The sequence below is a fragment of the Vipera ursinii genome, assembly GCF_947247035.1.
Source record: "Vipera ursinii genome assembly, chromosome: 3".
In the NCBI taxonomy this organism is placed as follows: Eukaryota; Metazoa; Chordata; class Lepidosauria; order Squamata; family Viperidae; genus Vipera; species Vipera ursinii.
Genome location: NC_139516.1, coordinates 10073326 through 10217504, shown reverse-complemented (window position 1 = coordinate 10217504; position 144179 = coordinate 10073326). Strand labels below are relative to the sequence as shown.

Here is a 144179-nt window from a genome sequence, read left to right as displayed (position 1 = left end):
TGCTCAGCTCTGTGGCTCAATGATCATTTGTTCTGTGATCCCAGATAAGTTAGGCATGTCTCTTGAACAGCTTTTCTTCCTTTTATCTCTGTGCTAAATGCCACGTGGAAATGACAACCTCATATAAAATAAATATATGTCTACCACGAAGCTGATATTCAAATTTGTTTTTCTGTCCTTCTTGCTTCCGGATGGAAACTAATCAAGGAGAGAACCAATCTAGAACTTAGAAAAGAATTCCTAACAGTTAGAACAATTAACCAGTGGAACAACTTGCCTCCAGAAGTTATGCATGTTCCAACACGGGAAGCTTTAAAGAAGAGACTGGACCACCATTTGTCTGAAAGGGTATAGGACGTTTTCCTACTTGAGCAGGGGGCTGGACTAGAAGACCTCCAAGGTCCCTTCCCGCTCTATTCTATTCTCTTCTTGATCTGAAACATTATCCACCGATCCTTGAGGTGGTGGGGAATTATCCCAGAATGAAATGTCTTCTCATTACTGATTTCTACCTTGCCTCTCTACTGCCTTTTTTCTCTGAGGCTTGCTAGCAAACAAGAAGTGGTAATAAACTCTACAGCCTTATTGCTGACCTTGAACTCTGTCAGAATGCAGTAAATGAGTAAAGATTGCTTTAACACCAGGATAGCTAAAGATGACCTTAGTGGCTGTCCAGTCTCTTCTGGGTGCTGGGGATGAAATGAAAGGTGCATCATGAGGGTCAAGCAGAAAAATACAGGTGGCCAGGGCAAATGTGTGCCAAGGCAGGTGTCTGCTGGTATTCCATAATTCTTTCTTAAATTCTACTAGCAGTATTTCAGCAATAATGAACTAGAACCAGTACAATCCAAGGAATTTTACTGAAGAAGAGGACGACAGAATGCAACACGTACCGTTCAGGTTTCTGTATTACGCTAACAAACAGTTCTACATATAAATAGTTTGTGGAATGGGACCCCAAATCTACATATAAATAGTTTGTGGAATGGGACCCCAAGTATTTCAGGGAGTAAAGGAGCACTGGGATCCATTAGGTAAGATAACCATTTTATAAGGAATATAAACCTCTGAGCTTCAAAACAGAAGCCAGGCTCTAACTGTTGAGGTCAAGAGAAAACATCTCCCTTGGGCATGTTAGCGTATAATTGTCTTTTTCCAGAACTTTACTCTTCCCTTCCAAAGGGGCAAGTGGGCAAGCTATTGTGAAAGAAAAGCTCCTACTAGCAATTGCAAAAACAATACCAATAGTACTTAGACTTATATGCTGCCCCACAGTCCTTTACAGCCCTCTCGAAGTGGTTTTACAGAGTCAGCATATTGCCCCCAACATTGTGGGTCTTCATTTTACCAACCTTGGAAAGATGGAAGGCTGCATCGACATTGGGCTGGTCAAGATCAAACTCCAGACTGCAGGCAGAGTTAGCCCACAAACCTGCATTCTAGCCACTGTGCCACCAAGGCTTCAGTAAATAACCATGTGGGGAGAAATGAAGTATTTCCTAAGAGCAATTGAATAGGTACATAAGTTTACTAATATCCTAAAATCCTCACAGCTACATTATGCTGAAATTATGCTCAGATGTGCTAAGAAGGAAGTTTAGAAAACAGGAGTACACTTGATGAAGCTAAAACTCAAATACTCAGATACTTTGGCCACCTCATGAGAAGGAAGGACTCACTGGAGAAGAGCCTCATGCTGGGAAAGGTTGAGGGCAAGAGAAGAAGGGGACAACAGAGAATGAGGTGGCTGGATGGAGTCACTGAAGCAGTAGGCGTGAGCTTAAATGGACTCCAGAAGATGGTAGAGGACAGGAAGGCCTGGAGGAACGTTGTCAATAGGGTCACAGTGGGCCGGACATGACTTCGCAGCTAACAACAACAACAAGTACACTTGAAGGTGAACACCTTCCTTGGAGGTGGACAAACACCAACTTACATGCAGGAGTCCCCAAGTTTAATACTGAGAATCTTCAATTCAATCAAGAGTGGGGAAAGGAATATTAGTTTTCACACTGTTTATGGAGATTCTCAATCATCCAGGTCATTGTTGTCCCAAAGGTGCTTTTTCCAAAAGGCATTTGACAAAGTAGACCACAACCTACTTCTTGGTAAACTAGAAAAATGTGGGATAGACAGCATCACCATCAGATGTTGATAACAGACCGTACACAACATGTTGTCCTCAATGGTATTACATCATCTACATGGAGGGAAGTAAGCAGTGGGGTACCACAAGGTTCCATCTTAAGGACCAGTACTCTTCAATATCTTCATAAATGACATAGATGAGGGAATAGAGGGGAAACTCATCAAATTTGCAGATGATGCTAAGCTGGCAGGAATAGCCAACACCCCAGAAGGACAAGCACAGGATCCAAACCGATCTTGACAAAACAATGGGCAATATCCAACAACATGAAATTTAATGTGAAGAAAAGCAAGGTTTTACACCTAGGCAGGAAAAACCAAAGGTACAAGTACAGATTAGGTGAAATCTGGCTCAAAAACAGTAACTATGAGAGAAACCTTGGAGTCCTAGTGGTCAATCACTTGACTACGAGCCAGCAGTGTGCAGCAGCAGCCAAAACAGCTAATACAATCCTGGGTTGTATAAACTGAGGCATAGAGTCAAAATCACATGAAGTATTAGTACTGCTTTATAAAGCCTTAGTAAGGCCACACCTGGAATACCGCATCCAGTTTTAGTCACCGTATTACAAAAACCATGTTGAGACTTTGGGAGAAGTGCAAAGAAGAGCAACTAAGGTGATCAAAGGCCTGGAGACCAAAACATATGAAGAACGGTTGCAGGATTTGGGTTTGGCTAGTCTAGAAAAAAGGAGGACGAAGGGGAACATGATAGCAGCCTTCCAGTATTTGAGAGGTTGCGGTGAAGAAGAGGGGGTCAACTTATTTTCCAAAGCACCAGAGGGCAGGACAAGAAACAATGGGTGGAAACTAATGTAAGAAGAGAAGAAATTAAGGAAAATCTTCCTAATACTGAGGACAAATAACCAGTGGAACAGCTTGCCATCAGAACTTGTGAGTGCATCATCACTGGAGGTTTTTAAGAAAGGACTGGACAGTCACTTATTTGAAATGGTATAGGCAGTGCTTTTTTTGTAAAAGAAAAAGGTGCCGGAACTCACACATGTCATACAACCTGCCTTGCCTACCCTACAAGGTTCCATCCAAAAATGGTGCCGGAACTCCGTTCTGAGCGTTCTATGAGAAAAAAAGCCCTGGGTATAGAGCAGGGGTAGGCAACCTTGACTCGTGGACTTCAATTCCCAGAATTCCTGAGCCAGCATAGCTCAGTTTGGAAACCTCTCCCTTTCCCCTCAGGGTGGCTGGCTCAGGAATTCTGGGAGTTGAAGTCCACAAGTCATAAAAGAGCCAAGGTTGCTTACCCCTGGTATAGGGTCTCCTGTTTGAGCAGGGGGTTCAACTAGAAGACCTCCAAGGTCCCTTCCAGCTCTCTTCTAATTGATTGATTCCACTTCACATATAGGCTTTGCAAGATCTTAATAGCTATGCATGCCCCAGCACACCCACACACGAATGCATGATTCTGAAATGGCACCTCTCAAATAGGAAAAAAAAAGAAAGGGGGAGAAGAAAGGGGGAATATTCAGCGAAGGCCAACCTTTCTTCCAACTTCTCACCACTCATTTATTCTCCCTGCAAAAATAAAATCAAATGCTGCTGCAGGCTTTTCTGGAAGGAAGTGGTACTCAGCACTTCGGCTACAAGCTGCCGCTTTCTTTATCTCCTTGTCACTTCCCAACTTGTAGGACAAAATCCACATTTCAAAAGCGGCTAGATCTAGCGTGACATTTTGACAAAGCTGCCACCCTTAATCAGAGGAACATCGGGATGTCAAGTCTGCCACAATTTACCTAACTTTTCAAGACTTATTGCTGACCAGGCAAGGGAGATTGGGATTAAAAATAAAACCCGTCTCGCTGCTTTTTCTCTCGTTTCTCTGATCAGAGGATGCTGAAATGGGCTCATATTTAACATCTTTCTTGCATCCTGGATTTTTCCATAATAAAATCATATGTGAGCTTCTATCTCGGGAAATGTCACCGTTTTGCAAGAAATGTGAAATCTCAAGTGTAAAATTGGTGTCATATTGTGAGACGGCAGCTTTTGTTGTTGTTTTTTCCTGTTTAAATGAGTGTGGATTCCTTGTTTGACATCTGTCACTGGTATTATTAATTGCATTAATGGGTGATTTAAGAAATCCTTTTCGCCCTGCCACAAACAACCGACATTCTCAGCCAGAAGCGACCACACAGATCGGTAGAATAACTTCTGTGAAATCTACCACCGTGTCCTCAGCTCCCCTCTGTTTTAGCTGTATTTGTTTATTTAAAATGTTTTACTTCATTTTTAGACAAGGTAGATTTGAGAGACAGACAGATAGACAGAGGCTGTGAATGTGCTAGGATTTAATCTGTGATTTAAATGTGACTCTGAGCAAGCAGTACAATAACAATCTTCCAGGTTCTAGAAAAAGCTACTGGATTCGGGACTTGGAAAGAAGACAGGTGAGGGGGAGCCAGACTAAAATATGTGGCATGGGGAATGTGGGCAGATGCATACAACATCCATTCAATGGCATGGTTGCAACCACCATCTTGAGGGTTGTTGTTTTTTTTACCAGTTACAGGCAGCTCTTCATAAGCAGTGGTGGGATTCAAATACCTGAACAATTGGTTCCCTGCATGGACACCACTTCCGGAGGTCCATTCTGAGCCAGGGAGGCCTCCCAGGCCCAGAATGGACTTCCGGAAGTGGCGTCCATGCACTTCCAGCGGTCCGTTCTGCACCTTGCGAAAAAGGGCTAGGTTACGGCATCGCCAAAGTCAACAAAAAAATAGCTACCAGTTCTAGCTGAATCCCACCACTGCTCATAAGACATAACAAGATTTAATCTTCTTACATCCCCTGCTTTTCTAAATCAAATTTAGCAACCAGTGACAACTTATGAACACGTGAGGTGTTAACACTACTTTACAATGCCTTGGTAAGGCCACACTTGGAATACTGCATCCAGTTTTGGTCACCACGATGTACAAAAGATGTGGAGACTCTAGAAAGACTACAGAGAAGAGCAACAAAGATGATCAGGGGACTGGAGGCTAAAACATATAAGGAACGGTTGTTGGAATTGGGTATGTCTAGTTTAATGAAGAGAAGGACGAGGGGTGACATGATAGCAGTGTTCCAATATCTCAGGGGCTGCCACAAAGAAGAGGGAGTCAAGCTATTCTCTAAAGCAGACATGTCAAACTCGCGATGTCATGTGACATTGTGCGAAGTATCAGAGCTTTTTTCCCATTGCTGGCAATGGGGTGGGCACGGTTTCCTGGTGATGCGTCAGGCCCACAGGCCGGCAGTTTGACACCCCTGCTCTAAAGCACCTGAAGGCAGGACAAGAAGCAACGGATGGAAACTCATCAAGGAGAGAAGCAACCCAGAACTAAGGAGAAATTTCCTGACAGTTAGAACAATTAACCAGTGGAACAACCTGCCTCTAGAAGCTGCGAATGCTCCAACACTGGAAGTTTTTAAGAAGAGACTGAACAGCCATTTGTCTAAAATGGTATAGGTTTCCTCCCTGAGCAGGGGGTTGGACTAGATGACCTCCAAGGTCCCTTCCAACTTTATTGTTGTTGTTGTTACTTGTTTTCACGAAACTGTCCAAACCATAGACAATGAGTCAGCAACAGCATGGGTGCTTATATATGTCTTAAAAACAGAAACTCAGAGGACTGTATAGTGAATCTGAGGCCTCTGCTCTAGAATACATCAGCTGTTATTCTCAAATCAATCAACCAATAAGTCTGGGATATAGATAGCCTGATTAATCACAGCCTTCTCTTAAGGGAAATCTAAGAATAAGGGTTAATTATCAGTCCTGCTGCTCTTCTAAACTACCTTTGTTTCGTGCTGTAAACCTGGTTACTGTTTACACATTATTTCATTCTATTCTAAAGCAGGGAACTGAATGGAGAAGGGAAGAAAGGAAGCAAAAAAGATACATCCATCTTAGGAAAGATGGGTCCCTAATTCTTCACGTGTTTTTAACTGCCTCATCTTTCTCAGCGTTGTTAGAAGTTTCCTGTAGGGCTGCTGAGCCTTACTCAGATTCAAGAACGTCCTCTTGTCTTGGGACTTCAGAAAGCAGGCAAGGGTGAAGGAGGGAAAGGAGACAGAAGATAGAATGATAGGGTTGGAAGGGACCTTGGAGGTCTTCTAGTCCAACCCTCCCTGCTCAAGCAGAAGACCCTTATGCTGGACAAATGGCCGTCCAGTCTCTTCAGTGATGGAGCATCCAAAGTTCCAGAGGCGAACTGCTCCCCTGATTAATTGTTCTCACCGTCAGGGTTTGATTGTCAGGCAGTGGTGTTCACCATGAGTAGCAACCGTTGCAATTCATCATGTCTTCCTGCACTTTGTCCTTCGCTTTTTATCCTACTTATGAATTCCACCTCTGTAGTCTCTGTAGCAGGGGTGTCAAACTCAATTTCATTGAGGGCCACATCAGCATTGTGGTTGCCCTCGGGGGAGTGTGTGGCTAGGATGGGTGTGACCTACTGGGTGGGCATGGCTAGGATAGGTGTGGCCTACTGGGTGGGTATGGCCAGCTCGACATCACTTGCTTCAGGGGTTCCTGGGTAGGACTGGGGCAGATCTGAGGGTCTCTGGCAGAGGAGGGTGGGACCGGGGCAAGTGCCGGGACATGGTCCCTCCCACCCTCCTTCCCTTCCATCCTCTGTTCTTTCCTTCCTTCCTCCCACCCTCCATTCCTTCCTCCCTCTGTTCCTTCCTTCTTCCCTTCCTTCCTCTGTTCCTTCCTTCTTCCCTCCCACTCTCCATTCCTTCCTCCCTGTTCCTTCCTTCCTCTCTTCCTTTTTCCCTCCCACCCTCCCTTCCTTTGCCTTCTCATCTCTTTCCTTCCCCCCCCCAACTCAGGAAGGGGTGATGGGAGGGGGAGGGATTGCCAGCCTACTGCTTCAGTGACTCCATCCAGCCACCTCATTCTCTGTCGTCCCCTTCTTCTCTTGCCTTCAATCTTTCCCAGCATTAGGCTCTTCTCCAGTGAGTCCTTCCTTCTCATTAGGTGGCCAAAGGATTTGAGTTTTAGCTTCAGGATCTGGCCTTCTAAAGAGCAGTCAGGGTTGATCTCCTCTAGGACTGACCGGTTTGATCGCCTTGCAGTCCAAGGGACTCGCAGGAGTCTTCTCCAGCACCATAGTTCAAAGGCTTCAATTCTTTGGCGCTCAGCCTTTTTTATGGTCCAACTTTCACTGCCATACATTGCAACTGGGGAGACCATAGCCTTGACTATACGCACTTTTGTTGACAGGGTGATGTCTCTGCTTTTTAGTGTGCTGTCTAGATTTGCCATGGCTCTCCTCCCCAGAAGCAAGCGTCTTTTAATTTCTTGGCTACAGTCCCCATCTGCAGTGATCTTGGAGCCCAGGAAAATAAAATCTGTCACTACCTCCATTTCTTCCCCATCTATTTGCCAGGAATTGAGAGGGCCGGATGCCATGATCTTGGTTTTCTTAATGTTAAGTTTCAACTCAACTTTTGCACTCTCCTTCTTCACCCGCAACAAGAGGCTCTTTAGTTCTTAACACCAGAAATAAAGGTGAGACAATGATGCAAAATGGGGGTAAAAACCATTTTTATTTTGAGACTTTGATTGATTGATTGATTGATTGATGTGAAACCTAACAATGGCCAACTTGTGGCAATTGGTAAGTTGAAATTTCATAGTGTGGATATAAAAGACCTCAAGGGTTTCACAAAATGATTTCAAGACTTGCTTTTCCAAGAGCACTTGGATAACTGAGGAAGAAAAAAGATCTTTCAAAACCTCACATACCTTTTCTATCTGTTTTAGATCAAAAAGTCCTAAAATTCCTCTCTGATCTTGTGGAATTCAAATATTAACCTTTCTCTTATTAACAGGACATAAAATCCTTTAAATATTTTAAAACCTTCAAAATTTAAGGATTCCGAACACTTTTTAACATGTTGTTTTTCTGGTATATGATAACATCAAAGAAATATCCACTATAATCTTCTTCCAAGGCATTGGGATTTTTCATTTATTCATTTTTGGTGCCTTTGAGTCATTGTAGTCATTGTGGACTACAATACAGAGCAAAGAACACAGAATAATAGAGTTGGAAAGGACAATTTAGAATCTACTAAGTCCTTCTTCTCACAAAGTTCTCGGTCATTTTTAAACTTCTTGGTCTTTCCTCTGTTCATCTGGCTCCTGGTGAAAAGAAGGACCAAGGGAGACATGATAGCGGTGTTCCAATGTTTGAGGGGCTCCTTACAAAGAAAAGGGGGGTTAAACTATTTCCAAATCACAAAAAAGGCAAGACACGAAACGATGGATGGAAACTAAGCAAGGAGAGAACCAACCTAGAAATAAGGGGATGTTTCCTAACGGTGAGCGCAGTAAACCAATACTGTATCCAGTTTTGGTCACCACAATGTAAAAAAGATGTTGAGATTCTAGAAAGAGTGCAGGGAAGAGCAACAAAGATGATCAGGCGACTGGAGGCTAAAACATGTAAAGAAAGATTGCTGGAATTGGGTTTGTCTAGGCTAATGAAGAGAAGGTCGAGGGGGGACATGATAGCAGTGTTCCAATATCTCAGGGGCTGCCCCAAAGAAGAGGGAGTCAAGCTATTCTCCAAAGCACCTGAAGGCAGCACAAGAAGGAACGGATGGTAACTAATCAAGGAGAGAAGCAACCTAGAACTAAGGAGGAATTTCCTGACAGTGAGAACGATTAACCAGTGGTACAGGTTGCTTTCAGAAGTTGTGGGTGTGCCAACCCTGGAGGCTTTTTAAAAGAAATTGGACAGCCATTTGTCTGAAATGGTATAGGGTTTCTTGAGAAGGGGCTGGACTAGAAGACCTTCAAGGTCCCTTCCAACTCTGTTATTCTATTCTATTCAATAGTCAGAACTGCCATCCTTTGTTCCAGCCCTGCTTCACTAGATGCCAGCCTGCCATAAACTGAAACTAAGCTTAGTGCCTTCCAAGACATCATCATCTCAAGGTCCTGGAGTTGGGAACTGAAATGTAACAGCTCACGATCCAGCCTGCCTTTGCAGAGACAGTTACCGAAACAACTTCTTTGAATGTGACTGGACAAGTGGGAGACAACAGCAGGGTGGAACGAGCAAGGGAAAATTAACTGGGATGCTTTCACATGCAAAATCTCAGTTCTGGCTTTGTTTTACTGTAACCACTTGGCTTTTAGTAAAAGTATTCTTTTCCCTACAAATGGAGTGAAGAGTCTTGCTTTCCTAAGAGATCAGGCAGGGCTGACACCAGTGGAATAGCTTGCCTCCAGAAGTTGTGGGTGCACCATCATTGGAGGTTTTTAAAAAGAGACTGGACAACCATTTGTCTGAAATTATATAGGGCAGGGGTAGGCAACCTTGGCTCTTTTGTGACTCGTGGACTTCAACTCCCAGAATTCCTGAGCCAGCCAAGCTGAGGGGAAAAGGAGAGGTTTCCATGCTGAGTCATGCTGGCTGAGGAATTCTGGGAGTTGAAGTCCACAAGTCATAAAAGAGCCAAGGTTGCCTAACCCTGGCCTAGGCCACTTTATGACTCGTGGACTTCAACTCCCAGAATTCCTGAGCCAGCCAAGCTGAGGGGAAAAGGAGAGGCTTCCATGCTGAGCCATGCCGGCTCAGGAATTCTGGGAGTTGAAGTCCACGAGTCATAAAAGAGCCAAGGTTGCCTAACCCTGGTATAGGGTCTCCTGCTTGAATAGGTGGTAGGACTGGAAGACCTCCAAGTCCCTTCAAACTCTAATATTCTATGTTCTATAGTCGTCAGCTAAGAGCATCTTTCTCTTCCTCCTTCCAGAAAAAAAAATCAGGTTTCCTGCTTCATGGAAATGATTTATATATGCAGATGAGAATGTGCTTTTATTTACTTCCCATACCATTCCTTGCTCTTTTAAACACTCATCTTCTCTGCAAGAAGATATGTGATCAGCCAGCTTAGTAAACCCCTTTTCCCACTGTCAGACTCGATAAAACCTGTGCTTGTTTTGTCTATTAGCACACAGAAATTAACATTCAGTTAATTAATACCTTTCCATTTCAAAAGCTGGCTCCTACTTGAGAGCAGGTTACACCTTTTCGGCACCGTGAAATCATACTTGATGGTTTGTCACCCTCTAGCAGTAAACAGGCCAATTATATTCCAAATAGATTAACTTTCAAAGGAATTCTCTTAACAAAAGGTAGCACAACAATGAAAAGACAATTGTTCCATTGCTTTCCTTCATGCCAGAAAAATGTTTCCATCTGTTTATTAGATGGAGTCTTGAGGGCTCTTATTTAGTGTGGTCTTTTATTCCCTAGAGAGTGAAACAGAAGCAGGTGGGTTATTTCTCATGTTTCTTGATAAAGCAAGGTATCTGCAACAAAGAATCATACGAGAATGGGAGAGAAAAATGGAATGTATCACTGCTTTGAAGTAGATTGTAGTTCATTGAGAATATGACAAATTTAGTGTTGAAGGAAAAATCTTCACCAGGGTCCATTCCAAGCCGGGAATAATCAAAATGGAGACTGCTTTAGCAAGAAGGCTGTAGTTTATTGAAGAGGAGAGCCAGACAGACAGATGGCTCTGGAAAAACTGATCACATGGAGCAGAGTGGTAGGCTTTTATACCTTCTGGGGCTCTTGAGGTTGTTTCCTGTTCCTGTTTGAGGCATTGTATTTCCTGTGTCATGTACTTTGACCTGAGTCTCAGTGTGTCCTTTTGGTATTGGTGGGTTAATCCTATTATGTCCTTAGAATTTGGGGGGGTGGTATGTAGATTTTAGGTGTCTTTGTCTTCCAAATTTCTAGCTTCCTGGCTCCAACTTTCCTGAATGGATTATTGAATTTGCATTTCTAAAAGCTGCCCTCCGCCTAGGGGCTGGGGCTGATTTCTGGGGACTGGTTTCTGTCTTCTTTTAAAGATCTTCTCCATTATTCCTTTGGGGAAATAGATTCTGCCTTTTTAATATTTCCCCCAATATTTCTTTCTCTGGATTCTTCCCACACTAGGATGGTGGACATCCACCCTAATCTGAATGTTATACGTTCTGCCTTGTGAGAGAGAATATTACTTAGAGAGAGATTTTCTTTTCCTCAATTTAATAGGAACAGTATTACAGAGTTGGAAGGACCTTGGAGGTCTTCTAATCCAAGCCTCTGCTAAAACAGAAGATCAGATACCATTTTGGACAAATGGCTGTCCAGTCTCTTTTGGAAAACCTTCAGTGATGTATGAATGTGACAGCCCCTGTACTTGAAGATCTGTCATGGAGAAGAAGGGCCAACCTATTCTCCACAGCATGTAAGGGAAGAAGTAATAGGTGGAAGATCATTAAAGAGAGGTCCAACTAGAAGTTAGAAGAAATTTCCTGACAGTGAAAACAATCAATGGAATGGCTTGCCTTCAGAAGGTGTGATGTTCCATCACTGGAGGTTTTTAAGGAGAGATTGGATAGCCATTTGTCTGCAATAGTATAGGATCTCCTGCATGATCAGGCAGGGTTGACTAGAAGGCCCAACCTTATTATTCTATGTTCTAAGCCTCCAGAGCAGGCATGTCAAACTGCCGGCCTCTGGGCCGGATACGTCATGCTGAAACCACGCCCACCCCATTGCCGGCAATGGGGACAAAGTCGCAATACGTTGCATAATGTCACATGATGTTGTGAGTTTGACACGCCTGCTCCAGAGGTTAAGGACAATAAACAACGGTTGGAAGCTGATCAAAGAGAGAAGCAACCTGGAATTAAGCAGAAACTTCCTGATAGTGAGGACAATCAACCAGTGGAACAGCTTACCCTCAGAAATCGTGGGCGATCCATTGCTGGAAATTTTTAAAAAGGGACTGGACGATCACCTGTCTGAGATGGGATAGGTACTCCTGCTTGAGTAGAGGGCTGGACTAGAAGACCTCCAAGGTCCCTTCCATTTCTATTCTATTCTATTCTATCCTATCCTATCCTATTCTATTCTATTCCTTAAAATCTCCTTATGTATATTCAGATGGAAAAAAGTTTGTGTAGGCCAATCCATGGCTGGATTTATACAATATGCTTAACTGGTTTAGTAAAAGATCTTGCAGCTGCTTTTGCTCCACAAACTAATCTTGGATATTTATTTTATGGCTTAGCTTGATGTGTAAACTTAATACACTTGATAGACTGAAGATTCAAACCATTATGCAAATTAGAAGATTTTATTAATTTGGTAACCAAGTCAAACATGTTGGGAAAATATAATCATTGTCATAAAAAAAACCTTCTCTTTCAAACAAGCTGAAATTCACATTTTAGCTTAATTGTTCAGCCCCCCCAAAAAAGGAAGGAAATTTCATTTGAACCCACATCTTCTTTTGAACATGTATTTATTAGTACATGTTGATATTCTGTTCTCTGATCCCCAGAATTCCTTGCCTTTAAAAAAAATAGTAAATCACAGTAAATAGTAAAAATAGTAAATAATAGCAATATTTATTTTAAAAGCCTTTTTCAAAAAAATGGGGGGAAAATACACAAGTAACACTGTAGAAATTCTAAAAAATAATCTAAAGTTCTATATGAATAAAGTTTGTGATCATCCTGTTTTAAATTAGCTGGCTTTACATCATATACATAAAATTTGTAGACTGGGCTTGAGATATACACTAAAAAAAGATAATAATAATAATAATAATAATAATAATAATAATAATAATAATAATAATAATAATAATAATAATAATAATAATAAAGGTTCCTGGGCTAGCCGGTGGATCCCGGTGGAGCCCAGTGGAGCCTTGTGGACCTGGGTCATTTCGAAGGACTCTGGAAGACCGGCGCCCCCCAACACACTTGTTGTGATCTGGCTGGTGTCTCGGGATTTTGAGGGGGCTCCGGGGAATTTAATGGACCTGGGGGAGTCAATCTTTGTTGACCACAGTCTGGAAGGCCCTAATAACTATGGAACTGAGGGCCCATGGAGTGGTGGTCAGTTACAACCTCTAGGAATGACGGGACAACGGGGGACTTGGCCGTTAGCAGAATTGACTATGATGGCTTGTTATTTCTGCCTTTATAATCGACTGCGCATTGCCCTTTACACCCCCAAAGGACAGAGAACTCTGGGTATTAGCCATTGTGAGAGGATGGCCGAATCTACATCTGCTGCCCCTAGAGGTGAGAGCTCTATGGGGCATGCTATACCCAGTGTGGTTGCTCCAGACTTCCATCCCCCTGAGAATTGGTTCTGTGGCCGTCGTGAGAGGACGGTGGTAGGCCTGCCCGGGGGGTTTATCCAGCTGAGTGGCAGCGGCTGGATGGAGGCCTGGGACACCTCCTCTCAATAGATCCTCCTCACGGACTATTATCTATGGACTGCCTGCGATCCGGACTGCTATTTATGCCTTCCTTTAAATATTCTTCCACGGACTTGTTCGCCCTCAGGGGTGCTCCACCCTCCTGGGTGCGACCCGCCTTGCCAGCCGATTATAACCTCGAGGAAGGGCCCATTTATTGGGACCCTGAGAGTTGGCTGGGCACAGGTAGGGGCCTTCGACGTAGACCTAACAAGAGGCCCCTGATTATTTTTTTGTCAAAATTTTTTAGGGGGTTAGGGAGGCGGGAGGGTTCTTTTGGTTGTTTGGACAAGGGGGGCGATACAACAACCGCTGTTCTGGCTAGTGCCGATGTAGATCGCAGGGGGGAGGAGCGGGGGTCGGTTACCTCCGGGGCTCCAGGGCTGGCCGTGGGACTACCTATTCCCACGACATCAGGGAATGGCAGCAGATGTAGGAGCAGAGGGCCGTATCGATCTCAGGGAAGGCCTCTCCGCTGTTTACAAGCGGTGGGGCACTCCGACCCTCTGGCTCTACCCCAAGGTCCCGGGAGTGAGGGTGTGCAGCCTCCTGAGCTCCGGCTGGTGTATTTGAACGCCAGGTCTGTCTCTAATAAGGCTCCTCTCGTCCGTGACTTGGTCGAGGGTGAGCAGGCGGACCTGGCTTGCATCACGGAGACTTGGTTGGGCCCAGAGGGCGGGATTCCTCTGGTTGACCTTTGCCCACCAGGTTTCCGGGTGCTGCACCGGCCTCGGGCTCAGGGTAGGGGTGGGGGTGTGGCTGTTGTTATGAGGGAGACCTTGTGTCCGCGGGAGGCCACTGTTCCTCAGATAGTCGGGTGTGAGTCTCTCTTTCTGAGATGCGGCCCTGGTGCGCAGTTGGGCTTGCTGCTGGTGTACCTTTCACCTAGTCACGCAGCAGCAGCCCTGCCTGAGCTGCTCGATGTCCTCTCTGGGCTGGTGGTTGAGTTCCCGAAACTTATAGTTTTGGGGGACTTCAATCTACCATCGCTGGGAGGATCATCTGAGTTGGCTCGGGAGTTCATGGCTTCCATGACGGCCATGGACCTGACGCAAGTAATTTCGGGACCGACTCATGAGGGAGGCCACACCCTTGACCTAGTTTTCTTATCTGGACGGTGGTTAGATGATCTTGGTGGGGGCTCTCCAATTATTATGCCCCTGTCATGGACCGATCATCATCTCCTGCGGCTGGTCTTCCGTTTTGCCACCCCCCGCCGTGGGTGTTTGGAACCAATTAAATGGTACCGCCCCAGACGCTTAATGGATCCCCAGAGGTTCCAGGCAGCGCTGGGGTCCCCACCTGCCTCCCTTGCTCACAGCTCGGCAGATGCCTTAGTGGAAGCCTGGGAAAGGACGGCCACTGAGGCTCTTGACCGAGTTGTACCCCTGCGGCCCCTGACCCGGTGCAGATCCCGTCGAGCTCCATGGTTCTCTGCGGAGCTCCGGGAGATGAAGCGTCGGAGACGGGGCCTAGAGAGCGGTTGGAGGTCCAGCTGATCCGAATCTGACCGATTGCGACTAAGAGCCTACATTAGGTCTTATCTCGCTGCGATAAGGGAGGCGAGGTCTAACCACTTCGCCACCCTTATCGCGTCCGCAGATAATCGCCCAGCCGCCCTGTTTAGGGTGACTCGCTCCCTCCTAAATCAGGAGGTGAGGGAGGATCCCTTGCAGGGTCATGCCGAGGAGTTTAACCAACATCTGTCGGACAAAATCGCTCGGATTTGGACCGGTCTGGACTCTGACTGGGCAGAGTCTGACGATCAGGACACGGGCGGTCTTGTCGATATCACCTGGGAGGAGTTTGACTCTGTGACTCCGGAGGAAGTGGACAGGATCATGGGGAGGCTGAGCACCACCACATGTTTATTGGACCCGTGCCCTTCCTGGCTGGTCTACGCAGCCCGGGAGAGGACACGCAGCTGGTTCCAGGCAGTTATATCGGCTTCTCTGAGTGAGGGTAACTTCCCCGCCGTCTTGAAAGAGGCGGTGGTGAGACCTCTCCTCAAGAAGCCTGCCTTGGACCCAGCTGTATTGAACAACTTTCGTCCTGTCTCCAACCTTCGCTTTCTTGCGAAGGTTGTTGAGAGTGTGGTGGCGCATCAGCTCCCTCTGGTCCTGGATGAAGCGGATTATCTAGACCCGTACCAATCGGGTTTCAGGCCCGGGCACAGCACGGAGACGGCATTGGTCGCGCTGGTGAATGATCTCTGGAGGGCTCAGGACAGGAGATATTCCTCTGTTCTAGTCCTATTAGACCTCTCGGCGGCTTTCGATACCATCGACCATGGTATCTTGCTGCGGCGTCTCAGGGGACTGGGAGTGGGAGGCACAGTCTTACAGTGGTTCTCCTCCTATCTCCAGGGACGTTCGCAGTCGGTGTTGGCAGGAGGGCAGAGGTCGACCGCGAGGTCTCTCATTTGTGGAGTTCCTCAGGGGTCGGTCCTCTCGCCTCTCCTGTTCAACATCTACATGAAACTGCTGGGTGAGATCATTCGTGGTTTTGGAGTTGGGTATCATCAGTACGCTGATGATACCCAACTTTTCCTTTCGACCCCAAACCACCCCAGTGATGCCCTCAACGTGATGTCCCGTTGCCTGGAGGCGGTTCGGGTCTGGATGGGGAGGAACAGACTTCAACTCAACCCCGACAAGACTGAGTGGCTTTGCATACCTTCATCCCGGGTTTATTCGGACATTCCACCTCTGGCTATGGGGGGTGAACTATTACCCCCCCCCCGTAGATAGGGCTCGCAACTTGGGAGTCCTCCTAGATTCACGGCTCACCTTGGAAGACCATATAGGAGCTGTGACTAGGGGGGCCTTCGCCCAGGTTCGCCTGGTGCGCCAGTTGCGGCCCTATCTTAGCCGGGATGATTTATGCATGGTCACTCATGCGCTCGTGGCCTCTCGTCTGGACTACTGCAACGCTCTCTACATGGGGCTGCCCTTGAGGACCACCCGGAAGCTCCAACTGGTACAGAATGCAGCCGCGAGAGTTGTGTTGGGAGTCTCCCGATACTCCCACGTTACACCTCTGCTCCGTGAACTGCATTGGTTGCCAGTTGTCTTCCGGGTGAGATTCAAGGTACTGGTAACGGTGTTCAAAGCCCTCCATGGCATGGGGCCGGAGTACCTTAGGGAACATCTGCTGCCGGCATCAAGCTCCCTGCGCCCTGTGCGTTCCCACAGAGAGGGCCTCCTCAGGGTGCCACCGATCAGAGAATGTCGATTGGTGGCCCCCAGGGGGAGATCCTTCTCTGTGGGCGCTCCGGAGCTGTGGAATCAGCTACCGGTAGAGCTCCGGATGGCGCCCGATCTTCGCTCCTTTCGTCGTGATCTCAAGACGTTTCTGTTTGTACAAGCCGGCCTAGCCTGATGGGGATTGGTGGGTTTTTTTTTATTTTTGGTGTCTTAATTTTATCTTGGGGTTTTAGAATTGTATTCCAATTGTTTTAACTTGGGCAATCATTTAATCTCTTTTTAATGTTTGTATTTAGTATTTTATTCTGCCCTGTGAACCGCCCTGAGTCCTCAGGGAGAAGGGCGGTATAGAAATATTATTAAATTAAAATTAAAATAATAATAATAATAATAATAATGATAACAATGATAACAATGATAACAATGATAACAATGATAATAATAATAAAGTTGGAAGGGACCTTGGAGGTCATCTAGTCAAACCCCCTGGTCATGCAGGAAACCCTATTTCGGACAAATGGCTGTCCAGTCTCTTCTTAAAAACTTCCAGTGTTGGAGCATTCACCGCTTCTGGAGGCAGGTTGTTCCACTGGTTAATTGTTCTAACTGTCAGGAAGTTTCTCCTCAGTGCTAGGTTGCTTCTCTCCTTGATCAGTTTCCATCCGTTGCTTCTTGTCCTGCCTTTGGGAGCTTTGGAGAATAGCTTGACTCCCTCTTCTTTGGGGCAGCCCCTGAGATATTGGAACACTGTTATCATGCCCCCCCCTTGCCCTTCTCTTCATTAAACTAGACATACCCAATTCCAGCAGCCGTTCCTTATATGTTTTACTCTCCAGTCCCCTAATCATCCTTGTTGCTCTTCTCTGTACTCTTTCCAGAGTCTCAACATCTTTTTACATCGTGGTGAACAAAACTGGATGCAGTATTCCAGGTGTGGCTTTACCAAGCCATTGTAAAGTGGTATTAATACTTCACGTGATCTTGATTCTATTCCTCTGTTAATGCAAGCTAGCACTGTGTTGGCTTTTTTGGCAGCTGCAGCACACTGCTGGCTCATATTTAAGTGCTTGTCCACTAAGACTTCGAGATCCCTCTCACAGTTAGTACTATTGAGCAAGATAAGAAGGGGAAAGGTGGGGGGGGGACAATTCAATCAGTGATCAACAATAATTATTTTTTATATTAACTCAGCCTTCCATCCTTCTGAGGTCAGTAATATGAGGATCCAGATTGTTTGGGGCAATATGCAAATGATGCTTACATTGTAAACCATCCAGAGAGTGCTGTAAAGCACTATAGTTCAGTATATAAACCTAACTGCTATTATTTTGATGGCCAAATGGAAGCAATTCAAGACAATGAGGAGGTTGGTGGGGTAGGAATCCCCTCCCCCAATTAAAATATTTTATTCTTATTAAAAAGAGGCAGGAGAGAACATTTCCCCTGAAGGAGAAATGGAGAAAAAAATCTGACAGAAAGGCAGAAAGCAGCCACAGGAAAACAGCTTCAAATTAAGAAACCCTTTAGGAATGCAGATTTTCTAATCCATTCAGAAAGACTGGGACCAATCTATTCATAAACAAAACGCCTTCAGCCCCCCACAGCTGATGGGATTAAGAATTTACATTCCCCCACCCAAAAACTAAGGACAGGACCTTTAAGACATAATAGGATTAACTCAACACACTCTTCAGACTAGCAAAAGACACAAAAGCCGACCTCATTGCACAACCCAGAAACCTTTCCACTTCAAAGTCTCAGAGCCCCATAAAAACCCATCCGCTCACTCAGCCATTTTGTCAGCTGTCCCAGAACTGCATGCTCTTGCTCGTCCTTCTTCTCAATGAACTAGAACCTTCTTTCCTAAACAGACAGCCTCCATTTTTTATTCCCGGCTTGGAATTGGACCTGATTTTTCTTTCAACCATGGAAGTCACCTTTTAGTATAACCAGAGCAATTTGTTTTTTCTTCATCTCCATCAGTTAAGCCTGTTAAACATACAAAGGGCATAGCAAACTTCTTTCTCGATGTAGGCGTCTTCAAGATGTGTGGACATCAGTTCCCAGGTCCCATTCTGTGAGTTAAAGTCCAAACATTTTAAGGTTGCCAAGGTTGGGAAATCTTGCAATCAGGTCTGCTAAAAAGAGAAGATCTTCTGGTGAGTTTTTCTTTCCAACTCAGGACTAAAGAGAAAATCTCCTGATCGTGAGAACAATTAACCAGCGGAACAACTTGCCTCCAGAAGCTGTGGGTGTTTCATCACTGGAGGCTTTCAAGAAGAGACTGAACAGCCACTTATCCAAATGGTATAGGGCAGGGGTAGGCAACCTCGGCTCTAGAGCCAAGGTTGCCTACCCCTGGTATAGGGTCTCCTGCTTGGCGAGGGGGTTGGGCTAGAAGACCTCCAAGGTCCCTTCTTTCAGGGTCATCCTCAGGAAGACCTTTCCCTTACAACGTCAAGCTTTCTACATAGTCTTCCCAATTTCTAATCACCATAAATGGCTAAATCCCTGTTTCTTGCCATTTTGTGATGGATATTCACCAATTCTTAGATAAACTTAGTGCTTTTTTAAAAAAAAAAGTTAAGACATAGCTTTCCAGCTTCCTCAACTCAGAAAAGGAAGAGCTGGAAAATTAGAATCCCAGTCATGTGTGTGAGGTGGCCTCAGCCATTCTTAAGTATAGCCTCCAAAAGCTACAAGGTTGGCTATCCCTTCTATATGGGAATAATTTGAGTTTTTTTCCCTCCAGCACAACTTTCTCTTCGGTTTTTGGAAAGCTGTAGCTTATTCAACAAGGATGTAGACTAGAGCGTCCTTGCTTTTGATAACTGGGCTGATAGCACCACCTACCGGCAACCTGAGGCACTACAGACATAAATATGAAGTGCTATAAATACATATTTACATTGTTTATTTATGTATACATGTATTAAAAATGCAAAGCCCTCCCTTGGGGGGAAAAAAGTAGCTGCGTTCATGCAAAGTGAAGACCCTGTTTGTTTATTTGTTTGGGATTTTTTTGGCTTAATATATTGTCTAAAGCAGGGCCCTTTTCCTGATTTGATGTACTGTTTGGTGGAGTAATTTAGTAACCAGTGAAATGGCTATAGCCACTGTAACTAGCAATTACTAGTAATTAATCCCAGGTAATTCTTGATATGTAATTGACAAAGGATGGGTTTGCTTTTGGTGATCAGCCTGTATCGAGACTACTCCCTCCAATCAGTCTAAGACAGCATAACAGAGTTGGAAGGGACCTTGGGGGTCTTTTAGTCCACCATCCTGCTCAATCAGGAGACCCTATATCATTTTAGGCAAAGACTGTCCAGCCTCTTCTTACAGGCCCCCAGTGATGGAGCACCCACAGCTTCTGAAGGTAAGCCATTCCGCTGATTAATTGTTCTAACTGTCAGGAAGTTTCTCCTTAGTTCTAGGTTGCTTCTCTCCTTGACTAGTTTCCATCCGTTGCTTCTTGTCCTGCTTTCAGGTGCCTTGGAGAATAGCTTGACTCCCTTTTCTTTGCGGCATCCCCTCCAATATTGGAACACTGCTATCATGTCCCCTCTAGTTCTTCTTTTCTCTAGACTAGGCAATGTTTCTCAACCTTGGCAATTTGAAGATATGTGGACTTCAATTCCCAGAATTCTCATGCTGGCTGTGGAATTCTGGGAGTTGAAGTCCACACATCTTCAAGTTGCTGAGGTTGAGAAACACTGACCAAGAAGTTAACCCTGCTATGAGTCTTATTTATTTATTTATTTATTTATTTAATTGAATTTCTATACCACCCTTATCCCAAAGGACTCAGGGCGGTGTACAGGGCAATAAAAGCACTACATACAAAAGTTAAAAGAAGATTAAATTAATTAAGCCCTAACAATAAATAATTAAAATACTCCAAACCCTTAAACCAGGCCGGCCTGTTCAAATAAATATGTTTTCAGATCACGGCGGAAAGAGCGAAGGTCGGGAGCCATCCGGAGCTCAACCGGTAATTGATTCCAAAGGCCTGGCACGCCCACAGAGAATGCTTTCCCCCTGGGGGCCGCAAGCCGACACTCTCTGACCAACGGCACCCTGAGGAGGCCCTCTCTGTGGGAGCGCACAGGACGAAGGGAAGTAGACGCCGGCAGCAGGTGCTCCCGTAAGTAGTCCAGACCCATGCCATTTAGGGCTTTATAGGTAATCACCAGCACCTTGAATCTCACCCGGAGGGCAACTGGAAGCCAATGCAGCTCGCGAAGAGGTGTTACATGGGAATATCGGGAGACGCCCATCACAACTCGCGCGGCCGCATTCTGCACCAGCTGAAGCCTCCGAGTGGTCCTCAGGGGCAGCCCCATGTAGAGAGCATTACAGTAGTCTAGCCGGGAGGTCACGAGCACATGGGTGACTGTGCGTAGGGCATCTCGGTCATCATCTTCATCTACGTTTCTTGATTGACATCCATAGGTACAAGATGTAGGTTGCAAAAGTCTGTCCGGCCCTAGTCATCTAGGGCTGTCTCATCCAATCCAGGAAGAGAAGAGATGAACAGCAGGGCTATTTCATCTTCCTGGCAGAGAAATAATTCATTTTGGACTCTCCATTACTGTCATCTCTGTGGCTATTTTATGGGACTACTTGAACTGCTTTTATCCCAGCTGGTTGTGTTTATGAATTGCTCCTTAAAAAACTACCACCTGAGTTTGTTTGTTTGTTTCTTGCTCTACTGTCCCAATTTTTCCTTCCATGCTGTATCTTTATATGATTGTTCTCCAAGTTCATATCTGTCAGTCACTGAGTTCCTTTCTTGCTAAAATATAAGAGTTCCAACATAAGCCAATGATAGAAATAATAGCTATCTGTGCTTCAGCCCAAAGCCAGTAACAACAATAATAGCTATCCATGCTTAAGAACAAATAATCTGCAGGATGACCCACCTTGCTTTAATCCATTTTTAAGTCTTCAAAGGGCACCTTTTCTAGGTGATGTCATGGAGTTGTGCAATATCAAAAGAAAAGAAAAGAAAAGAAAGAAAGAAAGAAAGAAAGAGAAAGAGAGAGAAAAAGAGAAAGAAAGAAAGAAAGAAAGAAAGAAAGAAAGAAAGAAAGAAAGAAAGAAAGAAAGAAAGAAAGAAGAGAAACGTCTGCTTTGCATAACAATAAAAAAGAAAAAGAAAGAGGAAAAATACAAGAAAAAATGGAAGACAGAAATAAAACAAAAGTTCAAGAAATAAATTACTTTTGAACTTCTTTTCAATAGATTTTTATCAACTTTTTATTTTTCCTACCTCCTTGGATGGTCCGTAAAGCCTTTCAACCCCTTTATTTAACTCACATCTTTTTTCAAACTTCAGATCCCTAAATCAGCGTTTCATTTGTTTCTTCCTTCAGCAAAAACTTCAGGTAAGGTTTCCAGGCTTTCAAAGAAATGGAAGATAAAGTCTCTCTTCCAATGATCTGATTTTATTTCATTTTAATTGTGTAGGATACAGATCGTAAAGAGAAAGCCATAAAAACCACTTTCTGTTCTGAGTCAAACTATGCTTTTTGCTGGCTTCACAAAAGCTTCCTCCAGTTTTCATGTCAGAAGTTTAGGATTTAGAACCTAGAACTTAGATCCGTCTCTCAGTTGCTTCTGTTGTTGAGCCAGGTACCACCTATTCAGTGGTGGGATTCAAATACTGTAGGTCAGGGGTCGGCAACCTTGGCTCTTTTATGACTCGCGGACTTCAACTCCCAGAATTCCTGAGCCAGCTATGCTCAGGAATTCTGGGAGTTGAAGTCCGCGAGTCATAAAAGAGCCAAGGTTGCCTACCCCTGCTGTAGGTGAACAACCGGTTCTCTGTGTGGATGCTGCTTCCAGAAGTCCATTCTGGGCCTGGGCAACAAAAGAATTAGCTACCGGTTCTGCTGAACTGATGCAAACTGGCTGAATCCCACCACCGCACCTATTCCATACCCATGCGTATGGTTTTCCTATTTTCTCACCACTTTTGTAGAAGGCCCAATGTTCAAGTTGGTCAAGATCCTTCTGAATCTTGAGTCTATCTTCCAAAGTGCTAGCAATCCCTCCCAGCTTGGTGACATCTGTAAATTGAATAAGCTCCCCTTCCATCCCCTCATCTAAATCATTTATAAAGATATTGAAGAGTACTGGGCCTAAAACAGAACCTTGAAGCAGCCCATTGTGTGGTTCCTTCCATGTGAATGTTCCATTGAGGATTACCGTATTTTTCGGACCATAAGACACACTTTTTTCCCCCAAAAGTGGGGGGGGAAACGAGGGTGCGTCTTATGGTCCGAAGGTGATCCGTATGGCCAGCCCCAAAACTGGGTGCTGTCAAGCCCCACCGGCCTGCCGCTCGCTCGGGCCTCGACATCGCCTCCATCGGCATCGGGGTGCGACCCCTCCCTCCCCTATGAGACCGCCGTCGCCAACACTTGCCTGCCGTCCCCGACCCGTGCCGCAACCGGTGGAGCTGTCTGTTCCTCTTCTCCCCGGCCTTGGGACATGGCGCCGGGCTCCCGACGCTCGGCTGGTGGGCGTGGCTTCGCCCGGTCTCCGCAGGACGCGCCACAGCCCCGCCGCGCAACTGGCCGGTGCACAGCTGATCGGCGCGCCCGCTCCCAGACGGCCGGCGGACGCGCGCTCGCCTCGTCAGCGAGGACGGCGCCGAGCGCCCACCGGGCTGGCGCTGGCATCTGCCCAGGATCTTCCGACACCTCGGCGGCGGGACCCTGAGCTGCGGGCAGCGCCCGGGCAGGAATGGGCTGGAGGCGACGAAGGGCCGAACGGACAGTCAGACCCGCCCCAGACAACTCTAGAGGGGTGTGTGGCTGTACCCGTGCTGCCACCCACTCTCGCTGGGCGCTTGGACGGACTCGGGGGGGAGCTAACAACCGCAACGCCGGCACGGACTGGGGCGCGTGAGGGAGCGGAAGGGCAGGGCTTACCTGGGAGGGAGCTTGGCGGGCCGCAGCGGTGCACGCGGTGGGTGGTGGCTATGCAAGGTGATGGGTGGGGCTTTTATGGGGAGGCGGGCGGATGCCGGTTTGCTTTGAAGGGGTGGGGTTAGGATGTGGTAGCATGATAAAAGAGCGTTGAGGCTGGGTGCCTCAACGCTGACTTTACCGCGGTTTGATTTGTGTGAGGAATAAACCTGGTCACCCGTTCCTTTTGGAGTGCTTGTGTTTCTTCGCAGAGGACGTCGTGACAGGTGCGTCTTATGGTCCGGTGCGTCTTATGGTCCGAAAAATACAGTACATGCTCAGTGTGGTTAGTCAGCCAGTTGCAAATCAATCTAGTGGTGGTACTGTCTGTCCCACCTTATTCTATCTTACCGAGAAGTAGGATGTGATCTGCTTTGACAAATGCCTTACTGAAGTCCAAGCATACTATGTCCACAGTATTTCTCCTAGCCAGTGTTTTTGCTAATGTTGCTACTGTATTTCTCTCTGTGGGCGCAATGAGTTATTGTCTGTTGCAAACTCCGTGTAGGTGTCAGGAAGGGCATCCAGCCAGTAAACGCTTGGGCTCTGTTTAGTTGCCCCAAATCCACCCCCATGCAAGGAATTACAGGATTGTTAAAAGAAAAAAGAGTGTTTGCTAGTCATGTTCTTCTCTGTTGTGATTCAGGGTCAGCCTGTGGGTTCGGGAGTTGGGTCGGACGACTCAGAGGAGGAGGAGGGGGGTGTTGAAGAGCTTGCTGAGGGGATTGGACAGCTTGATGAGAGCCCCCAGCAAGGCCCCTCTCATCTGGTCACGATGCAGACCCAGCTGTGTGAGCCTGACAGCGTGGATGAAGATGACCCACAGCTGGCCCTGTTCAAGGACGCCCGACGCAGGAGGCAGTCAGTCAGGAGTAAACAGAGGGAGGCAATGGGGCTCCTCGGAAGGAGGCACAGAGAAGCCATGCCCTGAACTCTATATAAGGGGAATGTGTGGGGCTGGTTTGCTGAAGGCAACTGCTTGGATTGTTCCTGCTTCTTAGCTCGTGTTTTATGGTTGGTGTCTTGTCTTGCTCTTGTTTTATGTGAATAAATTTGGCAGGCTTTATTCCAGCCTCTTGCCGTTTGTAAAGGGGTCGTCCCTGCTTTTGCTGCAGGACCAGTAGCAGGCTGGTACAGAACATTCTCTCTAGCCTAGCCTACATTTCTCAGTGGTCTCCAATATAAGTTCTAGCCAGATCAGTTTATTTGTTTGTTCATTTAACAAATTTATATGGCCAACTCACAAATGGGTGACGCCAGACAGCTTGCAACATAAAATCCACAACATAAAAAAAAAAACATAAATACCCACTTAACACTCACCCCCATGGCAGCAGCAACACAATCAAACCAACCATTATCTTCACCCGTACCAATTGGGCTTCAGGCCCGGGTACAGCACGGAGACGGCATTGGTCGCGCTGATGAATGATCTCTGGCGGGCTCGGGACAGGGGATGTTCCTCTGTCCTAGTCCTATTAGACCTCTCAGCGGCTTTTGATACCATCGACCATGGTATCCTACTACGGCGTCTCAGGGGGTTGGGAGTGGGAGGCACTGTTTTACAGTGGTTCTCCTCCTACCTCCTGGGCCGCTCACAGTCGGTGTTGACGGGAGGGCAGAGGTCTGCCCCGAGGCCTCTTGTTTGTGGAGTTCCTCAGGGGTCGGTCCTCTCTCCCCTCCTGTTCCACATCTATATGAAGCCACTGGGCGAGCTCATTCGTGGTTTCGGGGTGGGGTATCATCAGTATGCTGATGATACCCAACTTTTTCTTTCCACCCCGAACCAACCCAGTGATGCCCTCGACGTGATGTCCCGTTGCCTGGAGGAGGTCCGGGTTTGGATGGGGAGAAACAGGCTTCGTCTCAACCCTGCCAAGACTGAGTGGCTGTACGTACCGGCATCTCGGGTTAACCAGTTTGTTCCATCATTAAGGATGGGGGGTGAGGTGTTACCCCCCGTTGATAGGGCTCGCAACTTGGGCGTCCTCCTGGACTCATGGCTCAACTTTGAAGATCAGGGGGTCTTTTGCCCAGGTTCGCCTGGTGTGCCAGTTGCGGCCCTATCTGGACTGAGATGCCCTACGCACAGTCACCCATGCGCTCGTGACCTCCAGGTTAGACTACTGCAACGCTCTCTACATGGGGCTGCCCTTGAGGACCACTCGGAGGCTTCAACTGGTGCAGAATGCAGCCATGCAAGTTGTGATGGGAGTTCCCCGATACTCCTGTGTAACACCTCTTCTCCGCGAGCTGCATTGGCTTCCGGTTGCCTTCCGAGTGAGATTCAAGGTGCTGGTGACGACCTATAAAGCCCTAAATGGCTTGGGTCCGGATTATCTGAGGGAACACTTGCTGCCGGCATCAACTTCCCATCATCCTGTGCGCTCCCACAGGGAGGGCCTTCTTAGGGTACCGCCAGTAAAGGATTGCCAGCGGGTGACTCCCAGAGAGAGGGCCTTCTCTGTGGGTGCGCCTGCCCTCTGGAACCAACTTCCGATGGAACTTAGGACTGCCTCCGACCTCCGCTCATTCCGCCGGGACCTGAAAACTTGGCTCTTTGAGCTGTCGGACCTAGACTGAGGGGTTTTAATTGGGTTTTAATGTTTTAACTTTTAAAATTTTAGGCCCTAAATTAACTGTTTTAATTAACTGTTTTAATTTTTTTTAACTTTTGTATGGTATGATTTTAATTACCCTGTAAACCGCCCTGAGTCCTACGGGAATAGGGCGGTATATAAGTTAAATAAATAATAAAAATAATAATAATAACCATTTGATCAGGTCCATTTCCACATGGGATCCCCAGGCCCAGTGACAAAATCATGTCTTCAGGACCTTTTGAAAAAGGAACAAAATGGGGGTCAATCATACCTTTGGGGAAATGGTATTCCATAAGGGACCACAACCAAGAAGACTTTGTTACACATCCCTAATGGGACCTGCAACTTAACCCTGCTTTCCCATTGTAATAGGGAAGACAGATTAAATTCTTTTCTCATTTTTCAACCTTAAAGCTATTCTTATTTTTACCCTTTATATTGAGTAATTGTCTTCTTGGATAACTGCAAAACATTCTGGAAAGAAAAATGGGCTTAGTCTGCAAATAGATTTAATCTGGCTGGCACTTGATAAGCTGTTTCTAGCAGATCTCCATATTCCAATTGGAACATCTGGAAATATTTCTCCATATGATAAAAGATGCTCATCCAACTTTAAGGAAACCCAGCATTCTCAGTTTTTATGACAAGCCTGATTTTGAATGTAAGCCAATTCCTTTTGGCAAGTTTTCAGTCTCTTTTTTTTTAAAAAAAAAATGTGTTTATGTCTTTCAGATTTTTAATCTTTTTTATGTTGGATTCTACAGCTGTTTTACTTCACTAATTGCTTCATTAAATGTATGTTTCTTATTTATAGTTTTAGTGTTTCATACGGCATTTTAATTGTAGGACTGTAAGCCGCCTAGAGTCGCCTTGGAGAGATGGGCAGCATAGAAGTTTAATAATTATAAGTAAATAAATTTCCTTTCTTCTACTTTTGAAGCATAATATTGGCTGGTGTGACTGCAACGTGAAGCTTGGTATCAGTGACTCTTTTGTATATTGGTATTATCACTTCCAGCAGTTCCAGGAAGAATTTTCTGGGGTTAAGATGACTGTCAGAGAAGAATCACAAAGATGATTAGGGGATTGGAGGCTAAAACATATGAAGAACCATTGCAGGAATTGGGTATGTCTAGTTTAATGAAGAGAAGGACGAGGGGGGAACATGATGGCAGTGTTCCAGTATCTCAGGGGCTGCCCCAAAGAAGAGGGAGTCAAGCTATTCTCCAAAGCGCCTGAGGGCAGGACAAGAAGCAACGGATGGAAACTGATCAAGGAGAGAAGCAACCTAGAACTAAGGAGAAATTTCCTGACAGTTAGAACAATTAATCAGTGGAACAGCTTGCTTCCAGAAGTTGTAAATCCTCCAACACTGGAAGTTCGTAAGAAGAGATTGAACAACCATTTGTCTAGAATGGTGTACGGTCTTCTGCTTGCGCAGGGGGTTGGACTAGAAGACCTCCAGGGTCCCTTCCCACTGTTATTGTTGTTCTGTCTGCCTCTCTGCCAAGTGATACTCTTGTGAGACAGGTTTTCTGCTTCTGAAGAAGCATAATTGCATAAGACATGTCTGCAATTCAAAAGCCACTTCATCAGAAGTTGGAACCAAAACAGCTGGGCAAGTTGAGAAGAGCCTTACCAGCATCTTATCTCAGCAACGAATTTCCAAGACATACATAGGTTCACATTTCTGCTTTCTGGTTGTTTCTAACAAGCAACTCAAAACAGTGTCTCCAGCGAGTGAAGGAGCAACTGTGTTTCAGAAACTCGCTATGTTACTGGAATCCCTTCTGGGCATATTTTAGAAAAGACATTGGTGAATTGCAACGTATCTAGAAAACCGCCAGTAAAACCAGCAGAGGCCTAGAAAGAAAATCTGATGAGGAATAGAAATGTTGTGTAAATATTTAGCCTACAGAAGACTTCGAGGAGACACAACAGCTCTCTGCATCCACCTGAAGGGCGGCCAGGTAGAAGGTGGGGCAGACAAATGAAATTTAATGTAGAGAAAAGCAGTGTTTTTACACCTAGGCAGGAAAAACCAAAGGCACAAGTACAGATTAGGTGAAAACCTGGCTCGAAAACAGAAACTGTGAGAGGGAACTTGGAGTCCCTTTTGTTTCCTGCTTATAAGAATATTTTCCATTATTTATGTTGCTTTTAGCAGCCTTAAGATAAATAGGATAACAAATACAAAGTGGAACCAGCAGAACGTTGGATGCAGAATAGGATTCCGGAGTTTAGGAGGTAGGGACTGCTGTCTGTATCACCAGGCCTATCTTTATCAGCAGATTCAGTGTTAGCGGAATACCTGTTGGAAGAGACCTTGGAGGTCTTCTAGTCCAACCCCCTGTTCAAGCAGGAAACTCTACACCACTTCAGATAGTTGCCCAATCTTTTCTTCAGTGTTGGAGCATCCACAACATCTGGAAGCAAGCCATTCCACCGATTAACTGTTCTGTCAGGAAAATTCTTAGTTCTAAGTTGCTTCTCTCCTTGATTAGTTTCCATCCATTGCTTTGGAGAATAATTTGACCACACACACCCCTTTAGATAGTGGAATACTACTATCATGTCACCCCTAGTCCTTTTTTATTAAGCTAGACACCCAAATCCTGCAACTGTTCTTCATGTTTTAATCTCTGGTTCCCTAATCAACTTTGTTGCTCTTCTCTGCACTCTCAACCTCGTTTTGATACCATGGTGACCAAAACTGGATGCAATATTTCAAGTGTTAAGATATTCAAATATAGGAAAATAAATTCAAGATGTTAAATATCTTAGGGTGTTATTGTCAAGGGAGTTTTCTAGTGCAGAGTTTGTAAGCCTTTCCATTCCAATTTTAAAATCAATCTTAGTGAGCTAAATAAATGCCTTAAACTATTAAAACCTGGATTTATTTTTTAAAAATATTTATATCCTACCTTTATTATTTTTACAAGGCGGCAAGCATAACCAGCATACCTTCCTCCTCCTATTTTCTCCACAATGACAATCCATTCAGGTGGGTTGGGCTGAGAGAGTAATTGGCACAAGGTCGCTTAGCTTTCACGCCTAAGGCGGGACTAGAACTTCCCGTCTTCTGGTGATTGGTCCAAAATCATCCAGCCGGCATTCATGGCTAAGGCAGGACTAGAACTCATGGTTACTCCTGGGTTCTAGTTGCTACCTTAACCACTAGACCAGAAGGAAGGAAGGAAGGAAGGAAGGAAGGAAGGAAGGAAGGAAGGAAGGAAGGAAGGAAGGAAGGAAGGAAGGAAGGAAGGAAGGAAGGAAGGAAGGAAGGAAGGAAGGAAGGAAGGAAGGAAAAGGAAGGAAGGGAAAGGGAAGGGAAGGGAAGGGAAGGGAAGGGAAGGGAAGGGAAGGGAAGGGAAGGGAAGGGAAGGGAAGGAGGGAGGGAGGGAGGGAGGGAGGGAGGGAGGGAGGGAAGGAAGGAAGGAAGGAAGGAAGGAAGGAAGGAAGGAAGGAAGGAAGGAAGGAAGGAAGGAAGGAAGGAAGGTCCCATATCTTAATTTCTCCCAAGTCTCTAGAGGCTGTCAACATATTATGGAATATTGGTAATTTCCAAGGGCTTCGAAAACTCAAAAGCATCATTTGGAGTACTGTCAACCCGGTTCTAATCACTAAATCTTGCTGACCAAAGTACAGATGCAAAAGGAACTGAGCAAAGTACATATTGGAAGGTTTATATAACTGGCAAAAATTTATTCCATGTGCAAAAGTTAAGTTCCCTCAATGCAGTTTGCATTTGTATTTAGGCACAGGGCTCTCAAACTGTGCTTTTTAGATACTACTCAAAAAAAGTAGTACTGTTCTTCTAGAAATCTGATTATGTAGCAAAGCAAAGAAAGGAGGGGGGGGAAGGTAGGGTTTAAATAAATCCAGAGATGAAAATAGTTTATAGATCCAAAATACATAGTCAGATACAGATAAATTTGTTTTTAATAAAGGAGTTAATTTTCTTTCAATCCTATATAAAACAATAGCAATTAAAAACTTCATTTTTGAAAGTAAAATATTTACATATGAACAAGGGACTGTGCAAAATTTACATAAAAAAAATGGAAAGACAGGATTTCTCTCTCTCTCTCTCTCTCTCTCTCTCTCTCTCTCTCTCTCTCTCTCTCTCTCTCTCTCTCTCTCTCTCTCTCTCTCTCTTTTCCCTAAAAGACAAATAAAAAGGTGTAACAGTTTGTTGGATGTTGATAAAAATACTGATCAGCATTCAGTTTTACACACAAAAAAGGAGAAAAGGTGCAAATGCACTGGAAACTCTCCTTGCACAAGGCTCTGTTCAAATCAATGCCAGTTCGTGCACAGCAAACCTTCATTCCGGTAGGGTTTGCACAAGGAAGGTCCCCAGTTGCGCCTGCCCTTGAAAATCTAACATGAGAGTTCACACAAAGAAAACCGACATATTTACAGTCATAAAAGTACTATCAATAGACAATTTAATACAATAACCTCTGAAAATATAAAGAACCAATTAGTATATTTGTAATAAAAAAATAGGTAGAAACAGGGGGATTTTGCTCTGGACATCTTTAAAGTAAGCCCATAAGCTTTGCATACAGTCTTTTAGCAAAATAATTATAGTTTACATAGCCATTTTTAATGTTATGTGCCAAAAAATTATGTACAATTACTGACAAAATACACCAACCATTTTTTTTCAACACTTGATTTCACACTGAGAAAACTGCCTTTTTGATGATTCCTCTCAACTCTGATTTTTATTTAATCTAAGCTTTCACTTTCGCTAAAAAACACAGTGCAAGTAAAATATATTTATGCTGAAAAGTTATTTTTCTTTTTTTTAGGTTTTTCGTTTTTTTGTTTTAAACTTTACAGCTTTACAAACTATAGCAAATAAATGCATTTCTTTTTTTCCTTTTTTAATTTTTTTTTGTACAGATGCTGATAAAACATTCAGAAGGAACTCTCCTTTGTGGGTCTTCAGAGTTGGGTGGGGTGCCTCTAATAAGCAAAAATAACAAGATTAAAAAAGAATTGAGGTTACGCTTAAAATTAAATGTCGTGTAGAATTTGAACCATCTCGGGCAGGAAGGAAAAGATAAATATTTATTAAAATCAATTTATTTTGCTAACTGACTTCTTTTAAAAGCTAAAGTAAAATGAGGTCACCTGCTGTAGGCATATATATATATATATATATATATATATATATATATATATATATATATATATATATATATATATATATATATATACACATACATACACACACACACCTAGATGATTTGAGTTAAAGTACAACTGAAATAAAATGCACAATTAATGTTGAATTGCTACAGGATCATCTGACACAGAGTAGCTGGTTATTTGCTAATGGTTCCCTCAGTCTCTGTAATATGGCTTGTTTGACAAGAAGGCCACTCAAAGAGATGAGTTAAACTTCCAACTGTCCGCATATTGTCTCCTTAGGCCTTTACACGTCTCCTGACTGTCAAAGAAAGAGATCTCTCTCACATCAAAGGGTTAATGATCAATGGAAATAGAAAAACGAGCTCCTTGCAAAGAGATGGCTGTCTCAGGGTGGTGGCTGTTGATGGGGTGTTCTGATTTGGATTTTAAAACAATATCCCATAGGCTTGTTACAAAAAGGCGTAATCTGCAAATATATATAAAAAAGTGTCCCCAGGGTTTTTCTTCTTTTTGCCAAAAAATATCTTGATCTTCTCCACTTCTACTTAAGGAATGCTTTATAGAGCAATAGTGAATGGCTTGTCTCTCGCTCATTTTCTAAACAAAATATGAGGTCCCTGAGGTTCACCCGAGTTATCCTTTGTCGTGTAAACTGTCTGGTTGTTCCGATTCCGGAGCATCCTGGTACTGCTACACTGGGACTGGATCCCTGGGAAAAAAGAGAGAAAAAAGGATTTAAAAAAGAATAATCCGCTTGCAAAGCTGACTACAGGTGGTCTTTGACTTATAACATTTCGTTTCATGGCTGTCCGAAGTTACAACGGCACTGGGGAAAAAAGTGACTTATGACCTTTTTTTTTACACTTACGACCTTCTGACAAGCAAAGTCATTGGGAAACCCAGATTCACTTAACAACCGTGTTACCAATTTATAAACCGCAGTGATTCACTTAATAATAAAGAGCCTTGGTGGAGCAGTGGGCTAAAGCCTCCTTAAGTAACACCAGCTGCCTGCAATTAGTGCAGGTTCGAGTCCCACCAGGCTCAAGGTTGACTCAGCCTTCCATCCTTCCGAGGTAGGTAAAATGAGGACCCAGATTGTTGGGGGCAATTAAGCTGACTTTGTAATAATGCCGCTGGGGTGTGCGTGAAAGCCCTAACAAGCAGGCATATACATAGAATGAAGGCTACTGCTAAGCTTATAAGCTGCCCTGAGTCTTCGGAGAAGGGCGGGATATAAATGGAATTAAAATAAAATAAAATAAAATAACATAAATAAATAAATAAGTGTGGCAAGAAACGTTGTAAAATGGGGCAAAACTCACTGAACAAATTTCTCACTTGGCAACCTACATTTTGGACTCAGTTGTGGTTGTTAACTTGTATAGTCCTTGACTTAGGGTCATGAAGAAGGGACTGTGCAAATTGGGACCATAATTTCCAGTTGCCAAGTGCCCAAATTTTGATGACATAGCCGTGTGGATGCTGTGACAGTTGTAAGGGCAAGCACTTTTTTCGGTGCCAATCTAATTTTGCAGGGGGTAAACAAATGACTGTAAATGAAAGATTATCTGTAACCCACATTGGATACAGGAGAAACCGGAAAATTTGATGGAAGGATATTTTTTTCAAGGGAAAGGATAGTTCAGTAAGAATCATATCTAAACTACAAGTAAACCTTGATTCACGAGCTTTGAGCAGATTTTGTGCCTCGAATGAGCCATGCTGGATTAGGCCAAAGCCCAACTTAAACCAGTCCTTTGTTCCTTATAAGAGCCAAGCAAAGATGCCCTGAGTACAGGGAAATAACAGCAAATTGCAACCATTTGTTTAGTAAACGTTTGAAATTACAATGGCACTGGAAAAAAATGTGACTTATGACTATTTTCAGGACAAGAAGCAATGGATGGAAACTAGTCAAGGAGAGAAGCAACCTAGAACTAAGGAGAAACTTCCTGACAGTTAGAACAATTAGTCAGTGGAACAACCTGCCTCCAGAAGCGGTGAATGCTCCAACCCTGGAAGTTTTTAAGAAGAGACTGGACAGCCGTTTGTCTGAAATGGTGTAGGGTTTCTTGACTGAGCAGGGGGTTGGACTAGATGACCTCCAAGGTCCCTTCCAACTTGTTGTTGTTGTTGTTATTCGGACGCTTGGCAACTGACTCTCATTTATGACAGTTGCAGTGCCCCGGGGGGTCATGTGATGACCAAAGTTGACCTTCTCACAAGCAAAGTCAACAGGGAAGCCAGATTCACTTAACAGCCGGGTTACTAACTTATCAGCTGCAGTGATTCGCTTAACAACTGTGGCATGTGAAAGGTCGTAAAATGGGGCAAAGCTGTCTCGCTTAGCGATGGACGTTTTGGGCTTAGTTGTGGTGGTTAAGTTGAGAACAACTTGTAGTCCCAAATGAAGATGGAAACCCACCCTTTTCCTATCCTTGCTCCTCTGCAAGGGGCTTTTAAAGGCATGCTGGCTCCCAACCCAGAGTAACTCTGAATCTTCACAATCAATAGCCCTTGGCAGAGCTCTACACTGTGAGTTTACTCCATCTTCTTTTTTCCACGCAAGCTAGCAGTCTCCACTATAACTTAGGGTTTCCACAGGTCAATTGCATACTGCATGAATAATTCTCTTCTTTTGCTATTGAATAACCCCCCTGCTCTTGATCTTTTAACAGAGGGGGGAAAAATAACTTCCCTGGGCTCTTTATTTATTTATTTAGCAAATTTAGAAACACCTCACTGTCAACGCTAACATTGGATGTTCTTGCTTTGACAAAAGATGAAGAAGCAGCTATTTTATATTTCTACTTGTGTATCACTTTTTAGAGGGACGCTGAGCTTGTCGATCAGATAGTCGGCAGTTTGGCGGGTCGAATCCCGAGTGCCGCATAACAGAGTGAGCGCCTGTTACTCGTCCCAGCTTCTGCCAACCTAGCAGTTCTACAGCACGTAAAAATGCAAGTAGAAAAATAGAGACCACTACGGTGGGAAGGTAACAGCCTTCCGTACGCCTTTGGTGTCTAGTCATGCCGGCCACATGACCACGGAGACGTCCTCGGACAAGCGCTGGCTCTTCGGCTTTGAAACGGAGATGAGCAACGACCCCTAGAGTCGGAAACGAGTAGCACGCATGTGCGGGGGAACCTTTACCTTTACCTTTATCACTTTTAGAGTTAAAGTTAGATGAAGATGGGAGGGGGGGAAGGAAGAATATGCATAGGGGATTAGTTAGACATAATAACATAACAGTAGAGCATTTTCAAGGTTGTATGTAATAAGAGGCGATAGGAACTGACGGGTTAAGCTATGGAGGGAAAACTCACCTTTCTTAAATTAATTGGAGAATGTGATTTATGACGGCAACTAAAGGAGGGAACTATGCTTTAATATTATTGTGCTCAAGGGAGGGGAATCCAGATTTCGGCTTTAACCAAGTATTGCCGATGTTATATTGCTCTAATAAAAGACTTTTAAGGTAAACAATGCCTCAGAGTTCTTTGAAGAGAAGCTTGACACTCACTTCACACACAAAGCAACAGTTTTCTCCAAGTCATCTATGATTTTATACACCTCGATTATGTAATTCCTCTGTCACCTTTCAACCTAAAAGAATACCAAATGTTCTGGCTTCTTCTCATGGAGAACGATTCCAAGCTCTGTGTTATTTTTATTGTTGACTGTCAGTTGCCTGTTTACTCTGATTTAATCTTTAACTTCCATTTCATTCAGCATACGTATTTCAACTTTTTTTAAAAAAAATAATCTGCATAATACTGGTGGTCCTTGACTTACGACAATTCAGCCCAAAATTTCGGGTTGCTAAGCGAGGCAGTTGCTAAGTGAGTTGTGCGTCATTTTATGATCTTTTTTGGCACAGACGTTAGGCAAGCCACTGCAGTTGTTAAGTGAATTATAGAGTTATTAAATGATTCTGAATCCCCGCATTGACTTGGCTTGTCGCAAGCCAGCTGGGAAGGTTAAAAATGGGGTTCACATAACCCTGGGACACTGCAACCATCATTCACACATGCCGGTTGCCAAGTGCCTTAATTTTGATCATGTGACCATGGGAATGTTGCAATGGTTGTAAATATGAAAACCCGTCATAGGTCATTTTCTTCAATGCTGTTGTAATTTCAAATGGTCACTAAACATCTGATTGTCAGTCAAGGACTACTTGTGTAGACTTTGTATATTCACATTTTGTGTAATTAAACTCAAAGATTTAAGGAAAGTGGGATTGGTATAACAATGTCACAGATATAGAAGTCCTAGCTTTAAATCCTAATCAAGCCAGTTCATATTACACTTTTGATTTCACTCTGTTAAGATATTGGCTTTTCTGGAACCAGACTTTCAACAATTCAGAAACTGCCCGATTAAATGTTTGTCACTGGACCAATGCAAAATTAAAAAAAATGCCTCAAGGAGTGACTTACTAAGAGAAAATAAACAAGAGGACCGTAGTCTCCTCGTTCTCATAAAAATATATGGAGACAATAAATATCTGTAACCAGCAGGTGGCACATAACGACCAAGAAACGAATTTCTGTTTTGACTTTGGTGGGAGTTAAAGATACTTACAAGTAAAAACTTTTAATAATTTAGGCATTGTGCAAATAAGTTACTAGACTGGAGCCTCTTAAAATATCCAGTATAAATCAGGAGGAACAAGGTTGAGAAACCAGGACTGACTAGTGAGGACGTGGAGAACTATGGCTCCCTTTATGACTTGTGGACTTCAACTCCCAGAATTCCTGAGCCAGCGTGGAACAAGTCATAAGGGGGTTATAATTCCCCACCCCTGGAATAGTGAAACTGAGAACTGGTGGGGCGTTTCTCTTATCTGGAGTAGAAGTGAAAGGAACAGCCTGTTCAAAATGAACACAAGCAATAAAAAATTGAGATAGTATTACACTGTCTTTTTTAAAGAATAAACAAAGGTGTGAACTGGGTGATACCGTTGAGATTTACCTGTTTAAAATAAGGGGGAAGTTGAAATTAAAAGCGGTCTGTAAACCATTATCACTTTCCCCGCTGGCCATCCAAGCAAGAAGGTGAGGATCGCTTTCCCAAAAGCAATCTACATATCTTTCGAACTAGTATGAAGCAATAAAGGTGGGAAACTGTGGAGTCGTCGGTGCTCTCATAGTTGTTTAGCCCAACTAATATCTTTGGTATGAGGCAGTGGTGGGATTCAACTAGGTGAACCACCGGTTCTCTGTGTGGATGCCGCTTCCCGAAGTCCATTCTGGGCCTGGGCAACAAAAAAATTAGCTACCAGTTCTGCCGAAGTGGTGCAAACTGGCTGAATCCCACCCACTGGTATGAGGGTTAAAAATAGGGTTTACTCTCCGTTTATTTACAATGAAGCAGAAAACTGTACCCTAATTAAGGAGCTACCAAGAAGAAAACCACATCCCCACCAAAACTAGCAACGCAAGCTGCTGTATATAAACAAAAAGCTAGCAGTCAGATTTTTATAAACTCAGAGCAAGAATAAGTAGGATGCAGCGGCAGGAAAAACTAATGGAATGAATTAAAATATTGGTGAAATTTCCCCAAACTGCAAACCTTTCTAATAATGAAAAATGCAGACACACAGAAGAAGCCAAAATACTTGCATAAGTACCTTAGTGACAATCACAAAGAATATGTCGTGCAAGGAAGAAATAAGTAAGAAAGGGAGATTACAAACGGGTGGATTTCTTGTACAGAGATGTGTAACAGGAAAGCTAATAATTCAAGATGACTTTAGCAAAGAATGCTAAGAAACTTTGCTTTTAAAAAAGTGAGATTTGTTCAGAAGAATATAAATCACTACATCAACTGCTCCGTAAACAGGACTAAAGGAGGGATGATGAAGAAAAGACAGAACTACAGGTAGACTTTGACTTACAACCATTTGTAAGCAACAGAAATGTTGGGTTCATTTACGATCATAAATCAAGAACTACCTGTATTCACTCTTACTGTAGCTTGGTCTTCTCCGAGAAAATAACTCTTTCACTTGGTAATTATTCTATCTCATCCATCCTTTTTCCCTTCTGTGTCCATGTTTCTATCAATGCTTCTTTGATCCATATTAGTGGTGTCATCTTAGCTTCCTTGCTTCTAACACTGGACTAGAATTGATAGGATACCACTTCACTTTTGCCTGAGCCAACCTCCAAGTAGGAGTAACTTTAAAACCCTGTTCAGTCATCCTTTTCCTACAATTATCTACCTCATGACAAGATTTACCTCCTGCAGTCACAATGAAAATGCAACTGTCTGCAGGAGCCTCAGAGCATCTGAGGGATGTCAGCAGGAACGAGGTTTATCCATAGCACTTGAATGGTTCAGAGAACACCTAAATGTGGCTTAGTTGTCTCCTCAAACCTGTTTCGGGAGGATTTGGAGAAAGCCTTGTGCTTCAAATTACTTGACCTGACTGTTTTTAAAGAAATTCTTTCATAGCTTGTCTTCGGTTATCTGCTAATTTTCATCGGCAACGGCGCTTGGCGGACAGATTTTTTTAGAAGATTTTATATCCGAATTTTGAAACAGAAAGAGAAAAAAAATGAAAAAACGTAAGTGGAAGACAATCTGCTAAAACGAAAAAAGCAGAAAATCTTAAAGAAACTTGGGTAAGCCTTGAGATATATATATAGACCAATGTATCTCAAGGCTACCCAGGTCCCCCTTGCTTAGCAGGAAATTTTGAACTCAATTAAAACAAAATGGCAGATTTTGTGCCTGGAATGAATCTAAGAACAGCCCTACTGGATTAGCCAAAGATCAATTTAAATCAGCCATTTTGTTTCTTATATGATACACGCAAAGATGCCTGAGGTACAGGTAGTCTTTGACTTACAACGGTTTATTTAATGACTGTTTGAAGTTACAATGGCACTGAAAAAGTTACTTTTGACTGTTTTTCACATTTATTACCTTTACGGCATCCCCATGATCACAGGATCAAAATTCAGACGCTTAGCAACTGACTCATGTTCACGACGGTTGCAGTGTCCCGGGGTCATGTGATCCCCTTTTGCCACTTTCTGACAAGCAAAGTCAATGGGGAAGCCAGATTCACAACAACTGTGTTACTAACTTAACAAGTGCAGTGATTCACTTAACAACTGTGGCAAGAAAGGTCATAAAATGGGACATGATTCACTTAACAACTGTCTCACTTAGCAACAGAAACTTTGGACTTAATTGTGGCCATAAGTCGAGGATTACCTGTATAAATACAAGATTTATCCAAGATAAATACAAGATAAGGAATTGGAGAATCTAGCTTCCATAGGACAGTTTGAACCTGCCTGAGGTGAAACTTGACCTAAAATGTGTCAAAACCTATTGATATTGCCCTTACTGTCTGTAAGGAATGTCACATATGACATGGGCATGCTAAGGCTAGTAACGTAAGCTAGTCCTCGACTTACGATCACAATTGAGCCCAAAATCACTAAGTGAAATATTTCATAAGTGAATTCTGTCCCATTTTATGCCTTTTCTTGCCACAGCTGTTAAGTGAATCGCTGCAGTTGTTAAGTTAGTAACACGGTTGTTAAGTCAATCTGGTTTCCCCATTGAATTTGCTTGTCAGAAGCTCATAAAAGCTGACCACATGACCCCGGGAAAATGCAATCGTCACAAATGTGAGTTAGTGGCAAAGCATCTGAACTTTGGTCAGGTGGCCATGAAGATGCTGCAAGGGTCGTTAAGTGTGAAAAACAGCCATAAGTCACTTTGTTCAGTACAGTTGTAACTCTGAACAGTCACTAAATGAACTATTTTAAGTCAAGGTTTACCTGTATATCTTCTCCCTGAAAAATGTTGTGTGAAAGCTTTCATTGGCCAAACCCATGATGAGTAGCACAGGTCTATATCAATGTGCTCATCAGGGGACAATTATGTTGCATGGAAGCCTGCAATTTATTTATTTATTTTATTTCAATTCCATTTATATCCCGCCCTTCTCCGAAGACAATGTAAAAGGAATAATTATCACTAAATTAATGAGTGAAAAAAGACAAAATCTGAGATCGGCTTTTTAGTTTACCACGATCAATTAAATACGCTAAAGTAAAAGTAGAATGAGTGTAGGAAGAGAAAATAGAAACCCAGTATGAAAGAAAATTAGCTAATCAGCTAATGAAATGAACCAAGCATGGATGTGTTGCTTGGATAAAAGGATTACACTACAAAATGCAACAAAAATTACACTAATGGGAAGTAAGAACAAGAAAAAGAGTGCTTGAGAGAAGACTTAGACTAAGTGGAAATAGTAGAATACCGGAGAAGTGATTGTATAATGCTGGAGTTCTGGATTTCATAAGAAACTATAATGACAACTATAGTGAGCGGCATAGAAATTTAATGCTAAATCAATAATCTTATGCCTTAGACTAAAAAACTCACATCAACCGATCAAAAATCAAAGCAATTCTGTATTGCAGGAAACAGGGAAATAATCATTGCAAGTTCAACAGAAATTACAAAAATATTGGATTAAGTACATGTATTTGTGTACCTATGTAGAATATTTATTAAAGATGGGAAAATTACGTTTTAAGATATTGGCAGATGCTGGCAGAGACACTTAATGACATATTCTTTGGTCACCGTGAAATAAAAAGATATTGAGACTCTAGAAAGAATGCAGGGAAGAGCAACAAAGATGATTGGGGAGGATGCAGGCTAAAACTTACGAAGAATGGTTGCAGGAATTGGGCAGGCCTACTTTGATGAAAAGGGACGCGGTGGCTCAGTGGGTTAGGACGCTGAGCTTGTCAATCAGAAGGTCGGCAGTTTGGCGGGTCGAATCCCGAGTGCCGCGTAACAGAGTGAGCGCCTGTTACTTGTCCCAGCTTCTGCCAACCTAGCAGTTCGAAAGCACGTAAAAATGCAAGTAGAAAAATAGGGACCACTACGGTGGGAAGGTAACAGCGTTCCGTGCGCCTTTGGCGTCTAGTCATGCCGGCCACATGACCACGGAGACGTCCTTGGACAAGCGCTGGCTCTTTGGCTTTGAAACGGAGATGAGCACCAGCCCCTAGAGTCGGAAACGACTAGCACGCATGTGCGGGGGAACCTTTACCTTACCTTTTACCTTACTTTGATGAAAAGAGGGTCTAGGGGTGACATCATAGCAATGTGCCAATATCTAAGGGGCTGCCACAAAGAAGAGGGAGTCAAGCTATTCTCTAAAACAGGGGTCCCCAAACCCCGGTCCGTGGACCAATACCGGGCCACAGCATGCCAGCAACTAGTCCGCACAAACAAGGAAAGCCACATCCGCGGGATGCAGGCAGCACACAAAACCACAGAAAAACCTCTCTCCACCGAACTGGTCCCTGGTGCTCAAAAGGTTGGGGACCCCTGCTCTAAAGCACCTGAAGGCAGGACAAGAAGCAATGGATGAAAACTAATCAAGGAGAGAAGCAACCTAGAACTAAGGAGAAACTCCCTTACAGGGAGAACAATTAACCAGCGGAACAGCTTGCCCCCAGGAGTTGTGGGTGCTCCATCACTGGAGGTTTTTAAGAAGAGATTGAACAACCACTTGTCTGAAATGGAATAGGGCAGTGATGGCGAACCTTTTAGAGACCGAGTGCCCAAAATGCAACCCAAAACCCACTTATGTATCATCGGGTGCCGGGTGGGCATGGCCCATTGCGTGGGTGAGGCCAGTTGGGTGGGTGTGGCCCAATGGGTGGGCGTGGCTGCGGTGGTAACGGCAGACTGGGTGGGACTAAAAAGTTAAATCAATCAATTCCATCTTTGCAAGATCTTTGTTTTTCCCCTGCGAGAAGTTGAAATTGATTGATTGAACCTTTTTTTTTTTTGCACATGGCAGCGGCGGCCTAAAACGAAAAGGTTTTATAAAACCCAGCTGAAGGCCTAGGACTGGGGTGACGGTGCACGTTCGCCACAGGTTCACCACCACGGGAATAGGGTCTCCTGCTTGAGCAAGGAGTTGGACTAGAGGTCCCATACAACTCTGTTATTCTATCATTCTGTTACTCTGTTATAAGGTCAGTGAGCATGTACATAAAAGAAATCATTCTGACCACTTTGGTATATGTGACACTAGTATATGCCAAGAGAAAAACGAAATACAATGACAATGGAGGACACAGGGTTCAGAACAATTCACTACTACATAAAGGTTAAGTACAAAAGCGAGCGATCAGTATGAAAAGAGTATATTGTGGTGCTTTTTCAGAAAGGGAAGAAGTGAGTAAAATATATACAGAAGAGTGAATGGGCCAAGAAGGGAAATACTGAGAAAGTTGTGATCAGATGGTGGTAAGATCCTCATGAGGTGATGAGTTTTTTTAAAAAAAAAATTAAAGGCAATGAATGTATGGAGCAAAACTCTTCTCCAATATAGAAAGGTATGAATAGGAATACTGAACACTGTTGGTGCAAACTATTTTTATATTTCGTTCTGTTCTTTTTCAAAAAAAAATCCCCAATTATTTATTTTATTAAATTTATTTGCCGCCCATCTTGCCACGAGGAGATTCTGGGTGGCTTACAAAATTAAAACATTAAATTGTTCTTATTGTGTGTCTTGTTGTGTGTGTTTGTGGATGATCGTGTGTCTTTTCTCTGCTCTGCCTAATGTTCCTTATCCCAAAAGGCATGACTGGACTATATATGTACGCAGAAATGTTCAGACAAACAACTTTCTACAGTACAAACGAGGAATTAATTTGTCAGGATAGAAAATCAGTATTTCATGCTCCCTCTGGTACTTGAAGTCTTGCCAATTTGTTAATTGTATAATAAAATGGATTCCCTCTTTCACGGCTGATTGGTTGGGATTCATTTAGTAGCTAAATAAATCCTGAATGGCCCTGCTTAAAGGTGATTTGTATATCCTTAAGATTCTTTGGACATTAGCAAACCACTCGCAATATGCTTTCTCTTCAAACAAAAAATAAGAAACAAAATTGCACAGGCCCATTAAGACAGACAAGGAAAACTCAGTATGCAACAGCAGCCAGACAGCTGTGAGTTCATTAGAGCCAAAGCAGCTGGTTCTTAATTAAGCAAACAAAAGCTTCAATTCAGGCAGCCTGAACTTCCAAGGAACTGATTAATTTAAAGAAACTCAATTAATCAGTTTCTTTTTGAAGTGCAAGCAAGACTTCAGGAGGAGGGGGGGGGGAACAAAACCAGATTTGACGCTTTTAAAAGGGATTTTAAACTAAATACGTCCAATGAACAGACTCGCGTAGGATTGCATCCAGATTAAGCAGCGCTCCGAAAAAGCCCTAACCGTTTGAAAGCAAATAAGAAGCTATTCTCTGCTTAAAAGACAGCTATCTTCAGGCATGGCTTAAGGGCAGGACAAAAACTTCTGGGATGAGCCATATACAAAAACAACTCTTTCCAGACACGCAAGCTCCTGGTTGGTACCACGGAGCACGGGGGGGGGGGGGGGCGTTGTTTCTAAGACTATTCCTGAGACACGTGCAACTCTTCTCTTGAGAACAGAAACTGCAAACTTTGAAAAATTGCTACCTCTCCCGTTTAGCAATTCTTGTTGTTCACTGGCTAAGTTGTGTCCGGATTTTCGTGAACCCCATGGACCATAGCAAGCCAGGCCCCCCCCCCACTCCACTGTCTCCCAGAGTTTGCCCAAATTCAAGACTACTGCATCAAGACTATACCATCTAGCCATCTCATCATCTGCCACCCCCTTCTCCTTTCACCTTCCATTTTTCCCAACATCAGGGTCTTTCCCAGTGAGTCCTCTCTTCTCACTGGTGGCCAAAATATCTGAGCTTCAGCTTCTAACAATGGACGGCTCACATTCCAGGGATGAAGGAAAACAAATCCTTTCTATTATTATTATTATTATTAGTAGTAGTAGTAGTAGTAGTAGTAGTAGGAGGAGGAGGAGGAGGAGGAAGATGGACTTGAACTCCTGAAAGTAGGATTTGGAAGAGTGCAGGTGTTTGCAAAGAGAATTCTTCTCTCATACCTCTGTCCCTGATCCAGACCCTGGAGAATCCAGTTTCCGTTTTCTTCTGGGTCCTATTGCAGCCAACGCAGTCAAGTTAGCATCCCTCTGTCGCATTTGTGCTAGTTCTTGTTGTTGCATCTGGGTTTGGCAAAACAAAATTACCATTATTTCCTTGCAGTTTTTATTCTCACTTACGCTTTTTTTTAAAAAAATGCAATCACTTTTACATAGCTGAAGAATGTATGTTCTGGTTCCAAAATAATAAATATGGTTTAAACATACCTCCTTGGCCTTTTGTTTCAACCTAAGTTGCTCTGGATCTTCTTGTCTAGATCGAGACTGTGTTGATTTAAAAAATGGGAGGAGAGAATTGGGGGGGGGGGAGAGAGAGAGAAGAAAGACAGGGGATCTATTAAAATCACATTTTAAAATAACGTTTAAAGTAATAGTCAATACGTTTATAAACAACGTCCACTCACATTGTTACAAGTAGTCCTCAACATATAACCGTAATTGAGCCCAAAACTGCAATTGTTGTGGTCGTAAGTTCAGCTATCACGCGACCAGATTTGAAGTTACAACTGTTATTTTATGATGGTCATTAAGCAATTGTGGTGAACACTAGGTGAATGTGATGGTTGTTAAATGAATTCATTTTCTCCAATAGGCAATTTTGGCCAGAAGTAAATGCCGGAAACCAGCAAAAAATATTGCAAAACATGGCCACATGACCTGAGACATTGCAAATGGCCATAAAAGTGAGTCAGTTGCCAAGCATTCAAAATGTGATCATAACCACGCCAGGGGAGGGGGGGAAAGGGGGAGATATTTGGCAGCAATCATAACTCCAAAAACTGGTTGTAAGTAACTCTGGGGTGTTTGGTTATAACTCCAGTCATTTAGAGACCAGTAGTAAGTTGAGGACTACTGTAAATGGAGTAGGACACCTTGAGCTTTAATAGATTAATGGGGCATTTAAAAGCAACTATGTCATTAATGCCTAATCAGGAGAAGAAAATGTGGATCCAATTGATTCAGATCAAGCTGTCCACCAACCATTCACACTTTGCCTTCTGAATTTCCAACTTTGATTTTTGCTTGTTAATTTTAACTTGTTCTTAAATTTCTTTTTAAACTGTGCTTTCAATCAGGTGCTTATATTGTTTTAATATGTTGCTGTTAACCACCCAGAGTCACTTAAATGGCAGATGGGGTGTGTGTGTGTGTGTAGAAATTTAATAAATAAAATATAGATGGAATGGGACCAGCTTCAAGATTTTGTGGCAGGGGTCTTCGAACATGGCCCTTTTATGACTTGTGGACTTCAACTCCCAGAATTCCTCAGCCAGCGTGCCTGGCTGAGGAATTCTGGGAGTTGAAGTCCACAAGTCATAAAAGGGCCAAGTTTGAAGACCCCTGTTTTATGGGGTCCCAACAGCCCACATGTACCTGCACCTTGTCTGTATTTGTCTCCCTTTTTTCTCTTTAAACAAGACAGGAGGCAACATATGAAATACAATGCAATTCCGTACTCCTGTCAAAGTATATACAAACACTTAAATCCTCCAGAGAGAGAGAGAGAGCCACTTTGGTCGAATGGTTAAGGCACCAGGCTAGAAAGTGGGGAGGCTGTGAATTCCAATCCTGCCTTAGCTATAAAAGCCAGCTAGATGATTTTGGGACAACCAGTCTCTCAGCCCAACTTTATTGCGGGACTTCCTTGGAGTTGGACAACCTTCCATTGACATTACCCAACATTATATGCTGCCGAAAGCAGTTTTCAGAATATTGGGAAATAACTTCCAGACTCTGCAGGATACTAGCCAACAGTACAGATGGTCGCCAACGTATGACCGTAATTGAGCCAGAATTACAATTCTAGGTGGTGCCAGTCCTTAAGCAAGTCACCATGTTATTAGGCTTGATTTTTCAATCTTACACTAAATCAAGGACTACCCTTTCGTTCTCCTTATGGAGCTCTTTTATGACATGGAATTGCAGCCGATACCTCAACAGCAACGTGCCGGTAACCCAAGTTTGAAACCAACCAAGCTTCCTTAACTCTTTTCACATTCTGTACAAATGAACGACCTCTGCTCTTCCAATGACAAATATTACAAATATGTTTCACCTATCAAGCATAACACCCCAGAGCACTTGCCTTTGCTGCCCGCATTAATATTTCCCTTTCTTGTTCATCTTTCCGTTGTTTTTCTATTTGGTCAAGTTGTTCAAAGAACTTGAGTTGTGCCCGAACGTCGCTTGCTTGTTCGTATCTTTCGTCATCCTGAAAACAAGGTGATTTGCAAAAAAAAATAAGTAAATAAATAAATAAAAAATAAGAGATGGGCAAGAGAAATTACAAAGCAGTATTTCAAATTGCATTGTTGGAAAAAGAATGGAAGTTCTTCATTGACTGTGAATTTCCATTCTACTCCAAAGTTGAGCCCAACCAGCTGGGAATGCTCAAGATCAAGATAATAGACTCCTAGGTCTTCCAGGTAAGGCAGGGGTGTCAAATTCGCAACGTCACGTGACATGCCGGGGTGGGTGCAGTTTCGCCAGGACGCATCCGGCCGGCAGGTCGGCAGTTTGACACTCCTGAGGTAAGGTGTCCTTGCGACACCAACACAAACTTCCAACCATTATGCTTATCCATGGTGACCTGCTGTGACTGGAAGAGCCATCCCTTGTCATTGTGCGACTTATCAGATTCCTCAGCTGGAACTCATAATTATACATTAACAACTAATACAAATGCCCCCAGTGGAGTATTTAAATGAATCCTTCCCCCAGAGAACAGCTTTGATAGATCAGTGAGCCTACCTGACAACTACAGCTCAAAATATACAGAAATTCACAGTAATTTAAAAAATGGCAATATAGTCTTCTCCCCACCTATGTCCAAGGGGCCAGCTAACCACACAAGTGCAAGAGCAATAGATCCTCTACGAAGAGTGAGCTACGGAATTTTCTAAAGGATTCACTTTTTGAAGCTCCTCTTGGTTTAAGTGAAAGTATTGACTTTATATTGATGAGAACCGGTTCTTGCTCTACAATTTTTTTCCTCCCAGAGAAACCATTTTCCTAAAGTACCCAATGCAGCTGTTGAATGGCTTCCAGACTGTGGGACACACATGCCAAAGGTGTGTATTCCTTGACCGGACGAGATGGTAGACACTTTCTTGCCTAGTGAATGGTTTTTGAAGGATACAAACAGTGACCGGTCCTGTCTGAATGGCCCCATTCCACAGGTTTGAGTTGTAAGGTCCAACAAGCATCTGCCACCCCACCTCTCTAGGAGAAGGTAGAGCACACAGAAGTTATTATTAGTTCGTGGACCTTGCAGGCTTTGGAGTTCGCTATCGGGAGAAGGAGCAGATCTGCGCTAAAGATCATCTTGTTCTTGTAAATCTTGCAAAGAACCTTTTCCATGGATAGGACCCCTAACTTAAAACACTTTGAAGGCAGAATTCTGTTAGAAGTTAAATGCCTTGAAAGAAGCCATCCCCCAAAACGTAACGGCATCTTGCGTGGGAAAGCTAAGAGAGGAGAAGTACAGGTCGCAAGGGTGTGCAGGGAGGGGATGGTGTGGTTCGTGGAGGAGTATGCAACAGTACACAAGTGGCCAGAGCCATGTGGAAGATTTAACTTGATAACCGATTTCAACAATCCAAGGAAGCAATTCCTTGTTTGCCTGTGAAACTGATGCACACATTTTACATGCTGGAAAACTCCTGACATATTGATTAAAATAAAATCATTCTTATGGTTCAAGCTTATTTTTTTAAAATTGGCAGTCAAGTCAGTTGGAGATATATTACATATTAAGGACATTTACCGGCAATAAGTGTGCCTAAAAACAGAATCTAATTGCTTTGAGGCCCAGATTGCATTTAAGGCCATTACTCAGAAGGTTTTTGTTGTTGTTGTTTTTAAGGCATTGCCAATAGCTTCACAATAAAGAATACATCACTTACCTTGTAAGAAATATTCCTTTGCTGGGCAGTCTCTGACACTTTCTCTACCAGGTTTTGTAACCTTTGTTGCGTCGCATGTGATACATAACTAACTACGTCAGGATGGATTTCCGTTATTCCATGCTTTTTACCTGAGTTTCCAAGAAAAAAATGGTAATGTACATAAGCCCACATTGATGAATTAGAGCTAACTTCTTTATCAGCAGCTGCGTGAACTGATTCTGCTTTCCATGAGTTGCAGATGAACAGGTGTGGTGCAACTCCCAAAATATGCTGCCTTTAATGTGAATATTCTATCTGGAAGGATTGATAGAAGAACTATGGAGGAAATTAAAGCTGCAGTTGCACATTATTAACAGTATAAATAATACCGTATTATTTACAGTATTAACCTTGTGAACTCTAAAGCTTCCTCCTTCCGTTATGTATTCAAGATGGACAGTGATTTAATATTTATATGTTACTTATATGTAAGGGTGTAGGTCTATACACATGCTGTATGCAGTATGTTTAAATGTGTGTTATGTATGTATACACTTTGAGAGCAAGCAACTAAATTTCATTTTTAATGGGTACCATTGTGCCCACAGTAAAAAATGACAATAAAGGTTATCTATCATCTATCTATCTATCTATCTATCTATCTATCTATCTATCTATCCATCCATCCATCTATATCTCATCCATCTATCTATCACCTATCACCTATCTATTTATCTATCATCTATTTATCATCTATTCATCTATTTATCTTTCATCTATCATCCATCTATCATCTATCACTTATCATTTATCTATCATCTATCACCTATCATTTATCTATCTATCATCTATCACCTATCATTTATCTATCTATCTATCATCTATCAAGCATCTATCTATCATCTATTTATCATCTATCATCTATTCATCTATTTATTTATCTATCATCTATCATCCATCTATCATCTATCTATCATCTATCACCTATCATTTATCTATCTATTTATCTATCATCTATCATAGTTATGCGACCCCCGAGCAGGAAGAGCCTTGGTGGAGCAGTGGGCTGATGCCTCCTTAAGTAACACCAGCTGCCTGCAATTAGTGCAGGTTCGAGTCCCACCAGGCTCAAGGTTGACTCAGCCTTCCATCCTTCCGAGGTAGGTAAAATGAGGACCCAGATTGTTGGGGGCAATAAGCTGACTTTGTAATAATGCCGCTTGGGGGTGTGTGTGAAAGCCCTAATAAGCAGGCATATACATAGAATGAAGGCTACTGCTAAGCTTGTAAGCCGCCCTGAGTCTTCGGAGGGCGGGATATAAATGTAATAAAAATAAAAATAAAAGTAAAAATAAATCATCTATAAATATAAAATATAAATAAATGGCTGAATAAATACATGCAGTAATGGGAAAGCCTATTCCAATCTCATTCACACCACAGTAAATCCCATTCTTTGGTCCCTTCTGCTACCCACACCTATGTTGAGTCTATTAACATGATGGCTCCTTGCCTATGGAACATCATCCCTGTGTAAGTAAGATTGGTCCCCCAGTTTGACACTCTTTCAAAAGGCCCCGGAGATATGGTTTTGCCTATGGGTCTGGGGACCCCAGGGTGATATGGAGCCCATCAAGTGGTTGCTATGATTGTTGTTGCGAGAGGTGTTGGGCTACATTGTGTTTTGCAATGGGGGGGGGGTTTCTGTACACCAGGGGTCTTCAAACATGTCCCTTTTATGACTTGTGGACTTCAACTCCCAGAATTCCTCAGCCAGCATGCTTGGCTGAGGAATTCTGGGAGTTGAAGTCCACAAGTCATAAAAGGACCAAGTTTGAAGACCCCTGCTGTAAGCAATCCAGAGTCACCGTGAGTGAGTTGGGCAATCACGTAAATGTTCTTAACTAATAAATCAATAAAAAATAATGTTCACAGTTGTTTCCCAAAGCATTTTGACATGCAGTCATAACTAGGGTAAAGTTCTAGAACAGGGGTCTCCAGCCTTGGTAACTTTTAAGACTTGTGGACGTCAACTCCCAGAATTCCTCAGTCAGCTGAGGGTCCACACGTGGGTAGAAATACTTACAACTTCAAAACAAGTCATCTATTTGATGACATGGTGCTTTATAATTATTATGAGCTACAGAATTATCATCCAATGAAGGAAATGGCCACTTCATCGGGCCTGTTGTTAATTCAGCCTGTTTTTGTGTTTTTTTTTAAGAGTAATTTCTGGCATCATACCTTTTCAAAATTCTTGTTCAAATGAAAAACAACCAGTTAGAGAGATTTTAATGTCTGGAGCCGTGACTTATACCCACCAGACAATAAAGACTAACTTCAGCTTCTTATCAAGGAAGCCTCTTGTCAAGTTCATGTTTGTTTAGGGCTACTGTATGGAACGGCCTTCCAAGCCAACAAATTATAAAGTGCTAAATGCATTTCCTATTAAAAGCACGGATTGCTATAAAAACTATTAAATCACGCTTCCAGCGGAAACCCACCTATTTCTAATATTCTTCTTTGCAAGGGGGTTGGGAGAAGAAAAGTTTCATCTTTACACGACCGTGTTAAAGTGCCCACCAGCTCAGAATTAGTGGCCAATATACGTGCGCTCTCTTCCGATAAGTTGACTCCTGCCATAGAGGCAACGTCATTAATATCGTCGTCGTCCCTTCAGGGGGAAAAAAAAGAAAAGAAAACATCTTATTAACGCCTATTTAAAAAAAAGAAAGCATCTTATTAACACCCATTAAAAAAAAAAGAATGCCATCAACGTGCCAAGAATTTAGGAACAGTTTGGCGAGACTAAACTAAAAATAAACACATTTTCTAAGGACACGAAGTGAAGAGTAGACCAGATATAGTATTCACAGGACCTCTCATCTGGCTGGAATGACACTTCTTAAAAGTGTCTCGCGGTTCATATCCAATGTTATCCGGACGACATCCTCATCCAATCCTCCTCGGTTCAGTCGGCTCGTGCGGACCTGGATTTGGTTCTCAATACCCTTCGAGACCACGGGTTTTTTTTCTGCCTATTTCGAGAAGAGCCAGACTGTTCCCTCCACCCGTCTCCTTCACTTGGAGGAGGCAATAGATACAATGAAATGCGAGGTTTTCCTCTCTCGGGAATGTCAGGACAGCATCCGGTCCCTGATTCGCCAGGTCCAAAGGGAGCGTGTAGTCGCCCTGGCGTTGCTTTCTCAACTGTTGGGCAAGAAGATTTCCTGCCTAGCATGTGTCCCTTGGGCCAGACTACACTCCAGGCCCTTGCAAGGGGTTCCTGCGTGTGTGAAATGGTGAGCTGTGGGTCCAAGGCAGATTTTATTATTTTATTTTATTTTTTGGGGGAGGGGGGGTGTTTCAGCTCACTAAACTATTCAATGGCCAGCAAGGGGTGCTATTTCCTAACCTGAAAGATAAAAACGTAAAGAGAAACTAATCTCCTTAATTGGCAACAGCAATAGCATTTAAGACTTAGGTATCACTTCATAGTGCTTTACAGCACTCTATTAAGCCAGGGTTTCTCAACCTTGGCGAGCTTAAGACGGGTGGACTTCAACTCCCAGAAGTCCACCCATCTTAAACCGGGCCAAGATTGAGAAACACTGCTCTAAGCGATTTACAGAGTCAGATAGCATGAATTAACCCAGTTTTGTCCAACCTGGCACTTTCCAAGTACATTGGACTACAACTTCCATAATTACCAATCAACATAGCCAGTTTATCTTGAAGAAACAGAATAACACAGTCGTAAGGGGCCTTGGAGGGTCTTCTAGTCCAACTGCCTGCTCAAGTAGGAGAGCCTATTCCTGTGGTGGCAAACCTACGGCACGGGTGCCACAGGTGGCACTCAAGAGCCCTCTCTGTGGGCACGCACACCGTCACCCCAGTCCTAGGCCTTCAGCTGGGTTTTATAAAAAACCTTTTCGCTTTAGGCCTCTGCCGCCATGTACAAAAAAAAGGTTCAATCAATCAATCAATCAATTTCAACTTCTTGCGGGGGAAAAAAAAGTTCTCGCAAAGTTGAAACTGATGGCTTGAACTTTTTAGTCCCACCCACCCAGTCTGCCGTTACCACTGCAGCCACGCCCACCCAATGGGCCAGGCCCACAAAACTGGCCACGCCCACCCAAAGGGCCACACCCACCCGGCACCCGATGATACGTAAGTGGGTTTTGGGTTGCAGTTTGGGCACTCGGTCTCTAAAAGGTTCGCCATCACTGGCCTATATTCTATTTCAGACAAATGGCTGTCCAATTTCTTCCTTTAAAAAAAAAAATTCTCCAGTGATGGAGCACCCAGAGCTTCTGGAGGCATGTTGTTCCATTGATTAGGTGTTCAAAGGGTCAGGAAATCTGTCCCTGGTTCTACGTTGTTCTACTTTGTTGACCATAGCCCCAATTCCACACCATCAGAGGAAGAGAAGTTGAACGTTGAATTAAATGTTGAAGAACGGAGCCGAGCATAAGCAAAGTAACCTTATCTTTTTTTATGAGAAGCCTTCAAGGAGTCCAGAATTTACTCGCCAGAGTTACAAACTCTCTTTTGCAAAATAAATCAGGAGAAAGGAATACGTGGCCCGGTTTTTCCTTCAAGAACGAATAAGATCACTTACCGAAAAGAACCTCCCCCGGGTTCTTTCAGTTTATTTTTTTGAGCAATTGCAGCTTGGGTTGAAAGAGTAGAAAGAGCTTTGGTTCCTGGTAATACTGTTTGCTTTACCACGGGGACTGTAAGAAAAAGGAAATCAGCATGGGTGCTCCGCAGGCGAGATTTGAGCACACCGAAAACTGCGGAATAAATCTATGCAAGTTAAAGGTGAGAGGTGTAAACTTGCTCATTACTCATAATTTTAGGTAGCTCACAAATCCAAGCTCGCTTCAGGGAAAGTATCAAGAACAGGGGAAATTTAAGCTGCTCTCTTTTGCGCACCATATCTATATAAGGGATGCTCCAATGTTATGGCTCTAGTTTCGTTATTCTTTGTATTTGCTCCATCGTCATTTCTGTACAGAAAAGATGATGGAGCAAACGCAAAGAATGATTCTAATTGTAAGTTTATTCAAGGGAAGGGAAGGGAAGGGTGGAGAGGAGAGAGGAGGAGAGAGAAAAGGAGAGGGGAGGGGAGGGGAAAAGAGAGGAGAGGGGAGGGGAGGAGAGGGGAGAGATTAAAACACACAATTCACAATATGATCTACTCAGTAAATAGCAGATAATGCAGTCTGTTCATTGACAGCCCAGACCATCTCTCTCAGCAGCATACTTTGATTTATTCCAGGCCCCCAAAAAATCAATCCTACTAGGGGCTTATTACAAAAGATGAGCAGGCTAAGCCCAAGGGCAGAGTTAAATGCATCGGAGGTTTGGAGAGACTCAGGTCCAGCCTCCCCACCCCCACCCCCCCCACTCCCATGAATTATGTTGACCCTTATCTAGCACCAATATGGCCTGACCATTAGAAGATCAGATTCTTGTGTAGAGGTAGAGGTGTAAAAAAACTTCTAGCGCTCTGAACTCAACTCCCGCTCCTGGTTACTTGCACCTGACACGATTTCCAGGTGCAGTTTTACCAGCGAACACCAGATGGCACACCGAGAATGCTTAGCTCTTACCTGTCTGAAGTGCATTCAGCTGAATTTGTTGAGGAGCAGTCAACATAATACGGTTGTGGGGTGGCCGCAAGGCCACCATGGGCGTCTGGGTCAAGGTCACCTGTGGAGGCCTAATTAATGTACCTTGTTTTTGAGACTGCTGAATAACCTGGAAAAAAAGTTTGGAGAAACAACAATGGTGTTATTACGTTATCTGAGGACACGTTTGCGTCTAAAACGATTCAACAGTTGCTGTTCCTCCATTTAGCTTCCTTGAGAAAAGCTGCAATCGACAGCGTGGGCTTTTTTTTTTTTTTTTTTTGGCTTTTTTAGCAAGAAACTAGATTCTCGAGTAAAAGCTGACAACTGGAGAAATGCGGTTTAAACCAAGGCAGAGAAGACGAACAAGCGATGCGGATATTCCTCACGTGATTGACAGGACGCTGCTATGGGTCTAAGATACATATTGGAGAATGATGGGATACATATTAGGGAATTAAATATTGAAGGATTTTGAAGTGGTTTTGTTGCACGGTAAAGGGGGTCTCTGAGGATTTCAGTCCACTACAGCCGGTGGGTGCTCCTCTGTGTTTCAAGGCCATTGCGCCAGCGCTTGTCTGAAGACATTTCCACGGTCGTGTGGCCAGCATGACATCACAGAGTGATGTTACCTTCCCTCTGAAGTGATACCTATTCATCTACTCGCATTTGCATGCTTTCAAACTGCACGTTTGGTGGCAGTAGCTGGGGCAAGGACAGGAGCTCCCCCCCCCCATTGTGTGGCGCTCGGGCCTCGAACCTAGGCTGCCTGCTTTTCAGTTGAAAAGCCCAACATCTTAACGGCTGAGCCACCGCGCCACCATACGGTCACATGGAGCAAATTGTAAAAGGAGGATACGGAGAGTGAATGGAAGACTGGTTGTCGGATAGAATCTTTAAAATGAAAACGGATTTTAAAGAATAAGAGGCAATGTATGAACCGGCATTCCAGAAGCAAGAATGACCTGCAAAGTCACACACTTGTAAAGAAAAATACAGTGAACGGTGTTCAGCTATAATCATTCTTTTTCTTTCTTTTTTTTCCCCGTTTCTTTTCTGACATGTTTCATTTGTTTGGCTGGCTTTTGACTTATGCCTTTTCTGCACTCTACATAATGATGATGGGTCCTATTACGCTGCTCCCTCCCAGATCAACATAATGATGTTGAGCAGGGAAAGAACAGCACAATAGGGGCGTACGAATGAAAGAACCACTCTTTCCCCCCCCCCTTATTGGTAAGCGTCTAGAACACAGCCGAGATGACTTCTCAAGCAAAAATGCGGCAGGTAGGGAAAAAATTAAAATGCAAATCGTTTGTATCTTTGCTGATGATGTGTTTTCCCTGGTTTGGAGGGGTGGGGGGGTTATTTATTTATTTATTATTTATTTTTGGGACTTATATGCCGCCCTATCTCCCAAAGGACTCAGGGCGGCTTACAACAACAAAAAACAACAGTACAAAAATTTAAAAAACGAATTAAATAACAGCCCCAAAATAAATTAACTACAGTTAAAAATTAAAACATATTTAAAAACCCATCATCAATCCAGGTCAGCCTGATGGAAGAGAAAAGTTTTGAGGTCGCGGCGAAAAGACCGGAGGTCCGGGGCCATCCGAAGCTCAAGGGGAAGCTGGTTCCAAAGGGCTGGCTCTCCCACAGAGAAGGCCCTCCCCCTGGGGGTCACCAGCCGACATTGTCTGGCCGACGGCACCCTGAGGAGGCCCTCTCTGTGTGAGCGCACCGGGCGATGGGAAGTCATCCCCGGTAGCAGACGGTCCTGCAAGTATCCTGGCCCTAAGCCATGTAGGGCTTTAAAGGTAAGTACCAGCACCTTAAACAGGGCTGTAGCCAAAAGAATTAAACATCCGTAGCAGCTAATTTGATGCTGAACAATGTGGGATAAGGGGAACGTGTTGCTTCCATATGGTATATCAATTGTATTTATATATGCGTCACTGGTTAGGTTTAGGAAGGAAATGGGTTTTATGTGGTGGGAGACCAAGAGAGACAGGAATCCAGTTCGGTTTACACACCACCTGCGTAGGCTGCCCTTGTTTGCCAACCCCCACTTGGGTTGGCTGCGTGAGACTGATGACCGGCTGCTGCAAGGTACTCGTGACTGCGGCAGTGGTCTTTCCCGCCGTACGCTGACCGAGCTGCTCAACATCACAGCGGTCAGAGCAGTGGTGGGCTGCGTCAAGGGCTGCTGATGCTGGCTTTGCTGAATGAAAGCGGCCGAGTCGGGCGTCAGGTGTCTCAAGGCAGGCAAACTCCGCTGTAAGATCGGAAGAGAAACAGATGCAATACCTCTTGGCAAGTTAAGAGAACCATTCAAATCACAAACCACCACTAACACCGCCCCCCCCCCCCAAAAAAAATTCCTTTCTGCATTGTTTATTCCGCTGGCAGTGGAGTGGAGGTACCTAAAAGTGTAGTAGTTCACATAACAAAAAGCTTACGTAAATGGCACCTTAATGCAATACATTGTTACGCGGGGAATATAAAGTTTGCTATATATGGTTAGCCCTTGACTTATGACCAAAATCGAGCCTGGAATTTTGGTCACTGAGTAGCTGCAGTCGTTAAGCCGGTCGTCCCATGACCTGACGTGATTTTACAATCATTTTTACAAGGATTGTAAAGCAAGTCATTGCAGTTAAGCAAATCATGTGGTTAAGAAGCAAATCCAGCATAGCCAATGCGTGCCTTTTTGGGGGGGGGCATTTTCTGCAAGAAAATTGGAGGGGGAGTCTCAAACTGTGGTCCATTGATTGTGGGCTATTGCAAGCCTGTTGCCAAGCACCTGAAATCCAAACACGTGACGGGGGGAGGCAGTCGTAACTTTGAGGACGGATCGTTAAATAGCTTTTTTGAAGTCCATCGTAACTTCAACAAGTCATTAAGCGAATGGTCTTAAGTGGAGGACTACTTGTAATCGGGTACCAGAAGTTAATTTAAAGCTGTTATTGGGGGGGGGGGGAGAAGAGGAGGAGGAAAGAACCGAATAATTCACAGAGTAGATAGTCCTCAACTTACAATCACAATTTTTATGACAATTTTTACAGTGTGTTAAGAGGATCTCACCAGCCATTAAGCAAATTCAGCTTCCTGAAAGCACTTTTTTTTTGTTGCTGGAAATCAGCAAAACAAGGTTGCAAATCAATCACCACACGACTGTAGGACACTGCAAGTGGTCGTAAGTGCAAACTGGTTGCTAAGTCCTCACACTGTTACCACGTGACCTTGTTACCATATAAGTTGAGGGTGATGTAACAGTGCAGGTACAAGTAGTAAGTCACTTCCAAGGCCAGTGTAACTTTGAACCATCAACAAACAAACCTTCATAAATTGAGGACTGCCGACCGAATTTTTCTCTAGAGAATATGTAAATGGAATGACTAAATAAAATAAACTCTTTCTAAATTGAATCCACCACCTGGCTGCAATGTCATTTTTCAATTCACTTTCAACCACAGATCTACTCAATGGTTCCCCTCTAAAGAAATGTCATGAGACCCACCTGTCAGAAGCCATGCACTCAAGAAAACCGGCCCATTATCGATTGAGCTGATAATTGCTAATTAACATAAACTGCCTGGAAAATAAGGTATCCCATTCATAAAATGTAATTGATTTCCTACCTGTCTGTTCCCAATATTCAACAGGCATGGTCTCCCTCAAAACCGTGCTTTTTAGCAGCACTACCTGCAGCCTTCAGCTAGACTATTTTCAATCTTCCCACGGAGCTTAGGACTGCCCCCGACCTTCGCTCATTTCACAGGGATTTGAAAACTTGGCTTTTTGAGCTGTCTGGCCCAGACTGAGGGGTTTTAATTATTTATTAATGGGGTTTTAGTTTAAATTCAGGGACTTAATTTAATTTTAGTTTTAATCGATTTTAGCTTTGTATGTATGTATTTTTAATTTTTCCCTGTAAACCGCCCTGAGTCCTACGGGAATAGGGCGGTATAAAAGTTTAAATAATAAATAGATAGATAGATAGATAGATAGATAGATAGATAGATAGATAGATAGATAGATAGATGATAGATAGCTCTTCTATTCAATAAATTTAAAAACCCTTCTCCTCCATAACGAGCTTCCTCTGCTTTTGACTGACTATGGTCTCTGAACCACAGTGTGTGGACTCAGAGATCATATTAAGTCAAAATAGAAAGGCAGCTCATTTCAGCATTAATCTCTGATATCAAGGGTTTGTGGGTTTTTGTTTTTGTTTTTTAATGGGGAAGAAATTCAATCATGTGAGCTCTATGTCGGGGACCCAAATTTCCTTCTATGGCAAGAACCAGACTAGAGTCACACATTCATTAACCCCACCTACCAATCAAAAGCACATACTGGTTCCTGCACCCATTCCATTGTAACCATCAGAAGAAGCATTTCATTACTAAGCTTCAAACAGGTTTCAGAGTGCAAAGTCCTAATTATCCGGACAAAAGAGAGGAAACTGTACAAAGATTAATTAGGGGAAGAAATGCAATTCAGAAAGCCAGCATGTCAATGATGCTGTTCAAAGATCCACTTATTCAACACTGTCAGTTACAGTTAAGTCTTTTGCCAGTCTCCCCTACTTTAGGACCCAGAGTCAGCTCAACTATTTACACCCAATGATATCAGGTAAGAATCATAACCTCTCTTCTTCGCTTTTCTCAAAACATGCAACGGGTGTTATTTAGTGTTATTTAAATAGATTTATTGTTATGTGGCTGCCCAAATTCAGCAACAATCAATAAAACAGCCGCAACAGACCCTTGAAACAAAAGGGACATTGCATGCATGGGAGCAAAATACACATAAATTGCCAGTAGAGAAAGTCACCCAATACTCTGGCCCAAAGCCCAGGAGAAGAATCAGGTCTTTAATGCCTCAAATAGCTGGCACAATCTGGGCCATCTAAACCTTATCTTGCACCACTGGGCAGGTGCCGTAAAGGAGAAGGCAACCCCCAGGGTCCAATTAGGTGACATGGCTTGACAGAAGGGACCTAGATTAGAAGATGCCCAGCCTGGTAGACCTCATGGGACGAGCAGACAATCAAAGACAGACTGTCCTGCAAATAGCCTGGCTTAGGAGGGGCTGAATTGCACCTGGAAATCCACTAAAGAACCAATATAACTTGCAGAGCAAATGTGCTACAAAGGTGAAATAAAGCACAGTCCTGACTATCCACACCGCTGTGTTCTAGACTAGCTGAAACATCATCATCACAACCACACCCTAAAGTCCTTAACCAGAAAGGTACAAGCATTTAAACAAGTAGCAGAATAGATTAATATCGTTATTTAATTAAGGGAAAACTTTTATTTATAAGCAAAGCATTTACACTGCCGCAAAATGCTTCATTTTTTTTCAGTGAACATTTGCACAGATTATTATTAGTCCCATGAAAGCATATGTTGATGGTGTTAAAAGGGATTGCTTATAAGGGACTGCACATTTTTCAATATTCCGAACAGGAAAACTGGTGTGTGGAATCAATCACAAACTAGAAGAAAAGCCAACCTTGAAAGGGTGAGCTGGATTGGAGAGATTCTATAGATTCTATAGGCAGAAATGCTTAAGATTCTCCAGCTTCTGACAAAGAATGGTTTCTGAACATAAACATTGGTGTTCCAATGTGAATCTGGAAATACTATAGATTTTATTACCACCTTTGAGGGATTCAAACAAATATGGTAACATATACTGCATTGTAATTAGAGCCATTATCACATTGCTCTACAAGCAATTCAAAAAATTGCCCTATCAATGCCCTAAGTTTATATCAAACCACATTGCCCTTAATTATATCGAATTTGCATACTATACATTATACCAGGGCTGTCCAACCTTGGCAACTTTAAGACTTGTGGACTTCAACTCCCAGAATTCCCCAGCCAGCATAGTTGGCTGGAGAATTCTGGGAACTGAAGTCTTAAAGTTTCTAAGGTTCGACACCTCTGCGTTATACAGTTTTATAACTTTAGCTCTTAGACAGGCGTACACACTCTCACACACAGATATCCTTTTTTTAAAAAAAAATGAAGTATATGTATACTCATTACATATACAATAACCACTATGCCGATTGCATTACAGGCTTGTTACTTTCTTCAGCTTGTGACTGTTCCAAACAGTCAGCAATATTAGTTTAATATTCTGCTTACTACTATTTCTGAACTCAGTCACAAGTTTTTCTGTATCACCAAATCTTCCTGTGAGTCCTCTACAATCTTGTCAAGGAAGAGAGGAATAATTATTCAGCATTTTCGTTAACTCTTTTCCAGTTCCTGTGTTTGCAGCATCTTTCCTAAGAAGGACCAAGTTTATTGTTGCAGGAATTACAAAACTAATGAAAAGTTACATTATTACCTTCAAGAAAGGCACAAGGTATGGTTGAGGTGAAGAATTAAGTTCCCGGTACAACCGACTGGTGAAATCTTCTGCTTCAATCTTTCCATCCTGTGAAACACAGTTCAAACTCATAACTTTACAAGAAATAAAATTACAACACTAAACCTTCGTGTGTTTAAGCTCACAAATAAAAGATACTATAATGTGGTAACTCACAGCAACGTTAGGCAACTTTCCTTCGTTAATGAAATTAAACGGTGACGCCTTATGGACTTTAACTAAACTGAAAAAGGGACTACTAGAAGATAAGTCAAACGTTGGGGAGAAGGGAAGAGACCCCCACCACAGTTCTTTTTTTTTTTAAATCCACAGGTCAGCACCATAACCCAGGCAAATCTCACAAAATAACCCGTCAAACTGTCAAGATTTGGCTCTTCCAAGAAACTGTACAAGTTTTAAAGTTATGGTTAAGAAGGTAACGTTTAAAACAATGTTGTGTTTCAATTTTTTAAAAAATGTTATTGTATCTGCAACATTGCTTAAAATCGCATGATCTAAGCCAGGGGTAGGCAACCTTGGCTCTTTTATGACTTGTGGACTTCAACTCCCAGAATTCCTGAGCCAGCCAGGCTGGCTCAGGAATTCTGGGAGTTGAAGTCCACGAGTCATAAAAGAGCCAAGGTTGCCTACCCCTGATCTAAGCCATCCGTGGTTGTAATAATTATTTGAACAGATCCTATCCTTCTCTTACCAGCAAGTTCTGGACCAGCTCTTTCACATTAGCTGCAGTCTCTGTCGACTGCTTTCCAGAAGAGGCCAGTTTTATTAGCGTAGAGAGAAAATTCTTGCATTTCTTCACATTTTCCATGGTTTCCTATTAAAGCAAATAAGATAAACAGGTCAGCTTTTAAAACGTCAAGATAGGAAAAAGAAAAAGAAAAAATAGCAGGCTCCGAGATCTAAAAGGGTGACTTGATAATCAAGTAAAGGAAATGGACATAGCTGTGTGCAGCTCTTTGACCCTCATGCCATTTGTAAGGGCCTAAAGTGAGTAAATGTCATAGTAAACAAAGCAAAAACCCCACAAGAATTTAAACAGACGATGTATTTCTTTTATAAAATGATAAAATGTAGACTTTGCATATAGAATAACTTTACTGTCACTTTAAATGTACACTAATCAGCATACATTAAAATGAAATTGCTGCATTCACCCACCCACCCCAATGTACACTACATAAAGAGGACACATGGCAGGTCACGTTAGTGAAGATTTTTGCTCTCACAGCGCCCAGGTAAAATTTATCCTCGCTCCCATTGACATTTATAGCATCGCAACATACAGGTTAATCCTCAACTTACAACTGTTCGTTCAGTGACCCTTCAAAGTTGCAGAAGCACTGAATAATGACTGATGACTTGGTCCCTCAAGCTTACAACTACCGCAGCATCCCTGGGGTCAATGCTCAGTGAATTCTGGGAGTTGAAGTCCACAAGTCATAAAAGAGCCAAGGTTGCCTACCCCTGTCATAGTCTATACCAAAGGTCCCCAACCTTTTGAGCACCAGGGACCGGTTCCGTGGAGAGAGGTTTTTCCACGGACCGGAGGGGACGTGGCTTTGTGTGCTGCCTGCATCTCGCGGATGGGGCTTTGCTTGTTTGTGCGGACCAGTTGCTGGCATGCCGCGGCCCGGTACTGGTCCATGGACCTAGGGTTGGGGACCCCTGGCCTACAGGACTCTACCAACAATCTCATCTTCCACACTGAACGTTTATTTGATGATTCTGTTCTTGACAAGCTAACAAGATCCGCCTTTTGACTAGCAGCAAAACTGCTATCAGCGTCTTACTGTGGCTGCTGTGGAGGTCGTGGTGGCTCCTTGCACCGTCCTTTGAGGGGTTCCAGTCTGCACAGCCGTTGCTGTTCCTAATGCTGTTGTTTGTGCAGGGCTACCCAGAACAATCTGAGGCTGCAACATAAAAGATATCAGATTGGAGGTGGGGAGGGAGAAGAGGAAGGAAGAGAAATAAAGAGAGAATTCATTACGATCAGATGGTCTTCCGTAGTAGATCTCCCAAAATAGATACCACTTTGCTGCTGTTTAATGCTGCTTAAAAGAAAGGCCACCAGATGGCACAAACTCCCATGCATTCAACTGAAAACCTTGGAAGTGGATTTTAAAAAGCACTGCTTAAAATAGCAGAAGGAATATGAGCTAGCTTTAAAAACAAAAATGAATCCACTTACCTGAACTACAGGTGGCCTCTGTAACGTTGTTGTAGGTTGTACAGTTGTCTGTGCCTGAGACACTTGTTTGATTATAGTGGTTGGTGCTACCTGCCGAGCAATTATAGGGGTTCCCGGTGCCTGCAAAAGGTACATTCACCAAGAACCAGTTAAATATAATTAAATAAAGGTGGAGTCACAAAATAATTTAGCAGAAGGGGGGCAGGGAGAACGGTACTTTGTAAAACTTGAGTTAAAATAACATGCACTTTCTTCAGCTGCTTCTCCTTCAAAATATGCCTACAGCCTAACTCAGGGGTGTCAAACTGCCGGCCCACGGGCCAGATGTGTCACGCTAAAATCGTGCCCACCCCATTGCCGACAATGGGAAAAAAGTTGCGATACGTCGCGACACGTCACGTGATGTCGCGAGTTTGACCCCCGTGGCCTAACTGCTATCTGATCTGTATTCATCATTTCAAAAATGTGGTTTTTGACGTTTTTCACTAATGTTTAAAATATAAAAACCTGCCTGTGACAACACAATCCTGTTGAGCATTGCAATTTTGCAAGCGAAAATCTGAAAGAAGCTCTTTTTTTCCCCTACTGAGGTTCTAGAGGTCACTGAATAATTATTTTCCACATTAAATACAATTAATATAAAATAAAGAATACTAAGAACAGAGAACCGCTACATTCAAAGATGTATTAAATGTAAATGGTGGGGATGAGGATGAGGATAAAGTGGCTTGTAACAGTTTTTTAAGTTGCGATGATGTCACAAGTGGGCTCTTAGATAGGGGTCTAGAAAAAGAGGATTGGAAGAATAAAGCCATCAGGAAGAATTCCAGCCCACCAGGAAACTATGACAAAAAGTAAACAGAGAAGAAAAAATATACCATGGCCAGTTACTACTAGCAGACCTGTACTATAATTCTCCTATTAGGGTTGCGCCCTGCCCAAAGTCACATTCGGCAGCCTTAGAAAAATGTTTAACAAACAAGAAAATATGGGTAATTCTCGACTTACAACCACAATTTGAACTGGAACTTCCATCACTAAGTGAGATGGTCGTTAAGTGAGCCATACCTGGTTTTATGTCCTTCTTTGCTAAGGTCATTAAGTGAATCCCGCTTCCTCCATCAACTTTACTTGTTGGAAGCCCCTTGGAAAGGCTGCCAATACAACCAAGTGACATGGGATGCTGCAACCAGTGTAAATACATGTTGGGTTGCCCAAATTTTGATCACGTGATTGTGGGGATGCTGCGATAGTCAAAAGCGTAAGGATTGGTCCTGAGTCTCCTCTAGTCATAATTCTGAATGGCCGTTAAACAAATGGTTGTTAAGTCGAGGATTACCTGTATATAAAAATAATCCTGACCTCAAAATCGAAATGACCAGTTGCAAAGATTTACCTAAGACGGTAAATCAAAATCAAGCCATGATTGGAGTGAAATTTGAATGAGGTAATGTACACGACGGCTACAACAATATTTCAACATTAAATTCTAAAAAAAACCAAATCACAAAACCTCTGATTAAAATTTAAGACCAAAGTGGATTTCATCAGAAATGCTGATTTGATTCTGAGACCCTAAGCCCGGAAAGGGTCTCCAAACTTGGCCGCTTTAAGACTTGTGGACTTCAACTCCCAGAATTCCTCAGCCAGCATGGCTGGCTGAGGAATTCTGGGAATTGAAGTCCACAAGTCTTAAAGCGGCCAAGTTTGAAGACCCCTGCCCTAAGCTATCAATTTGATCTTGATGGACATGTAAAGCATTTTTCCAGGCTGCAAGAAGTGTGATGGTCTTAATATTAAGTAAGGATGCCGCATATTTTATATTAATAATATAAATGCTATACTGTGGAAAGTGAAAGTGAAAGCAGGCACAGCTGGGAAACAGAATATAATTAACTATCAAACGCAAAACTCTCAGCTAGGTACTTAAAGTGACCCGCCCATCTCAAATGCTTTCAACTGCTTATGTCCCTGTGATATGGCCAAATATCCCAACACCTTTAAAATCTTAAATGTATGGCATTTTCTTTTTAAAAAAAACTATATAAAGCACGCAAGTTTTTTTTTCTTTTACATTTTGAGGGGATTTGAGGAAATTGGATTTACTTAAAAAACATGGACTGTTAAAAGCAAAGGATTAACATACAAACAAAAACCAGTCAAGAAACCCCCTGTCAGAAATTTCCTGACAGTTAGAACAATTATCCAGTGGAACAACCTGCTTCCAGAAGCTGTGAATGCTCCAACACTGGAAGTTTTTAAGAAGAGATTGTCTGAAGTGGTATAGGGTTTCCTGCCTGAGCAAGAGGATGGACTAGAAGACCTTCAAGGTCCCTTCCAACTCTATTATTGTTTGTTTGTTTGTTTGTTACCCCAAAGGTTCTTGATTGCAATTTGCCTCAGAATTAGAAAATGCTCGGCACCAACTAAGTATTAACAGGATGTCCCAAGCTGGCTCTCCTGACTATTAATGACTACTAATTGTTATTCAGTATTATCATTATCACTGAAAAGCAACTGCAAGATAAATGGGATTGAAGCCTTGGTATTCAGTGATCACGGGCTTTCCCTAAGCAAAAGAAAATCAAAATAATCGTTAAAAAAGTAATTAGAAAATAAAACCTTCAATCTACAAAAACAGATAGCACCTTTTTTTCTCTGGCATGGAAATTCTTAACTCTTTCGTGCCACAATTTATTTTTCTATTCCATTTTTTCTATTCAGAGCTATATGCAACTAGCATAAACTGATAGTTTATGAAGCTGTTTAATAGCAGAAGATATCCAATTCTCTTCACACCCTGCAACAATCACAATCTCTCTCTCTCTCTCTCTCTCTCACTCACACACACACACACACACTCACACACACACACACACACACACACACAGAGAGAGAGAGAGAGAGAGAGAGAGAGAGAGAGAGATTAGGGAAGCAATTCTGAAAAGAGACATTGTAAAGTATACTAGGGGAACTACAGTATTATTCCTTTTAACTTCCTAGGGTTCCTTCCCATTTATTTAAAATTTGAAGCCAAACAATCAGAATCAGGAATTATCAATATGTCGTTTTTATTGGATAGTACATAAGGTAAGTATTTGCTTAAGGATTGATGTCAAGAGAGGTCATCCTGGAATTAGTTTGACTTCCTTCTAAAGTTTATCAGCATTCATTAACAAAAACCTTTAAAAGACTTCAATTCTAATGGGAAGAAAGAAAGACAGATGGACGATTTCCGTGTCCAATTCAAAAGAGAGGGTGCTAGCCGTAAATAATAATCATCTGCTGGAGATGTCACAATTTCATACAATTGTAATCGACATCAGCATTTATTCCCACACGTAAAAGTTTTTTAGACATTTTGTAGTGCCTCACTTATAAGAGGTTCGGAAGATTCAGCTCGATAATAATACTGCAGACGGACACAAAATTTATCTTCATCATTTTGCGTCCCCCCCCCCCGCCAAAAAAAATAATAATTTGGGCATTTCTCTTTTGAGACTGAGGTTTTACTCTTTCCTAATCCCAGGTGTGCAGCTGGATTACGAAGCGCCTCCAGCAGAATTGCAGAGGTTCTAGCACAAGGAACACAGGTAGATTTCCAGCAATTAGCTGCTTACTTTCCAGGACCTCTTTTAACCCACATTTATGAAACCACTGGAAATGTCAGATTGGATTCCTGAAGGACAAGAAGCAGAACGCTTGAATATTATAGGGCAGGGCGACATCTCGCTAGCACAGAGAATACTTTGCAGGGGATCCTAGGATAAAAACAGGGTATAGGGCAGGGGTTCCTAGGCGGGACAAAAGAGTGAAAAAAAGCCAACTCCAATAATGTCAGCCTCCCAACTAGACCAGGTAGGAAACGTAACAAGATGAGCAAATTCTCCTTCATTACAGAGACTACCTAGGCAGAATCAAGTCTGAAAGTACAAAATCTCCCGCCATCTCTTTTTTTACCACCTGACTAATTAGAGCGGATCCTTTCTAAGTTTCTTTCTCCACCCGCTGTTTAATTGTGGGTTCCTCCCCCTTTTATACAGGGAGGCGGTGGCTCAGTGGATTAGGACGTTGAGTTTGTCAATCAGAAGGTTGGCAGTTTCGTGGGTCGAATCCCGAGTGCCGTGTAAAAGAGCGAGCGCCTGTTACTCGTCCCAGCTTCTGCCAACCTAGCAGTTCGAAAGCACGTAAAAATGCAAGTAGAAAAATAGGGACCGCTACGGTGGGAAGGTAACAGCGTTCCATGCGCCTTTGGCGTCTAGTCATGCCGGCCACATGACCACGGAGACATCCTCGGACAAGCGCTGGCTCTTCAGCTTTGAAACGGAGATGAGCACCGGCCCCTAGAGTTGGAAATGACTAGCACGCATGTGGGGGGGAAACCTTTACCTTTACCCCCTTTTATCTGACCATTCCCAAAGTAGCATCTGTCAAAGCAAGAACATCTGATGTTAGCAGCATTGATGTTCTTGCTTTGAAAAGCATCTTTTCTCCCCCGTCTTCCAAGGTCATTCTCACATTCCATGACTGATACCTTCAACAAAAGGAAGAATTTTAAGGGATTATTTTACTTACATTTCTCAGGGAACTGACCTGCACAGTCGAGAGCTGGACCGGAGAAGCACTGGTAGATGTGGCAGGACGAGGAGTCATGGTAGTTTGAGACTGAGACTGTGCATGGGCTTGGGCTTGCATTTGCGCCAAAGCATGTTGAGGGATCATCAGTAACTGGCCACTCTCACTACGTACAATGACCATGCCTAACAGGAAACAGAGAGAGCACCCATCAGAATTGGTTTTAGAAAGAAAGTCAACCCCAGATGCAACAAACATCACTGAAGACGCTAAGAGTTGAGTTTTGGTTGAGTTTTGATTAAGATACCATTCCGAGGCGGAAAAGAGTTACCTGGCCTTTAAACTTCATACTTCAAATAGTGCTGAGGTAGAGAGCCAGCATACAAAATTTATTTTGACACAGTTTCAACAAAGATTAAGAGCTGCTGGACAGCTCTTAGAACAAAAAAAAAAACACAGAAATTTTCTTCAACAAAGCTTCCGTTGGTGCATTCTGAGTTTCAGTGAGCGGCAATACTGGTTGACAAGCATCTCAATCTTAGCTCTCTCTCCTATCTGCAGCAAAGTAAGCTCTACAGTCATTTAAAAGGTTAAAAAAAATAATACATGTATAAACACCCAAAATTTTGCAAAGAAATGCCACGGAGAGGTCTTTTTGTCTTGAAAAATTGCATCTTTAAATAAGATCCTTCCTTCAAGACGTCCAATCTAATATACATCCCTATTAACTGCATAATAACTACACAAAATAGTGTTAAGCTGACGAACGGCTGAAAAGCCTCAATGAGGGACAACTTATTTGTTAGTAGATTTAAATTCCATTCTTTCATCTACCATACAGCTCACTATATTATGCTGGTTTCACACATATGTAAAAATATTTGTCTTGGAACGCTCTCCCACTTTTCCAATACTTTACTCACTTCTGAAAAGAACAACTGGACGAAAAAAAACCTGACACTGAACATGGTTTTATTCAACCAGCCTTAAAAGCCACCAGCCAATTAAAGGCAAAGTTTCAGAAATAGAAACACAAACTTCTAAATTAATTTTCCATAAAAGATTTAGTCACAAAAGTGGTTATAAAAACCATAACTGCCCTCCAGTGCATCTGTAACAGACGGTGCAGCACTGAATTACATCCCCAAAGAAAAATTAAAGGGAGGCAAGTAGGTTTGCCATTCCTTGCTCAGCTTCATAGATCTACAGACCGAGCTTACTACAACAGTTATGGGCAGGGAAAAGATTGAAAAACTTAAAAAAAGTCCATGCAGCGGCTCCAATTCCTAGGAGCAAAACTGGAATGCAACAAAATTAATATAGTTGATTCATTTAAATAGAAATAATTTAAAATTGCATTATTTATTAGTGCGGGTATAAAACAGCTATTACAGATTGAATTTTTTTTATCCTTTCAAAGCATAACGCATTTCACACGTTCTACAGGTATGTCAGCATACGTACAAACAAAAGTGTAGGCCAGGGATCTTCAAACATGGCCCTTTTGTGACTTGTGGACTTCAACTCCCAGAATTCCTCACCCGGGCATGCTGTCTGAGGAATTCTGGGAGTTGAAGTCCACAAGTCATAAAAGAGCCAAGTTTGAAGACTCCTGGTCTAGACCTTCAAGTTATTGAGAAACTATTCATCCCATGCAGATAACGGTGATAACAAAATTGGCACCAAAAGAATACCTGCTTTCATTTGGAAAATCAAAACATTTTAAAATGTAAAAGTTTAGTAAGAGAGCTGAATGTTCTTTTGCTATTTTTTTAAAAAGTGCGCTTATTGAGGAGATCTTCCTAGAGAAAGGGGGGGGGGCTGATGAGATTAGGTCTTTTGAATTGAAATTGGGTTGTTCTAACTTCTGAGAATGCTCCAAGATCCAAACAGCCTCACCGTAACCTCAACTCATCGGAAACACAACAGTCAGTTTCAAGCTTTATAGAACCATATACAGGTGATCCTTGTTTAACGATTCGCCATTCAAACTGGCAAAAGGTTACTGAACGAGGGGTGGTTATGACTGGTCCGCAGAGTTCTGGCCATTGCAGCATCCCCACGTTCACATGATTTCGATTTGTGGTCTTCCCTGCCAACTTTCCACAAACAGTCAATGGGAAGGCCAGGAGGAAGTCGAAACTCATGGACACACAAGGTCTTCACTTAATAACTGTGCAGCCCACACCTAACCGCAACAACCAGAACTGCTGGAATTGCTGTCACTAAGGGGGGCACGATCATGTGACATCACATTTTATGACAATCCTGGTCCTGGTTGCCATTGTTAACCAAGGACCAGCTATAATACAAGGGTTGGAAGGAATGTTTGAGGCCTTCTCCTCCTGAGTCGTGCAACAATTCACTATCACAGCCATCCAGCTTCTCTTTAAACACCACAAACAGGTTGTTCATTGTTACAACTTTTATTGTTAGGAATTGTTCTCTGATGTCCAACAGAATTCTTTTATTCCCTTGAAAATTATTTATTTATTTATAAGGTTCCATTTCTGTGGCTGCCCAGTTCAACATGGGCTGTTATTTCTTCCCCTGCTTTCTGAAACAACTCTAAAGAATCCGTCATGATCACCCGTCCAAACTCTTATCTAATATTTCTAGCATTTCCATTTTCGTTTTCTGCATGTGCAAACCTGCTTTTCACACGTAGCCTTTTTTTTTCCTGGCCGCACTCCTTGCTCAGTCTTTCCCTCAGCACGGTCCTCCCACTTCCCCTGTAACTGTGGACAGATTTATTATTATTATTATTATTATTATTATTATTATTATTATTATTATTATTATTATTATTATTATTATTATTATTTGTAATAATAGGAAGTTTGCTTTGTAAATTGCTTAACTGAGATTCTCTCATTTATTTAATCAATCTTTTTTGTACCCGATTATTTCCTCTGATCATTTACCTCTTCATTTTGTATATATTCACCAGCCCTACATATGCAGCAGTTTCCCATCTTTATAGATGTGTGTGCACATTTTTAGAAACTTTCTTCCACACATTCCACAACTGAAACTATGCCAGCTAAAAAGGATTGGATTGTGAAACGGAGGGGAAAGATGCGGAGAGGAGAGGAGAGGAGAGGAGAGGAGAGGAGAGGAGAGGAGAGGAGAGGAGAGGAGGGAAGGGGGGAGGGGAGGGGAGGGGAGGGGAGGGGAGGGGAGGGGAGAGGAGAGGAGAGGAGAGGAGAGGAGAGGAGAGGAGAGGAGAGGAGAGGAGAGGAGAGAAGAGAAGAGAAGAGAAGAGAAGAGAAGAGAAGAGAAGAGAAGAGAAGAGAAGAGAAGAGAAGAGAAGAGAAGAGAAGAGAAGAGAAGAGAAATTTGTTTATGGGAAAGGAAATTACCGTGTTTATCATTTTAAGTTTTGAAAACAGGTGCTTTCTAGGCTAAGACCTGCCACAGCAGAATGGGCAAAATTTAATTTTCACAAAGTGACTGCATATGGCCAGAAATATTGTGAACCCAGCTCCTTAATTCTGTTATAGGATAAGCTCATGCTTGCCAAGCATAAACAAAATGCATCCTGCAGGAGTGGAAAGCCACTTTGATATACAGACTGCATTTTTGATGGCCATTGTAACTAAATCTTGCCTAACAAAAGCTCAGGTAAAATTTGCCCATACCTAAAAATATGTATCTAAATCTACTACTCTTAAAACTAAAGAAATCCTTAAGAGATTAGTAAAGCTGAAATAATCCAAATGTACCCCACTCAGAAATTTCTATTTTGCTACATTTCAAATCCACAGCTACTTATTTCTTAAAACAGCTATTTACCAGCAAGCACAGAACAGGACAGTGATTCAGAAAAGAGAACCAAACATGATAATAGATTTAAGCCTACACTTTTACTCTTGCAGAATATTACTATCATCACTTAAGTCTTTAACAGCAATGCAGCTAGTCCTCCTTTAGCAACAATTACTCGTTAAGTAAACCTGTCTGTAAGTAAAACTGCAACCGTGCTGAGGAAGCTAAGATTCAGATTTCCTTAGCTTTACAGACCTGAAAAGTTTGTAAATGTGAGGATTGGTCGTAAACTTACCATTTCATCACTGCCATAACTTTGAACAGTCACTAAACAAGGCAGTCACTAAATGAGGCCACCCTGTAATTTATATATCCGTTCACTTTCCAATAAGATACAGCCATCAGTGCTCCACTGCTTTATATATAAGCCAGACTGGCTAATTTCTGTATTAAAGAATAGATGAGCATGAATCTCATAAAATATGGAGATATCCAAGAAACATCTTTCCTTCTATATGCAATTTTCCTCTGACTTCACAAATTACTGTCACCCCCACAATTACCCATTCATAAAGAGATGTGTAGATACATGCACACTTGATAAAGGGTCAGACAGTTGGCAATATATGAAAGCTTATACTATTGTTCTTGTTAGTTGCGAAGTCATGTCCAACCCATCGCGACCCCATGGACAACGTTCCTCCAGGCCTTCCTGTCCTCTACCATCTTCTGGAGTCCATTTAGGCTCACGCCTACAGCTTCATCCAGCCACCTCATTCTCTGTCATCCCCTTACCATCTCTTATACTATTAGTTTTATGCAAACCATTGAGAAAATTCAGTGATAGCTGATATAACAACTTTAATACATGCACACACTATAATCTTCCCTAGAAGGATTTTTTTTACTTGTTCCGATCCACCAGAAAGATTCACCAATTTTTCTGGAGAAAATCACTAGAGTAATTATTTTGTTTCGAATGCTGAATACAGCGCTATACACTATGATTAACCTACTGGAAACCTCAGGGAAATTTTTTTTAAAAAAAAAAAAGTTGAAAAATAATAGTTTTAGGATTCATATTTTTTAAACCTGTTGATCTACATCACAACTTTCAGTAGCAGTATAAACAACAAGAAATGACCATTTCAAACATGATGCAAACTGTATCGTACGTGTCACAACATCTCTGCACACGTTATGTAAAAGGCACCCTCTGTGAAATAACATTATTACACAAATTGATATTAATAGGTCTGAGGAAAACTGGACTGCTTTGTGCCAAGTCCATTGCATCAGAGTGTGGTAAACTGAAATTTTGCTGCCTCACAGATAGCACTAGAAGCAAAACACGCACGGCTCAACGTTCCCATTCCAGATCTTGATGCAGAAATCACTTCACTTCACTAGATTTAAGCTTATCAGGTGCAACAAGTTGAGAGCTACCAATGTTTCTTGACCTTGACAACTTGGCTAGCTGTGGGAATTCTGGGAGCTGAAATCCACACATCCTAAAGCAGACATGTCAAACACAAGGCCCGGGGGCCGGATCTGGCCCGCGAAGTGGTCTCATGTGGCCCGCGAAGCCATCCTGGAAACAGTGAGAGAACGGCCCACCACTGCCTTGGCCCTGGCCCAGAGACCCTCCTTCTGCCAGAGACCCCCAGATCTGTCCCACTGCTGCCCAGGCCCCCATAGGCACCCTTGATGCGAACGATGTAGAGCTGGCTACGCCCACCCAGTAGGCCATACGCACTCTAGCCATGCCCACCCAGTAGGCCACGTCCACCCAGGCCATACCCACCCGGCCCCCTGAGGGCAACCGCAATGCTGATGCGGCCCTCAATGAAATTGAGTTTGACACCCCTGTCCTAAAGAGTTCCTAAGGTTGTGAAAACACTGCTATAAACTTTTAAGAGCTCTCTTTTCAAAACCTGGTATCTTTGCTCCAGTGTGCCTACAAAACTGCAAGGTACTTTCTGCCCATTTCTGCGTTACATCTTTGTTCTGAAACAGTGATTCACCACACTCAGAAAGGGGGGGACCTGCTCCTGAGAACAGTGTATCAAGCGCCACTTTTAAATATTGATCACCAAAGCAGAGAGAAATGAGGAATTTTTTCCCAAAGCAAGGCATAAATGTCTCCCATGAGATACAATCTCTGCACGGCTCAGTTTCTAGAAGAAGAAGACAATTAACAACCAGGTGGATGAAATCGATACCAGTATCAATGGGGGACACAATTGTAAGACTTGAAGAAACAAGTTGGGGACAGATAGGCGTGCAAAACATTTATTTATATATTCACTAAGAGTTGACACCAACTTGACGGCACATAACCAGTAAATCTAGCTACCAGTGGCTATCCATCTTACAGGGAAAAAGTGCTTTTTAGCACCCTTTCTGTCCAGCAACTCCCACAATGTTTTTCCGTTCTGTTTCGTTGAGTACTGAGTCATTGCCATAGTCAGGCCAAGAGTTTATGGAGATTCTCAATCATCCCAGTCATGGTTGTCCCAAAGGTGATTGTCCCAAAACAACTGGACTTTCTTGGGTTGTTTCCCCCCCCCCCCGCCCCCCACCCATTGGAAATGTTTCGCTTCTCATCCAAAGAGCTCCAAGAACTTAAGAAGCTTCTTGGATGAAAAGCAAAACATTTTCAAAGGGAGAAAAACAAAACAAAGGGACACTCAGCCTAGATTGAAAATGGGTCTAAAATTTACATTACCCACTCAAGCAACCAAGCAGTAATATCAAAGTAGCCTGCCCTTGTTTAGTGATACAGATAGTTCTCGCTTACTGGCCGCTTGTTCAGTGACTGTTTGAAGTTGCGATGGTGCTGAACGAGTGGCACTTGCAACCAGTCCTTAAAGTTTAAGCCATCGCAGCACACACACACACACCCAGTCTCGTGACTGCCATTCGGGGACTAGGCAACAAGCTTGCGCTTATGAAGGTTGTAGCATCCTGGGATCGCATGACTGTCCTTTGCAACCTTTCCTGTTCAATGGAGAAGCTAAGCAGAGAAGGTTGCAAGTCACCCTGGTCAGCCCCATGGCCTCCTTGTGCCCATCTCCCATCATGCCATCCACACAACCTGCCCTGCTTGTCTTCACATCATACCACCACTCCGGCACCCCCCCCCCCACTCATGCCCCACACCATCCCAACCCACACACACCTTTTTGTACTCACACATGGCTTGCACCAGCCCTCCCCCTTATCCACCTGTGTGTCTTGGAATTACAGCAACAACCAGAACTGCAGCCATTGCTGTCACTAAGTCATTACATTTGTCTTCGCATCTTGTGACCTCAACACTTGGCTACGGCAATCCCAGTCCCAACTGCTACCGTAACTTGAGGACTACGTGTATTCGTAGTGAAGAACTTTGGGATTTCTCAGAGTGGCACCCCAAAACTACTGATGTCCCCCCAAGTTGGATAGTATATTACCGTTCTCAGTTATATGCAAGCTGTTGTGGTAATTGGGAAACTGTAGTAGTCAAAGTGGCAAGGTTATGATCTTAGTTCCGATGAGTGATTGAGATCACAATTTTAAGTAAACTTACTAAGGAATAAGCGAAATCAATGTGACTTACCTCTGAAATAAATTTGCTTAGGAACACATTACAGTAAAAAGAAATCATGATGGGAGAGTTTTGTGTTCACCAGCCATTCCATTCTAGCCCAATATTGAACGTTTAATCCAAATTTTGAGGCGTTTACTAATTTCTTTTACAGTGTAACAAGTTGCCTTAAATATCTTCCTTTTTTTCTGAAATCATTTCAAAATGATCATAACGTTCATTCAGCCATGCTGAACTACTGCTGACAGGTGCTTAATTTTGACGGCACTCTTAACTGCAAATCCAAATAAAATACTTTATTGGCTGTTTCCTGAAAGAAAATACTCATCACCTGGAACCCCTTTCTCAGGCTATAAAATAGTGTTAACAACATTAATAATTACAAGAGCTGCCAGTTATTTCGAAGAGGGCCACAAAAAACACGGTTGCACTGCTGTTTACTGCCTGATGCCCTGCAGCAAGCTGGACTTCTGGCCATCCCTGATGGGAATTCTTTCAGTCCTAGAGGTTGTAGTTGTGATTGCAAGACACTGCTACAAAAGATTACACTTATGGACTACAATCTTGCAACAGGATCATGGAGAAAGCTAGAGACTTCCAGAAAAACATCTACTTCTGCTTCATTCACTATGCTAAAGACTTTGATTGTGTAGATCATAACAAACTGTGGCAAGTTCTTAAAGAGATGGGTGTACCAGACCATCTTATTTGTCTCTTGAGAAACCTATATGTGGGCCAGGAAGCAACAGTGAGAACTGGACACGGAACCACTGATTGGTTCAAAATTGGAAAGGGAGTCAGGCAAGGCTGTATACTGTCGCCCTGCCTATTATATATGCAGAGCACATTATGAGAAAGGCAGGGCTAGATGAATCAAAAGTTGGAATTAAGATTGCCAGAAGAAATATCAACAACCTAAGATATGCAGATGATACCACTCTAATGGCAGAAAGTGAAGAACTAAAGAGCCTCTTGTTGCTGGTGAAGAAGGAGAGTGCAAAACTTGGGTTGAAACTCAACAATAAGAAAACCAAGATCATGGCATCCGGCCCTCTCAATTCCTGGCAAATAGATGGGGAAGAAATGGAGGTAGTGACAGATTTTATTTTCCTGAGCTCCAAGATCACTGCAGATGGGGACTGTAGCCAAGAAATTAAAAGACGCTTGCTCCTCGGGAGGAAAGCCATGGCAAATCTAGACAGCACACTAAAAAGCAGAAACATCACCCTGTCAACAAAAGTGCGTATAGTCAAGGCTATGGTCTTCCCAGTTGCAATGTATGGCAGTGAAAGTTGGACCATAAAAAAGGCTGAGCGCCAAAAAATTGAGGCCTTTGAACTATGGTGCTGGAGAAGACTCCTGCAAGTCCCTTGGACTGCAAGGGGATCAAACCGGTCAGTCCTAGAGGAGATCAACCCTGACTGCTCTTTAGAAGGCCAGATCCTGAAGCTAAAACTCAAATACTTTGGCCACCTAATGAGAAGGAAGGACTCACTAGAGAAGAGCCTCATGCTGGGAAAGATTGAAGGCAAGAGAAGAAGGGGACGGCAGAGAATGAGGTGGCTGGATGGAGTCACTGAAGCAGTAGACATGAGCTTAAATGGACTCCAGAAGATGGTAGTGGACAGGAAGGCCTGGAGGAACGTTGTCCATGGGGTCGCGATGGGTCGGACACGACTACGCAGCTAACAACAAGAAATTGCTCAGAAACTAAATGCTGCTTATTGTTTTTATTAATTACTGGCCTCATTCACTTGATCCCATTTTTTGTTTTTGTTTTTTAACTTTAGCACCCATTTCACAATGGGCCAACTTAGGAACACAAATATCTTGATAAAAACCAAATGCAAGCAGAAGTAAAGTCTATGCGGCAAATATCAGCCACACGTAAGTGACCCAGCCTTCCGTCCTTCCAAGGTCGGCATAACGAGGACCCAGATTGTTGGGGGCAATAGTCTGACATTGTAAACTGCCCAGAGAGGGCTGTAAAACACTGTGGGGCAATATATAAGTGCTATTGCCATAGGTGTCCAGCGTAGTGGAACAGGATACCATTACCAGAAACCTGTTGATGCTCAGAAAAGTGCACACGTTAGCTTAAAAAAGCAAAAAAGTTAAAACAGGCAAAGCACATATTGCCACACCAAAACACTGCCAGGGTCTACCAGCCTATATCTGGGGCTTTGTTCGTTTCTGAGGTTTCTTGCTGGTTGGACACGCTTCAGAACAAACTGCTGAGCTGAGGTCAGCTATCAGTGTAATTTATCTTCCGTCTATTAAAAGGTACTCTTAGCAGAGGAAAGATGCTGGTAACGCCTGGAATTTACTGCAAACCAGCCTCTCAAATTTTTATTTTTATTTTAAACATAGTAATTTCAAAACTTGATTGAAGAATGGGGGGGGACAGAAATAAGTGAGATAGCAAAGGAGATCTCTTACTTAAGGCATACTAATGTCTACAGGCAGCAGGGTGGAAACTCCAAATGTAGTGCACACATGCTATATCCGGGTTTCAGGCCCGGATATAGCACGGAGACGGCATTGGTCGCGCTGGTGAATGATCTCTGGCGGGCCCGAGATAGGGGTTACTCCTCTATCCTGGTCTTATTAGATCTCTCAGCGGCTTTTGATACCATCGACCATGGTATCTTGCTGTGTCGTCTTGAGGGGTTAGGAGTGGGAGGCACCTTTCGCCGCGGCCTCAAAACACTCCTTTTCCACCTGGCTGACCTAGACTGACAGGGATTTTAATTATATTTACAATTCTAACTTTATTCTTTAATTTATTTTAATTTATTTCAAATTTTATTTTTTAATTTACTGTACAGAGACCTTTAAGTTTTGATTTTGTTAGCCGCCCTGAGTCCCTCGGGAGATAGGGCAGGATATAAATCCCATAAATAAATAAATAAATAAATAAATAAATAAATAAATAAATAAATAAATAAATAAATAAATAAATAAATAAATAAATAAATTTCATGAAATAAATACGTAGCACTGAAAGTATTGACTTTTTCAATTATCAATTAAAGGTAGAATCCGGGTCTAATAGCAAAGCAACAGCACTGACCTGGCTCACCTTTCAAAAGAACAAAAACATGATTTTTTTCCAACAGCCACAGGGACAAAGGAATGTGGTAGAGCTGGCACCGTGGTTGTGCTGAGTGTTATTACGTTATGATTACCTTGGCTATGAATTTTATGAATATGTATGTATGTATGTATATGAATGATAGGTAGTCATATAAATATCATAAACCAATAAATAAATAAAACCTGAAAAAAATGTTCAAGGACTAAAGTTTTCAAAACTTTATTTGGTTGTCCCACCTATATAGTATAGCATCTTTCTCATTTTGCTTTCGCAGCGATCATTTAAAATTATGTTGAGCTAAGAAAGAAATGTACTAGAAGCAACCAATGAATTCTGTAGCCACGTGTACAATCTGATTCTTGATTTTCCTATTTAATACAGGGAATGCCGACTAACAACAAAAATTGGAACTACAATTGCCATCACTAACCAGCACAGTCACAAAACGTGATGTAGTTGAGGACTCCACAGGTTGTTAAGTGACTTTGCCTATGGAAAGCCAACAGGCAATATCATAAATTGTGATCGTGTGAATGCAACTCACTACAGTGTCAAAATCGTGAATTCCACATGACTGTAGAGACTCTGTAATGGCCAAAACTATGAGGACCCATCGTAAATAGCATTTGTTCGTCTCAGCCTCAAACTTGGAATATTACAGGGTATGCAAAATGAAAAATAAGCACCTGCCGGTCAAGAAACGCAAACTCCAAACCTTCTTGGACACTCAGAATTAAAGTAAAATCACATCCATTTAACAGAGGTCAGTTGTAATTGACATTTGGGGGGGGGGTACTTCACTCTGAAATAAGGGACAGAACCTGCAGTCTCTGAAGCAGTCTGGCAAACTGGTTTAGCTTAACATCATTTGCATCGCTGTATAATTGATAGGGCCCGCAACTTGGGTGTCCTTCTGGATTCACGGCTCAGTTTGGAAGATCATATAGGAGCCGTGGCCAGGGGGGCTTTGCCCAGGTTTGCCTGGTGCACCAGTTACGGCCCTATCTGGACCGAGATGCCCTACGCACAGTCACCCATGCGCTCGTGACCTCCCGGCTAGACTACTGCAATGCTCTCTACATGGGGCTGCCCCTGAGGACCACTTGGAGGCTTCAGCTGGTGCAGAATGCAGCCGTGCGAGTTGTAATGGGAGTCTCCCGATACTCCCATGTAACACCTCTTCTCCGCGAGCTGCATTGGCTTCCAGTTGCCCTCCAGGTGAGATTCAAGGTGCTGGTGATGACCTATAAAGCCCTAAATGGCATGGGCCCGGATTATCTAAGGGAGCACCTGCTGCCAGCGTCAATTTCCCATCGTCCTGTGCGCTCCCACAGGGAGGGCCTCCTCAGGGTACTGCTGGTCAAGGATTGCCGACCGGCGATCCACAGGGGGAGGGCGTTCTCTGTGGGCGCGCCTGCCCTATGGAATCAACTGCCAACGGAACTCCGGACTGCCCCCGACCTTCGTTCATTTCGCCTGGACCTAAAAACCTGGCTCTTTGAGCTATCTGGTCTGGACTGAGGGGTTTAATGTTTTTAAATTGTGATTTAATTTTTCCGGCTAGACTTAATTTAATTTATTTTTATTTTATATTGGATTGTTTTAAATTTTGCCTTGTAAACCGCCCTGAGTCCTTTGGGAATAGGGCGGTATATAAACCAAATAAATAAATAAATAAATAAATAAATAAATAAATAAATAAATAAATAAATAAATAAATGACGTTTTATGTCAACTGCATCTATTTACATAATTGGCAATTAAATATAAATTTAATAGAGACCCCTTTCAAACCCCTTTCAAACGGCCCATTAAATTGACGTTTTACTGTAATGTGACCTGGTAGGTAGTGGTGGGGTGATCTTGGACACATCAAAAAAGAATAAAGGTTTGTAGGTATAATAAGTGAAGAGTATGAATTCTTCCACTTCAGGGTCTGTGTGTCCCTGAAATGTTATGGAAAGGCTTGAACAAGCAAATCATGCGAGGAAGCCCACCAACATCTCTGAGTTGCAACTGTTCTGCAAGGAAGAATGGGCAAAAATTCCTTCAAGTTGATATGCAGGACTGATCAACAGTTAGCAGAAATGTTTAGGATCATAGAATCATGGCGCTAGAAGGGACTTGGGGGCCTTCTAATCCAGAGGTCCCCAACTTTTTGAGCACCAAGGACCGGTTATGTGGAGAGATGTTTTTCCACAGACCGGAGTGGGCATGGTTTGTGTGCTGCCTCCATCCCACGGATGGGGCTTTCCTTGTTTGTGCAGGTCGGTTGCTGGCATGCTGCAGCCTGCTACTGGTCCCCGGACCGGAAGTTGGGGACCCCTGTTCCTAGTCCAATCCCCTGCCCAAGGATGAGTCCTCATACCCTTCCAGACAAATGGCTGACCAATCTTTTCTTGAAACCTCCAGCGATGAAGCATCCACAACTCCAGGAGGCAAGGAGTTCCATTGTTCTACCAGGAATTTCCTTAGTTCCAAGTTGGATCTCCCTCTGACAAGCTCACGTTTACTCTAAAAATTTGCTCTAAAACAGTGTTTCTATCTCTAAAGCTTTGCTGGCTGGGGGATTCTGGGAGTCGAAGTCCACACATCTTAAAGTAGCTGAGGTTGAGAAACACTGCTCTAAAATGTTTAAAAAAACAAAAGTCAATCTGAAGTGCTAAACAGCCAAAACCTCTATCGCATGTTCATCACACCTTCCTTCAAGATTTCAGAATCTGATTTTCTTCTTCTCCTTTTACTCTCATAAGGCTCAGGTTCATCATTTATTCTTTATAGTCAAATTTTAATATTGAGTCTTTTCAATTCAAATCTGGTATTCTATCACCCTAGTTCCAACCACGTGCCCTCAAAACCATTTATTACCATTTATCAGATGTGTACATGCCAATCCATTTCAACTTACAAAACAATAAAAATATCCATGGAATAAGGGATACTTAAAACAGATAATTAAAACATCTCTGAGAAGAACGTAACGATAAAACATGCATTGTGGACACTATGATACTAGAACTTTCCTAAAAAGCAAAATGAATAACGTTTAAATTAATATGAGCTATGACTGTGCACCATCAAGTCTGCATTTTTTAGAAATCACACAGACCTTCTCCAAATCATCATTAGCTAGAAAAAAAATCTGAATAAAATCCACACAGAACAATCTTACGCTTACATGCAAGATGATACTCAGCTTACAGCCTGTTGGAGAAATTCAGGTTTTCAGGCTTTCTGGAAAACTGTCACCATATTTTTTTTTTAATCTTACTAGCCTTTACTTAAAACCAACTATTTTCTAACATCAAAATCCAAGGCTAAAAGCAGTGGTTTTAAATGCGAATGATTGCAGAGAAATCATTGCACCCAGCCATATGATACTTTGTAGAACACTCCTAATATTCTACAGCTCAGCAGGATTTGAACAGTTGACTGATTATGGCCGAGTTAATGCGACCACTTTAGTGCAAAATTCGTCTGATGAACCACACTTATGCATATGTTTCTGTGCTCCAAGTGAGCTTCTATGTTCCAAGTTATCCACAGGTTTTCAGTTCACACTCTGTGCACAATTTACAGCTGGATGCCAAGATCAATCCTCCATTTCCTCCGGTACAATCACATTTTTTAAAAGCAATTAAACACACCGGTTATGGTTCATAAAAAAAAAAAAAAATGACTCAACTCTAGGCTCTTCACTTTTGACTTAGCAGTTGTTTCTCTTCTGTTCCATATGTTTATACCAAAGCTTCTTGCCTTTTGCTCCTCTATTTATAATCTAAAAATGAGTTTCTCTTTCCGTTTTATAGTGGGGGAAAATAATGAATTGAACCCATTTGGTATTATTACACTTCGTTCAGTTGGGCTACCGTGCTACTTCAGGATCTTTGCTTAAAACCTCTATTTATTTGTGATACCGATAACATCAGTAGTTTACTGGTTCCTATTATTGTAGTGAAGAAGAAAACAAATAGAATTAAGAGCGGGCCAGCAACTTGTAGAAGAACAAGATTTGCTGAAGTGCCTGTCACTCCTTTGAAAGAATGTAAAGAAAATGTTTTCATTTTCTAAAAAGCAATTATATCAGATGTTTTTGGGGCTTTCACCTGGTCACCATAAGTACCGGTAATTTGGAATTTCGTTTTGAGTGCGTAACATTTCCAGAAGAAGCATAATTCTTTTGAACCATCTGCTGACAGTCTGTTGCATTTCTGTTAAATCTAAGGAAGGACTTTTTTCTCCATTCATGACAGAAGCCAAGTCAGCTGCTGGCAGCTGACTACATTTCTATATAGCAGGGGTCCCCAATGCCCGGTCCATGGACTGGCACTGGGCAGCGGCATGCCAGAAACCAGGCTGTGCAAACAAGCGAAGGCTCATCTTATGGGGTGCAGGTAGCACACAAAACCACATCGTCTCCGGTCTGCAGAAAATACTCTCTCCGGGGAAGCGGTCCCTGGAGCCCAAAAGGTTGGGGGCCACTGCTATATTGGACATGCAGAAGCAGTTTTCTATATGTTGAACACAGAAATGCAGCAATGGGATGAAGAAGAGATCCACTGACAGTCTACTTAAACCGTTATGTGAGATATGCAGCAGGTGAAGCTCCAACAGATCTAGCACAGAATGCCGCGGGCTAAAAGTAAACAGGATTATACAGGAAGGATCTCTTAACACAGACACAGAAGAGTTTTTCAGAGGAAGAACCCAGAAATCAAAATCTTCTTCTTTTTTTTTAATTCCATTTATATCCCGCCCTTCTCCGAAGACTCAGGACGGCTTATGGTCAAGCATAAATGTTTTGAAATTTTGCCTTAGAGTTAATGACACGTACATCGGTTTAATGCATAACTTGAGAAAAGCCACTATGATATCAAAGAGTGATTTTGCTTGTTTTATTCTGTATAACAGTAACAGAGTAGTACACGTGTGATGGAGATCCTTTTGAGAGACGCTTGAACTCAGACCTTGTAACGTTCACATGGACTAACTTCATTAATAAAGACTTAACTTTGCTCTTTATTTTATTCTTATCCCAACTGAGGCTACTATAAAAATAAAAGCAGGCTAAAGTGAAATCTTGAACTGAACTTAATTATTTATGGTTACCCAAATATAGAGGAAATAGGTCATGGTTGCTACACAAATCACTTGCACTCAAATAGTTCACTTCCACCAATAAATCCCCCATCCATCAAGAATTACAAGTAGTCCTCGCCTTACGGCCACAACTGGAATCAGAATCTTGGCCTTCGAGTAAAGTAGTCGTTTCGTGAGACCACTTCACTTATCGGCTGCAATCCCAGCTCTCTCAGTTGCGCTTAAGCGACCACGTGGATCATTAAGTCAATGGAGCGAGAGAGCCAAGGAGGGCAGGCAGCTGCTCCACTCTGTCTGTGGGATCTCCCATAGCAAGCTTGGATCTTTGGGATCTGATTTCGGGATCATTTCTGCAGCCCTCTGGAGGAGTTTCCTTCACCTCCATGCTTCATTTCTCCAGCTCCTTGCAGGAATTCCTCTTCCTTCCCTTTGGAAGGGAAGATCTGAGCCCCACAAAGCATTTCCACAGCTTTCTGCCGGACCCTGGAGGGGAGGGGAAATCCTTTGGCGGGTGGGCAAACAGTTTGTAACCTTCCCTACACGCAGTTCTCCCCAGTGACTTTCTGGGGAAGCCAGCAGAGAAGATGGCAAATGGTGATCAAGGATGGCGAACACTTGGCAACCCATGGGAAAGTGCAAACGTGTTGTCAAGCACTCAGATTAAGGTCGCATGACTCCCCTCGGGGGGAGTTAGCAACGCGGTTGGTTTGTGAGTTTGGCTCCTCTTTTCACTTTGTCAGAAGGTCACAAAAGGTGATCACGTGATCCCAGTCGTCATAAATATGAGCCGGTGACCAAGTGTCTAAATTCTGATCACATGACCATGGGGATACTGCAACGGTCATGAGTGTGAAAAATGGCCATAAGTCACTTTTTCCCAATGCCATTGTAACTTTGAACAGTCACTAAAGTAATCATTGTAAGTTGAAGAGTCCCCATACTGCTAAACTCTACTACAAGGGTCCCCAACCTTGGCAACTCTAAGACCTGTGGACTTCAATTCCCAGAATTCCCCAGCCAGCCATGCTGGCTGGGGAATTCTGGGAGTTGAAGTCCACAGGTCTTAAAGTTGCCACGATTGGGGACCCTTGCTCTACTAGGTCAGGCAAAGGGGTTCTAATTTCAGACTCCTAAAAAAAAACAACAGCAGAGATCGTTTTCCAGAAAACCCATAAATGGGGCATAATGGCTCCTGTTATACGTCTCAAAAACTTATGAATATTCTGTCCCAAAGATGTTAACATAGCAATATGGTTTTTATAGGTGGTCTACTGAAGTCACACAAATCAACAGGGCTGGGAATTCTGTAGAAATTCATATACTTTTTTTTCCTCTCCTTGAATGGATGTGATTATAATCATTGGGCAATACTTTATATTATGTACATTATCTCTTTATGTCTCTTTTCTGTATACTTCGTAAGTTTTATAAACCTACACGATTCCTAGACTGGCTCACCACTACCTCCACTCCAAAATTTCCAACTGTGCAGTATTTAGCTTATTTTGCATGGCTGCTATTATTATTATTATTATTATTATTATTATTATTATTATTATTATTATTATTATTATTATTATTATTATTGGGCTAATGCCTCCTTAAGTAACACCAGCTGCCTGCAATTAGTGCAGGTTCGAGTCCCACCAGGCTCAAGGTTGACTCAGCCTTCCATCCTTCTGAGGTAGGTAAAATGAGGACCCAGATTGTTGAGGGCAATAAGCAGACTTTGTAAAAAATGCCGCTTGGGGGTGTGTGTGAAAGCCCTAATAAGCAGGCATATACATAGAATGAAGGCTACTGCTAAGCTTGTAAGCCGCCCTGAGTCTTCGGAGAAGGGCGGGATATAAATGGAATTAAAATAAAATTAAAAAAAAATAAAAAATAAAAGGCAACAATACAACCTCATCGTTTTAGTTTCTCTTTTCAAGATTATCACAATCTGTTTAAGATGAAGCAATCAGGGCTATTTGGAATGGTTGTTGTTGTTTTTTTCCTTGTCCTTTCCTCTGTCCAACTGAATTGCATCATATCTACATTCATGTTATTAGGATAGCAATTTTATTTCCAATCCCTTTCTCCCATAAAGCTTAGCACAGAGTTATCTAATTAAAACCTTATGAAATATTAGGGACTTTAAGCCCCATCATTTCAGATTTGTACTTTGACTGGGTCTGCCATATGAAATCTTAAACCCATTGTTTAAGATTATTTCTGGTCCAGATACCCCGGTTTCTAATGGTAGGCAGAAAACAATTACAGTTTTTTTTTCCTATGACGTAACAGTTTCTCCAGAGGCATACAGTTTGTATATAAGCAATATTATGTTTCTGTTGCTACCAGATAAAAGCCTGTTTATTCTACATAAAGAAATCTTATATATTCTGTCTATAGTACTCTTAAACAGATACAGTAGGGATACTAGATCCATTTAAATCATGATTTGCTTGTACTGGACTTTCCCTTCTTTTATGACCAAAGTAATATATATATATATATATATATATATATATATATATATATATATATATATATATATATATATATATATATATATATATATATATATATGGATTTCACAGCAAAATAAAACTTATTTTTGCAAGAAGCTTGCTACTTTTATTTAGTCAGCCTACACATTATTAAAACATTTTATCTTTTTGATTTCGGCAGGAGAAATTGAAGATATATGTGGAACCTCATTCATATGGAAATAATAAGATATCCCCACCACCACCTTGACACACTTTCAAAAGACCCTGAAGACATGGTTTTGCAAGCAGGCCTGGGACCCCAGAGTGATACAGAGCCCACCAAGAGGTTGATTGGATTGTCGTCAGGGATGGGGATTTATTAGCTTTTGTATTGGGTTTTAAGGGACGCGGTGGCTCAGTGGGTTAGGGCGCTGACCTTGTCGATCAGATGGTCGGCAGTTTGGCGGGTTGAATCCCGAGTGCCGCGTAACAGAGTGAGCGCCTGTTACTCGTCCCGCTTCTGCCAACCTAGCAGTTCGAAAGCATGTAAAAATGCAAGTAGAAAAATAGGGACTATGGTGGGAAGGTAACAGCGTTCCATGTGCCTTTGGCGTCTAGTCATGCCGGCCACATGACCACGGAGACGTCCTCGGACAAGCGCTGGCTCTTCGGCTTTGAAACGGAGATGAGCACCGGCCCCTAGAGTCGGAAACGACTAGCACGCATGGGCGGGGGAACCTTTACCTTATTGGGTTTTTATTTTTGTGAGTTCCCCAGAGTCACTGTGAGTTGGGTGGCCATTTTGTCTAGCAGGCCCTGTTACGAGAAAAAAAAAATTCCCCCAGAAACCCCAAAATGTTCTTCTAATGTTTTGCAAAATTTGTTAAAACGTTCTTATTTCATCAAGCATTCAGCTCCTTTTGAGTGGCTGTGGCAACTGATGAATTGCATCTGTGTATTTATGTAATTAAGTATTTGTATAATTTATCATGTAGAAATGGTTCTAATTGCTGTCTTTTTATTTTTACTTTGCTGTATACCACCCTAAATCATTTGAGATCATAAATACAGTAAATAAATACATAAATAAATCTAGTATAGAGATTTAGCTACTGTTGCATGTCATGTTATGGCTTTACTTAACTTACGGTTAAGCCACCAGGCTAGACACCAGTTCTAGTCCCGCTTTAGGCTTGAGAGCTGGCTGGGTGGTTTTGGATCAATCACCAGGAGAGTGTGAGTTATAGTCCTGCCTTAGGCATTAAAGATGACTGGGTGACTTTGAGCCAGTCACCCTCCCTCAGCCCAAGGGTTGTTCTTGTGAGGAAAATAGGAGAAGGAAGGATTAGGTATGTTCACTGCCTTCAATTGCTTATAAAAATAATAAAGGCAGTAATTAAATAAATAATTTAAACCTAATGGATAAATACATCTAAAATTAAATTCACTTTTTCCATTTACAGACAACTTCAATTCAAGGAATAAAAAACTCTTGTAGATTTTTTAAAAAAAACCTCTAGTGATATCTTATAACAGGGGTCTTCAAACTTGGCCCTTTTATGACTTGTGGACTTCAACTCCCAGAATTCCTCAGACAGCGTGCCTGGCTAAGGAATTCTGGGAGTTGAAGTCCACAAGTTATAAAAGGGCCAAGTTTGAAGACCCCTGTCTTATAACTTCCCAGTCCACCTATTTCTTATATTATTGAATCTTATTGTAAAAATGTTATGGTGAACTTCCCAAAGAATGCATAGTGTGAGCAGCCAAGCCAACAGCCAACAGATTTTCATCTAGTGAAACAAAATGTTTTGATATTGTCCATGTGGCAACCACTTTGTCCAAGAAAGACCAACCATTCCAAACCACTCAACGAGATCCTTTTGCACCTACGTAATATTCATGGCTCCCTAATAAAGTTTTCCTAGTCAGGCTTAAATCAGTGGTCTTAATTACTAGAATGTCTGCCAGGTTACACGGTGGTCTTTTACTATGCTTAGTAGCAAATTTAACAATCTACACAATTATGCCAACACAATTTTTTTTAGTTGCTTACTTTACTGAACGCAGTAACTGAGACATAAGACAACAGCTTTTCTTTGATAACGTAATAGGGATATTAATATCCTATTCTCCTACTCCCCATATAGTAATGAAAGAGCAAGGATGCACACATGTGCAGACACTCACCGGGTGCTGAATAAAATGTTCTTATCCAATAGCCACAGAAGTTTCCACTAATGCTGAAAATCAACTCCATCACTTTGTTCAACATAAAAAATAGTTGGGCCCAATTCAGAGAAATAATATTCAATATAGGGGAAGCTTTTGCTCATTTTCAAGCAATTTTGAGTTTTCCAAGCCACACTAAAAGCAACTATTTCCAACCTCTTGAAAGAAATTCCCATAATCAAAAGGACCCTGTGTTACACAGGTGGGAAACAAAAAAAAGCTTGCTACAATATGCAGTTTAACACAGGTACAAAGAGAATCTTACTGGATTCAAACTGCTTAGTTCAGGGGGGGGTCTTTCAACTCCCAGAATTCCTCAGAGTGCCTGGCTGAGGAATTCTGGGAGTTGAAGTCCAGGAGTCATAAAAGAGCCGAGTTTGAAGACCCCTGGCTTAGTTCATCTTTACTAAGAACTTGGCATACAATTCCTAAAATTGCCAATTGTAATAAAGTTATTTATAACCAAATAATAGCAGTTGGAAGAGACCTTGGAGGTCATCTAGTCCAACTCCCGCTTAAGCATACACCATTATACCATTTCAGATAAATGGTTGTCCAATCTCTTCTTTAAAATCTCCAGTGATGGAGCACCCATAACCTCTGGAGGCAAGTTGTTCCACTGATTAATTGTTCTAACTGTCCAGAACCTTTTCTTTATTTCTAGGTTGGATCTCTCCTTGATAAGCTTCCACCCACTGCATATTCAAAATATAGTGCTCCACTTATGTTTTTGCATTCTATTTCCATCTCAAAATAATACATTTGTAGATACTCAGGCCAATGGCTAACCTCTCAAAGGAACCCACTATACATAGCACTCAAAAGCAAATTTCTAAGGAAAACAGTTTATTTTGACAGATGGAGAGGAGAGAGCAACCTAAGGTGGCAGAATTCCTGCAGTTAAATATTTTAACAGTTTAAACATCTGAAATAAATTGAGCACAGGTTCTATATTCCCCCCTCCCCCTTCTCTCTCTAGAAATATCATAGGTAAAGGTTCCCCCGCACATGCGTGCTAGTCGTTTCTGATGCTAGGGGCCGGTGCTCATCTCCGTTTCAAAGCCGAAGAGCCAGCGCTTGTCCGAGGACGTCTCCGTGGTCATGTGGCCGGCATGACTAGACGCCAAAGGCGCATGGAGCGCTGTTACCTTCCCACCGTAGTGGTCCCTATTTTTCTACTTGCATTTTTACGTGCTTTCGAACTGCTAGGTTGGCAGAAGCTGGGACGAGTAACAGGCGCTCACTCTCTTACGCGGCACTCGGGATTTGACCCGCCAAACTGCCGACCTTCTGATTGACAAGCTCAGCATCCTAACCCACTGAGCCACCGCGTCCCTCAGAAATATCATAGAAAACCTTAAATTTGGCCCCCAGAAGCCAAGAAAACCCATTTTCTTTTCTTCCCCATCATGTATCATTATACTTTGTCAACCATTAAAGACAAGGAAGGGCTTTTAACTACAGGGAGTGCAGAATTATTAGGCAAGTTGTATTTTTGAGGATTAATTTTATTATTGAACAACAACCATGTTCTCAATGAACCCAAAAAACTCATTAATATCAAAGCTGAATATTTTTGGAAGTAGTTTTTAGTTTGTTTTTAGTTATAGCTATTTTAGGGGGATATCTGTGTGTGCAGGTGACTATTACTGTGCATAATTATTAGGCAACTTAACAAAAAACAAATATATACCCATTTCAATTATTTATTTTTACCAGTGAAACCAATATAACATCTCAACATTCACAAATATACATTTCTGACATTCAAAAACATAACAAAAACAAATCAGTGACCAATATAGCCACCTTTCTTTGCAAGGACACTCAAAAGCCTGCCATCCATGGATTCTGTCAGTGTTTTGATCTGTTCACCATCAACATTGCGTGCAGCAGCAACCACAGCCTCCCAGACACTGTTCAGAGAGGTGTACTGTTTTCCCTCCTTGTAAATCTCACATTTGATGATGGACCACAGGTTCTCAATGGGGTTCAGATCAGGTGAACAAGGAGGCCATGTCATTAGATTTCCTTCTTTTATACCCTTTCTTGCCAGCCACGCTGTGGAGTACTTGGACGCGTGTGATGGAGCATTGTCCTGCATGAAAATCATGTTTTTCTTGAAGGATGCAGACTTCTTCCTGTACCACTGCTTGAAGAAGGTGTCTTCCAGAAACTGGCAGTAGGACTGGGAGTTGAGCTTGACTCCATCCTCAACCCGAAAAGGCCCCACAAGCTCATCTTTGATGATACCAGCCCAAACCAGTACTCCACCTCCACCTTGCTGGCGTCTGAGTCGGACTGGAGCTCTCTGCCCTTTACCAATCCAGCCACGGGCCCATCCATCTGGCCCATCAAGACTCACTCTCATTTCATCAGTCCATAAAACCTTAGAAAAATCAGTCTTGAGATATTTCTTGGCCCAGTCTTGACGTTTCAGCTTGTGTGTCTTGTTCAGTGGTGGTCGTCTTTCAGCCTTTCTTACCTTGGCCATGTCTCTGAGTATTGCACACCTTGTGCTTTTGGGCACTCCAGTGATGTTGCAGCTCTGAAATATGGCCAAACTGGTGGCAAGTGGCATCTTGGCAGCTGCACGCTTGACTTTTCTCAGTTCATGGGCAGTTATTTTGCGCCTTGGTTTCTCCACACGCTTCTTGCGACCCTGTTGACTATTTTGAATGAAACGCTTGATTGTTCGATGATCACGCTTCAGAAGCTTTGCAATTTTAAGAGTGCTGCATCCCTCTGCAAGATATCTCACTATTTTTGACTTTTCTGAGCCTGTCAAGTCCTTCTTTTGACCCATTTTGCCAAAGGAAAGGAAGTTGCCTAATAATTATGCACACCTGATACAGGGTGTTGATGTCATTAGACCACACCCCTTCTCATTACAGAGATGCACATCACCTAATATGCTTAATTGGTAGTAGGCTTTCGAGCCTATACAGCTTGGAGTAAGACAACATGAATAAAGAGGATGATGTGGTCAAAATACTCATTTGCCTAATAATTCTGCACTCCCTGTATACAGGTAGTCCTCACTTAGTGACTTCTTGTTCAGCAACCATTCAAAGTTACAATGGGGCTCCACAAGGAGACTTATCGCCAGTCCTTGAAGTTGTGGCTGTCGCAGTGTCCCCACAGTCACTTGATTATGACTGGGGCACTTGGCAACTGGCACACAGTTACAATGGTCACAGCTTCCCACCGTCACATCATTGCCATTTGTGATCTTCACTGCCAGCTTCCAATATGTCAAGTCAATGAGGAAACCTGCCATCACATGATATTGTACTTAATGACCACACACAATTCCTTAACAATCACAACCTGAACTGCCATTGTGAGTTGGCACGATCACATGGTTGTTCACCTTCCAATTGCACTGGGAAGAGCAATTAATTTTCCCAAAGGGCCACATGAGAAACTGAGACTGCTGTGGAGGTTTATCATTACCACACCCCATCACTATGGCCATTGTCCCACCACCAATGCTGCTGACACTGCCCCCCCCTCCTGCCCCACCGATCTACCAACGCCCTGCCCACCAATGATGCCCTGACCCCTACTGCTGACCTGCCCCTCACCACCAACACCACCAGTGCTGCAGGCCAGACTGGGACCACTATCACCGCACAATCCCGCAGGTCAGATGTGGCCCACAGGCTGTAAAATGCTTGGTGTTCTTATACTAAGCCAACCAATTATTTATCAATTAAACCATAAATAACCTCCAAGCACCCACCCCTCAACAAAAAAGCTAGGCAGAATGTGTAGTTTTTTTCAGTCTTTGTATTGAAGGATAGGACAACTGGGAACCACAAAAAATGGCTGCCGCAGAGAAATGCTTCTAATCTGACACATACCTACCCATGTCTTCTAGGATAACCCACTCAATTCCCACATTTCTCGTGTCAGTCAGCGTTGTAGGGTCACTGAGTTTACTCAGATTTTTTTGCCCACTGTGTTTCTCCGACTCCAGATGTTCTTTAAACATATGGAATGCTTCCCTGTGTGCATAAACTGTAATGCTCCAACTATGAGAAAATGTGTATCTCCTATACTGATCTCTCCAGGCCAAATTGGAGCCTTAATTTGCTTTGCTTCTGAGGGGAAACGGGGTAGCTGTGGATCAGAAGTAAAAAATATATATTTATAGCTGTGTTCAGTAATACACAACTTTGGATCTTCACACAAAACAGGTCGTCCTCTATTTACAAGTTCACTTAGTGAACATTTGAAGTTACAACAGAACTGAAAAATGTAACTTATGACCGTTTTTACACTTATGACCGTTGCTGCATCCCCATGGTCACCTGATCAAAATTCAGATAGTTGGCAACTGGTTCATGTTTATCACAGTTGCAGTATTCCGGGATCGTGTAATCCCCTTTTGTGACCTTCTGACAAGCTAAGTCAATGGGAACACCAGTTTCACTTAACAACTGTGCTACTAACTTAACAACTCCAGTGATTCACTTAAAAACTGTGGCAAAATTCACTTAACAAATGTTTTGCTTAACAACAGAAATTTTGGGCTGTTGTGGTCATAAGCTGAAGATACCTGTATACTGAACCGGAAACAGGCGGGTTCACACAATATGATAAGCCAAGCAGAAAAAGGAACCCTAACCAATGTTAATGCTAACATTTAGCATGTTGTGACAATGCAGTTGCCAGAGTGGTGATTAATCTGATTAATTCATTTATACATTAAAACTTTCACTTAGCAGTGAAATTTCCCATTCTCTTGTTGTGAACAAAGCCTGCCACACCGGAATCTGACATAAACAGAGATTCTTCTTCCAATCCATAGATGTACAATTTGAATGTTTCAACATAGTTTTATCAAAGAGAAGACAAATATGATGGCAATGAGTAAATATTACCCAAAACTGCAAAATCTGAGGCACATCAAACGTCACCTTACCATACAAATTGTTGTAAGTAATCTTCTTTTATCTGCAATTTTTCTCATGTGAACTAGTGTCAGATGGAGGCTTTGGCTCTGCTGGTAGCGGAGCCTTCTTCTGCTCACCATTTCTACCCTAGAAATCCAGACTTTAATATCTAAGTGTGGAAAACACACTGGAGCAATCACAGTTGAAGCTCCGCAACAACAAATTTGGTTTGATTCCTCAGACAGCGGTAAGAATTCAGCTAGAATAGGCACCAAGCAGAGGGTTAGTCCACTGTTACTAGTGTGGAAACTATGCTAAGGTAAAACAATTGAATTGGCCTGTTCACACAGATGAGCCTCTATTGCAGATTTTCTCAACCTTGACAAGTTTAAGATGGGTGAACCTCAGCTTCCAGAATTCGGGGAGTTGATGTCCACCCATCTTAAACTTGCCAAAGTTGAGAAACACTGCTCTATGCCAGGGCTTTTCAACTAGTGGTATGGGTACCACCTGTGGTACACTGGCACCTGGCAGGTGGTACGTGACCATCCTAGAAAAGTGGTAGCGGGGGAGGGGAATGAGCTGAATCGGTGGCAGCACCGCACAAGCCTGAGCGAGAGACGGCTGGAGCTGCAGGGCTGTCAGGGCTCAGTGGGAGCGTCAGGATCAGCGCCAGGCTCCAGCTAGAGCTCGGCGCTGATCCTGGCGCTTCTGCTGAGTCCAGAAGAAACACCGATCAGCTGGAATGTGGTGGCTTAATTATACAGCCTGCAATTAGTGCAGGTTCGAGTCCCACCAGGCTCAAGGTTGACTCAGCCTTCCATCCTTCTGAGGTAGGTAAAATGAGGACCCAGATTGTTGGGGGCAATTAAGCTGACTTTGTAACAATGCCGCTTGGGGGTGTGTGAAAGCCCTAATAAGCAGGCATATACATAGAATGAAGGCTACTGCTAAGCTTGTAAGCCGCCCTGAGTCTTCGGAAAAGGGCGGGATATAAATGGAATTAAAATAAATAAAAATAAAAATAATTTCCAGGGTCTTGTGATATACATTCAGATGCTTGGCAACTCATTCATATTTATGACAGTCACAATGGTCATGTGAAGTGACCAAAACCTGCTGCAACCACCCAGCAGAGGGGGGGGAATAAAAGCCAAACACCCCCCTCACCCCACCCCTGCTGCGAATCCTCAACAGAAATGCTCACAATGAAAACCTCGGACAGGAGGAAGAGCGCCGCCATCAGGCAGGCAGGCAGGCGTCTTGTTCGGCTGTGGCTTGGGGGGCACATTTTTCAGTGCCATTGTAACTTCGAACAGTCACTAAGTGAACTGTTGTAAGTCAAGGACTACCTGTAGTTCATCACTTTTTTCCTTTTTTTTTTTTTTTTTTTGTCATCAAGTTTTTGACCCCTTGCTAGGCGACTGGTGGTACTCGGATGTTGCCATATCCTAAAAGGGGTACAATGGGTGAAAAGGTTGAAAAGCCTTGCTCTATGCCATTAAGGGGCTCTTATGCTCATGCAACTGACATATTCTTTCTAAATGTAGTGGCTAATTAATAATAATAGTTTATATACTTGTACGCTGCACAATTCTTACAACCCCAAGCAGCTGGCAACAATCAAACAAAAAAAATTCAATAAAACATATAAAATAAAGGTAAAAGAAGGCAAGCGCAATGTTTCACTCGCCCTCACCAAAGCCCTAAGTGAAAAAAAATTAGATGTTTATGGCTCTAATAATGGCAGAATGGGGGCTATTCCAGATCTTGGGGATAAGGCCCTGCTCGGTTGGGCGGGGGAGGGTATTGTTTAACCTAAGAAACCAGAACCTGCCAGTCCCGCAGGATCGAAGCAACCGGGCATGCTTATTCACTCTACGGTACAGGTAGTCCTCAACGTACGACCACAATTGAGCCCAAAATTTCTCTCGTTAAGTGAGACTTTTTTAAAGTGAGGTTTGCCCCATTTTACGACCTTTCTTGCCACAGTTGTTAAGTGAATCGCTGCAGTTATTAAGTTAGTAACATGGTTGTGAAGTGAATCCGGCTTCCCCACTGACTTTAGGTTGCAAAAGGTGATGACAGGACCTTGGGACACGGCAACGGTCATAGAATAGGAACCTGTTGCCAAGCATCTAAATTTTGGTCACATGAGCAAGGGAATGCTGCAAAGGTCGTAACTATGAAAAACGGTCCTAAGTCACATTGTTCAGTGCTGTTGTTAACTGTGAACGGTCACTAAACAGTTGTATGTCAAGAACTACCTGTACTAACAAATGCACTATATAATGGAGCATTTCAACAACTGTTACAGTAATATCCTCCAAGGCCATCCTCCAACACAATAACCACAATAACTTTCATTTACAATCTAGGGAATGTTCACCTCCTTGACATTTAGAGAAAATGCCACATTCTTACACAACAATTAGATTGATGTCTCCTTTAGTCAAGGGCCACACCTCATTTTTAAGCCACACCTCATTTTAACACTACTGAATGGACTTGATATGACCAGGACAAAAATTAAAATTAATTTCATTTACAATTAAGTTGAAAACTGAAATACTACGATTACATTCTAGTCGTGCATTTAACAATCTTCTATCATGTGGTTTCATATTTTGGAAGTTTCCAGGGGGGCCTCAGGGGTTCAGGTTCAGCCTATTGTACGGGTAGTCCTCAACTTACAACCATGTTTAGTGACCGTTCAAAGTCACAACAGGACTGAAAAAGTGACTTACAACTAGTCCTCCTCCCCACGGCCTCCCCACGGTCACATGATCCAAAACCGAGGCGTTTGGCAACTGGCATATATATTACACTAGTCATCGTTTGTCACCTTCCCAGCCAACTTCCAACAAGTCAGTGGGGGGAAGCTGGATTTGCTTAATGACCTTACAAAAAAGGACACAAAAATCAGGTGGGACTCACTGAACATTCCTTAGCAATGGAAATCCTGGTCCCCATTGTGATCGAGCACTATCTGTACTTAAGTATGTTTAATTGAACCGACTAAAATTAGCCGAGTTTGCATAACAAGCCAACAACAGCTAGCAACTCAAAAAAGACAGGTTTACATAGGTAGTCCTCAATTTATGACCACAGTTGAGTTTTGCCCTGTTTTACGACCTTTCCTGCCACATTTGTTATGTGAATCACTGCAGTTGTTCAATTGGTGACACAGGTGTTAAGCGAATCTGGCTTCCCAACTGCTTTTGTTTGCCAAAGATCACAAAAAGACGATCACATGACCCTGGGAGATTGCAAAGGTCATAAATATGAACCCGTTGTCAAGCATCCGAATGTAAATCGTGTGACCATGGAGATGCTGCAACAGTCATAAGTGTGCAAAAAGTGCTCAGAAGTCACTTTTTCCCAGTGCCGTTGTAACTTCGAACAGTCGCTAAATGAACTGTTGTAAGCCGAGGATTACCTGTATAACGCTTTAATCCAAATCGAAATACCCCAAAATGTAACTTAAGTGCAACGAATGAACCCAACAATGTCTAAGGGACATGACTGGCCTTCCCCACCTCCATCTCCATATAGATATTTCTTCACAGTGTGAGTTTCTATTGGGGGAATACTAGAGGTATTTTCTCATTATATTTCAAGTTATATATTTCTCTAGCATATTTAAAGGCACAGTGCTTTAAAGAAATGTTTGTAAGAGTAGTGGAGAACCATCTCCATGAAGTATGGACGGTTGTGGTGGAGAGTTTTATTGAACATGCCAAATGAACGAGGTCCTGGTAGCCTTTTGCTCCCTTTATTATCTTAAGGGTCAAGCATCAAGTACACAAGACAAACAATCTGCTCTTCTAATACAACTGAAGTGCTCTAGAAGATCCTGTTCGTGTTATGCCTGCTACACTGAATCCACTTGAAACCCATTCATATACAGGTAGTCCTCAACTTACAACAGTTCATTTAGTGACTGTTTGAAGTTACAACAACACTGAAAAAAGTGACTTATGACCACTTTTCACAGTCACGTAATCAAAATGTGGAAGCTTGGCAACTAACTCATTATTTTTTTTAATGACGCTTGCAGTGTCCTGGGGCCATGTGATCACCTTTTGTGACCTTCCGACAAGCAAAGACAAGGGGGAAGCCAGATCCACTTAACAACCGTGTTACTGATTTAACAACTGCAGTGATTTCACTTAACGACTGTGGTGAGAAAGGTCGTAAAGCGGGGCAAAACTCACTTAACAAATATCTCACTTAGCCACAGAAATTTTGGGCTCAATTGTGTTCATAAGTCGAGGACTACCTGCATATGGGGGAGTACAGATACAGAGGATAAAATGAAAGGTCATTATGACTCTCTTTGTATTCTTATAGAAAGTAGAAAATTCCCTTTTGTCAGAGGTCATTATTCTACCTTGCTCTCCTTCCTATTTGGGATCCACTTTGAAACCACAGATTAAAAGAGAAGCGGAATGTTCAGAAACTGATTGTAATAACACATTATTAGCAAATAATTTTCAAACTGCATTTGACAAAAACTCAAACTGCCACCCTTTCATTAAGGTACAATTCTAACAAGCCTGCATGCTGAAACAATGTCCATCTCTGGCATTTAAAAAGAAAATATAAGAGCAGGAAGATTTAAAAGCTGCAATGATTGAAGATGTTTCTGTCGGATACGTCCATTTTCTTTGTCCCTACTGCCGGTCACTATTGAAATGACACTTAAGCCTTGTTTTTAAACACCCAGCATTTGAGCAGTTCACTGCAAGAATGAATGTTACACTGGTAATTGGGACACCCATTCCAAATTCAAGTCCTCTGAAAACACAATTGAAACTTGTCAAAGAAGTTTAGTAGAATAGTTCAGTATTTCTCAACCTTGGCAGTTTGAAGGTGTATAGACTTTAATTCCCAGAATTTCTCAGACACAGCTGTCTGGGGAATTCTGGGAATCAAAGCCCTCACATCTTCAAACTGCCAGGGCTGAGAAACACTGGAAAACTTAACATACAAATGATATGAAGGACATTCTCTGAATTTTCAACTGTTTATTCAGGGAAATCTAAACTAATAGATTTCTAACTTTACACATGCCCTGGTCTCTAGAAACAGTTTTAAGGCCTCTATTTCCTTTTTATAGGGTTTTCCAGAGAATATCATTTATGATTAGTGCAGTTAAGTGCATGTACACAACTTTGCAAAATGTAACTAACTTTAACAATACATGTTAACAAACAATTCAGCCTGTTTTTTGTAGTTATTTTATTTCTTCAAAATCTATCCCTCCTTTCATTCTAGATCTCTCAGTGATTCATATAGTGCTCTGTTGTCCAATTTGGTCAGCAAGGAATGTTTAATTCATTCAGCTTCCATGGCTGAAATAAACTTGGTTCTGAGTCTCTGAGGTACTCATGCAACAACTTAACACTGTGTTATACTGGCTGTTTGCTCCATACATCATATTAAGACTACATAGCACTTCGTATTTGATTTGCAAAAGGTGCTTTGGAGCATGCAGAAGCCCAAACATGCCTGTAGTATGCAACATCTTAAGAGTAACTATGTCTAACATTTCTCAAAGTATAGCTCGGTTATTTACAAAAGCACACCATTGCTTTGGCTACCAAACATCTGTGCATGTTACATAAAATGCTTTCTCACAAGATAACCAGTGAGACGAAGTCACAGAGCTAGATTTGGAGAGAAGCCATTCAAACCCTTTATTGTTGTTGTTGTTGTTGTTGTTGTTGTTGTTGTTGTTGTTATACACACCAACTGCTATGGATGTAGGCATATATTGCAGGATCAGTTACTGGCTGGGTCATCTCACCCTGAATTTCCTAAAGCAAGCCCTAATGTCTTATTCCGGGTAAAACACATAAATGCAGCAGCTATTGGCCTACTGGTTAAAGCACCAGGCTAGAAAGTGCAGGAGACTGTGAGTTCAAGTCCCAGCTTAGCCCTGAAAGCCATCTGGATGACTTTGGGCCCATCACTCTTTCTCAGACCAACCCACCTCACAGGGTTGCTGTTGTGAGGAAAATAGGAGGAGGAAGGTATGTTGGATATGTTTCTCGCCTTGAGTTATTTGTAAAAAAAAACATAAATAAAATAAACCATAACTTATGCAGTAAATGCAATACCTGGGTTTAAAAACTATGACTAAACTGGGCAAAATAGCAGTCACTGTTGGAATATTTTTTTACAAAAAGCTCACACAGAATCAGGGTTGGAAGGGATCATGTCAGCTACGGGGTCAAGTCTCGCATTTAGTAAAGATAAAGGTAAAGGTTCCCCCACACATGCGTGCTAGTCATTTCCAACTCTAGGGGCCGGTGCTCATCTCCATTTCAAAGCCGAAGAGCCAGCGCTTGTCCGAGGACATCTCCGTGGTCATGTGGCCGGCATGACTGGACGCCAAAGGCGCACGGAACGCTGTTACCTTCCCACCGTAGTGGTCCCTATTTTTCTACTTGCATTTTTTTTATGTGCTTTCGAACTGCTAGGTTGGCAGAAGCTGGGACGAGTAACAGGCGCTCACTCTGTTACGCGGCTCTCAGGATTCAACCCGCCAAACTGCCGACCTTCTGATCGACAAGCTCAGCGTCCTAACCCACTGAGCCACCGCGTCCCTTCTTCGCATTTAGTACATGAATGCAAACTAAAGCATCCCAGACTGACATCTGTGTAGCCTCCACTTGGCCATCCATGTCCACTAAAAAGAAACTGCTCCTTTTGAGTCAATTATTCCATTGCTAAACTACTCTGTGAGGGTCATCCTACTTACTGATGAGTCTGTACTGGGCTAGATCTTCTCTTTTTCACCCCTCCAGTTCATGGGGGAAAGGGTGACTTGAAATATCAATGGACCGCTGCTGCAAAAGCAAATACATTCTTAAAACCGCCTGCGTTGGCTCTCAAAGAAGATAAGCGGGACTCAAAGAAGCTCTACTAACGTTTTATCACTTGACCAAGATACTTTTTTTTTTAGTGTTAAGCAGTAAGAAATCACTGTGTATCTGAATGGAAGTGCTCTTATTTGATCTGACAGTTTATTGTGCCCTCTTTCCAAGACAATAATATGCATTGCCGGAATAATCTGAAACCCAATATGATACACTCTTTTTTAAAAAATGAACTACATCCAGTTGTTCTGGATATCAATGAACTGTACTCCAAAATAAGTCTTTCAGTGTAGTTTTAAGAAACTTTCTGCTACCCATATTACTATTTTTTTATTCGTTTTCTTGATGTCAAAAGAAATCTATCAGAGAGCTACCTGCAGAAAAACTCCATATAAGAAATCATGTCCAGCGTTAAGTACAGTACCTGGGTGATATTAATCTGACCTCAGAGTATTTTCTCCCTAACCCTGATTAAATTAGAGGCAGGCTGCTCTTAACCTATAAATTCTCATTTCCCTCTGTCACTAATATGAAACAGGGTTCCCGGAATCAAGAGACAGGAACAGGAAGACTTTTAAGGCACCTTTTGTGGATTGCTGTGTTTGCTTCCACGCAGATTCTAATATATTAAAGAATGTTGCCCCTTGGTAATCAAGCATTCAGGAAAGGAAAAGGGGAAAAAGAGAAATTCTCTCATTAAATGGAGTTGCAGGTATCTAGGTATCACTGTGACAAATATGAATTTCAAAATAACTATGTTAAGACACAGAATGAGATTTAAAAAGATACCTTAAGATGGGAGGAACTACGCGTCATTGTGGGGAGGGGGGAGAATTTCCGTAACTTGCCCAGAATATCGTGGTGTTTTTTTTTTTTCAAACAATACCTGTTTTGACAACTGATGCACCATTTCAACAGTGGCAAAAGGACAGGTCAAAATTTGTGTGGTGGGAGAAAGCTTGTGTTTTAAGTTAAATATAAGGCATTGCATGATGCAAAGGAAAAAGAAGGGTTGGGTTTCCCCGATGTGAAATTGTATTTTACAACTTGCTGTTTTGTTTGGATGAAAGGATGGGTGTTGGTTAGAAATAGAAAGCTTTGGGAGTTAGAAGGACATGACCTGAGATTTGGGTGGCACAATCAAAGTTTAATGTACATTTTAAAAATCATTATGTTAGACGTGCCACATTGAGAATATGGAATAGATATAAACCCAGGTTCTGCCCGAAAAACACCTTTATGGCTAACTTATTGTGAGGTACTAGAATTTTGTCAAGGGAATGTAAAATAAAAACAAGAGAAAAACTAGTGGCACAAGAATGTACCGTAGTTGTCAATAATTCTCTAATTTACGATTATTAGGATTTAAAGCAGGCAAAGAATTTATGGTTTTGTGTTTGTAAGACTGAGTCTGAATCATGAATAAGAACATGTCATTGCTAAAATGTATAAACTTTTATTAAAATTTGAAACAGAAGAACAAGTGAAACTATTATGGTAAAGTGGGCCAAACATTTCGGTTATAATATACAAATGGAACAATGGGAAAATATGCAGCTGAAAGGATTGAAATTATGTTAAAAATCTTAAAGGGAATATTTATAAAAATTTATTTATTTATTTTATTAATTTAATTTGTATACCGCCCTTCTCCCGAAGGACTGATGTACCATTTGTATATGACACCAGAGAAATTGTCTAGACTAGAATTTATAAAGGTGCTTCAAATTTACATTGGAAATGTGAAGAACAGGGCAGGCTATTTTAACATGTTTCGTGGATGTGTAAAAAGGCAAGAAAATTCAGGGTGCAAATAAATACACTGATTCAGAGAATTTTAAAGTTTAATATACAATCAAAACTAGCAGTTTTTCCTTTGGATGGATGGACAAACAGTTGAAAAAAAAGTTATAGAACTTTACTTTTGTACACGATAACTGCAGCGAGATTATTACAGGCACAGAGATAGGAAGGTTCAGCCTTATGGAAGAGTGATTGGTGAAGAGATGGAACTTTCTGAGATAGCCAAATTGTCTTCTTTCACCAGAGAAAATATTTACATTTGCTGCTGAGAGGAAACCCTCGTAGACTTTTTTGTATAAACAGAATAAAATAAACTTATGATTTATGGTTTTGATGATTAGCCCGGATAGATTATAGAAAGAAGAAAGTTATCTTGTAACCATAACGTAAGAGGTAAATTTATAATTATGGAATGGCTAAAAAGATGATGGGAAGCGATTTCTTTGTATCCTTTTTTCTTTCTTTTTTCTTTTCCCTTTTTTTTGCCCCTTTACCAGAATAACAGTGTTGGAAGAGGCCTTGAAGGTCTTCTTGTCCAACCCCCTGCTCAGGCAGGAAATCCTAAAGGGATAGGCCACCTTGGCTTTTTTCTGACTCGTGGACTTCAACTCCCAGAATTCCTGAGCCAGCCATGCTGAGGGGAAAGGGAGAGGTTTCCAAGCTGAGCCATGCTGGCTCAGGAATTCTGGGAGTTGAAGTCCACAAGTTATAAGAGAGCGAAGGTTGCCTATCCCTGAGGTAATGCTTAACTAATACACTGAAATGCCCTAGACCAGGGGTAGGCAACCTTGGCTCTTTTATGACTCGTGGACTTCAACTCCCAGAATTCCTGAGCCAGCCGTGCTGAGGGGAAAGGGAGAAGTTTCCAAGCTGAGCCATGCTGGCTGAGGAATTCTGGGAGTTGAAGTCCACGAGTTATAAAAGAGCGAAGGTTGCCTATCCCTGAGGTAATGCTTAACTAATACACTGAAATGCCCAAGACCAGGGGTAGGCAACCTTGGCTCTTTTATGACTCGTGGACTTCAACTCCCAGAATTCCTGAGCCAGCCACACTGAGGGGAAAGGGAAAGGTTTCCAAGCTGAGCCATGCCGGCTCAGGAATTCTGGGAGTTGAAGTCCACGAGTCATAAAAGAGCCATGGTTGCCTACCCTTGCTATCCAGTCTCTTCTTAAAAACCTCCAGTACTGGAGTACCCACAATTTCTGGAGGCAAGTTGTTCCACTGATTAACTGTTCTAACAACTGTTCTTGCACTTTTAGCTTTCTCTTTCATTTTGATACTTTTCTTTTTCTTACTTTATATTACTTTATATTTATTTTTAATTTTCTTTTTAAAACATTTTTAATAAAAATGATATCTAAAGGAAAACGGGAGACAATAGTTAACCTGATTTATTTATTTATTTTTATTTTTATTCCATTTATATCCCGCCCTTCTCCGAAGACTCAGGGCGGCTTACAAGCTTAGCAGTAGCCTTCATTCTATGTATATGCCTGCTTATTAGGGCTTTCATACACCCCCCAAGCGGCATTATTACAAAGTCAGCTTAATTGCCCCCAACAATCTGGGTCCTCATTTTATCTACCTCGGAAGGATGGAAGGCTGAGTCAACCTTGAGCCTGGTGGGACTCGAAACTGCACTAATTGCAGGCAGCTGGTATTACTTAAGGAGGCATTAGCCCACTGCTCCACCAAGGCTCTTTGTGGAAAGTACAGCAACCAAGAAATAATAGGTAACACTAAATCCTCTCTAGACTTAAATGTCAAACTGAGGAACTATTTCATACTCTATAACTGCCTATCAGCTTTTGAACATTCTTAGGCCTTCTTTGCTTAAGACAAAAAAGAGAGTACAATATAAGCCATCAGTAACATAGGAAAGTTGCTGCCGGTAACGACTTCCCATCGCCCGGTGCGCTCACACAGAGAGGGCCTCCTCAGGGTGCCATCGGCTAGACAATGTCGGCTGGCGACCCCCAGGGGGAGGGCCTTCTCTGTGGGAGCGCCAGCCCTATGGAATCAGCTCCCCACTGAGCTTCGGATGGCCCCGGATCTCCGGTCCTTTCGCCGTGGCCTCAAAACTTTCCTTTTTCATCAGGCTGACCTGGACTGACAGGGATTTTAATAATGTTTTTAATTTAATTTTAACTTAATTTTAACTTTTCTACTGGGGCTATTAATTTAATTTCCTTTTAACTTTTGTATTATTGTATTTTATTGTTGTTAGCCGCCCTGAGTCCTTCGGGAGATAGGGCGGCATATAAGTCGAAAGAAAGAAAGAAAGAAAGAAAGAAAGAAAGAAAGAAAGAAAGAAAGAAAGAAAGAAAGAAAGAAAGAAAGAAAGAAAGAAAGAAAGAAAGAAAGAAAGAAAGAAAGAAAGAAAGAAAGAAAGAGTTTATTTAATTTCTCAGGAAAATACCAGAACTGTAGTGAGTATGTAAAAATAACCACACTGCAAAATAAAAAAACACCACATAAACACAAAAACGGGTTGACCTTTTAAAACCTTGTTCATGACACAATAACACCTACATAAAACTATCACAAGTTCTTGATTGTAACAAAACAGAGAATATGTACCCAAGTTCTTCTGGTCTCATATATTTAATTTAATTTTAATTTAATAATATTTCTATACCGCCCTTCTCCCGAAGGACTCAGGGCGGTGAACAGGGCAAGAATAAAATACAAAATTACAAAAGTTAAAACAATATTAAATACATGCCCATATTAAAATACATCTTAAAAAACCCAGTAAAAACAATAACAAACCCCCCCAATCCCCTCATCAGGCCAGGCCAGCTTGTTCAAAAAAGTATGTTTTTAGCTCGCGGCGAAAGGAGCGAAGGTCCTTAGCTTTCCTTGCCATCTTGAGCATTTAAAAAAAACTTGGGAGTTTTGGTTTGATAATTTAATTGGGTTAGTAACAACAAGCAGAAAGGTGGAGCTGTCAAAATCTATGAATGATCTAATGAAAAGTCTGCACCTTGGTTAGCATGTCTCAGGTTGTGAACAGTCGCAATAACAGACAGTTCTCTTATTTTTCTCCCCAAAGATGGAATATTCACAAACAATCATCCTTTGTTTAGAACCGAGAGATATTTGCAATATCTAGGAGTCATTCATGTCATTCAACTAAACTTTTTCTGACTTGTCAACCACTAAACAACTAGAAGTTTATAAGACCAGGCATCTAATCTCTTTGGAGAGCTTGACTTGAGCGCAAAATATAAAAACAAACAAGGTAAGAAGACAGGGGGTTTTAGTAACAAACTTTTCCTTTTGGAAGAAAAGTTTACCCTTTTTAACCTATATGTTAAAAATATACTCATAGTTAGGAACATTTAGGTAATGTCATGCTTTACACAAATATTTAAGAAAAAAGTACAGTTGAACAAGCAGCTCCTGAATGAAATGTTAGGAACAAAAAGAACATAGAAGAGAAGAAAGAGGTCAAAAAAATAAATGCAGGAAATGAATGCACACAATTGCAGAGACAGTCAAGCATACAGTTTACGTACTGCACAACACCACAATGTACTTAGAATTCTAAAAATCTGGAATTACAAAGGATCTCAGAGGTCTTCTAGTCCAGCTGTCTGCCCAAGACAGGAATAATTTAATCATTATTTTTTATTAAGGCAAGTATTGTTGAATTCACCTATGCTATTGCTAACCACAATAACTGGGGTTAACAGAATAACACAGTTGGAAGGTACCTTGGAAGTCTTCTAATCCAACACCCAACTCAAGCAGGAAACCCTATACTGTACTATTTCAGACAAATGGCTGTCCAATCTCTTCTTAAAAACCTCCAGTGATGGAACACGCACAACTTCCGGAGGCAAGTTGTACCACTGATTAATTGTTCTGTCAAGAAATTTCTCCTTATTTCTAGGTTGCTTCTCTCCTTGATAAGCTTCCGTCCATTGCTTCTTGTCCTGCCTTCAGGTGTTTTGGAGAATAGGTTGACCCCTATTCTTTGTGGCAGCCCCTTAGATATTGGAACACTGCTACCATGTACACCTCTAGTCCTTCTTTTCATTAAACCAGCAACCGTTCTTCATATGTTGTAGCCTCTAGCCCAGGGGTCCCCAACCCCCGGTCTATGGACCAGTACCAGGCTGCGGCATGCCAGCAACCGGTCTGCACAAACAAGGAAAGCCCCATCCACAGGATGCAGGCAGCACACAAAACCATGCACTCTCTGGTGCGTGGAAAAACCTTTCTCCATGGAACCGGTCCCTGGTGCTCAAAGGGTTGGAGACCTCTGCTCTAGCCCCCTAATCATCTCTGTTGCTCTTCTCTGCACTCTTTCTAGAGCAGGCAGGTCAAACTCGCGACGTCACGCAACATCACACAACATTTTCCCCATTGCCGGCAATGGAGTGGGCGCGGTTTCGGCGTGATGCATCCGCCCGCGGGCCGGCAGTTTGACATGCCTGTTCTAGAGGCTCAACATCCTTTTTTGTATCGTGGCAACCAAAACTGGATGTAGTATTCCAAGTGTGGTCTTACCAAGGCATTATAAAGTGTTATATAAAGGTTTATGTAATAAACTAAACCTCAACCAACCAAACCACTTTCAGGCATTAGGGAAGATATGTAAGACTATTTTTGTACAAACGACATTAGGCAACCATGTTCTCCTGACGTTCTCCATCATTGCACACTAGCATGTCATTTAAGCCAATTTTCATTCATAAGAGTTTTAACACAAGAGAAATCTATGGTCCAAATAGGAATTCATAAATTCATCCATGGGTGAACATTGCACATGAAACTGAAAACCTAATATAACTATGAAGTCAGCCACAGGACGTCCTGTTTCTCTCCCTGTGCATCATTATAATTAAATTAGGCTGGAGAATGGCAACATTGGAAAATACCAGGGAATTGTAAGGAATAAAGGCTAAATGATTGAATGTTTCAAACCCTACTTTCATAAAAATATGAATAAGTGGAATAAACACCTAAGATCAGTACTAACCAAAAGGTGAACCAGGTAAACCAAGAAGCAGTTTTCTTTGAGACTCAGCAGCATCCTATTAACATCATTATCCCTGAATAAAGTACAGGTAATCCTCGACTTAACAACAGTTTATTTAGTGACCATTTGAAGTTTCAATGGGTATTGAGAAAAGGGACTTATGGCCATTTTTCACACTTATGACCACTGCAGCACCCCTGTGGTCATGTGACCAAAATTCAGCCACTTGACAATTGGCATGTATTTATGAAAGTTTCAGCGTCCCGGGATCATCTTTTGCAACCTACTGACAAGCAAAGTCAATGGGGAAGCCAGATTCCCTTGACAACTATGCTACTAATTTAACAACTACAGTGATTCACTTAACAACTGCGGCAAGAAAGGTCGCAAAATGAGGCAAAACTCACTTAACTGTCTCACTTAGCCACAGAAATATTGGGCTCAATGGTAATCGTAAAATGAAGATTACCTGTATTCTAATGCTTCAGAGCCCAATCCTTCAGAACTTTTGCTATAAGGATGCCTAAGAAGAAATGCCTTTCCTTTGGAGAGCACACAACTGTCAGTAGTTGAATTAATGAGCTAAAGTCCCTAAACCTAGTGTACTCTCAAAACAGAATGAGGATATACAAGGATACTTCACCACAGATCCAAAAGTAATGAAATTAGGCTTTTTTCTGGAAAAGGAACTGGAATGCTGCTGTGTGCCCTCAAATATCCTGCAGCTTTGCATTTACCAAAACTTAAAGAATCACCAACTTACTTCCTACCAACAGCAGAATTATATACACTTCATAAAAGGCAGCACAGCAGCCCCAAACACATTAATTCACATCCTCCAAAATAAAGGATGTCATAGAAGGAGAGGGAAATAATGCCAAAATCTGACAAATGAAATGCAAACTGTCTAAAACAACTCACCTAGCCTCCATGCTATGAAAAAAGATATCAAAAGACAAAGAGACAGGCAGCCTATTCAGCTGGATCCCACCAAAAGCAAAATCCACCATTAATCATTTCCAAGATATTATCAGCCGCTTCCATCAGCCCCATTATCTTTCACTGTTTTGTTTTAAGGTGAAGAATATTCATGTCAAAAGAATGAACCTGGGCAAAGTGGAACAAGGTGACCAGAATTTTTTAATGAAATTGTAGGTAGGTAGGTAGGTAGGTAGGTAGGTAGGTAGGTAGATAGATAGATAGATAGATGATTGATAGATAGATAGATAGATAGATAGATAGATAGATAGATAGATAGATAGATAAAAAAATTATGTCATTTTTTATTCAATTAAGTACTTTCAACGGCATTTTACTTGCATTTTAAACTTATCCTTTATCTTAGATTACAACAGAATAATTTCATTACAAGATGGACAGCAAACAAATAAATAAAAATAAAATCAAGAGAGTTATGTAATACATTAAAATGCAATAAAATCCCATGAAAAAAGTTAAATCATATGATTACAAACAGAATCAGTTTGAAATTGGGTGGCATCTACTGTAAATTGAATTAAATAAATTATTTAGGGAATCTGTTATGATGTAGTCTAGTATCTCAGCCTAAAAAAATACATATTTTATCGTTGATGGGGTATTATTCTGCAAACCTATTTACTCTCCAAAGGAGAATAATTCCACAGAAACATCACACACAAAAAACCTGTCTTCCTCCACATGTTAAATAAACTCAAGTAAATCACTGCATAATAAGCAAAACATCTGCCACAGAATGTTAAAATCTAACTAGATAGTAACCTAGTTCACACGCTCGTTTGTTTAGCTCTGGTTCAACAAGCCGCAATTTACCACAGGCACAGAACATATTAAAAATGTAAACCATGGTGATTAAACCAAGACTGCACGTGCACAATGTATATAAAGTTAGACTGAACAAGCCACATTAGTGCAGTGAGCAAACACAGTCTAGATAACCTAGCCATAAACTGTTTAGGGTCTTATAAACCAATAACAACATAGGAAAATGGCACTGAGGTAAAAGTTTGGCTATAGACCCATCATACATATGGTAAGGAGACCTACTGAGCAATTTAACTGCAGCATTCTGCACTAATTACAGAGGGTTAGCTAGCAGTAATTTGGGAAGGAGGGAGGTACAAAGCTCCAATCAGTGTCACATATTTTTTTTTTAAAATCCCAATAAATGTTCAGGGTTGAGTAAATTTTGAATCTTATTTTGAACCCTGGAGATTTTCAGTAACATTCTTCCTCATCTCTTCCTCATTTCTAAGGACTTGCACCATTTGGGGCATGAAAGCTTTTACTCCAACTTGTTTGTCTTGGTCAGATTAGTTGTAAAAGGTAAAGGTAAAGGTTCCCCCACACATGCGTGCTAGTCGTTTCCAACTCTAGGGGCCGGTGCTCATCTCCGTTTCAAAGCCGAAGAGCCAGCGCTTGTCCGAGGACATCTCCGTGGTCATGTGGCCGGCATGACTAGACGCCAAAGGCGCACAGAACGCTGTTAGTTGTATAAAGGTAAAGGTAAAGGTTCCCCCGCACATGTGTGCTAGTCGTTTCCGACTCTAGGGGCCGGTGCTCATCTCCGTTTCAAAGCCGAAGAGCCAGCGCTTGTCCGAGGACGTCTCCGTGGTCATGTGGCCGGCATGACTAGACGCCAAAGGCGCACGGAACACTGTTACCTTAGTTGTATAGCCCATCTATTAAACTACAGGTAGTCCTCAACTTCCAACAGTTCATTTAGTGACACTGAAAAAAAGGGACTTGTGACCATTTTTCACACTTCTGACTGTTGCAGCATCCCTGTGGTCAGGTGATGAAAATTCAGACTCTTGGCAACTGACTCATATTTATGACGTGTCCCAGAGCCTTGTGATCACCTTTTGTGACCCTCTGACAAGCAAAGTTAATGGGGAAGCCAGATTCACTTCACAATCATGTTGCTAACTTAATAACTGCAGTGATTCACTTAACAACTGTGGCAAGAAAGGTCGTAAAATGATCGTAAAACTCACTTAACAAATGTCTCGCTTAGCGACAGAAATGTTTGGCTCAATTGGGGTCATAAGTCGAGAACTACTGGTACGCAAATGAGCTGAACAATGTTCTGCAATCTGCATCATGCTCCGGATTTTCTAAATTCCATAGTGGAGGCACTTCACATTATAAAACTTGATCACAATTGATGTCTTCACTATATATAATATGCATATTAGCTCAGTGAGGAGGCCCTACAAGAAACATTTCAGTTAAGAATTTAGGCTTGCTAAACTGCTATGCACCCTCCATCACTGAAGGTTCTTGTGCAAGTGTCACTCAGAGTAACTTTTTTCAGTTTTTCTTAAACGATATCATTTCTTTTCAGGTGCCAAAACACAAAAGTACATTCCTCTGTATTGTACCCCAAATATCCCTCAATCTGACATCGTTACAATTTCTTTCAACTATATCCAGTTAAGACAGAATCAGGTGCTAATGTTGCACTCTAGACCAGGGGTAAGCAACCTTGGCTCTTTTATGACTCGTGGACTTCAACTCCCAGAATTCCTGAGCCAGCTGGAGTACACAAAAACATTTCTGCTATGACATTCTGCCTTTTGCATGCAGTACAAGAGATGCAACTTAAAGAGATGCCCCTTATCCAATTCTCTGCATGTTTACTGAAGTGAGTGCAACAGAGCTTCCGGCAAAGACCTTAATTTTCCTCTTGGAAAGAAGTTTTGATACTTTGCCATGATCACAAATCCAAATGTTCTATACCAGCGGTCCCCAGCCTTTTTGACACCAAGGTCCGATTTCGTAGAAATAATTTTTCCATGGAGTGGGGGGGGGAGGAGAGGAGGCAAGGAAGGAGGAGCACACAACCTAGATCCTGCGCATGTGCAGTTTTGCTCACTCACTGCTCACCTCCAGCTGTGCGGTCCAGTTCCTAACAGGGGTTGAGGACCTCTGTTCTAGAGAGTAAACCACCCACTGGGTCACATTTAAGGCACATGTTTGAAAGCTAGCAACTTTTTAAATGGGGGGGGGACCTTTCATTTTACAAAAAGGGTACTAGTGGTCCTTTGTAACTGTCATTTCCGTGACAGTTTCTTCAAGAAGACCAAACTCACTGGAGCATCATTTTGTATTTCAATAGGCAACACGCGGTGCAGGAAGATTTTAACAATGGAAGTGTCCAAAGCTTTCTGAATGTGTAAAAAGCTAGCTAGGTAACTTGTTACAATTTGCAAGGTACTCAGAGATCATCAGAAAAGCAATGTAAAATCCTTAACTTCTTATATGATATGCCTATCAGTCTAAGCATAGATCAAGGTAGATAAGAGTATAGTTCAAGACAAATACTATTTTTGCTATTTAAAGCCCTTCAAAGAAGCACATTAAAACATACGCCTTGCAAATAAAACATCTTACACTCAACTACTCCACGGACACTCAAACTAAGTTAAAACTAAGTGGTCTAAGGATCTGGGAATGCATTCACATCCTTGCCATCATCTTTCTAGAATTCAAAAGATATTTCTCAAAATGTGAGAAAGTTGCCTATGTAACACTCAATACGAAATATTTTTTTTTTAAAAAAATCTCAAGTTACTAAATCTGAAGTTTAGATTTATATTGCCTTCGTCATTACATGGAAGCAATGACATTCATGCCATCCAATTAGGTTTGGACTCAGAAACTCCCGCCTATGTTATCCTGGTCTTCAAACATGATCTTAGCGACTGCATGTGCTATACAGCATTACACAAAATGAGGTGATGTGAGGACAGAATGTAATTGGAATGTTACTGTAGACATGTCATATAGTCCCTGATAATTTTCAACTGACAGAAATTTTTTCCAGAGTAGCAAAATGTGCTTGCTCTTTGCTGCTTCTGTGGCAACAGCAGCAAGCTAAAACAGAGAAGTATGAAGACTAGACACATCCTAGGACAGCTCATCTTCTCTGAATATATTAACATAACATTTCATTTTATACTAGGTTTGCTACTTTGATCACGCATGGAGAAAGCTATCATGCCATGCATTCGCTTAAAAGATTTAAGCCAATGTGCACTTGAAAACCTAAATTCTGTAGATGTCATATGCCCCTTTGAAAAAAACCATCAATATGATTTGCAGTTGTGGAGCTGCTAGGTACTGTTAGAAACTGAACAATCTCAGCTTTCACTTCTTAACAAACTTGCACTTCTAGTCCTCACCCATGCTTACACATCTAAAGAGAAAATCAACAGACCAAAGATATTGGAGAAAAGCTCAGAACCTAGTCTCTTTTCTTCAAAAATAGTCTAAAAACTGAGTCCAATTTAAAAATGCTGTCAAATCAACACAAGATCTCTCGTTAGTTCTTGTACTACAGGTAGTCCTCGACTTACAACAGTTTTATTTAGTAACCATTCCAAGTTACGCTGAAAAAAGTGACTTATGACCATTTTTCACACTGATGACTGTTGCAGCAGCCCTATGGTCATAGGATTTACGTTTGGATGCTTGACAACTGGTTCATATATTATGATGGTTGCAGTGTCCCAGGGTCATGTGATCCTCTTCTGCGACCTCCTGACCAGCAAAAAAGTCAACGGGGAAGCCAGATTCACTTAACAACTATGCAGCTAATTTAACAACTGCAGCGATTCACTTAACAAACGTGGCAAGAAAAGTCAGAAAATTGGCTTAAAACTCAACTTAGCAAATTTCTCACTTAGCAGAGTAAGTTCTGGGCTCAACTGCGGTCGTAAGTCGAGGGCTGCCTATGCTATCTACTTCACAAACAACAACTGCAGGACAAAAGGCAGCCCCAAAGACATCCCGTCCCACAGGCTATCCGACCGTGCTTATACGCAGAATTCCCAAACGCTTTTAGTTAAGGAGAGAGATCCCGATGCAGGTCTAGAGCAAAATAGGAATTTCTCTCCAGTCTTTTCTTACCTGGTGGCAATTGAAAGTTCTGAATATTTGTTGGATTCTGAGAAGGCTGAGGCAGACGAGGTGCTAAAACAGTGGGAGTCAAAGTTGCCCTGATTCCACCGGTGGTTGCAGTCGCAGTCCTGGGCAGGCTCTGTGCCACTGTATTGGCAGCACCCTTAGCCAGGCCTGTGGGAGTCCCTGGAGGTGCAGGAGGTACTCCACTAGGATTAGGAGCTACGTTGGGCAGGCCAGCTTGCATAGTTTGCCCAATGATCATGTTACCCCCTGTAGTACTAGGCTGGCCAGCTGCAGCCAGAGTTTGCTGTTGGGTGACTGCTTGCACGATAGTTTTAGGAGACTCCGCTTTGATGACCTGTGTGGTGGGTGCAGCAGCTGATACCCCAGAGCCTGGCTGGCTGTTCACGAGAGAGGTCTGCAGAGACACCCCTGAACCAACCGTGGCAGCTGCAACAGCTGCAGTCGGGAAACCTCCCACGTTGATGGTTGAATTGATCACAGTACTGCTCCCATTTTGGGTGGCGGCAGCCAATGAGGGTCCTGCCGCGTGAATGGGCGGCCTTACCAATGCTACCGTTGGCCCCCCGGCCCCCATATTGGGGGGCTGTTGTGAAGAGATCACTGTAGGTGAAGGTGAAGAGGCAGAGGACACTCCAGCGCCAAGGAAAGAAGTCTGGATGACAGTACTTGAAGCAGATGGCAAGACAGCATTCACGGTGTTGACTTTTCCAAGATTTCCAGGTCCATTGTTAACGAGAGGGGCAACAGCAGGGACCACGGTAGGATTTGCTGTTATGGGAGTGGCCGAGAAAGAAGCATGGGAATTCATCACCACGTTACTTCCATTCAAAGTCTGCACTGCAGTGGTCCCAATTTTACCATTCCTGGTAGATAAAGCTGTCGCCATGGTACTGATTACCACTGATTTGCCCTGATTGAGGGTCCCTGGGGTAATAGCAGCTTCAGAGCCACCTTGGACAGTTGCAGTGGTGCTGCTGCTAGTCGTAGTGGTCCCATCCAACGTAGAGCCCTGGGACCTGGCATTATGATTGATAACACTCCCTTGCACTCCACCAGTTCCTGCAAATAAAACAAAATTTCATTACAATATAAAAGGTGAGAAAGTAAACAAAAGATTCTGAGGCTCAATAAGTCCAGCACGAACTATCTTGCCTGTGTGTCAATCCATCCCCAGTATTGAAACAACTACTGCAAAAGGGGGAAAAAATCTTATGATAAGAGTTAAGAGTTTGCTACTGTTCCCTCTCTACTGATAGTTACAACACTCTTCCATGAACGGCTAAGTAGTCACACCAACAAATACAAATTGCATTGACGTGCAGCAAAAAACTAAGTTTTAAGTTTCCCCCTTTCCCCTCTTCGGATGTTTATAACTCTACATTAAATGACATTTTACTGCAAGTCTGCTCATGCAACTGTATCAGATTGGTGAAAAATTAGCAAGGGGGGGGAGAGACAGGAAAAAGGGAAAAAAAATGAAAACCCCATGGTCTCTAACCCTTCTGTTTCATCTCCTTATCTTCTGAAAAAGTGGGGCTGAAGTAGTAGAGAAGTGACATAAGTAAAAAGGTTGCAAAGGTAGTGTAGGGGACGTCATCCTCTCTCTTAAAATCATTAAATCCTGCTGTTCAATTGCCCTGCTTTCAAAAGAAAACAAATACAAGCAAAAAGGGGGGTTGTGTTTTTTTCCTTGATGTCCCCAGAAAGCAAATATCCCTACCAAAGCCTGCCAGTGTCACTTAAATCAGCCCTGTCTCCGCAGGCTCTGCATTTAGTAAACACAAATAGAAGGACTGAAGTCAGAAACACGGGGTCACAGAAATCAGGACTAAGGGAAGGTTATTTCTCTGAAACCCCACCCCTTTCGTTAACCTGGTGTCATGACAAGCAACAGCGTCCTTGTAATATTCGAGCAACTGGAAACGTGTGTGTGTGTGGGGGGGAGATTATATACATAGGAATATACCTGGAATTGTGCTGGGATAAATGGATCAGCATTGCCTTCGCTTTCTTTAAAAGGCCGCCTTTGCATGTACGGACTGGAGTTAGCATACTCCTTCAGAGTGCACCGTCTTTTTACAAGGGGGGGAAAACATTTACAAATGGACTGTCATTCTTCCAGTCCCACAGGCAAGCAGAGGTTGTGCTACGACTCTCTGCATAGCCCAGCCTGGCATATTATTTCAAGAAAAGCAAAAGGTTTGGGGGGGGGGGGGGCATAACCCCCTACAACCACAGGAGGAGGAGCAGTTAAGCGGTTGCCGTATTTGCAAAGAGATCTATACAAAAGGGGTTCCTGATCCTCAGGTCCCCCCATCACTTCCTCTTCCCAGGGGAAGCTGCTGCTGCTGCTGCTGCTGCTGCTGTGATTAATAACATTTCTTCTCTCAGCCCCCCCCCACCCTCCCCAATGCACTTCAGGCAGGGAGGGCAAAGAATTGGGGAATATCGAAATGGATAAGGAGGGCAGGGAGCACCATTTCTGATTCCAGGCTCCAGGAACGCGCGGGAGAAAGGTGGCACAGAAGTCCAAAGGTAAGGTCTCTCTTCCTTCCTCGTCCTCAGGAGCCCCCCAAAACACTCCAGAGGGGGGGGGAGACAAGAGAGATGACAGAATTAAGAGCAGATAGTGAGCCGAGGAGGGGAAACCCCCCCCAGCAAAGGAAGAGGGCTCCTCTTTCCCTAAAGGACCCCCAGACACGCAGTCCCTGACCACAACACTCAACCCCCCCACCCCCCCCACCCCCATCTGCTCCTGGCTCTTAGGTGCAGCAGAGGCAGGAGGGAGACCCGTCCCGGCCCAAAATAGGGTGTTAGGGAGGTGGGGGGGGTTGGCATTTGAGGAAGGCCTCCCTCTCTTCGCCGCCTCCCCCTCCCCAACTCCATGCCACCCCCTGGCACCCTCCAGTTGCTGCCCCCACCAGGGGAAGGGGGGCAGGGGAGAAAGAAAGGGAGCCAGCCCGGGGGGGTGGGGGGAAGGCCCCCGTTCCTGAGGGAGAAGGGCAAGAAGAAGAAGAAGAAGAGGAGGAGGAGGCAACCCACCCACCCACCCCCGCCCCGGCTTGCCTCGCCAGGTTACCTGGCTTGGTGATCTCCGGGCCACTGAGTCCCATCTTGGCGGCGGCGACGGCGACGGCGGCGGCGGTGGTGCTGCTGGTGCTGCTGCTGCCGGTGGTGCGGCTGCCGGGGTTCTCTGTTTGGACATTAGCATTGCCTCCTACTCCTCCTCCTCCTCCTCCTCCTCCTGGGCTAGGGCTAGGGCTGTTGCTGCCGCTGCTGCCGCTGCTCACAACATGGTTCCCCAGCAGCCCCCCGGCGACCCTGAGGGGCTCCTGCGCCTTGTGGTGCGGGTGGTGGTGGCCCGAGGCCGCCAGCTGTGACTCCAGGGAGCCTACCAGGTCGCTCACCACCTTCTCATCCACCTCAGCGTTTAGGAAAACCTCATCCAGCAGATCCGAGCCCGCCGCCATCTTTTTTCGGAGGGTTCCTGGCGAGCGGCTCCCTCCCGCCCGCCGCCCCCCCCTTTCACTCCTCCCTCTGCCCTCCTCCTCCTCCGCCCTCCTCCTGCTCTCCCCCCCGCCTCACTCACTCATTTTACACATAAGCTGGTCTCCCCTCCCGCCTCGGCCTCCGCCACGGAGCATGCGCGACGAAAACTCCGCGCGAGCGGGCTGGGGAAGCGGTGGGGGGGGTGGGGGCGTCGAGGCGTCACCTCAGCGGCCCGAGAGGGATTCCGTCGGTTCCTGATTGGCCGGCGACCGCCTATAAATAGCGAGGCAAATGGCTGCGAGCGCTCAGACAGGGAACGGGCGTCGAGGGCCCGGCTGCGGCCTAGCGAGAAGGGCCGGCCGCCGAAAGTCGGGCCGGCCGCGCGCGCCGGGTGCCGGCCGAGGAGACGATGAGGGGAAGTGGAGGCGGCGCTACGGGTGGTGGCGGCCGCCGACGCCTCGGGGCTGGCCGCGACCGTCGCTGTCGTCCTTTGTCTGGCGAAGCCCAAAATGGCTGCATGCTCCGCGGCGGCGGCTGAGGCGCCTCTCGCCAGCGCGCCTGGGGCTCCCTGGCCGGCTCGAGCCTGAAGGATGCCCCGCACCTGTGCCAGCTTATGAAAACAACCCGGCCTCTCTGGACGGGGAGGCTGGCGCGGAGCGCGGGGCCTGCCTGGTGCACGGACAAGGCCGGCCGCGTCCCGCCGTGTCGACCCTAGCGGGCGTTCCCCGCCGGCCCGTTCGTGGCCAGCCGAACCTCGCCGAAAAAAGACCCGCGTCCTCTCGCTGACCGGCCTCGGGACGCGGGTCAACCTCTTGCCGCGCCCTTGAGCCCGGCCTGAGCGCGCCTCCGCATTGGCGGACGGCTAAGCCAGGCTTTCCTCCGCCTCGCCTCCACACTTGTGCCAAAGTTTGGGTGGCCGGTTTGGCTGGACAATGGCCCGCGCACCCCGAATCCCCCTTGCTCACCCCACCCCTTGACACTATGGCGCTGCCTTGTCACCCCCCCCCCAAAAAACAGCCCCTTTTTCTGTCCCCCACAAAGGAAAAGCTGCTGCCGTTTCGACGGAGCTGCGGGTGTCAAAACAGCGTCCTCTCCCGCCTTTCCTTTTCAAGCTGGACTACTTCCTTCTTTTCCGTCAAGCATCGCTTACGCGTCCAACCGCCTTTTTTATTTATGGCATCTACATACTTGCACACTTCAGGGACTAGTTGCGAGCAGCTGAAAATGCGTATCGCAGCCATGTCTTCCTACCTTCTCTGTCACGGGCAGTCAAAAATAGATTCCGTGGTGCAAAGATAAGATACAGCTGCTTATAGGTTTTATTTTAAGGAGAAGCCAAAGTAGACGTCCTGAGAAGTATCAGCCAAAAGGAAGGGAGGGACCATCTCTTTCTGCCTGTAATATTTTTTTCCCCCTTCAAATTGTTTACTTTGATTTCCTCAGTTTCTTGCATGTAGCCTTTCTCTGCTAGTGTCAACCTGATTTTTTTCAGGGATCCCTTTTCTTGAATAAAACCATCTGCAAAAACATGCTTTTTTAAAAAAAAAAAGGTTATGTTCTAAAATTGTTTATTCTGGTCCTCGCTGTCTCCTCCCTTTCCAGACAATAATGCAAAATCAATACTTCACTATGTCAGATCAATTGAAAAATAGATCGTTCAGCAGACCCTTTGTATTCCATCCCCCTTCTTTTCTGTTTTATAAGAACAAAATTGAAAAACATTTTGAATTGTATAATCACTATCACCCTTGCAGAGATACCTTATGTTTCTTTTGCCCTTTATTAATTATTTCTGTCTTTTAATCTGCCTCATCCTGAGGATTCATATTTGATGGCAATACTTTATAATTTATGCTCCTAGTAAGACTTTTAAACTGGTCAAATTAGAAGGGAAGTAAACATCTGTTTAAATTGATGTTTTACTTTAAAAATCAGTGTAAAGCGGGGTTTTTTTAATTTATGGAATATTAAACTCTTGAAGGAGTCAAATGAGTCTCATTGCTAAGACAAAAGGATGGACTTTTCTTGTTTTATTCTTAAAAAGTATCAATAAGATCAAGATTTGCTGTTCGTGACACTGCACAGCCAGGGTTGTAAAGGTCTAGTTGGCAACTGGAGAGGTTAGTGCTCCTTGCAGGAAATATATTAACTGTGTTTTTTTTAATTAAAATGTGGCTAAGAATAATGATATGCAGAAGATACCACTCTAATGGCAGAAAGTGAAGAAGAACTAAAGAGCCTCTTGTTGCAGGTGAAGAAGGAGAGTGCAAAAGTTGGGTTGAAACTTAACATTAAGAAAACCAAGATCATGGCATCCAGCCCTCTCAATTCCTGGCAAATAGACAGGGAAGAAATGGAGGTAGTGACAGGTTTTATTTTCCTGGGCTCCAAGATCACCGCAAATGGGGACTGTAGCCAAGAAATTAAAAGACGCTTGCTCCTCGGGAGGAAAGCCATAGCAAATCTAGACAGCACACTAAAAAGCAGAAACATCACCCTGTCAACAAAAGTGCGTATAGTCAAGGCTATGGTCTTCCCAGTTGCAATATATGGCAGTGAAAGTTGGACCATAAGAAAGGCTGAGCGCCAAAGAATTGAGGCCTTTGAACTATGGTGCTGGAGAAGACTCCTGCGAGTCCCTTGGACTGCAAGGGGATCAAACCGGTCAGTCCTAGAGGAGATCAACCCTGACTGCTCTTTAGAAGGCCAGATCCTGAAGCTGAAACACAAATACTTTGGCCACCTAATGAGAAGGAAGGACTCACTGGAGTCCTCACTGCCTAATGCTGGGAAAGGTTGAACGCAAGAGAAGAAGGAGACGACAGAGAATGAGGTGGCTGGATGGAGTCACTGAAGCTGTAGGTGTGTGCTTAAATGGACTCCAGAAAATGGTAGAGGACAGGAAGGCCTGGAGGAACATTCTCCATGGGGTCGCAATGGGTTGGACACGACTTCACAGCTAACAACAACAAGAATAATGAGCACATTGTATACAAGGGAGCTGCTCATTGTACTGTTGTGTTGCTTTTGTCAATTTTGTAGATAAAGGGAGCTAGCAATGGTATACTGTACATTTCAGGTAGCGTTTCTTACTTTGGGACTTTAAAATGTATGGACTCTGAGAATTCTCCAGCCAGAGAGCAAGAATAGCAACATAGAATATCTCCCAGGTACCATGAAATGACGTTGAATACATGGGATGCAAAGTACGCCAACCTATCAGAACTAATGGGTCAGCAGAAACTGCCCTGGAAGAAGACAGTGTTATAAATGTCCTGTGCTTTACAAATATTTACCTGCAACTAGAATTGCACCAGGAGGCCCACTAGTAACCTGCAACTTAAGTAACAGAAGAGTTAATGTGTGTACCACGACTCATCCTTGGTTTATGACCACAATTGAGCTCAAAATTTCTGTTGCTCAGTGAGACATTTGTTAAGTGAGTTTTGCCCCATTTTACGGCCTTTTTGCCACAGTTGTTTAGTAATGTGGCTATTAAGCGAATCTGGCTTCCCGTTGACTTTGCTTGTCAGAAGGTCACAAAAGTTGATCGCATGACCCTAGGGCACTGCAATTGTTATAAATATGAGTCAGTTGCCAAGTGTCTGAATTTTGATCATGTGACCATGGGGATGCTGTGACGGTTATGAGTGTGAAACTTGTAAATCACTCTCTTCAATGCTGTTGTAACTTCATATTGGTCACTAAATTAAGTCAAGCACTACCTGTAATGCACATGTTGCTGCATTCTGGACTTGTTCTAGCTTTTGAGTTTTCTTCAAGGGCAGCTTCGTGTGGAGCACGATATAGTAATTATACACAAGTGACTAAGGTATGAATGGCCATGAGAAGTTCCTCCTGATCTGGGAAATTAACCTACAAGATGAATACCACTTTACAATACCTTGGTAAGGCCACACTTGAAATACTGCATCCAGTTTGGTCACCACGATGTAAAACAGATATTGAGACTCTAGAAAGAGTACAGAGAAGAGCAACAAAGATGATTAGGGGACTGGAGGCTAAAACGTATAAGGAACGGTTGCTGGAGTTGGGTATGTCTAATGAAGAGAAGGACGAGGGGGGACATGATAGCAGTGTTCCAATATCTCAGGGGCTGCCACAAAAAAGAGGGAGTCAAGCTCTTCTGCAAAGCACCTAAAGGCAGGACAAGAAGCAACGGATAGCAACTAACCAAAGAGAAAAGCAACGTAGAACCAAGGAGAAATTTCCTGAGAATGAGAACAATTGATCAGTGGAACAACCTGCCTCCAGAAGTTGTGAATGCTCCAACACTGGAAATTTTTAAGAAGAGACTAGACAGCCATTTTTCTGAAATGTTATAAGGTTTCCTGCTGAGCAGGGGGTTGGACTAGATCAGGGGTGTCAAACTCAATTTCATTGAGGGCTGCATCAGCATTGCAGTTGCCCTCGGGGCCAGGTGGGTATGGCCAGAGTGGGCGTGGCCTACTGGGTGCTCGTGGCTAGAGTGCATATGGCCTACTGGGTGCTCGTGGCCAGCTCTACATCGTTTGCATCAAGCGTGCCTATGGGGGCCCCGGGCAGGAGTGGGACAGATCTGTGGGTCTCTGGCAGAAGGAGGGTCTCTGGGCCAGGGCCAAGGCAGTAGGGGCCGTTCCCTCACTGTTTCCAGGATGGCTTCACGGGCCACATGAAACCACTTCGCGGGCCAGATCCGGCCCCCGGGCCTTGTGTTTGACATGTCTGGACTAGATGACCTGCAAGGTCCCTTCCAACTTTATTATTATTATCTGTGCAAAGGCTGTTCTAGTCACAGTTGCAATTTGTTCCTCAAGTAGAAGCTGCAAGTCCAGGAGAACCCTCAAACTGAATCCAGGTTGACTTTCTGAATCTCTAAGGTGCGTCAATGTAATTTTTGAAACATCATGAAGTGGGGGAGAGTGCCATTGACATCTTTCAAGATTTGACTTTATATTTTAGTCAACACAAAGATTTGCATGTGGTCTCCCATACAAATAATACCAGGGCTATTTCAGCTTAGCTTTCTAGAAGAGCCAAGATGGACTAGGTGCTTTGGACCTGAAGCCCCAATGAATCACAGAGAACAATATTAATAATAATAATAAATAAACCTTTATTGTCAAAGTACAACATGTGTACATTGAGATTAGCTGAGCCTCCCCCCCGTGCTCTCTCCCCCAACACACAGTGACAACAAACCCTCCATCCCACCACACTGTGAACCAACTACACCACACACCGGCCTCCCAAGTCAATTCTGCATAAGATTATGTCCCATTTAAAAGCCTAACAGCCCACGGATAAAAGCTATTTTTCAGCCTGTTGGTATGGCTGGCTATATTCCTATATCTCCTACCGGATGATAGGAGAGTAAAGAGATACTGTCCAGGGTGTGAGTCATCCCTGAGAATCTTCCTCACTCTTCCAAGGCAACGAGCCCTAGCGATGTCATCCAGTGGTGTCAGGGGACAGCCCACAATGTCTTGTGCTGTGCTCACTACCCTCTGTAATACTTTCCTGTCCGCGGCTGTCAGACCAGCATACCAAACCACAATACCATACGAGAGGACGCTCTCTATAGTAGACGGGTAAAAGAGGGTCATTAGCTGTTGTTCTACCCTGTTCTTCCGCAAGACCCTAAGAAAGTGAAGCCTCTGTTGTGCCTTTCTAGCCACCTGAGTTGTGTTAACTTTCCAGGTCAGATCTTCGCAGAGGTAGACTCCCAGAAATTTAAAGGAGGAAACTCTCTCCACACAGTCCTCCCCAATGTAAAGGGCAGGTTCCTCCTTTTTTCTCCAGAAGTCTAACACCATCTCTTTCGTCTTGCCGATGTTTAGGTGCAAGTTGTTGTTACTACACCATATGGATAGTGTTTGTACCTCCACCCTATATGCTGTCTCATCCCCACCTGTAATAAGACCCACCACAGTTGTATCATCTGCGAACTTGATTATTGCAGTGGATGGGTCAGATGATACACAATCATAAGAGTATAAAGAGTACAGGTAGGGGCTAAGCACACAGCCCTGTAGCGTGCCGGTGCAAAGCTTCAGGGGGGTGGACAAAGCAGAGCCGACCCTCACTGTTTGTAACCGATCCCTAAGAAAGTCTTGAATCCAATTGCAGATGGTGGGGGAGAATTTCAAGTCAGTCAGCTTCTCGATAAGAATGCTCGGCAAAATGGTGTTGAAAGCAGAGCTGTAGTCAACAAAAAGCATCCTGACGTAACTTCCAGGCTTCTTGAGATGACTTGCTACAGAGTGTAAAGCAGTAGCTATGGCATCGTCTGTCGACCTATTTCCCCTGTAGGCAAATTGATGTTTATCAAAGTCCAGTGGGAGGCATGTCCTGAGATGTTGGAGAACCAATCTTTCGAAGCATTTCATGACTACAGACGTTAATGCAATAGGTCTGTAGTCATTCAGGCACTCAACTGCAGTTTTCTTGGGGACTGGGACAATGGTAGCTGCTTTCAAGCACGATGGTACACATGCCGTTTGCAAGGAGATGTTAAAAATCCTTGTCAGGACCCCTGCTAATTGATCGGCACAATTCCTGACCACTATCCCCAGCACCCCATCTGGGCCTGCGGCTTTGCTGGGATTCACAGCCTTCAATACAGCTCTCACTTGGTGTTCACACAGTGTGAGTGGCTGAGAGTCAGAAGGGTGGCCAGCAAAGGCTTCGGGGTCTGGTCTTTTAACCTCGTAGCGGGCGAAGAAGATATTCAGCTCCTCAGCCAACAAGGCATCGGTGTTTGCCATGCTCCTCGTGCTGCCCTTATAGTTGGTTAAGTGCTACAGTCCCTGCCATACTTGCCTCGGATCGTTGTTTGCTAAATGGTTCTCCACCTTTTGTTTGTATTGTTGTTTTGCCATCCTAATGCCTGTTCTGAGATTTGCTCTGGCCTCTCTGTATCTGTCCCTGTCCCCCGCCTAAAGGCAGAATCCCGGGCTCTCAGGAGTGTTCGTATCTCTGCAGTCATCCAGGGTTTACAGTTCCCGTAAACTCTAATGCACTTATCCGTTGTTACACTATCAGTGCATGTTCTAATATAAGAGAGTACGGCATCTGTATATGAATTTAGACCCTTCCCAACAAAGGATGTCTTTACATAAAATTTAAAAAAGTTACCAAATCTGCTTTAAGAAAGAATTACCAGGTCCTCTGTTTTGACCACCAACATACAAACTAATTCCCACACTATATATAATCTGCCTGGGATGTCAAAGCTGAAAAAAATATGCAGGTAGTCCTTGATACAGTAATTGATCACCTTGCAATCTGTTCTACATTTGCCCTCATTTTTCCACTTGGATAATTAGACATTTTGCTTAGTTACTGCTAGTGTCTTACATTAGTTGAGATCTTGCTTCAGAACCATTAAATTACACTGAATTAAAAGAGCTATGGTAGAAATGCTGTAATAATAAGTAGGCAGTACTGTATGCAAATTACCAAAGTCCAGGTTGGCTAGGAACAAGTTACAAGTTGCCAATCATTCTTTCCTACGCAGTCATGTTGTACATCAACTTCCTTATTTATGCTTTATTTTACCTTTGTCCTATCTGCGTTTGGTACAGACCTACCACTAAGCTTCCAAGCTAAAGAAATTTGCCTTTTCTGTCACCTGCCGTGTGTGTGTGTACTAATTAGCAGTAACCTTTTTAATCAGTCTTCAGAACCAGGGAAAAAAACATTTACATGATACAAAATACTTCTGAAGTAGGCTTAACTGCAGCTTACGTAGCAGCAATGATATGATAACAAGCATGCTTACAATTGCTGCTCAAAGTCCAATCCACTGTTGAGGAAAGTCAGTTCAAATACACGCATGAGGCGGACCGTGGCCTGTATGTGATCCTACTACCCATTTCCTTTTTCAGGGAGAAGGAATAGCATGGCGTCTGAAAGTAGATTTGAAATATCAAGAACATTTAGTGGCATTCTGGCCACATGGCTGCTAAAGGAGAACTTGACTATCACAATATAGTATCATTACTATGGTAGTCATTTTTTTCCCTTCATGTCTGATTCTCCGAAAAAATTTTTCAAACAAATCCCTGTAGTTTTCTTGGCAAGGCTTTGCAGAAATGGTTTGCCCTTGCCTGTTTCCTAGGGCTGAGGGGGAGTGACTGGCCCAAAGTCAACTAGCTTCAAAGCAGAACTCAAATTCATAGTTTCCTGGTTTCTAGCCTGAAGCCTTAACCATTACACCAAACTGGCTCTGTATGATAGTCATAGCTAGTCATAAAACATCTATTTCCTATAAGGCAAACAGGTCAGGTTGCTTCCTGTTGCTTGTTTTCTGTGACCATAATATCTGTATTTTGTCCTTTCTGTGGGTAAGCATGCACATTGCCAATCAACACTGGGTTGTAGCTGTGCACCATTTTTATTTTCTTGGTACGCCTCTGGTGTCTGAATTTGGAAGCTTTCAAGAAAATAAATCAGTTCTGGATTAGACCTCTGCACCCTGTCAGCTTCTATTTAGTTGAAGGAATCTAGAACACATTTTAAAAGGGCTTCCTGTTCATTGGGATCATTGTAGTGAATGGTGGATTATTTGATTTGCTCCAAGAAAGTTTTTCCTGTTGTACTTTTTTTAAAAAAATGTCCTATTTTTTTAAAAAAATTAAATTTTTAAAAAACATTTCCATGTTCAGGCTACTACAAGTCTAAGCATAGTTTAGACCTCACAGTTTAAAAACAATTCACAATGAAATAGCCACATAAGTTTCATTCCTAGTTTTGATTAGTATATATATTTAAAAATATGTGAGGCTTATACTTAATAGAAAGCATATTGTAGGAAGACAACAAGCAACAAAATTTAGGTTTACAATAAAAATAGATGGCATATTTATCCTACGTACGTATCCTTAACAATTAGGAAGCATGTTCTAAATCATGGATTTAGCAACCTTTTTGATTACTGGCTGTACGAGTGAAGAGGAATTATCTTGGCCGCATATAAAATATATAATATACATCACAATGTTAAAAGTTTTACAATCTTATGGGGCCGCTTAACTAGCTGTCCAGGGCCACATGCAGCCCATAGGCTGTTCTAGATTCACATTATATCTCTAAATTCTTTATTTCTCTTTTTTTCATTATACACAGCCAGAGCTGTAAAAATTAAAATGACTCTAATATATAAGATCATTGTCTTCTATTAGAATGAGTCAATTTAATCATATATTGTATTTACACACTGATCATGTAGCAACATGAAGCAATTTTTATTTAGTTGTTTGGTTGGTTATGAACAACATGGCCTCTGGCATCCTTATGCTGAGCACACAAAGCTATGGGAACATACTGTAGTTTATTCCCCCAGTAAGAAAATATGATCTAGAGTACCTAGGAAAGTTTTGGCAGGCCAGTCTCGCTCCAAGTCTGAGCATGATGATACTGCCAGGGTAAAGAAGTGATAACGCCAATTCCTTTCTCCTAAAGACTTCTAACATCATTCAGTTTTATAGAGAGAAGCCAGACAGAGAAGTAAATCCTTTGTTCTTAACATAATGAGTGTGGACAGCTGATCCATACATGAAGATGTACACTGGATGCATCATGAGGGGCTGAATTTTAGGTTGTATATTTGAAACTTCTGGTAGGGTGTTAAAAAACAGTGCTCCATTTGAAATGATAAAATTCAGTATTAAACACTAGGAAGAAGATTCCGCTACCATATTTTGTAAATCAAATCTAAGTGCAAATTATCAAGAAGACGAAGGAAGCAATTCTAGAAATAGAACCAACGCTATGTTCAAATGAACTGCCTGACTTAGCACAACAGACTGATTCATTCAACATACTAAGATAATGTTTAGGTTCATCTAGCTTGGTGAACCACAAATTAGCAAATACATTTCAACATGTTGTGTGAATTTAGCCAGAGTTAAACAAGTTTAATCTTAAATTGAATAGTTTTGCTATGGAGTTTAGCAAAATGAACTGTTGCTTGCTTCTGTTTGACTGAGTCATTTTTTAATTGTTTGTTTTTATGTCTTTTTTCACTGGAGCAGTTTGTGAAAGTACAATAGTATAATATTCTCATACAATTATAGTAGTGAACAAGACAACTACTTTGGTCTAGTTTAGTGGTTAAAACACCAGGTTAGAAACCAGGAAACTGAGTTCTAGTCCTGCCTTAGGCATGAAAGCCCACTGGGTGACTTTGGGTCAATCATCAGGAGACTGAATTCTAGTCCTACCTTAATAACAAAAGTTGGCTGGGTCACTTTGGTCCAGCCACCTGGAGACTCTGAATTCTACTCTGCCTTACGCATGAAAGCCCACTGGGTGACTTCGGGCAGGTTGCTATTTCTCAGCCCATGACATCAGGCTCAGATGACAAGCCGGTTGGTCAATTCCTTTTGCAACTAATGAATCAAGACTCAGTTGATCCCAAAACAATAGACCCTGTACTTGTGGGAAAACGCTAGGAATAAATTTTATTATTTTATTTTATTGATTTTATGATTAAAATGAAACAAAAAAAACAAAATTAAATTTCACTTAAGGAAAAAACAGTGTAAATAGTGACCTAAAGGAGAGTAAGGTAAGTCTTCAGCTGATAGGTAAGTCTTCAACTGTTGCCTTAAAGAAGGCTGTTAAGACGGGAAGCCAAGTTTACTTTGGGAGAAATTTTCTTAACCAGGCACTGCCACGAGGGCCTTATTCCTGGTCAGTGCAATGCAGGACAGGCCAAACTCTGGGACCCTAAAGAGCTCCTCTTCAGGATCCAATCTGAATCGGTCATTGGGACCAAAGATTTATTCTTCCAAGCTTTCGAGCTCATGATGGAGTCCATCATCAGGGAACTTCTCTCCCCAGAATACGTACTGGGTTGTTCTACATGTTAAATTTATATGGTTGCTGGTTGTGTGTAGCTTTCAGTTGTTAGTTAGGCTGTTGATGGCTGGCGATTTAGTTGTTAATTGTTGTTTCCTTGAGTCACCACACCTTTGGATCCTAAATATCTGCTAGGCTGGTGCTAAGTCAGCACTCCTATTGACTGATAAGGGGCCCATTTCCCAGATTTCAATCATTTCTCTGGCTATTTTTGTCCCTGCTCGGCCAACAATCATAGTAGCTGTGAAATAGAATGCATGTCCTTATTCAAGTATCCTGGGACACATATATTTACGTTCATGAGGCCCTCCTCAGTTGGACTTACTGGATGGCTTTGGGAGAGGTAATCTTATAAGTACCAGGATACTATATGCTTTAACACAGTATGTCAACGTCAGCATGTTAACTTGACCTCATTAGTATAACTATAGTAATGCATCACTTTTAGAACTGGTTCTGGGTGGTCCTATTTCACATCCTACTCAGCAGTCCAACAGCCATGCATTTTATTTTGAGTTTCTGGACCATTTTTCAAAGAGTTTCACATAAAGTACATTGCAGTAATCCAGTTATGTAGCTATTAAGGTATGAATCGCTGAGCTAGGCTATGCCAGTCTAAGATAACCAGTCCTCACCTGCTCAAAACTGGGTCTACGCTTTCTTGCTACTAAGGCTACCTGTACCAATAACACACCTGCTCTTTAAGTGAAAATGTTACCTGTAATATGCCATCTTCCTAATTCCCAGGCCTGGGAACCACCTGTCTACATTATCTGTGTCTTAACTGGATTCAGCTTCACTCCTTTTGAGATTCAAAGCAACTTTTAAGCGTAATTTATCTATTCAATTTCATGCTGCCCAACTCCCAACAATTCTAGGTTGCTCACAATGCACCAAAATAATATCGGAACATTATAACAGGGACTAACCACAGGCTTGTACAAAGAAGAAAAAATAGCAAATTGGCAAAAAAAACCAAACTTCCTACCAGCAACTGACATCCAATCCAAGGCTCATTAATCCCTCTAACCCAGGCCTTTGAGGCTTTCTAGAATGAAAAGTGGGGGGGAGCCATTCAAATCTCAGGGGGAACTCATTCCAGAGGGCAGGTAGTGCAACAGGCAAGGGGGTCTTTTGTCATCTTTGGCTGATAATCCAAGTGTATTCCTAGAGAACAGTTCTAGCTTTGGTTATTATTGCAGTTCTGGTGGCAAATTTTTCTGCGATGTAATTTGATGATAAAGGTATCCATGTTCCTTAAAACAGCCTGGTAACTGCAAAAAGACCGAATGGGGATAACCGAATTAGTGAGTAATGTGTTTATAAAGTCCCACACCAGTCCTCTGTTGAAACACCTGCAGAGCGCTAGTTACTAATGGATTCAAGCCAAGATACTCACTGAGGCACCTTAATAAAACCTTATACAGGTAGTCCTTGATTTACGCCTACCACTGGGACTAGTGTTTTCATAGCTAAGCACGGGGGTTGTTAAGTGAACCGTGCCTGAATTTACATTCTTTTTTTTTTGCCATGGTTGTTAAGCAAATTGCTGCCGTTGTTAAGTGGATCGCATGGTTGTGAAGCAAACCCAGCTTTCTCCATTGACTTGGTTTGTCACAAAATCACAAATGACGACCCTGGGAAGCTGCAGCTATTGTAAAATACACGCCGGCTGACAAGCGCCCAAATTTTGATCACATTACTAGGGGCGGTTAATGGTAGGTATGAGGGCTCCATGCCACTGTAACTTTGTGTCAGGACCCACCCCAATCCACGTCTTAGGAAAACAAAAACTCTTGGAGTCAGTTCTAGTCCAAAAGGAATTTTTACTAGGACATGCTTGGTTGTGGAAATACAAGACAGGACTTAGTATTGTTTTACAAATTGAAACTTTATAAAGGGTTTCTGGTTCAACCCCCTTCCCTCAACCCCATTTAGTCAGCCCCCATCATTTTACTTCGTGTCATCCCTTTCGTGGGAAAAAAGGAACTTCGAATCTTTATGGTTATTGCCTTCTTCCTCTGCAGATTTAAATGAAGACACAGGCCAGATGCCCTCTTCTCTAACCCTCCCTTTTGTTTCTCCAGTCCAAAAGGTTTCCCTTGGTCTTTGAAATAACCTAAGGCAGGCTGAATCCACATGCGCTCCTCCTTCCTCGGGAGATGGCAGAATCCATGGGGGGGGTAATGTTTTAAACATACATTTATGAATGTGATATAAATGGATTCTGACACTTTGGACAGTTGCTAAAAGAACGGTTGTAAATCAAAGATTACCCAAACACTATGGCTAATGCTGAGTTGCAGGATTGCCCACTGCCCTACAATCTATCCGTGCTGTTAGATTTTTCACCTTTTTTTGTGTGTCCTGCCACGGATACATCTCAAATCAACAACTGGCTATTGCAACTATACTTGGCCCCCTCCCCATCTTTTTTTGTACAATTTAGGATGAAGCTAAAAACAAACCCAGGCCTTTTTATTTAGAGTTTATTAATGCTGCTGGAGGTGACAGTATTCCAGCTGAGCTATTAAAAATCTTAAAAGACAGTGCAGTAAAAGTGCTACACTCAATTTGCCAGCAAATTTGGAAAACTCAACAGTGGCCACAGGATTGGAAAAGATCAGTTTACATTCCAATTCCAAAGAAAGGCAGTGCCAAAGAATGTTCAAACTATCGCACCATTGCACTCATTTCTCATGCTAGTAAAGTCATGCTTAAAATCCTACAAGCTAGACTTCAGCAGTATGTGGATCGAGAACTACCAGAAGTACAGGCAGGATTTCAAAGAGGCAGAGGAACTAGAGATCAAATTGCCAACATACGCTGGATCATGGAGAAAGCTAGGGAGTTCCAGAAAAACATCTACTTCTGCTTCATTGACTATGCTAAAGCCTTTGATTGTGTGGATCATAACAAACTGTGGCAAGTTCTTAAAGAGATGGGAGTACCAGACCATCTTATTTGTCTCTTGAGAAACCTATATGCGGGTCAAGAAGCAACAGTGAGAACTGGACACGGAACCACTGATTGGTTCAAAATTGGGAAAGGAGTCCGGCCTATTTAACTTATATGCAGAGCACATCATGAGAAAGGCAGGGCTAGATGAATCAAAAGTTGGAATTAAGATTGCCGGAAGAAATATCAACAACCTAAGATACGCAGATGATACCACTCTAATGGCAGAAAGTGAAGAAGAACTAAAGAGCCTCTTGTTGCGGGTGAAGAAGGAGAGTGCAAAACTTGGGTTGAAACTTAACATTAAGAAAACCAAGATCATGGCATCCGGCCCTCTCAATTCCTGGCAAATAGATGGGGAAGAAATGGAAGTAGTGACAGATTTTATTTTCCTGGGCTCCAAGATCACTGCAGATGGGGACTGTAGCCAAGAAATTAAAAGACGCTTGCTCCTGGGGAGGAAAGCCATGGCAAATCTAGACAGCACACTAAAAAGCAGAGACATCACCCTGTCAACAAAAGTGCGTATAGTCAAGGCTATGGTCTTCCCAGTTGCAATGTATGGCAGTGAAAGTTGGACCATAAGAAAGGCTGAGCGCCAAAAAATTGAGGCCTTTGAACTATGGTGCTGGAGAAGACTCCTGCGAGTCCCTTGGACTGCAAGGCGATCAAACCGGTCAGTCCTAGAGGAGATCAATCCTGACTGCTCTTTAGAAGGCCAGATCCTGAAGCTAAAACTCAAATACTTTGGCCACCTAATGAGAAGGAAGGACTCACTGGAGAAGAGCCTCATGCTGGGAAAGATCGAGGGCAATAGAAGAAGGGGACGACAGAGAATGAGGTGGCTGGATGGAGTCACTGAAGCAGTAGGTGTGAGCTTAAATGGACTCCAGAAGATGGTAGAGGACAGGAAGGCCTGGAGGAATGTTGTCCATAGGGTCGCGATGGGTCGGACACGACTTCGCAGCTAACAACAACAACAATGCTGCTGGGTTTCAATGATTTTGTGATTTTTTTTTTAAAAAAATTGAATTTTGGATGTTGTAAGCCATTTAGAGCTAAGCAATAAGAGAAGGCAACATAGATATTTGAAATAAATGTGGAATGGCCAACTGTTAATAAACACAGAACACCCACCCACCCCCAAAGAAATAAGTAGATACTAGTTCTGGGTAAAACAAGGCAGTTATTCTCAGGTGCTTAACATCTTTCCCCAGCATATTTCAAGGTATTTAAAAAAAATAAAGGGTGTAATCATATGTAAGCATTGGATTATATCAGGAAGGAAGGAGGAAAGTACTTTTTTTAATAAGTTGGTATAAGGTACCTCATGATTGGGGACTGGAAGAATATGAAATATTAAATGTTTGATAAATCAAAGTATAGGCTCATCCAGTGGTGGGATTCAGCCAGTTCGCACCACTTAAGCAGAACCGGTAGCTAATTTTTTGTTGCCCAAGCCCAGAATGGACTTCCAGAAGTGGCATCCACGCAGAGAACCGGTTGTTCACCTTTTTGAATCCCACCACTGGGCTCATCCTCATACAGTCCTAACTGCAGCACAAACAAGCATTAACTCAGTTCCTGTGGATCACTGTACAGATAGTCCCAAGTTACAACCCTTCATTGAAGGAGTGCTTGAAGATACAATGCACTAAAAAAGTGACTTGCAACTGGCTTTCACGCTGACAACTGTCGCAGCTTCCCCGTGGCCAGGTGATCAAAATTCAGGTTGTGATTCACTTATCAACCTTGCCCAAAAGATGGTAAAATCAGGCACACTTAGCTATGCAAATTCTGGTCCCAATCATCACAAGTCAAGGACTACTTGTAGGTATGTCCATTCCCTTCCAGTCACTGGGAACTACTTTCCATGGACATAGACTGCCATAAAGATTGGACAATGGGCTTGTGCATCTGACTGCATGATGTCCAGTCACCACTGACCACATGCTTGTCAAATCTTATATTGACTCCTTATAAAGATAAGGATGGTCTTTGGAAAGCGCACCAGACTGTTAAAACAAATGGCTTTAGCACTCTTCTGAAAGAGAGCTAGATCTGTGCTTAAAAATAGGTCAAGCTCTCCCTTGACAGTATCATCATAAGAGTTTTCTTTAGAGAAGGTTGTTTTAAACCACAAGTACAGGTGGGGGTGGGGGGCGTTCTGCCAGCTGTGCCTTGCTGTTTCTGTGACCATTAAAACTTTTCCATTGCTTTCACTACAGTTCTAGGATTTCAAGTTGCTTTACTTTTTCTGTTTATTGCTATTACTTTGCTGTTTAAGGCACACTATTTTATTTAGGGATAGTCCTTGACTTAGGACCATAATTGAGCCCAAAATTACGGTCATAAGTCATTCCAGTCATTAAGCAGGTGTCCGTGTGACTGCATCCAATTTTACCATTCTTTTCGTGGTGGCTGTTAAGCAAGTATGGGGGGTCATTAAGCAAATTAATTGTTCCCAGTGGGCTTTTTTGGGGGGGGGTTGCTCAAAACTGGAAAGAAACACCAGTTTCCAGCAAAAAACATTGTAAATTGCGCTCATGTGACCATGTTGTTGTTGTTAGTTGCAAAGTCGTGTCCGACCCATCGCGACCCTATGGACAATGTTCCTCCAGGCTTTCCTGTCCTCTACCATCTTCTGGAGTCCATTTAAGCTCACGCCTACTGCTTCAGTGACTCCGTCCAGCCACCTCATTCTCTGTCGTCCCCTTCTTCTATTGCCCTCAATATTTCCCAGCATTAGACTCTTCTCCAGTGAGTCCTTCCTCCTCATTAAGTGGCCAAAGTATTTGAGTTTTAGCTTCAAGATCTGGCCTTCTAAAGAGCAGTCAGGGTTGATCTCCTCTAGGACTGACCGGTTTGATCGCCTTGCAGTCCAAGGGACTCGCAGGAGTCTTCTCCAGCACCATAGTTCAAAGGCCTCAATTCTTTTGCGCTCAGCCTTTCTTATGGTCCAACTTTCACTGCCATACATTGCAACTGGGAAGACCATAGCCTTGACTATACGCACTTTTGTTGACAGGGTGATGTCTCTGCTCATGTGACCATGGGATGTTGCAAATAGCCATATATGTGGGCTGGTTGCGAAACGCTCAAAATGCAATCACGTGACCAGGGGTTGAATAGGTTGAAGAGGGGGGTCAACCAATTCTCCAAAGCGCCTGAAGAATGGAAACTAACGAAGGAGAGAAGCAACCTAGAACTAAGGAGAAATTTCCTGACAATTTCCACAATTAATCAATGGAAACATGTGCCTTGAGAAGTTGTGGGTGCTCCATCAATGGAGGCTTTTAAGAAGAGATTGGACAAGCATTTGCCTCAAATGGTATAGGGTTTCCTGCCTGAGCTGTGGGTTGGACTAGAAGACCTCCAAAGTCCCTTCCAACTCTGTTATTCAGTTATTCTGGTGGGGGACTGGCCTTTGTAACTTCAAATCCAGGCCATAAATAGTCATGAGGTGGTGTGTCATAATTTCAAATGTAAACTGCATGTCAAGGACTAGCTATACTCCATTCCTTCTCCATGATGCCCACAAGCTCATTTCCAGGTGCTACCAGGAGGAAAACAGTTAAACTTCCTGCTAGCACTGCTACTCAGGCACAAAACTCACTCATCATTTCACTCACTGTTCCTCTTCTATACCTGTGGCTGTCAGCCCAATAATATTTGGACATGGTTCAATGCTCCTTCAAAAGAGCACTAAACCCATCTTCAGAAATCAAGCAGCCGATGAGTACTTGATCCATAAAATCTGTTAATCCAGTAATTCGACAGGTGGCCAGTTGTCTCAATTCTTGCACAAACACTCAACCAGTTCTGCCCTGCCCATACTAGGGAGAGTGATCCGTGGTGGTTTTCTGTTTGAGAGGCAATGATTGATTGAATAGGAAGCAAAGGATAGGAGAGCTGCTTAATTGCTTTTTCAAATTTCTCCCACATTAAAACGGTAAGGACAGCACCGGTTTCCATGCTCAGCAATTGGGGAACAAATTTTCTGTTGACATTCTTTTCTGCCAGCCCTGCAGAAAAATCCCTGCTGGATTTTTATGCAGCCCTCAGTATCTGCCTAACTTAATTTACAGACTAAAGCCATAAAAATATTCTGAAATGTTTTGAGCCGTTTTTGTAATTCCATTATATTAAAAAAAAATGCTTGTCATACATAATTGCTTTCATTTATTGCTGGTCAAAATCCTTACCGTAGGTGTTCTTAGCACTAAAATTCATCTTCTTATTCGTCAATGCTCGGCTTTGTCCTTTCTTTACAAATCTCAAATTTGATCAGGTATTTATTTTCCTAGGCTTCATTTTGATAGAATAAAGAAATTCTCCCTGATTGAGAAGTAATTGGATCCAGGGACAGACCTCTGTTTCCATGGGCAAAATCCCAGTTCAAAATCCCAGAAATTCAGAATGACCTACAACTTAACACCCACGAGAAGACTGAGATCCTAAACAAACACTTTAACTTTGAATAGTGCAATTGTAGTTTCGGATATACAACCCATGTTTAAAATTGGAATCCATAGATTTTTTAGAACAAAACTAAACATAAGGTAAAGGTAAAGGTTCCCCCGCACATGCGTGCTAGTCGTTTCCGACTCTAGGGGCCGGTGCTCATCTCCGTTTCAAAGCCAAAGAGCCAGCGCTTGTCCGAAGACGTCTCCGTGGTCATGTGGCCGGCATGACTAGATGCCAAAGGCGCACGGAACGCTGTTACCTTCCCACCGGAGTGGTCCCTATTTTTCTACTTGCATTTTTAAGTGCTTTCGAACTGCTAGGTTGGCAGAAGCTGGGACGAGTAACAGGCGCTCACTCTGTTACGCAGCACTCGGGATTCGACCCGCCAAACTGCCGACCTTCTGATCGAAAAGCTCAGTGTCCTAACCCCCTGAGCCACCGCGTCCCTTAAACATAGCTTCATGGAATTCTCTACCAGAATGTTTTATCCAAAGGGATGCTTCTGTATCTATTTTATGACTTGATAAATCCATATTGTGATAAGCTGTTCATGCATTTAGATGTACTTCACTGGCCTATAACGTATCGTGGAAATGTGTAATGTATTAATACAGGTACTCCTCGACTTATGACCTTTCCTTTAACAATCGTTTGAAATTACCACAAAATTGAAAAACGTGACTTATAAAAAATGGTCTAACTTAAAACCATCACTGCATTCCCACAACTGGGTGATCATTATTCAGATGCTTGACCACCATCACACATTGACAATGGTCACAGCATCCTGCAGCCACTTGATTGCCATTTGTGATTTTTTTTCCAGCCAGCTTCTGACAAGCAAAGTCAATGGGGAAGCCAGTAGGGAAGGTTGCAAGTCACATCTTGCTTAACAACCCTGCCAAAAAAGATTATAAAATGGGGGGTAGTTAGCTATGTGCTGCCTTACTTAAGGACAAATTTTCCGGTCCCTATTATGGCCATATGTCAAGAACTACTTATAGACAATTTTAGAACGTCTAAAAGGAGAGAAGAAATATAAGCGTCTTTTTTCCATCTGACGTAGTAAATTCAGACAACAGTCAAAGTGCCAACATGGCTGTTCATAGTGATGATTGCAGTCTCAGGCCTAGTTTTCTAATTACGGTAAGCTGTATCAGAGCATAAAATAAAATGATTTTCTTATTCATTAGATTTATTTCACACCTTTTTTTTTCAGAAATTCAAGAAGTAGATTATATTATTCCCTCCTTCCACTTTTCTATCCCGTAACCACCCTGGATTGCTAGGAAATGATTGGGCCAAATTCTCAAGTCATCCATAAGCTTCTGCAGTGGAAATTCATTCTTAGTGCAGTAGCAAACCACCACCTTAATCACTTTTCAACCTTTTCACCCATTGTATCACTTTTAGGATATGGCAACATCCAAGTACCACCAGTCGCCTAGCAAGGTGTCAAAAACTTGATGACCAAAAAAAAAACCAACACAGGAAAAAAGTGAAGTACAGGTAGTCCTCGACTTACAACAACAGTTCGCTTAGTGACTGTTTGAAGTTACAATGGCACTGAACAAATGAATCAGTTGCCAAGCATCTGAATGTAAATCACAAGACCCTGGAGATGCTGCAACATTCCAGCTGATCGGCGCTTCTTCTGGGCTCAGCAGAAGCATCAGGATCAGCGCCGAGCTCCAACTGGAGCCTAATGCTGATCCTGGCGCTTCCGCTGAGCCCTGACAGCCCCGAAGAAGCACTGATCCTGGCGCTTCCACTGAGCCCTGACAGCCCTGCAGCTCCAGCCACCTCTCATGGTACTGCCACCAGTTCAGCCCATTCCCCTCCCCCCCACCACTTTTCTAGGATGGTCGCGTACCACCTGCCAGGTGCCAATGTACCACAGGTGGTACCCGTAGCGCTGGTTGAAAAGCCCTGCACTACACTACACTAGAGTACAAATATAAAATCTAAATCAAGTCCAGTATGACTATTGCCTCCCTTCTATGATCAGGGCCTTGATGAGGCGAAGGGGCTTGTGTCAGTAAATGAATTCATGGGTTATGTCACTGGACATGTATATGTCCAGAAGGATATCCCAGGCCATGATGGACACTGCCTAGACCAGGGATGTCAAACTCACTGCGTCTCACGACATGTCGCGATGTATCATGACTTTTTTCCCCTTGCTGGAGCTTGGGTGGGCGCAGCTTCCGTGTGACGCATCCAGCCCGCTGGCTAGCAGTTTGACACTCCTCGCCTAGACTGCCACCAATCACATCTGCCAATCTGCATTGGACCAACATGGCAAATTTCTTCAACATGTGAATGCAACCTCAAAAACAACCCTCATTTCCTGGAGGCCTTTAGGGAAACCTACCCATGGCAGCTATAATGTATTGGGCCTATTTACTTGAACTGTCCCACGTATTGTTGAATGCTGCTTGAGATTCCTTAATCAGGAGGTCTGTGTAACGGTCACTGGCTTCCCAGACATGCAGTCTCCAGGACGATCATTGGTTGGCTCTGGGGCGGGAATAGGTTCCTTCAAACCTATTGGCCGCCGCCTAGTGGCCAGCCGTATAAGTAGCTGCGTAGAAACCTTGGTTACTAGTTCTGTTCCTGTTCTACAATAAAGCAATGTTCCTGTTTGAACTCTCTCGTCTCGCCTTCTACTTGCAAGAAACCCAGTACACAACAGCAGCGGTCTAGGAAAAAGGGCCTATTGTTTTTACAGAAACTATAGGAAGTATATGCTAGCCTGTGAAGAAATACATTGTATATATTTTAATTTCATGAGTCTAGTTGAAGCTTGCTATGCTAGAAACTGGTTTTAACCAGAATCTGCTGATATGATAGTTACTCTAGAGACAACCCCTAGGAACTATAGCCATAAAAGGTCATTTGTAAATAAGGGCAGGGGGGCAATAGAATTAGAGTAATGGGAGATGTAATCAGGTGCGAAGATACTGTATTTACTTTAGGCGCTTCGGATAGGTTGAGATGGCATGAGTACGAAGCCAATGAGGACAAGGTGGGAGGTGATTTTGCAAGGACAATAGAGAATATAAAGAATATTAATGATTTAAGCTGTGTCCACTGTACCTGTGTGTACATGATGCACCCTCTTTGCAAAGTAGTACAAATAAATTACCATTGTTTTCTCTTGGAAGTTTTAGCTGGTGAATGTTTACTTAAACTAGACAATAATCCCCTTCTGGAAGACCAGCCCGAAGGCAGAGGGTGCTACCCAATTGGCAAAGGAAAGCTCAAGATTCTATTGGTTGGAAACATGCGGAAGAGGCCTTCATCCTGCACTGGATAGACCAGGGGTTCCCAACTGGAGGTGCTCGCACCCCCTGGGGGTATGAGACGATATCCCAGGGTGTGCGAAAACTTGGGTTTAGAAGTTTCAAAATTATAATGTATATGCATAATTCATTTTGAACTTTTGTAAGGAATGTATCAGAAGCGTCCTAGGGGTGCGGGGTATAGAAAAGGTCGGGAACCACTGGGATAGACAACGGCTAAAATGATGGCTATTGGCATTTTCCTTTCAAAGCCTACATTATATGACCTCTTGCTATCTGCTCAATAACGAGTACAGTCACCCATTTAAACCACACGAACAAGATAGTCTAGACAGCTGGTGACAGGAAAGAATGATTTCAAGACAGTATTTCCTCTTTGCCTGTTTTACAGTATTTGAGCAATTGATCCATCTGCTATTACAGGGTACATCTAACTCAGATTGAACAGCATCAGCAGCTTGAGAAACACCATACCTTTATGAAAACAGGTGAAGTCCTTGACTTACAACCAGATGCTTAGCAACCATTTGATGTTACAACAACTCACTGAAAAGCTACAACTCAGTTTCGACACCCAGCCCTCCCGTCCTTTGTTGTCACATGACTGCATTCTGGGCACTAGGCAACCAGCCCACATTTACGACAGTTTGCAACGCTCCATAGTCACGCGACCATGATTTACAATATTTGTGTCAAAAAAAACATTTACCTCTGGTTTCCGGCAAAAGACGCCTCATAGCGAACGATGGGTTTGCTTAACCACCACCGCAGAAGTAAAATTGAGTCTGGAGACACGGTGACTTGCTTTACAACCATCATGACTTACAACCGCATCGGCAGGGCTCAACTGCAGTCAATTCAAGGACTAAATGTCTACAGAGATTCTCAGTCATCCAGGTCATGGTTGTCCCAAAGGTGCTTTTTCAAGAGGCAAGAGGACTTCCTTGGTTTTTCCTTGAAGACGTCTCGCTTCTCATCCAAGAAGCTTCATCAGTTCTGACTGGATGGCGGGTGGATGAAGAGGTTCTTCCTCCATCCACCCCCCACCCCCGCCCCATGTAGTCAAAATCAAGGAGAAACCAAAAAAGTCTGGCTGCCTTTTGAAAAAAAGCACCTTTGAGACAATTGAAGGACTAGCTAATACAACTACTGTAGCATTTAAAAATGGCTATATACAGTATTCTTTCCTTTCCTAGACTTCTTATTACTTTTGGCTGGCTGCAAATTGTTACTTTAAGCCACTCGGTCTGAAATTGTTTGGTGGCATACACATTTAATAAAATCTGAAATACCTAAGCAGATTGCACCTGGAATTATCAGAAATATCCTATTTAAATGGCTGCCTCTAACACATCAGTAGATTTTTACACTACTAACATGCCTATAAGCCTTGGATGCAGTCATTATACATAAACTCACAGTCCCCAGTCACGTAATGTATGTTCAGTCTCTGCCTGCAGAGTTGGAAGCTGCTTTTTTAGACATGCCATCTCAGTGGAATGTATAGCACAATAATTATCATGTCTGAAATTCTTGTCATTATCTGCTGTCCCCCTAAAAGTGCAATTATAATTAAACATAGTTCAATATTTTCAAAAAATCAATATTGCTTCTCATATACATATGGACTCCAGCCCATTTATTCCCACACATCCTGCCCATCTTGTTTTTGTCCTCCTCTGCCAAGTTAACATTTTAAGGCAATTTATACTTTTTTTTTATTCTAGAATATATATGTATTCTAAAAAGTAGATTCCTACAACAGCAGTCATCTCCTATGACACTAGTAAAGGTAAAGGTAAAGGTTCCCCCACACATGCATGCTAGTCGTTTCCGACAATAGGGGCCGGTGCTCATCTCCGATTCAAAGCCAAAGAGCCAGCGCTTGTCTGAGGACGTCTCCGTGGTCATGTGGCCGGCATGACTAGACGCCAAAGGCGCACGGAATGCTGTTACCTTCCCACCTATTTTTGTACTTGCATTTTTACGGGCTTTCAAACTGCTAGGTTGGCAGAAGCTGGGACAAGTAACAAGCGCTCACTCTGTTACGCGGCACTCGAGATTCAACCCGCCAAACTGCCGACCTTCTGATCGACAAGCTCAGTGTCCTAACCCACTGAGCCACCGCCTCCTCATGAGTAATCTGGCTGACCTTCTCTGCTCCTGCCTTTTCTCTGCCCTACGTGTTCTTCGATCAGGTGCAGTAGGCAGTTCCTCTTCCTCATCACTGACTGGCTGCAGCTGCACACTCTCCCTGCCTGAAGCCTCAGGGCTGTCCTGCTGCAGCTGTGTTTGAGCCATCTCCCTCTCAGATGGCTGCTTGGAGCCATTAACCAACATCCCCCCAGACATGTCTGGAAATGCTTCATTTTCCTCTGAGCTGACATCTGGAGAGTTAACTGGTGAAACGGCCAAGGGAATCATCACAGCCAACCACATCAACTCTCAATTGCTTTCTCTCAAGATTAAGCATAGTCTTTCCTACAATTACTCCTTGCAAGACTTTATTTCTATCTCCTAATCAACCTTGTTGCATTTCTCTCCAACTGTAGAAAGAATGTATGTGGAATCTAATCTGGGGCAAACAGAATGGGACTAAAGTCGTTGAGAATCAGGTGACATACAACTTTAATGCAGGTAATCCTTGACTGGCAACTATTTGTTTAGTGACCTTTCAAATTTACAATAGCATTGAAAAAAGTGACTTGTGACCATTTTTCACAGGACCATTGCAAAACTCATTTAACAATGGTCTTGCTTAGCAATAGAATTTTGGGCTCAATTGTCCTAATGTGAGGAATGCCTGTAATGCAACTTGACCCTTTTTTTGCTTCAACAATGTCACTTTGTCGATTTGTATTAATTTTACAGGTAGTCCTCAACTTACCACCACGTTTAATGACCATTCAAAGGTTACAATGGCACTGAAAAAAGTGAGTTATCACCTGTTCTCACACTTATGGCCTTTGCAGCTTCTGCCCAGGCATGTGATCAGACTTTGGGATCTTGGCAACCAGGATGCATTTATAATGTTTGCAGCATGTCAGGGTCCTGGGATTCTCATTTGCAAGCTTCCTGAAGAGGCAAGCGGAGTCAGGGAGGGAAGCCAGATTTGTTTAGCAACCGCATGGTTCACTTGACAACTGTACAGTAGTGATTTGCTTAATGACCATAGGCAAATGTCATAAAATGGGACATTGGGCTGGCAACAAATTTTGGGTCAATTGTGGTCGTAAGTCAAGAACTACCTATATGTTCAACTACAGTAGCAAGAACCTTTCCACCCTTTGCAAATTGTGACTAATTTTTTTATCCAAATTATTAATATAAAAGTAGAAGGCCGGGGCTGAATCTGATGGCACCCAACTCAATGCGTCCACTGGCTTTGGTAAGCAGTGAAAAACAGGCTTTGAGCTATCTCACATCATTCCACTCAGCCTATATTTATCTAACCTTCTTCCTCTGTAAAGTTTGGTTGATCTCAGTTTCCTAAAATAGACTATAAAACAATAATTCATTTTAGAAAGAAGGAAAGTTACTATAGGTTTTACCCTGCTACTCAGTGGTGGGATTCAGCCGGTTCTCACCACTTCGGCAGAACCGGGAGCTAATTTTTTGTTGCCCAGACCCAGAATGGACTTCCAGAAGCGGCATCCACACAGAGAACTGGTTGTTCACGTACCAACAGGCTGAAAAATAGCTTTTATCCGTGGGCTGTTAGGCTTTAAATGGGACATAATCTCTGTGAACTTATGCAGAATTGACTTGGGAGGCCGGTGTGTGGTGTAGTTGGTTCACATGGTGTGGTAGGATGGAGGGTTTGTTGTCACTGTGTGTTGGGGGGAGAGAGCACGGGGGGAGGCTCAGCTAATCTCAATGTACACATGTTGTACTTTGACAATAAAGGTTTATTATATTATATTTGAATCCCACCACTGCTGCTACTCATTGCTGACTATAGGGCACAGCACTCTTCTCTGTTTTGAGACCATGAAACAGCACTGTCTGAAGACATTTCCATGATCCTGTGGCCAGCATGACATTGCAAAACATTGTTTCCTTCTGAAGTGGTACCTATTTATCTACTCACATTTGCATCCTTTCGGACTGCAACCAGTAGATGGCAGGAGCTAAGCGAATACGGGCACTCACCCGCTCGGATCTCTAACCTGGGCTGTTGCCTTTCCAGCCGACAAGTCCTGTGTCTTAACCACTGAGCCATCCCACCACCCACATTTTAGATGGTGAGGCAAATAAAGCCCCATAAATCAATCCTGAATAAGTTTGACAATGCAACAATATATGGACAATAATTGGAATTTTTTTAAAAAATGAGGCCACATACCTTATGTTTCAACAAAGCCAATCTTGTTAAATCCCAGACAACATACAAGCTGTTTTCATGATACAGTATACAGCCTACACAAATGACAATGTAGTGCAAATCTGTCCATATTTTTTAATTTTTAGATAGTTTATTATTACACACTCAGATCTGTTCAAATGTTTATTGAATTTATTTATATGCAAACTTTCCAGCATTCATCTCCGTTTAAAAACCCCATATATTCTTAAAAACCTCAACTATAGGCAACAGCAACCAGAAAACATACCAAATGCTTATTGTAATAAACCTTACCAGTATGTTTTAATCAGAAAAAGGAAAATAATGGACACATTGATTAATCTGAAGAAAATGAGCACGGCTATATAAACATACAGGTCTAATTATACATATTTACCATGCAATCCCATGATCAATACCATGGCTGTGATTTCACAACTAACCACTTAGGGTAATTAGAGTAAAATCAGTTTGGACTACTGGGTAAGGCAGGGGTCTTCAAATTTAGCAACTTTAAGACTTGTGGACTTCAACTCCCAGAATCCCTCAGCCAGGCTGAGGGATTCTGGGAGTTGAAGTCCACAAGTCTTAAAATTGCTAAGTTTGAAGACCCCTGGGGTAAGGCATCAGGCTAAAAAGCAAGAGAATGTGAGTTCAAGTCCCACCTCAGCCAAGAAAACCTGCTGGATGATCTTGAGCCAGTCATTCTCTCTCAGCCCGACCCAGCTCACACGGTTGTTGTTGTGGGGAAAATAGGAGGAAAGTGTGTTGGATATATTCATTGCCTTGAGTTATTGTAAACATAATACAGGAGAAAGAAAAGAAAAGAGAGAGAGAGAGAAAGAAAGAAAGAAAAAGAAGGAAGGAAGGAAGGAAGGAAGGAAGGAAGGAAGGAAGGAAGAAAAAGAAAGAAGGAAGGAAGGAAGGAAGAAAAAAAGGAAGAAAGAAAAAAAGAAAGAGAAAGAAAGAAAGAAAGAAAGAAAGAAAGAAAGAAAGAAAGAAAGAAAGAAAGAAAGAAAGAATCTATGGTTTATTAATTAACACAGTTGTATGGGTTTGCACAGCATACTGATCATGGGTGTACAAACTAGCCAACTTCCTCTAGTCTAGTATGAATTCAGCTTATAAGAAGTTTATACACCAGTTGTTGACAGTAACCAAGCAGCCAACAACCAAGTACTCTACATAGACCAGGCATGTCAAACTCGCAACATCACGTGACATTGCACGCCATATTGTGACTTTTTCCCCATTGCCAACAATGGGGTGGCGCGGTTTGGCCTGCAAAACTCCAGATGACCACTAGAGGAGAGCAAAGGCCACCTTCTAGTGCCACCTAGTGGTCATCTGCCTCAGGTATGATCAGTCTAGGTTTGGGCAGTACAGATAGTCCTCGACTTACAACAGTTCATTTAGTAACCATTCAAATGGCTTATGACCATTTTTCACACTCATGATTGTTGCAGCATCCCTGTGGTCACGTGATCAAAAACAGATGCTTAGCAACTGACTTGTATTTATGACGATTGCAGTGTCCAGGGTGTCATGTGATCACCTTTTGTGACCTTTTGACAAGCAAACTCAATGGAGAAGCCAGATTCACTTAACAACCAGGTTACTAACTCAACAACTGGAGTGATTTGCTTAACTGTGGCAAGAAAGGTTATAAAGTGGAGTAAAATTCATCTAAACAGAAATTTTGGACTCAGTTGTGGTCGTAAGGACTATCTGTACACTAAAACATTAAGGAATAAATCACAATTGGCTAAGTTTAAATCTCACTTTTCATATTAAACCATTAAGTCAACATGTAAAATCAACAGCAAATATTAGTGCTTACTAACCCAATGATTCTTTTATTCCTTTAAGGTGCAAGCACACCAAATTGTATCAAGTCTCTCCCACTTCCTTAGCCACACATTGTTACAGCTGTGAAACTCTGTTTATGCTTATAGCATCCCTTATTCACACATAATCCAAATGTGTACATAGAACCACAACATGTGTAGAAAAGTCAAAGCACACAAAGTAGCACATTTTCACAATTACCGCAGGCATAAGAGGAACAAAATGATTTGTTCAAGGCTACTTGCTTCCAAATTTTGAACCTACACAACACAAATTGTCTATCGGCACCTTCTCTTCTGGAAACAATTTCCTACAGATACTCATCAACATACAATCACCATTGAGACTGGAACTTCCGACACTAAGTAATGCATTCATTCAGTGAATTGCACCCAATTTTACAACCTTTTTGCTGCAGTCATTAAGTGAATCACATAAGCAAACCCAGCTTCCCTCATTGACATTGCTTGTCAGAAGCTGGATAGGACAGTCATAAATGGCCATCACCTGTCACCAGGACCTGCACTCATCATAAATAAATGCTGGTTGCTAAGAGCCCAAATTGCAATCACATGTCTTAAGGCAGATATGTCAAACTCACGTCACATGACGTCACACGACATATTGGAGCTTTCCCCCCCATTGCTAGCTATGGGGTGGGCGCAGTTTCTGCGGGTCAGCAGTTTGACATCCCTGACTAATTGGATGCTAATTGGGATGTTAATTGGACCAATTATCAAGGACCAATCAATCATACGTCACTATTTTCAGGGCCATCTTAACTTTGATTGGTCACTAAAGAAATGATCGTAAGTTGAGGACTACCTGTATTTGTCACAAATGTACCCTAAGGAGGATTTTGCTGAATTTGTTGATCAGGTAGTTCTCCCCAGAAAAGATGAGAAAATAAAATGAGAAAAAAAGAAAATACCTTAGACTAGTTTGCTTCTCCCACTAAGTTTTTAGTATGAACTATCAAACAAGTCACAACTGGTTGTCATACAACACTTCACAACATAAATAAACCATCATATAATGGAATCAGCAGACACCGCCTGCAAAATCAAAAACTAATGAAAAAATATTGATTTTACTGGGAAGAGTAAACTCATTCTGGATCCTGACTCTCAATGCAACTTTCCAGATCTTATCTGGAGATGCTTCAGCTTTGGACCATCTACAAGCAAATTCCCTAAGGCAGGGGTAGGCAACCTCGGCTCTTTTATGAACTCCCAGAATTCCCAGCTTCCTACCTTCTTAGAGTGGAAACAATATGAATATGGATCCTTCAGTCCAGAGTTAGCCAATTCCAACTGTCCAGTTTTGCCCTTTTCCTTTAATAATCATTTACACCAGCAATCCAATAGCAATTTTCAGAACTTGGGGAAAAATCTAGCTGTGGAGTCAAATATGACAAAATTATTCACGAGCTCTTTTTATTAAAGCAGAAGAATGGAGCTTTACTTCTTATCCCCTTGCAAAGGCAGGTGGCTGTGATACCTTTGTACAACAGCTAAGCTTATGGTTTTGTTAAGAATGATATTTAACTTCACTTTTTATACCTTGCCTTTAAAAAAATGACTTGATTAATCCATGTAAATATCTAAAAGCAGGACATTAAAATCTAAATTAAATACTATTACTTTCACCAATCAAGCCAACAATTGCAGACATAAAAAACTGACCAAACTATTATCGCTTAGCTGACCAAAATAAGCTGACATAGAAATACAAATTTATTTTATGGTACCTTGTTATACTTACTAGCACTAACAGATCTGACTTCTAACATGGGTTGCTCAACGTAAATCTCTTTATGTTCTTTTTTCACTGAGAAAGTCAGCATTGATAATGTTACCTGGTTTAGGTAATGCAGGGGTCTTCAAACCTGGCCCTTTTATGACTTAAATGCTGGCTGAGGAATTCTGGGAGTTGAAGTCCACAAGTCTTAAATTGGCCAAGTTTGAAGACCCCTGCTCTATAG

General features: G+C 42.6%; 1 protein-coding gene across 1 annotated transcript; it reads right to left on the bottom strand.

Moving 5' to 3' along the window:
- Window positions 1-30150: 30150 nt before the first annotated feature.
- Window positions 30151-114387, bottom strand: TAF4 (TATA-box binding protein associated factor 4; the record flags this gene model as incomplete). The annotated part of the gene is given in 17 exon segments (XM_083360833.1): window positions 30151-32101; window positions 43388-43507; window positions 43652-43708; window positions 45531-45656; window positions 47350-47480; window positions 49836-50005; window positions 51953-52067; window positions 52950-53097; window positions 55004-55122; window positions 55125-55245; window positions 59343-59432; window positions 60076-60198; window positions 61175-61294; window positions 61573-61692; window positions 66148-66332; window positions 110900-111976; window positions 113997-114387. Coding segments are annotated over 17 exon segments (3381 nt in total). The 3' UTR covers window positions 30151-31933.
- Window positions 114388-144179: the final 29792 nt, after the last annotated feature.